We start from the raw sequence: 132,081 nt of genomic DNA on the forward strand, positions 1-132,081 counted from the left end.
CTGCTATGTTTCAGAGTATTTTTTGCTACGCCTTTATATCGGTTGTGCTTCATCCGCTTTCACTGGGTCTTCAGCTTCTTTTGTGATCTACTCTTTTTCTCCTGCATTTGTCATTCAACCATTACAGCCTCCATTGCTCCAGTACATCCATCTCAGTGCATCATCATCTGTCCATGCTGAATAACAACCGCTCATCCGGATCGAAGCCTTTGAGAATGCGCCACACCACGTCAGACATGTCACACAGAAAAAAACATGGCTTAGTGTAACAGTACATAGGAGAACGGAGGGAGAAAGGTGCGAGAAATCATTGCTCTGTTGCAGCAAGTAAATGAGCGATGGAAGCAGAATAATGAACAGGCCACACGTCAGACATGTCACACAGAAAAAAACATGGCTTAATGTAACAGTACATAGGAGAATGGAGGGAGAAAGGTGCGAGAAATCATTGCTCTGATGTAGCAAGTAAATGAGCGATGGAAGCAGAATAATGAACAGGCCACCACTAAGGGTAGATCAGGAATCAACCTGAAGCATGTAAAGTAGCATAAATACAAAAACAAAGAAAAAGAGACATGCTAAGCACAGGGACCACCAAAACATAGTCTAGATGAAGTATCTGTAAGGATCTTACAGAGGGATTTATGAAGAGGGGGCTCCCATGGAAAATCATATAGAGCGCATTCCAATTTGCGAAACAGAGTGATCGACAAGATCTGCTGAGAAAACGATTTAGAGAGGAACCAAGGCCCATTAGTGTCATTACAACGTTCAACAATCAAGATATTCGGAGGATTTTGACTCACAATTGGGAGATCATATTATACAGATATATCTCATTATCATCACTATGGATTTTGTCCAGGTAACTACTCACATATACACACATAGGTCAGCAAGGTGGCTCAGTGGTTAGCACTGTATGGTGGCTCAGTGGTTAGCACTGTATGGTGGCTCAGGGGTTAGCACTGCAGGGGTCCTGGGTTCAAATCCCACCAAGGACAATATCTGCAAGGAGTTTGTTTGTTCTCCCCTGTTTGGGTGCATTTCCACCGGGTTCTCCAGCTTCCTTCCACACTACAAAGACATAGGGATTCTAGATTGTGAGCCCCAATAAAAACAGTGCCGATAATGTCTGTAAAGCGCTGTGGAATTATGGTGCTATACAAATGAGTAAAATAATAATAATATTGAACTTTGGTAACTTATATTTAGCATATCGTACTATTCAATTTTTTGGGTGTCTTTTGTCAATTATTAATCTATAAGTATATAATTACTATTAGTAACTTATATTTAACAAATTTTGTATTTTTTTTTTGGTGTTTTGTGTCAACTATGTTAATAATTAATCTATAAGTATGGAATTATTGCACTTAATTCAAATCTTGGTGGATCCAATTGGATATTTGCAGATTGGGTCAGAAATATATACAGTGCATTGTTCTACAGCTTCCACATTTATTTATTTTTTTGGCGTATAGATGGTTTGATTTGAGCACAATTGTGTATCCTTTATATAATATTATAAAAAATACATGTAAATATTACTGCAGGTGATATCATGGTATTCAATTGATATATGAATATGATATACAGCTCTGGCAAAAATTAAGAGACCACTGCCCAGTTTTATAAAAAACTGCTTCTCTCCATGTCTGACAGCCATTCCATTCCAGTGTCAGTTGAATTCCAACCAGCGTACACCGCATTCTGCTTAATGTGCTTCTGATTAGGTGATCACCTGAACCAAATCTTATTTAACGAAGGAAAGTATAATAAACCCTGCTGTGGTGTTCACAATCCTCTTGCAATAGGACAAGCTGGATGGCAAAACAAGTGCTAGGCTAGCAATATCCCAAAAGTAATAGGAATGAAAATATAACTTTTAACCATGCCAAAGGAGTTGAAAAGAAAAGTCTTGAGTGAGGAAAAGAAGGGCTCAATTCTGGCTTTACTAGCAGAGGAATACAGTGAGCGTCATGTTGCCTCCATCCTTAAAATTTCTAAGATGGCAGTCCATTACAACAAGGTCAAGCAGCAGAATTGGGGACAACAAAGCTACAGACCGGCAGAGGGAAAAAATGACTCTTCACTGACCGGGATGACCGTCATCTTATTCGAATGTCACTCAGCAACCGCAGGATGACATCAAGTGACCTACAAAAGAAATGGCAAATGGCAGCTGGAGTGAAATGCATGGCAAGAACAGTTCATAACAGGCTCCTAGAGGCAGAGCTCAAGTCATGTAAAGGTGGAAAAAAGCCTTTCATCAATGAGAAGCAAAGGAGAGCCAGGCTGAAGTTTGCCAAAGACCATAAGGATTGGACCATAGAGGACTGGAGTAAGGTAATCTTCTCTGATGAGTCTAAGTTTCAGCTTTGCCCAACACCTGGTTGTCTAATGGTTAGACAGAGGCCTGTAGAGGCGTAAAAGCCACAGTGTATTGCACCCACTGTGAAATTTGGTGGAGGACCGGTGATGATCTGGGGATGTTTCAGCAAGGCTGGAATTGGGCAGGTTAATCTTTGCGAAGGACGTATGAATCCAGCCGCATACAAGGTTATCCTGGAAAAACAGTTGATTCCTTCTGCTCAGGCAATGTTCCCCAACTCTGAGGACGGGTTTTTCCAGCAGGACAATGCACCATGCCGCACAGCTAGGTCAATCAATGTGTGGATGAAGGAGCACCACATCAAATCCCTGTCCTGGCTAGCCCAATCTCCAGACCTGATCCCCACTGGAAACCTCTGGAATGTAATCAAGAGGAAGCTGGATAGTCACAAGCCATCAGACAAAGAAGAACTGCTGACATTTTTGTACCAGGAGTGGCATAAGGTCTCCCAAAAGCCGTATGATAGACTGATGGAAAGCAGCCAAGACACATGAAAGCTGGGATTAACAATCATGGGTATTCCACAAAATATTGATTTCTGAACTCTTCCTGAGTTAAAACATTAGTATTGTTGATTCTAAATGATTATGATCTTGTTTTCTTAGCATTATTTGAGGTCTGCATTTTTTTTTGTTATTTTGACCATTTCTCATTTTCTGAAAATAAATACAAAATTTAGTGCTTGGAAATTCGGAGACACGTTGTCAGTAGTTTATAGAATAAAAGAGCAATTTACATTTAACTCAAAAATATACTTATAAAGAGAAAAATCAGACATGAACATTTTGCTGTGGTCTCTTAATTTTTACCAGAGCTGTATATATGAAATAGTCATTGCAAAATTGCTATTAAAAATACAGTAAAAAAGAAGGTGCTTAGCGCATAAATTGGCCAATATATGTGAGCACAACTGCCACGTCAAGGCGTCGTTCAAAAGTTGGGTCCCTGTCCTGATATGTTACCTCTCCTGGGCAAAAAAAAGCCTGCAATTTATGGGACAGGAATGGACCAGCTAGCTGCTTAACCCCTTAACGACCAAAGGTATTTTTGTTTTTCCATTTTCATTTTTTTGCTCCCCTCCTTCCCAGAGCCATAACTTTATTTTTTTTTCTGTCAATATGGCCATGCGAGGGCTTTTTTTTTTGGGACAAATTTTTCATAGCAATTTTGCAGATGAATATTTCTTATATACATTATATGGCATTTTTATTTTCCCTTTTTCCCATTTTCTATTGCAGCAATGCAGTTTCAATGTTCTAGAGAAATCATTCTTGGTAAATCATGCTGCAACCTTTATCGTTTTTCAAGTTATTTTCTTCTAATGTGACAGCTCCAATATGTTGGATGCACTTCAGGACTCCTAAAAACACCTTTCTGATGGGACTTGTGCTTCATCAGCCAATCCATCTTCGGTCTTAAGACACTGTTCACACATGCATAGAGGGAATACCAGCAGTTTAAAAGTTACAGGCACAGAAAAAAATAATTAAATTGCCTAGAGGTGCGAACTTCAGAAAGAAAATCCTTAACAAAGAATCCTATTAGATTTTTAAATTACAAACTACAGGACCGCCAGGTCTTAATAAACGACAAGATCTGTTACTGCAATATAATCTCCTTGGATATTGTGATGTTTTTATTAATGTTTTTTATGCATCCATTTTTTGCTTTCTTGCTCACTTGTCACTAACAGACGATATAGAGATAAGCTGCATTCCATTCCTGATTACACAATGATACAGCCATTAACTTTTGAAGAAAGCATTTAAGTCTTCTTTATCTCAGAATAATGCTACAGACCATGATTCAGACTAACTAGTCAAAATGCGTCAGGTCTCGCATCCCCTGGGATTTCATATGTGTGCCAACATGTCTTCTTTTTAAACAAGTATTGAATAAATGTGAAGTTTTACTTTTCTACGGCTGGAGAACATTCCTTTCTGTTTCTGTCTCAAAGAGGTTAATAGTCCACAAGGTTACAAAGCAACCCAAGATAACTGCTGAGCAACTAAAGGACTCTGCTCTGCCCGCAGAAGTGAATAGAAATTCAAGATCTAGACGTAATCTAACAACAGAAGGCCCCTCTGCAGTTTAAGTGACTCTTGTTGTCTAACTACTAGACGCCAATTATTATTATTATTATTTATTTATATAGCGCCATTAATTCCATGGTGCTGTACATGAGAAGGGGGGTTACATATAAAGTTATAGATATCATTTACAGTACACAAATTTACAATGACAGACTTGTACAGAGGGGAGGGGACCCTGTCCTTGCGGATTTACATTCTACGGGATAGTGGGGAAGAGACAGAAGGTCGGGGGTGCAGCAGCTCAGGTGATGGTGAGGTGGCAGCTCTGGTGGTGGTGAGGCGGCAGCTTTGGTGGTGGTGAGGCGGCAGCTCGGGTGGTGGTGAGGCGGCAGCTCGGGTGGTGGTGAGGTGGCATCTCTGGCGGTGGTGAGGTGGCAGCTCGGGTGGTGGTGAGGTGGCAGCTCGGGTGGTGGTGAGGCGGCAGCTCTGGTGGTGGTGAGGCGGCAGCTCGGGTGGTGGTGAGGCGGCAGCTCGGGTGGTGAGGTGGCAGCTCGGGCGATGGTGAGGTGGCAGAATGGTTATTGCAGGCTGTAAGTTTTCCTGAAGAGATGGGTTTTCAGGTTCCATCTTGGACTACTCTTTTATCTTGATCCACGAATCCTCACATCAGCACGCTCGGCTGGTTATATGATACGCTACCGGGTTGGTTCCTGACCTGATATAAGCCTGTTGTCGGACGGGGCTAATTTCAAATGAGGAACTGGTGGCAGAATACCATATTGTTTTAGTGAGGATCTCTGGCACTGACGGCCAGGAGCTTTACATATATATGCCCAGCCTGGAATGGTGATATATGTCCCCCCTCACTGGGAGCGCCTCACTAACTCGTACCTATAAGGGAAGCCTTTTTGGCGACTATTTGCCCTTGGTGCAGTTCCCAGACTGACCTGGGGCAATTGGTGGCACCAGAGAGCCGACCCTGCTAGGTCCTTCTCTCCCCTCCCCCCGAGGTGAGCAAATTCGACCCCCCCTTCCCCTGTGAGATCCCTCAAAGATAGCCAATTGTTGCTGGCCTTAGATAATGTAAACCCATTGAATAGTCACTAGGAAACCGCTCACTGCATTATTATCCAACAATAATAAAGTAGCAAATGGGAGTGATTATAGACAGCAGGCAGTGGGGATCAGTAGTACTATCAAGCAGTGAGCCTCATCGGCTAATCTCGTGTGCGTATCCTAATTTTGAAATAACAAAGTAATAGCTCTGTGAATATGGTGACGACAAAAGTAAGAATTCCTGAAGCCCTTAATACCAAAATGGACTTGGTCAATAATGAGTCAATAATGGGTTTAATTACTTCTCAACTGCCCTAATAAATGTCTGGGTGGTCCACTCATTACTCTGATCTGACATTCTAAAACATCAATGCAAAGTAAACAACTTGCACAAGATCGTGCAACTGTGGAGGTGGGGACCTGGTTATCACACACAGCCAGACTCCACACAGAGAAAATTACCATGGTTTCTTATCTTCTCAATCGCTGTGTGCACAACACTAAACAAGAGCTTGTAAATACAGATTAGAACATATTGACAATGCTTCCGCCTCTGGACCCAGTGATCATATGATCACTAGCTGTAAGGATGGCAATAGAATGCTGGGGGGGGGTCCAAGGCAGCACTGGTATGCAAGCAAGAGGCTGAAATTCTCCTGTAACTGGAGATTATACAAAACCCCTCCAGTTACAGGCGAAATCAGTAAGGAAAATAAATGTATTGATATGTTAAATTGTCCCCAAAAGGCGTGTTAAGACCTTAGTGGGACACAATGTGTGAAATAAATTTTTAGAAAAGCAAAATTAAAACAGGAAAAAAAGTATAAATAATTAAAAAAAAGCTTTAAAAAATATTACTGGTCTGAATCACTTTTTCTAGCCCTGACCTCATAAAAATATATGACATAAACATTACTAAAAGCCACAGGTACTGCAAGAAAAAAACAAGGTCAAAAATAATTTGACTATCCAAATGAGAACATTTTTAAATACGAATGTATGAAAAACCCTGAAATCTCCCTAGTCAAGAACAGGTGAAAATGGTCTGGTCCTGAATTGGTTAAAGATTTATTGTCAGCAGGTCAAAAGTGTCCTTTTTGTGTAGTATTCAGGGTTTATTGAAAATTGGTGTTATTTTAAATCTGCCATATAGTTCCAAACATATGGGTCTTTTAATTTGGTGCTAATTTTCATAATCTTTACCAGAGCGGGTGTGGCTCATGGGGTAATTATGAAAAACAATCTAAAGACACTCCCCAGAAGATTCAAAAGAGCACTGTAAATTTTCTAGTGGTTGTTCTTGGGTACTGCAGCTCAGATCACATTCACTTCAATAAGAAAACGACCACTACACAGTGTACAGCGCCGTAGCCTTACAGCTAAAATACACAGTGAACTTCCATCAACATATAATTAGTGGCGTTTAATAGATCTGGGACCCCCAGCGATCTAGTATTGATGATCAATCCTAAGAATAGTTAACATTGAAGCTCTGGTCATCCCCTTTAAGCATTAGATGCAACCTTCCATGTAACAATGCCTTTGTCACAGGGTTTCTGCAATAAAGAGGAGCCAGAAGACCACGGCATCTGATTGCTCCTACACCTACACTGAGAAAAAACGCTTCTTCATTTTAATGGTGTTTATTCCTTTTGGCAGAACAGGGGTTAATTGGCTACATTGGAAAACCCTGAGCTCGGTTAGCCACTCCCGTTCCCTTTATAATCTGGAGCCTGATTCAAATCCCTGTCAGAGTTAGCATTTGCTGCATGGCTTAGGAGGAGAGATGTTCATATGAGGAGTTTGGAGGAGTTATTTGTGACTGTTGTGTGGTTTGTAAGTGTTATAATTCCCTTCCCTACTCTACTTTGGTTTATTCCCCTTCCTCAATTCCTCTGTTACATGCAAGTGAATATTTTGTATGCCTGGTGTTTTCAATTTACCATCGTTTGTCTAGCCTTGTTTGTCGGGTTGGTGTACTGCGGAGCACAGTAGCACCCCTCTTCCCTGGGTAGGGAAGAGAACAGACGGAGGGTTAACTCAGGAGATAAGGCAAGGGTGGCGGCCCCGGCATCTTCACGTTCAGAAGTATCTCAGGGAATAGGGCAAGCTATGGCACCCCCTTGTGTCTGGGACAGGCAAGAAGCCCCTGGTCCCAGGTCACCCGACAGCTGTGCTGTGACAGCCTTGCTCCATTATTGACTTTATGACCACTTATGTGTAATTGCTCCTCGTACTGTGGGTGTCGAACAGTCTTGATCTTCACGTGTAAGAACACTGGATGTATATTTTTGATGATCCCACTGTGCAGATGTGATTGTGGATGACTCCACGCTGTCTTAACAGGCTAATAAGTGGATTATCTCTGCTCTATTAAGGTCTATGAGGAAATGGCTCTTCCTGAGGTGAAGCCTTGTCTAGTATTATCTCCCATCTGAAATTGCTTTGTAAAACGATGCAGAACACAGGACATAATTAGAGAATGATGTAAGGCTACTGAGCGTTTATGTTATACAGCTAAGGTTAATCTGTCATTAGAGTGCTCTTAGCTTTAGGCTTCATTCTGAGCAACTTGTAAGGATTTGTATCAGAATTTGATCATGGCCTTTGACATCAAACAGGGCTTCCCGCATGACGGTGGCTCAGTAACCGATATAGAAAACACAGAGTTAACTATTGACCAATATTTTCTCCATGGGAGCACATTTGCTACAGTCTCTTGCAGAGGGTGGTTACATTACTATAAGTACTAGGTTTAGTGGTTACACTACTATGAGCATGGAGCTTGGTGGTTACACTACTATAAGCACTGATCTTGGTGGTTACAGTACTATAAGCACTAGACTTGGTGGTCATACTATTATGAGCATCGAGCTTTGGTTGGTTGCAATACTATAAGCATTGGGCTTGGTGGTTACACTACTATAATACCTAGGCGTGGTGGTTACACTACTATGAATATCGAGTTTGGTGTTTCACTACTATAAGCACTGAGCTTGGTTGTTACACTACTTTGAGCATTAGGCTTGTTGGTTACACAATAATAAAATAGTCTCCAACATGGTGGTTATAATCCTTCTTAAGCTAGTTTGACACTTGCATTAGGAGGCGCAGCGCATGGCCGCCGTGCAGCTCCACCCCCTGCCACGCCCCCTCCGGTCAGCTCCTCCTATGGGTGCATGACGCTGCATGCGACCTGCGTACCCTATCTTTAGCATTGGGTACGCAGGCCATGTGCCAGTATGCTTTTGGCGGCGCATGCGCCCTTTTGACGGTGCGCCGAGTGCACCAAAATGCAGCACGGTGTGTGTGGCGCACGTCGGCGCACCGTCAAAAGGGTGCATGTGCCGCCAAAAGCATACCAGCGCAAGGCCTGCTTACCCAATGCTAAAGGTAGGGAACGCAGGTCACATGCAGCGTCATGTGCCCATAGGAGGAACTGACCAGAGGGGGCGCGGTAGGCGGCAGAGCTTCACGGCGGCCTGCGCTGCGCCTCCTAACTCAAATGTGAAACTAGCCTTAGAGACTTAGGCTTGACAGTTACACAACTATGAGCACTAAACTTGGTGGTTTCACAATAATTGACTAGTTTAATGGTTTGTTAGGATGAAAGTAAACATAAGTCTGGTGACGTATTCCCCAATCCTGGGCTCCCCTACCTCATACATCCCACTAATCCTCACCCCTATCTTTCTCAAACTAAGAGAAACTACCGCAATCCCTCACACTTAAAACCCGTGCCACTGACCCCCTCCCTCCCGCACCCTCTTTCTGGAGCACTTTGGAATGCTCGCTCCATCTGCAACAAGCTCCACGTGATCCATGACCTCTTTACCTCCAGCAACCTTTCATCCTGGCCCTCACTGAGACCTGGCTGACACCCCCTGACACGGCCTCCCCAACCACACTGAGTTATGGGGGCCTCCACTTTACCCATACTCCTCGCCCTGGCAACAGACATGGTGGAGGAGTGGGTTTCCTCCTTTCTAAAAACTCCTCCTTCAACCCTATCCAACCTCCACCCTCCCTTATCCTCCCTTCTTTCGAGGTTCACTCTGTCCGTATCTACTCTCCCTCTAATCTCCAAATGGCTGTCATATACCGACCACCGGGCTCAGCCACTGCCTTTGTTGACCAATTTTCCACCTGGCTCCTCCACTTTCTCTCTGCTGACATCCCCACCATCATCATGGGGGACTTCAACATCCCCATTGACACCCACCAGCCAGCAGCCTCCAAACTCCTGTCACTTACCTCATCCTTTGAACTTACTCAGTGGTCCTCCACAGCCACCCACACAGATGGACATACATTAGACCTCATCTTCACCCGCCTCTGTTCCCTATCTAATCTCACAACCTCTCCCTTCCCCCTATCTGACCTCCATCTACTCACCTTCTCATCCCTGTCCTTCTCACCTGCCCCCCATGTCCAGCCACTAGCACATCCTCGCAGAAAACTCGCACACCTAGACATTCACAGACTCTCAGACTCACTTTTACCTCTGTCCTCCATATCTTCACTCCACAACACGGACAGTGCCACCGCTTTCTACAACGCCACCCTCACATCAGCCATAGACTCAGTTGCCCCTCTCATGCATGGCAAAGAGCGGCAAAACAATAGGCAACCCTGGCACAACAACCTCACCAAAAAACTTCGACAAGCATCCAGGGTCGCAGAGCGGCGTTGGAAGAAAACACGCCTGCCAGATGACTTCACTGCTTTTAAACAAGCTACACTTGCCTTTAAATCAGCCCTCACCTCTGCTAAACAGACCTATTTCACAAACCTTGTATCTTCACTATCCCAGGACTTTGCCACTTACTTCAAAAACGAGATTGACCATACAAGGCAACCCTTTACAGTTCCACCACCCCAACCGCTCCACATACCAGACGTCTGCCTTTCCCTAATAACTTCCCTCTCCAACATCACTGAAGGAGAGCTTACTCATCTCCTTTCCAAATCACGCCTCCCCACATGTGCACTTGACCCCATCCCTTCCCACCTGCTCCCCAACCTCACTAACATGATCATTCCAGCCCTAACCCATCTCATCAACCTATCCCTAACTTCTGGTACCTTCCCCTCTGCCTTCAAACATGCCACCATAACACCCATCCTCAAAAAATCAAACCTTGACCCAACTGCTCTGCCCAGCTATCGCCCCATATCACTGCTCCCGATTGCTTCCAAACTCCTTGAACAGCATGTCCATGTTCAACTTTCCTCCCACCTCTCATCTAACTCCCTCCTTGACATCCTTCAATCTGTCTTCCGCCCCCACCACTCCACCGAAACTGCCCTGACCAAAATTACTAATGACTTACTCCCAGCCAAAGCTAACAGACAGTTCTCCATCCTCCTCCTTCTTGACCTGTCCTATTCCCCATCTTCTGGAATGCCATGCCTCAACACGTCCGATTATCCACCACCCTCGGATCCTTTAAATGGAACCTGAAAACCCATCTTTTCAGGAAAGCTTACAGACTGCAATAACCATTCTGCTGCCTCACCACCGCCTGAGCTGCCGCCTCATCACCACCAGAGCTGCTGCACCCCCGACCTTCTATCTCTTCCCCGCTATCCCGTAGAGTGTAAGTCTGCAAGGACAGGATCCTCTCCCCTCTGTACCAGTCTGTCACTGTAAATTTGTTGTGGAAACTTGTTTACTGTTAACGATATCTATAACTTTGTATGTAACCCCCCTTCTCATGTACAGCACCATGGAATTAATAGCGCTATATAAATAAACTAGCTGAAGAGCCTGGCGCCCTCCGGGCATAGTAACTAACTGTGGTTAGTTATAGCAAATTATAATTATCCTCCATCCCATAGTCCCGTGCCCATATACCCATCATACATATCCTCCATCCCATAGTCCCGTGCCCATATACCCATCATACATATCCTCCATCCCATAGTCCCGTGCCCATAAATCCATCATACATATCCTCCATCCCATAGTCCCGTGCCCATATACCCATCATACATATCCTCCATCCCATAGTCCCATGCCCATATACCCATCATACATATCCTCCATCCCATAGTCGAGTGCCCATATACCCATCATACATCCTCCAACCCATAGTCCCATGCCCATATACCCATCATACACATCCTCCATCCCATAGTCCCATGCCCATATACCCATCACACATCCTCCATCCCATAGTCCCGTGCCCATATACCCATCATACACATCCTCCATCCCATAGTCCCATGCCCATATACCCATCATACACATCCTCCATCCCATAGTCCCATGCCCATATACCCATCACACATCCTCCATCCCATAGTCCCGTGCCCATATACCCATCACACATCCTCCATCCCATAGTCCCGTGCCCATATACCCATCATACACATCCTCCATCCCATAGTCCCATGCCCATATACCCATCACACATCCTCCATCCCATAGTCCCGTGCCCATATACCCATCATACACATCCTCCATCCCATAGTCCCGTGCCCATATACCCATCATACATATCCTCCATCCCATAGTCCCGTGCCCATATACCCATCATACATATCCTCCATCCCATAGTCCCATGCCCATATACCCATCATACATATCCTCCATCCCATAGTCAAGTGCCCATATACCCATCACACATCCTCCATCCCATAGTCCCATGCCCATATACCCATCATACATATTCTCCATCCCATAGTCCCGTGCCCATATACCCATCATACATATCCTCCATCCCATAGTCCCGTGCCCATATACCCATCACACATCCTCCATCCCATAGTCCCGTGCCCATATACCCATCATACATCCTCCATCCCATAGTCCCATGCCCATATACCCATCATACATATTCTCCATCCCATAGTCCCGTGCCCATATACCCATCATACATATCCTCCATCCCATAGGCCCGTGCCCATATACCCATCACACATATCCTCCATCCCATAGTCCCGTGCCCATATACCCATCATACATATCCTCCATCCCATAGTCCCGTGCCCATATACCCATCATACATATCCTCCATCCCATAGTCCCGTGCCCATATACCCATCATACATATCCTCCATCCCATAGTCCCGTGCCCATATACCCATCATACATATCCTCCATCCCATAGGCCCGTGCCCATATACCCATCATACATCCTCCATCCCATAGTCCCATGCCCATATACCCATCATACATATTCTCCATCCCATAGTCCCGTGCCCATATACCCATCATACATATCCTCCATCCCATAGTCCCGTGCCCATATACCCATCATACATATCCTCCATCCCATAGTCCCGTGCCCATATACCCATCATACATATCCTCCATCCCATAGTCGAGTGCCCATATACCCATCATACATATCCTCCATCCCATAGTCCCATGCCCATATACCCATCATACATATCATCCATCCCATAGTCCCATGCCCATATACCCATCACACATTCCCCATCCCATAGTCCCGTGCCCATATACCCATCACACATCCTCCATCCCATAGTCCCGTGCCCATATACCCATCATACATATCCTCCATCCCATAGTCCCGTGCCCATATACCCATCATACATATCCTCCATCCCATAGTCCCATGCCCATATACCCATCACACATCCTCCATCCCATAGTCCCGTGCCCATATACCCATCATACATCCCCATCCCATAGTCAACCATCATGACATCATAATGAGTGGCGGGGCTTGCAACCTATGATGACATCAGCATCGCCATGGCAACCATTATGACATCATAATGAGGGGCGGGGCTTGACACGCACACACTTTTTCCCCATTATGCAGATAGGGGCAAAATTGTTTGGTGAATTGGAACGTGCGGGGTTAAAATTTCACCTCACAACATAGCTTAGGACACTCTCGGGGTCCAGACGTGTGACTGTGCCAAATTTTGTGGCTGTAGCTGCGACGGTGCGGATGCCAATCCCGGACATACATACATACACACATACTGTCATGCCCCCTACCGGCCATACTTACCAGCGCGGCCCCGCTGCTCTCCTGCACGCCTCCCGGCGCGCTCCTGCTCCACGTCGCGTCCCCGCTCCAGACATCCGGACTCCCCGTCGTCGTTCCTGCGCGCCTGCGCCGGTCTATTCCCTTGGTGCTCGGACCTATGGGAGCAGTGACGCAGTGGCTCCGCCCACAACATGGCGGCGCCCACCGGCTATTTCAGCAAGGCATCTCGTCAGGTAAGATGCCTGATTATCTTCTGCGGTGACGCTGTTCCTGCTCTAGCGTTTCCGCTCCTCTCAGGTCCCTGTATCCTCTGCGCTATCCTTCTGTCCAGTTTGTGCTGCCTCCGGTAGCTTCTCTGCTCCGTTGCCCCACCTGCCTTGTCCAGTGTCCCTGTCTTGTCCTTGGTGCATCTCTGGTCCGTTTCCCTCTGCTATCCATCCGGCCTCTCTGTGTGTTGTCCGTACCTGGCTCTCCTTCCTCTCTCTCCCACAGTCACCATCCTCCGTCTGCCTCTAATGCTCCCGGTCCTGCTTGTCTCTATTCTCCCTAGTTCCTGCAGTCCTTCTGTGCGCCTGGACTCTGTCCCTCCTCGCCACTGACTCTCATATTTCTAGCCCTGGTCGTCCCTTTGGCTCCGGCTGTCACGGTTCCATCCCTCGGGGGCCTGCTCCTAACGCTCCCTGTATAGGGGGTGGGTTTCACCTGGTCAGCTCGCCCTCGGGGGCTCTGGAGCCGTGACCCAGAGGGTCCACCTCCAGGTTCCTCCTTTATTTCCCACACCGTAACACATACATACTGTACATACATACATACACACACTTGAGCTTTACATATTAAATAATAATAATAATAATAATAATAATAATAATAATAATAAAAAGTCCATCAAATTCAACTTATAGCCTAGGATACTGATCCAGAGGAAGGCAAAAACCCCATGAAGCAGATGCTAATTGCCCCATATAGTTGTTTTAGAGGCAGTGGTCTTGGTGGTTACACTACAATGAGCACTGAACTTGGTGGTTGCACAATAAAAAAATAGTTTCTAGTTTTGTGGCTATAGTTCTGTTTAAGGCATTGGGCTTGATGGTTACACTAGTATGAGCATTGGGCTTGGTGACTAAACTATCATGAGCACTGAGCTTGGTGGTTACAGTGCTTAATCATCATCTTTACTACTACAACAAATGATTGTTTGTCTTAGGCCTCTTTCACACTTCAGTTTTTTGTGTCAGTTAAAATCCGATAAAAAGGCGGAAAAGCGGATCCGTCCCTAACGGAGACAGAGAGAGAGAGAATTTTTTTGTCGGCCGCCAGATAGGATTTCAGGGTTAATTTTATCCCTGACTTCCTTTGTCCAGGCATGCGCACTGGAAAATGCAGATCCCACAACAAAAAAAAACGTTGCATGGTCCGTCCAGGCATGCCGGCGGACGCAAAAAATTTGGCGGATCCGCAAAAAAACGGATCCAACGGATGGCCATCTGTCAAGGTCCACCACTAATGCAACTCAATGGGGAAAAAAACGGATCCGCCAAAAAAAATGCCGGATGTGGATTTTGACTGATGCTCAAAAACGGAAGTGTGAAAGAGGCCTTATGCCATGAAATCATTTGCAATCTTATACTGCAGGCAAGTGTTGGTACTATGGGCCACAGCATTTTTCCAGTTTAAGCCATCATGCTTCCAGTTATCCCAGGCAACAGTGCCACTCTCAGATTACACGAAGTGTTCCCCAACTCCGGTCCTCAGGAGCCACCAATGGGTCATGTTTTCAGGATTTCCTTAATATTGCCCAGGTGATGGAATTCTTGCCCGTCCACAATATAATTATCACCTGGCAATACTAAGGAACTCCTGAAAACATGACCTGTTGGTGGCTCTTGAGGACCGGAGATGGGGATCACTGGATTACAGGCACTACTTGGCCGGCTACCAAAACTTATCCGGTCTCATGCCACAGTGTCTCTCTGCATAACTGGTCACCATCTTTCTAGATGTTTCAGGCCACAGCACCACGCATGATTCCAGGCACCACTTGGAAAAATTTTATTGATCATCATCACGATATTAGTAAGGGAACCCATAAAATAAAAAAGATTTTTGATCAGTTTACCAGATGACATGTTTGAGTATTGTTGGTCTGGGCAAAGGTCAGGCCAAGACCTCAATCAGCAGGAATGACAACTTGCAAAGAGGTGGTGAGCAATTGGAAGGTTTCTGAGTTGGAGTAGTTGATCAGGGTTTAGAAGTGGTAGCTATGTGACCTGTAAGGGCAGCAGGAGGAGGTCACCTGTTGGCTCAAGCGCTGATGCAGCCCATTGTCAACCTAACAAAGTCATGCCTAGCTAGTGACCAGCAGTGATCGGTACTGACACTGTTGTCCCAGGTAGGAGATGTGTTTACAAGCTCTCTGTGTGGGCTGCCTGTCAAGGTGATGGCAGAGGTGTATTGTCAGCTCCTGTGGTTAACTCTGTGATTCTGCCGCTGAGTCTATTGAGGAACCAGAGAGCTGAACTTAGACCTGGCAGATGCCTAAGTTGGGTTCTGTAAAGGGGTAGAGAGGATCCCGTAGGGTTGGTAGGTAATATATCATAATTCCTGTTACCATGTAGTCTTGAAATTTCTATGGTTTTTAATTACTGAGGGAGCTGAAATGTGGTCCAGAGGCCCAGTCCTGGGAAGTATTGGCCTTTAGTGATGATATTCCAGCTCTTTTTGCTGAAGTGGACCATTTGTCTTAGCTCACCCAAAAAATCCCAGCTCTTTTAGATCCCTATCATCACAAAGTCTTCTGGTCACTGAGCGTGGAAGTCTGGTAGCTCTTAATTGGGCTTCCACAAACAGGTTTAGTGCTAGGACATGATCAAGAGACCTTGGGTTGGGTTCACAGAATGGCTGCTGGTGGAGTGGTCTGGCAGGGGATGGTTGGGAAGCCACGTCAAAACCAGGATGTCCGAAACAGAAGCAGAGAAATCAGGAAGAAGAGAGGTCAAAATATGGGCAGAGATCAAAGCAACTAGAATCAGGCTGAACAGGAGCTGAATAATAACCAGAGCCGGTATAAACTATAACTGGCACTTCCCAACATCATGGTGAGAGTAAAGTAGGGTGTGGTGGTGTAATTAGCATAGAAGGGAGCTTTTATCTCTTGCTGGACAGAACACACCCATACAGCCAGACTGGGTGGTGCTATAGGTCCCGGCCATACTAGTATATCTGGCAGGACAGAGCCTGCGCTACTCAGAGCTTCTGATCCTGTTCATCTCCTCCATCATCAGTGCCGCGAACAGAAGGAACATGGCGGTGCCAGATGTCTCATGTGCAGGGACAGGTTTTGGTGAACAAAATATTCATGGTTAAATCACCCAGTCCAGATACAGTTAAAATGTCACCCACTTGCAAAAAGGCAATAGAAGAACATTTTTCAAGCCTTTAACTTCAGCTGCTGAATTGGTTGGTGGAGTTGGTCTCCATGGTAACAGACTACAAACAAACTTTATGTAGTCTGATCCAGGGAGCAGATTTTGTAATGCTAAAATGTCTGGTCAAGTTACTATGCCTCTATAGTGTCTGGACCAGAATTTATTTGCATGAATAATTAAGTCCTGCTGATATCTGATTTAACCATATGGAAATATCGAAATAAAGAGACAACAACCCCATCAGTGTTCAGTCCTCAATCTCGCATATGCAGTGAGCTCGGCTATGTTACTGAAGTATCTGGGGGGAGATGCTTTACCAGTCTGTGCCATGTATCCTGTTCCTCGTTCTGCCACCTCAGGCATTTACATTGTGGCTTCCTTCGCTGTGCCCAGAACATCATCATTGATTGGTAATGTTACGTTTCCCATGAGAATCTATTTTCCCGCAAGTGTCACTTTAGTGCCAAAATCTGTCATTTGGAATTTTCATGTTTGCAAAACTCTATTTACAAACAAAATGATTATAAGTCTGATTGTAAGTTATGCAAATGTCTGTACAATGGAGATAATATGAAGCAGGAAAACAGAACCACGGGATCGGCTGCCGCAGCTGTCGACGGCGCGGTGCACTGACGCTTACGGTGTGAACACATCAGCAGCAGCTGCATGAATCTCAAAGGCAGTAACCCTGTACTTCCTTAGTACTGCTCTCAGCTGATACAATGTATCCAGTGCAGACAATGCTCTGTGAGTGAAACATCCCGGACTCCAGACTGATACATTGTAACAAACTAGCAGAGATCTGTGCAGCTGTTGATGGTTTATCCAGTGCAAACAATGCTCTGTGAGCTAAACACATCAGCAGCAGCTGCACAGATCTCTGCTGGATTGTTACAATGTATCAGTCTGGGATGTTTAGCTCACAGAGCATTGTCTGCACTGGATACATTGTAAGCAGCCAGCAATGCCCTGTGACTATTATAGGTGGATATTATTGGGCATGCAGTCCTAACTTTGGTGAAGTGGGTGCAGATATGTAGGAGGAGCCGTCCCTGCTGTGTGCCCGGGCCGGAACCAAGGGGGCTGTCACCAAGGTTCCTAGAGAGGTTGGGGGAGGAGCCAATATAAAAGGGACTGAGGACGCCAGGAGGAGTGAGTCAGTAGAGTGGGAGAGAAGGAGGAAGGAAGCCAAGAAGCGCCAGAGCCAGAGCAGAGCGGGGAGAGCAGCGACCAGAGAGACTGCAGGGAGACTCGCCACAGGCAGAAGGGAGACGGCACCTAGCCATCCAGGAAGGAGACGCTGACCGTTCAGCCGCGCTCCTAGCGGCCGCCACAGCCAGCCTCCAGCCCGTGGCTGCTGCCTGTCTGCTGCTACCTGCGGCCGCCGTCGCCCCACTCCAGTCCGGGGTTGCGGTCTGCCCATTACCGCCCGCGGGTACCGTTGCTTCACTCCAGCCCACGGCCCTCGTGGCTGTGGCCTGTTCGCCACCACCGGTGGCCGCTGTGGCCCGACCCTGGCCTGTGGCCGTGGTCTACTTTACACCTCCCAGTCCCCTGGCTACACCATATCGCCTCCAACGGGAGGTGCTACACAGAGGGACTCCCCAGGGGCCTGTTGTGCCCCCACCTCGCCTGTGCGTAGGAACGCCCGAAGTCTTCGCCAGATCCTCGTCAGCTGGGCCCAGCGGCTGCAATGCCGAAGTACTATCGATCAGCACCCTGTCAGATGTCAGAGAGGATAAATGACACTTTGTAACTAAGGACCTGTAGTCTGCCATACCGCGGCCCTATAGTGACCAGCCTTTGCCGGGTTAGTTGTGTTCGCATTATTTATATAATAAAGAGAAAAAATAAATGGTATAAACTTGATTGACAAAAAAACCCAACAGCAACACAATAATAATTCTGGTCCCAAATTTCTTCCACTTTCTTACTTTGCTCCTATAAACTGATTAAAAAGTTGACCACCACTGACAACAGTGACATAGACAACACGTACTGTGTAATAGACCAGTCTGCACCCGATCTAAGCCATGTGACTGGCTACTCAGGTTAAGGGAACGTGTTCGCCATCAGATTATCTGAGCTCCCTCCTTATAAGGCAGAGCGTCCATGAAGTGCTCTGTGCAATCAGGGATCTGCCCGTTTATGTCCTAGACCACCAAAGATACTGCCTAGACCACCAGGAATGTATCAGCATCCCCATTTCTGCTCTATATTCTCAAGGATAAATACCAGGTACACTAACATCAATGTTTTCTCTGCCCTAGAATTTTTAGCAATTTGGTGAATTTGGACAATTTTGGGAACCACTTTGATGAATCATCTAAAATAGTTGATGCCATTTTTCCCTTAGCAGAAGATTACAGTAGCCAAAGAAGGATCACTTGACCCCAGGAAAGGCCGGGGCAAGCAACCTCATAACGCCTTACAGCTATCACACTGAATGGTATAGCATAGCCAATGAAGAGGAAATATCAAAGCCTGTATAAAAGCCAAGGCAGGGGATGCAGCATCCAATTCACAGCTTAGCAATAACAAAAAGGGTGAGACAGCCATAAAACACTGAATAAACAATACTGGTAGTGCTTGACAGCAGTGAAGAAGATTAGTGTGTGAGAAAAAGAGAATGGCGTCATACTCTTTTTTTTTTTTTTTTTTTTTTAGGACATTTGGAGGTTTTTCAACACCATTGACTGGCGACAAATAGACTTTTTGGTCAATTATGAATTTTATAAGATTCCCTCATCTCTAGTATTATCCCTTTAAGAATTCAGATTGTGCAATATGTAAATGACATCTACAGACGGACATCTCCTTATAGAACCTGAGAAGTTTTATGGAAAGTCGACTTATGAAATGATTATTTTCTGGAAGAGGATGGGATTATTATACTGGAAAAAGACTTTGACGTCTAAATATTACACGACGGTATGTAAACTATTCACGAGACCGTTGTGAAGTTACGTGTAAATTCTCTCCCTTCACAATAAATTGACGTTTCAGGGAAATCGTTGTATATAAGAAGAGGAAAATGTTTAAATTATTTATGGACATGAAGAATATTGTTAATACGTGCAATAAATACTTAAAAGCAATTCTGACATTGTTTTTCAGATTTTGTTTTTACGGCGTTCATTGTGCAGTAAAAAGGAACTGGTGGCATGAAACTTCAGGTCAGTACAATCTCAGCGATACCAAACTTAAATTTTTTTTTTTTTTACAATTTTATTTCTTAAAAATAATTGAGAATTTTAAAAAAATCTTGATTTATGTCACCATTTTCTGAGACATTTATCTGCCTTGTTTTCTTCTGAGCTGAGCCTTAGTATTTATTGGTACCATTTGGGGTTCTTTATAATGTTTCGTAACTTTTTTAGCTCATTTGAGAGATGTTAAATAGATTAAAAAAAAAAATTCCAAATCAGTCATTTCCATTTATTTCTGTACAGTATTTATTACATAGGTTAGGTAATTTTATATTTTCTTTATTTTTAAACTTGAATGGATTGAGATTTTTCATTGCAACTTTTTAATTTTTTTTTCAAACTTTTTTTTTTTTATTAACTTTCCCTTATTTTATTCAGTTCCTCTAGGTGACTTGAACCTTGTCTGATTTCTTGTACTATATGCTGTAACTCTTCAGTATTGTAGTATATGGTAAAACTGACCATCTGTGAAGCCTGGTCCCGGACTTAGCTTCGGGGGTGTACAAAGTTGGCAGCGACACTGACACTGGCACCTGACAATCTCGCGCACAAGATAACCATTTACACGCCACTGTCAGAGACTGATATTGGCAATTGAATGGTTACCCAGCAGCAATTGGAGCCAGCTCGCGTCACTGCTGTTAGAGGCAGGTGCAGGCTGGATAACTGAGCATGCTCCATGTACCTGCTTCCACAGGTGATGTAAATATTATTTTTTTCCTTTGATCCTATTTTGTCTCACATTACAATTAAAACTGAGAAACATATAAAGACTTTCTCTCTGTGTCACCCAGGAGCTCAGCTACATCTTCTTTTCTCACTATCCTGTGTGTGCTTGCAGCAGGATCCTCCCCCTCTCTCCTGTAGATTGTGTTCCTTTATACTTGCCTCATGCAGTGCTGCATTTCACCTGCAGTGGTCCCTATAGTGAAAGTGAGCAACAGATGGTAACTTCCTCTAGCAAAAGTTTCTGGGGGTCTTGATACATTTACAGCTTGTCATGATCCAGACCGGGTTTTGAGTCCTGTCTTCCCCTTTTTCTGGTCATGCCAGGGGTTAACTTTCTCAGTCTGGTCTCAGGTTTGCTATTTATCTCTGCTGCGTCCTGCAGACCATGTCAGTTATAGTTTCTGCCTACGGCGTGTGTAGCTGACCCCGTTTGCCCTGATTTGTCCTGCTGATTACTTACTGAACCCGTGTCTGTTTATCCCCTCTTCCCTTCCCGACTCAGTGTTTCCTGCTGTGAATTCGCTTTCTGGCCTCCCTCTGGTTATTACTGAAGGTAGTAGAGCTGGTCAGATCGACAGAGTGGTTGTGAGTTCTCTTTCTGGGCTCCCTCTGGTGGTTACTGGAGGTAATGGAGCTGATCTGATTGACAGAGGCGTGCCACCTGATAATGATGATGATGATTGGAGATCTGGGGTTTTAGATTGTGATTTAAGACAGCCGACTCCCTCTATACCTCCTGATGATTTGCTTCCTGTTCCTCCTGAGGTCTGATTTCTCCAGCTCTGTCCCTGCAGGCTCAGCTAAGTGGTTTATTTGCTATTCTGTTTGCATTTGATCTAGTTTTGTCTATTACTTCTTGGTGCGGGTCAGCCAGCTCCGGCTGGGGCTGTGCTGAATCACCGCCCATATGTTACTGCTTGTGCCAGTTTGTTTTATCCCCTGTTAGATTGGTCTCTTTTTGGTCTGCTTTCAGAATATACCAGAGTGCTGATATAGTGGGGGGCGAAGTCGTGTGACTTCAGTGTTTTTTGCATCAGATGTGTTGGACTTTTTGCAGGGTTTTTTGCGTGATTGCAGACAGTGTCTTTCCTTTCCTGTCCTGTCTAGTCAGTGTGGGTCCCATCATTTAATCAGTCTATTTTCCTGCTTGTGTTTGTGTTTTTCATCTTGTCTCACCAACAATATATGTTTGGGGGCTATCTATTCCTTTGGGGTCTGCTCTGGGGCAGCTTTGATTTCTCCTTTCTTGCTTTAGGCTTAGTTAGCTCTCCGGCTGTGCCGAGGCGTCTAGGATCATCGTAGGTGCGCTCCACGGCTACTGCTAGTTGTGTGGAAAGGATCAGGGGTCTGCAAGCCGCTTAGGTACCAACCTCTCTGGTTTTCTGTGGCTTAGCCTGGACCTGCTCTCCTCCTCGGTGACCCATCCATAACAGTTTCCCTTTCGTGTATTGACTCCCTGGTTTTGACTTGGCTTGGATCCTGGCTTGTTGTGTTGTCTCTTGTCTTTGGTATATCTGCTACTGAGCAGTACTGACCCATTTGGCTTGTTTGTGACTCTGTGTTTGCTTATTCCTTTTGTACTGCGCTACAGTCTTATATCGACCCAGCTTGTTGGACTATTCTGCTGCCACCTGGTGGTGGCCTCGCCATTGCATTGCAGGTCTGGCCTTGCTGGGTGCAGACCTCCATCCACTTTATTGCCATCTAGTGGAGCTTGCATTTACCTGCATTGCAGCGATGTGACACCGCTTTAATATTTAAGGGGCTCCCTGTGATGATACAGGCGTTCTCGGAAAAAACTGGGTAAAAAAATAAATTCCTAAGTTAAGTCATGCCTTCTCAGACATTGACTTTACTCTCTGCCTATTTTGCACTTGCTATGATGGGTATATGGTGACATATCTTCCTGCTACTCACAAGATTCTAGACTAACAGGATGTATCAATTCATGGCAGAACTGTCAATCACACTGTACCCCCACCCCTGCTTAACTGCTCAGCATGCGGACATATTACAAGCTGGGCATAGCCCCTAGTACAGTAAGTTTTTTCCTTATTTTATATATTTAACTTTTTAGAAAGCCTCTAAATGAAATACACTTGATATAAAGTATCCAGGACGGCTCCCGGTTGTATTATTAATGGATCTGACAGCGCTGATAATTACATTTTTATAACAATGTTTCAATACTTTTGTTATGACGGTATTATTTCCAAGATCCTTTTAGGAAGATTTACAAGGTTTGATTTCCCTTGTGCGTAATGGATTCTGAAGAAGAAATGTGATAGAGAATGGGATAAAAATGGAAATATTCAGATAATGAAAAAATGGCGCTCAAGGTTATTCAAGCTGTTCAGGAGAACAATCAGTGCAAGGTCTTTGGTTTACCTCTACACAGGGCAGACACAAATCCTATGTTATACCAGTGCACCTGTAAGGGACCCTGTAGGTAAGGGGGCCATGGTCACTTTATAAGCATCTATATTACCATTTTTATGTTTACTTTTTCTTTTAATAGCTTATACTATACCTAGTTCATGCATGAGTCCAAGCTCAGGACTGAGAGTCATATTCCATAACTGCCTCAGGCTCCTGTCCCCTTTTCTGCCTCTTCTCCTTATGGGTGCAGACTTCCTACCATACACTCTTGTTAGATGTAACTATCTAACTACCTTGTTTTGTTTTCTTCATGGGTGGAGCCTTCCTACTTTATGTTCTTTGTGGGCGGAGCATCTTGTATTCATCTTATTCTCTTCACAGGCGGAGCCTCCTTATTCCGCCCAATCTAGAGGTGGAGATTCTCTCTCTGCTCTGTACTCTTCATTTTTGGAGCCTCCATGTCTTCATCTTTACATGAGTGGTGTCTATATACCCTGTACTCTTTATACTGTAGGTGGAGATTCATTGTCTGCTTCTGCTTTTCTATAAAATATCGACATATAGACAAACCACACAGGCTCAAATCTGCTCTAGTTATTTTATTGGTTCCTTTTCACATCCCAGTTCCATGACATTGTAGTTATTTGACATAAGGTGACAATTGGCAAAGTAACAAAGCAACATTTTGGGTTTGTTAACCCTTCTTCAGACCCAATAAATTCACCAAGTTGATATAGAGGGCTATGTACAGGCTGTTCATGGTCCAGGGTGGTATTCCTCAATAATTGAACCTACCTCAACAAGTCCCCAGGAAACATGGTCCTGGGATTGTTTTTCCCAGTGGAAAACTTTTTGATGTCATGCGTCTTATGTGGTGAAAGACATGGTCTAACGCAACGTCTTGATCGTCACTGTTTTGGTCTGGTCTTCAGTGAATCTGGTGCTGCCTAGGCCACACAAAGTTATTGCAAAAGATGACTCGGGGGGATGACATTGAGGCATTCCTGGCAGTGTTTGAGAGGGTGGCAGACTGTGAGAGACTACCACCGGAGCAGTGGGCGGAGGTGCTAACACCATATCTGACCGGAGAGACGCAAAAGGTGTACTTTGATTTGGCCCTACAAGATGTCAAAAAGTATGACAAACTTAAAGCTGAGATCTTGGCTTGCCAGGGCACAATGGGTCCATCTCTGGAACTTTCACAGTAATAAACCTCCCCGGTCACAAATGTTTGACCTTCTGCGCCTGGTACAGAAGTGGCTGCAACTAGAAACTTTTTCCCCAGCCCAGATTGTTGAGAGGGTGGTCATGGATGGTTTTATCCACTCTCTGCTAATGCCGATTCAGTCCTGGGTTGCCCAGGAAGATCCCCAAATATGCAAATAATGCAGACTACCTAGTAGGCCAAGTGGAGAGGTAGAGGGTGGTGGTGGGTTCCCTGGGTAACCAAGCAGGGGTAAGGTCACCTTTCTGGGGTGCTCCATGTCTGTTAACAGGGTGCGAGTGACTGGACTGTTGGACTCAGGAAGTTTGGTGACTTTGATAAGGGTCACACTTCCAGATCGGCTGGTCCCAGGGAAGGGGGTGGGAATCCGGTGTATCCATGGGGATGCTAAGAACTATTCTGTAGCCCAGGTTGATATAAGTGGGTTTCCCGCCAGGGCCATGGGGTACTCGGAGCCGGGCCCGCTGACTTCAATGGGAGATGTCACAGTGGCTGTGACCCGGTCCGTGGCCCTGGGTGTCCATGTGAAAGGGGATAGTGTTAAGGGTGGCTGATTAAAGTTTATAAGTGGATGATTCGTGATGCCACCTGTGGTGTTCGGCAATGAAGGTGTTAAGCCGACACTGCAGACAGATCCTCTGGGACAGATGGTGTGGTGCAGCAACGATGTTGTTGCCCTCCACAGGTAGGGCCATAGTCCCAGGGCAGTGTAGATGAAGAGCTAGTGAGGAGAGTGTAATGGTGCAGTGTTAAGCACAGAGAGGTAGCAGTGCTGGGCAGGTTGGCGCAGGAATAAGCGGAGGACACCAGGGCATGTAGTTCCAAAGCTTTACTCACAGTCTGTTGTGCATACAGGTGCCCGCCTCGGTGCCGTGTTCTCCAGGCCAGGGGCTCAGCCAACCTCCAGGCAAGATGAAGTACTCCGTTCCAACACTCCAACATATGCCTTCTCTGAACGTCTCCTTTCTAGCGCTTGTAATGAAGTACTTGTGGTTGTGTGTTAAACCCAAGTTCCTCCTTTAAGATGTTCCTTTGAACTCTACTTGTACGGCAGACAGCTGTAGCCTGCTTCGGGGACTCCTTGCTACTAAGTCCCGGCTCACTCACGCTGCTGTTGTGCCCCCAAGTCTTGTGTGGGAATAAAGTGGTGACAACTTCTATTCCTCCGGTGTCTGCTGCAGGACCATTAGTATCCATACAACCTTGGGGACCGGACCCCGGCCATGCGCTTAGAACTTGAGGAAGGGTTCCACTCCGACCCTAGTCCTTAGTTCTCTTCTTCTCCTCATGTTCCGTACAAATCTTTCTTCCCTATGGAGAATCAGGCTTTCTATATCTCTTTCCCGTGCCAGCAGCTCCAGGTCACAGGAGACTGCTGCAGCACCTCCTTCCATCCATCCCACTCAGGGGATCTTCCCTCACAGACTGACCTAGTCCTAATAATCTCCCGCTCTCTTGTGCAGACTAAGTTCCACCCACCTCCCAGCACTCTTCGTGTTCCAAGCAGGGAGCCACCAAAGGTGCTTTGCTACACTACTATGTTGTGTGGGATGCAGGTGTTGGAGTGTGGTCAGGTGTCCCCACCTTACCTGAATGGTGGGATACCACACCTCAGGAGGAGGTGCAGTACCTCTGTGGTGACTGAACCCTCAGGGGCGCCACATAAGCATGGACTGTGGTGCCATGTCTTATGAAGTGGGTGCCGTCAAGGACTTGTTGCACCCCATAATAATAGGACGGGACTTTGCATTTTTCTGGGACATGTGGGGGAAAGCGGAGCCAGCTGGGTGTTCAAACGACAGCCAGATCACCCCTAAAGAAATCTCACTGCAGGCCGTAGCGAACGAGTTTCCCATGTGTGTGCTTATTGGTGATGAGGATTGGTGATTTTTCTCTGAATGGGGATCTTCTTTATAGAGTAACCAAGCCTACAGGGGAGGTGATAGAGCAGATATTGGTACCAGGGCCCTATAGATGCAGGGTGTTAGACATGGCTCACTCCCATGTGTTGGGTGGTCACCTGGGGGCAGATAAGAACCAGAAGAGTATTCTACTGGCTTGGGTGTTACAGAGAAATTTTGAGCTATTGTCGTTTCTGCCCCACATGCCAGCTGATCTCCCCGGTGGCCTACTTTCGCAGTCCTCTGGTAGCGTTGCCCATCATCGAGGTGCCATTCGAGCGCATAGCAATGGATTTGGTGGGACCCCTGGTAAAGTCCGCAAGAGGACATTAATATATATTGGTGGTTCTAGATTATGCCTTATGAGGAAAGGTTGCAGGATTTGGGAATGTTTAGTTTGCAAAAGAGAAGACTGAGAGGAGACTTAATAGCTGTCTACAAATATCTCAAGGGCTGTCACATTGTAGAAGGATCATCTTTATTCTCATTTGCACCAGGAAAGACTAGAAGCAATGGAATGAAACTGAATGGTAGGAGACACAGATTAGATATTAGAAAAAACTTTTTAACAGAGTGATCAAGAGTGGAACAGGCTGCCACAAGAGGTGGGGAGTTCTCCTTCAATAGAAGTCTTCAAACAGAGGCTTGACAGATATCTGTCTGGGATGATTTAGCGAATCCTGCTTTGAGCAGGGGGTTGAACCAGATGGCCCAGGAGGTCCCTTCCAACTCTACGATTCTATGATTCTATGCTACACGTAACCCGTAGGCGGTACCCTTAAGAAATTTCTTGGCAAAGTGTATCTCTTCGGAGCTTATCTATATCTTCTCTCGAACCATTCTGCCGAAGGAGATACTGACGGACCAACGGACCCCCTTCATGCTGAAGATCATGAGAAAGTTGTGCAAGACACTGCAAGTTTCACAACTCAGAACCTCAGTGTACCATTCCCAGACAGATGGGCTGGTGGAAAGGTTTAATAAAACCTTGAAGGCTATGTTGAAGAAAACAGTGGAGAAGGACGACCGAGACTGGGACTGTTTGCTTCTCTACCTGTTATTCTCCATCAGGGAAGTTCCCCAAGCTTCCACAGGCTTCTCCCCATTTGAATTGCTCTATGGCCAAGACCCTCGAGGACTTCTGGATGTGGTGAAGGAGTCCTAGGAAGCTGAGACCACACCCCATAGAAGTGTGGTGGAGCATATTGCCCAGATGCAAGAGAGGATAGCCAACGTGATGCTCATCGTGATGGAGTGTCTCCTCCAGGCACAGGAATCACAGTCCAGGGTGTATAATAAGTCGGTCAGGGTGAGACAGTTCAACCCAGGGGATCGAGTGCTGGTGCCCACAGTGGAGAGAAAGTTCCTTGCAAAGTGGCAGGGTCCCTATGAGGTGATGTCAACTAAAAAATCCACCAGTCTCGGAAGAGGAAGCCCTACCAGGTGTACCATGTTAACATGATTTAACCGTGGCAGGACAGAGATCCCGTGGAAGCTCCTGGCCTGGTGGCCAAGTCCAATGTCAGCACAGAAAAGGTTAAGGTGGTGGACACCTTGTCCCGCTCACAGAAGCAGCAATGTCGGGAGTTGTTGCAGTGACCTGTTTTCTGAATTGCCAGGTCTGAATTGCGCTCAGGATATACAGCATAAATTATTCACAGAGCCTCATGTTCACTTCAATCTGAAGCCGTATCAGATTCCAGAGGCCTGCAGAGAGGTGATCTCGAAAGAGATGACGCGGATGCTGGATCTATGGGTCATTGAAGAATCCAAGAGTGACTTGTCCAGTCCCATAGTGTTGGTGCTAAAACCAGATGTATGACGGTACTGTAATAACCTGAGGAAGTTCAATGAGGTTTCGAAGTTCAACACCTACCCAATGATACCCTAGTCTATGAGCTTATTGAGAGGCTAGGACTAGCTCAGTACTTCACCACCTTGGACCTCCTTAAATGATACTGGCAAATTCCCCTGTCCAAAGAGGCCAAGGACATGACTGCCTTCTCCATGCCAGATGGATTCTTCCAGTATTTCAGGATGCCATTTGGGTTGCAGGGAGCTTCAGACACTTTCCAGAGAGCCATGGACTGGATCTTAGCACCCCACAAAAAGTATACAGCGGCCTACCTGGATGACATCGTCATATTCAGTCAGGACTGGAGAAGTCATCTTGGCAAAGGTCTGGCCATACTCGACGCCCTAAGGAAGGCAGGATTTATCAATCAAAAAATATGTGCTCTGGGGATGCTGGAAGCCAAATATTTGGGCTACATGGTAGGTAGAGGGGAAATAGAACATCAAATAAATTAGGTGGAAGCGATCCAGAGCTAGCCGCAGCACCTCTCGAAAAAGCAGGTCAGGGCATTTCTAGGTATTGTGGGCTACTATTCGAGATTTGTCCCTAACTTTGCCCTGATAGCAGCCCCACCGAAGGATCTTCTGAAAGGGACGAAGTTGGCCATGGCTAAGTGGTCCCTGGAAGCTAAGGCAGACTTCCATTAACTGAAACTGGTCCTCTGTAAACAGCCAGTTTTGGTGGCGCCCAACTTCTCCAAAAAGTTTGTGGTCCAGACGGACGCATCAGATGTCGGGCATGGAGCAGTTTTGTCCCAGGAGATTTAACGGAGAGGAACACCCTGTAATGTATCTCAGTCTGAAGCTGTCCACTACTCCATAGTGGAAAAAGACTGTTTGGCCATCAAGTGGGCATTGGACACTTTGAGGTATCACGTTTTAGGTAGAAGGTTTAGGTTCATGTCAGACCATGCCCCCGCTAAGGTCAATGCGAGAGAAGAAGGGAAACAATGCCCAAGTAGGTGGTTCCTAGCCCTACAAGATTTTAGTTTTCAGGTGGAGCATAGGCCTGGGAAAGAACATGGGAATGCAGATGCCCTATCAAGGATCTATTGTATGATAGCAGAAGGTACCATGCCTCCTGGCTTTGAGCAGAGGGGGCAGCTGGACAGGGCATGGATGGGAGGTATGTGTCCGCTAGATGCCAAACCTTAGTGATGTAGGACCCAGAGGAGCAGGCTCCAGCATATATAGTACTGAGGGGTGTTTTTATGAGCCCGGATTATGGGTCTGGGTTTTACGAGCAGCTGAAAGAGCTTAGTGGGATCAGCTGCTCACTTACCTCCAGTTCAGGACTTGGGTGGTCTTATTTAAGGCAGCTGGGGCTGTCTCACTTTGTCTCTGTGTTTTACAAGGTGAGGAGACATTGCATGTGCTGCTCAGACTCTGCTGGAATCTGTGAGGAAAAGACTCACATTTAATTGGATGAGCCCATGTGTTATATAGACTTATTATTTTCTGCTTTGCCCTGTTATACCTTTGTTTACCTGGAAGAGGTTGTTTTACTTTGTAACTTTGACGGTTTATGGACTTCTTTTAATAAACCACATGTTTGTTGGAACCTGTGAACTACAGTAAGTCCCGTGTGTGAACCAGCGTCTACTGCAGAGCCGATCCCTCACACAGGACACCCACCACTTTACTGGATTCGAGCATTTGTTGACATTTGTTGACCATGTTGTCATTGAGAATTGCTGACCTTGTTTTGGGCGGAAGGAGGAGACATCTGTTACATGGGAATAAAACGCTTATATGCCTTTGAGTATGTTAGCTTAAAACAAAAAATATTTGATAACAATGTACTTTTTTGTCACTTTGTTTATGCAGCTTTGCATTCTTTTCTTTCCTCTAGTTTTAAGTAGCAGTTAAATAATGCACAGAACAGTAATCAGGAGTGTAACGTCTCACGTTCTTGTTCTGTCAGCACAGTTTCCAGCAGGACGCTGGTTTCCATCACTCATGCACTTGCTTTAAATGGGTCTATGGGACAGATTGTAACTATGGTTAAAGTCCCAGTCGCCCCATTACTCCATCACATTACGCCAAATATAGGCTCCCAGTTCAGCTCGGCACCATTGTCATTACGTGAGCATGCAGCTTTATATTAAGCACACACAATGTTACGATCCCAGGGGGGATTCAGGTTAATGGAACTCGATCGTTGAAGACTTCGCCATGACCAACAGGAGAATAATTAGGAAAGGAACTCAACGGCTGCAACATCAGCAAAGTGTCTATTCCAAGAATTGATTGGAAAATTGGAAAGGAAATGTCTCCTTTTGTAAAGTGACTATAACGTGACCGCCTGCCATGAAAATAAGGACAAAAATTAGGAAATAAAAATGTAACATTAGAAATGGTAAATTTGCTTTGAGGGGGTCTACAAATATGGTACAGTAGTGTTCACGGCACAGATGGACAAATGCCCCCTCACCTGTATAGTCACGTTGCCAACATTTATTAGGTTCTAAATTATGCCTGTTTACATGAGGTTAATGATAGTATATAGAGCCGGGTGGTCCAGAGCAAAGTTTCATCAGCCTAAATGGTACGCACTACTGCTTTAGGGGGTATACGCCGTTGTTAGGAAACCAAGCTCACCCTACTGCTCTGCTGTTTATTATTACTGTATATGCGATTCGTGATAATTCATCCAAGCATGAATGATGTTTGACACAATGTTATGGGGGTCTGGAGTTACTACATATAGGTGGGGACTGTACACAAGCAGGTGGTCTGGCTCAATATTCAAAGAGGACTTCTGGCCAAGACCCTGTATATAGGGATGGGGTATGTATTAAGAAGGACTGGACGGCAATCTGTTCTTTCTTTTTTAAATTTAACATGTTTGATGCACGGCCTTTAATCATATTGACGTCATATACATAATTATGTTGCAGGTTGGGATGTGTTCTATATAGGTTGGACAATAGGAAAAAGGTTTATGCTTTGCATTCTTTAATTGCTTCCAGTTACCATGTCATGGATTAATGGATCCGTCCTTTGGGTTTACAGTTGGAACATTTTGTGACTAAGGCGTACTTAACTTGCTTTCCCCAACCACTCAGAGAAAGACTGTGAGTCCTGCGCCTCCCTTCCCCTTTATAGAAAAAGCCTGTGAGTCCTGCTTCCTCAGACCACCTATAGAGAAAGTTTGTGAGTCCTGCGATCCCCTCCTACTCATAGAGAAAGTCCTTGAGTCATTCTCAGTCATAGCAAATCCAATGAGTCCTGCTTCCCCCACCTACTCATAAAGAAAGCTGTGAGTCCTGCTTCCCCCTGGACCATTTATTGAAAGCCTGTGAGTCCTGCTTTCCCAGGCCACTCCTAGACAATGACTTTGAGTCCTGCTTCCATCCTCCAATCACCGAAAAAGCACATGAGTCCTTCTCAGTCATAGAGATAGTATGTGAGTCCACCCACTTATAGAGAAAAATTGTGAGTCCTTCTTCTCCACCCACTCATAGAGAAAAACTGTGAGACCTTCTCAGTTATTGAGAAAGCCTGTGAGTCCTGATTCAATCATCTACTAATAGAGAAATCTGTGAACTTCCCTTCACAAGTTAGTGAAAGCCTGTGAGTCCTGTTTTCCCTCCCACTCATAGATGAAGCTTGTGCATCCTTCTCCCACGAAGGCCATTGAGAAAAGCCTGTGAGTCCTGCTTTCCTTGCCCATTTATAAAGAAAGCTCCTACATATACTTACCCTTCCATGGAGAACGTTTGTGAGTCCTACTCCCACTGCCCACTCATGAAGAAAATGTGCACCCACTATGCGAGAAGAATGTTGTTATTTTTTTAGTATTTCTAAAAGTTTAAAATAATGGCCTCCATTTATGAAGTAGCTGAGACAAGTATGCAGATCTGTTATGAAATGATGCTGTAAATTATGATGAAACTTGTTGGCTGTTATTGACCTGTCAGTTTTTTGGCCGTTTCCTGGTATTATTCATGAAAGATAGTGCTGTGATGAAATGGAATTTAATTATTATATAGGAACCACAAGTTAGTGATCTTTTATCATTACCCTAAAATCCGCAACCTGCTTCAGAACCCAACTGACTGGCTGTTCATATTGAGAATTATGTCCCTCATACCATATTCTCACATTTAATGATCTACATTTGTAAGGTACATACGTAATTCATGAGTTAAAAATGATTCCATGACAGTAAGGGTTTTTTTCTTAAGAACACTTGATGTGGCAGTTTTCTATGCAAATATTTCCCATGAGCTAGTTTTTGAGTCTAAAGCTAACTTTCTAGAAATAGATGATAGTCTACCGGAAGTACACAGAAATTTTCTTTTGAAAGGTATGATATGAATTTTGAAAGATAAGCCATTTTCATTCAAGACATGTATTTATATACAAATGGATGGGACCATAATGGGGGCTGAATTCACCCCAAGAGTTGCAAATTTATTTATAAGGCATCTGAAGGAATGAATGAATAGGTATGTCAATAGGGTTGTTTATTAAAGATTTTTTTGGATGACTTATTAATAATCTGACATGGCTCAGAGTCTGAACTGATTTTATTTCAGAAATAAATAAATAATTGGGGTATTAGTCTCACTCAAAATGTATCAGCAAAGAAGGTGTAATTGCTATACTTAATAGTTTTCCATTGGGAAATGCAATCATTAACAAAATCATTTAAAAAAGTGTTATATCATAGTTATATTGATTGTAAGAACAGTCACAACTATCTTTGGCTGAAAAAAATATTTCAGTTAATACATTTCAGTGAATCTGCAAAAATTGTACGAATGTCAAAGATTTTGACAAACAACAAAATGCGTTATAGAGAAAAAGTATACATGCACAGTGACAACACTTTGATCCAGGAGGAAATGGGGAAAAACAGATTAAAAATATTCATATAGTTTAATTGCCAGATGTAGTAGTTGTGGCCAAAAGTTTTGAGATTGACACATTTTAGTTTTCAGAGAGTTCGCTGTTTCATTTTGGATAGTGGTAATTTGCATTAACCCTTGATTGTTGTGAAGATTAACAGATGTCTACTACTACCACTAATATCCCGCATCATCCCGTCAGCCAGAGCCACCGGAATACTACCCCTAATATCCCACATCATCCCGTCAGCCAGAGCCACCGGACTACGACCCCTAATATCCCACATCATCCCATCAGCCAGAGTTACCGGACTACTACCCCTAATATACCACATAATCCCGTCAGCCAGAGCTACCGGACTACTACTCCTAATATCCCACATCGTCCCATCAGCCAGAGACACCGGACTACTACCCCTAATATCCCACATCATCCCATCAGCCAGAGCTACCGGACTACTACCCCTAATATCCCACATCATCCCATCAGCCAGAGACACCGGACTACTACCACTAATATCCCACATCATCCCGTCAGCCAGAGCCACCGGACTACTCCCCCTAATATCCCACATCATCCCATCAGCCAGAGCCACCGGACTACTACCCCTAATATCCCACATCATCCCGTCAGCCAGAGCTACCGGATTACTCCCCCTAATATACCACATAATCCCGTCAGCCAGAGCTACCGGACTACTACTCCTAATATCCCACATCGTCCCATCAGCCAGAGACACCGGACTACTACCCCTAATATCCCACATCATCCCATCAGCCAGAGCCACCGGACTACTACCCCTAATATCTCACATCATCCCATCAGCCAGAGATACCAGACTACTACCCCTAATATCCCACATCATCCCATCAGCCAGAGACACCGGACTACTACCCCTAATATCCCACATCATCCCATCAGCCAGAGCCACCGGACTACTACCCCTAATATCCCACATCATCCCATCAGCCAGAGATACCAGACTACTACCCCTAATATCCCACATCATCCCATCAGCCAGAGACACCGGACTACTACCACTAATATCCCACATCATCCCGTCAGCCAGAGCCACCGGACTGCTCCCCCTAATATCCCACATCATCCCATCAGCCAAAGCCACCGGACTACTACCCTTAATATCCCACATCATCCCGTCAGCCAGAGCCACCGGACTACTACCCCTAATATCCCACATCATCCCGTCAGCCAGAGCCACCGGACAACTACCCCTAATATCCCACATTATCCCGTCAGCCAGAGCCACCGGACTACTACCACTAATATCCCACATCATCCCATCAGCCAGAGCCACCAAACTACTACCCCTAATATCCCACATCATCCCATCAGCCAGAGCCACCGGACTACTACCCCTAATATCCCACATCATCCCATCAGCCAGAGCCACCGGACTACTACCCCTAATATCCCACATCATCCCATCAGCCAGAGATACCAGACTACTACCCCTAATATCCCACATCATCCCATCAGCCAGAGACACCGGACTACTACCACTAATATCCCACATCATCCCGTCAGCCAGAGCCACCGGACTGCTCCCCCTAATATCCCACATCATCCCATCAGCCAAAGCCACCGGACTACTACCCTTAATATCCCACATCATCCCGTCAGCCAGAGCCACCGGACTACTACCCCTAATATCCCACATCATCCCGTCAGCCAGAGCCACCGGACAACTACCCCTAATATCCCACATTATCCCGTCAGCCAGAGCCACCGGACTACTACCACTAATATCCCACATCATCCCATCAGCCAGAGCCACCAAACTACTACCCCTAATATCCCACATCATCCCGTCAGCCAGAGCTACCGGACTACTACCCCTAATATCCCACATCATCCCATCAGCCAGAGTTACCAGACTACTACCTCTAATATCCCACATCATCCCATCAGCCAGAGCCACCGGACTACTACCCCTAATATCCCACATCATCCCATCAGCCAGAGCCACCGGACTACTACCCCTAATATCCCACATCATCCCATCAGCCAGAGACACCGGACTACTACCACTAATATCCCACATCATCCCGTCAGCCAGAGCCACCGGACTACTCCCCCTAATATCCCACATCATCCCATCAGCCAGAGCCACCGGACTACTACCCCTAATATCCCACATCATCCCGTCAGCCAGAGCTACCGGACTACTCCCCCTAATATACCACATAATCCCGTCAGCCAGAGCTACCGGACTACTACTCCTAATATCCCACATCGTCCCATCAGCCAGAGACACCGGACTACTACCCCTAATATCCCACATCATCCCATCAGCCAGAGCCACCGGACTACTACCCCTAATATCCCACATCATCCCGTCAGCCAGAGATACCAGACTACTACCCCTAATATCCCACATCATCCCATCAGCCAGAGCCACCGGACTACTACCCCTAATATCCCACATCATCCCATCAGCCAGAGATACCAGACTACTACCCCTAATATCCCACATCATCCCATCAGCCAGAGACACCGGACTACTACCACTAATATCCCACATCATCCCGTCAGCCAGAGCCACCGGACTACTACCCCTAATATCCCACATCATCCCATCAGCCAGAGCCACCGGACTACTACCCTTAATATCCCACATCATCCCGTCAGCCAGAGCCACCGGACTACTACCCTTAATATCCCACATCATCCCGTCAGCCAGAGCCACCGGACTACTACCCCTAATATCCCACATCATCCCATCAGCCAGAGCCACCGGACTACTACCCCTAATATCCCACATCATCCCGTCAGCCAGAGCCACCGGACAACTACCCCTAATATCCCACATTATCCCGTCAGCCAGAGCCACCGGACTACTACCACTAATATCCCACATCATCCCGTCAGCCAGAGCCACCGGACTACTACCCCTAATATCCCACATCATCCCGTCAGCCAGAGCCACCGGACAACTACCACTAATATCCCACATTATCCCGTCAGCCAGAGCCACCGGACTACTACCACTAATATCCCACATTATCCCGTCAGCCAGAGCCACCGGACTACTACCACTAATATCCCACATCATCCCATCAGCCAGAGCCATCGGACTACTACCTCAAATATACCACATAATCCCGTCAGCCAGAGCTACCGGACTACTACCCCTAATATCCCACATCATCCCATCAGCCAGAGTTACCAGACTACTACCCCTAATATCCCACATCATCCCATCAGCCAGAGCCACCGGACTACTGCCCCTAATATCCCACATCATCCCGTCAGCCAGAGCCACCGGACTACTACCCCTAATATCCCACATCATCCCGTCAGCCAGAGCTACCGGACTACTACTCGTAATATCCCACATCATCCCGTCAGCCAGAGCCACCGGACTACTGCCCCTATTATCCTACATCATCCCATCAGCCAGAGCCACCAGACTACTACCACTAATATCCAACATCATCCCGTCAGCCAGAGCCACCGGACTACTACCCCTAATATCCCACATCATCCCGTCAGCCAGAGCTACCGGACTACTACTCCTAATATCCCACATCATCCCGTCAGCCAGAGCCACCAGACTACTACCCCTAATATCCCACATCATCCCATCAGCCAGAGCCACCGGACTACTACCCCTAATATCCCACATCATCCCGTCAGCCAGAGCTACCGGACTACTCCCCCTAATATCCCACATCGTCCCATCAGCCAGAGACACCGGACTACTACCCCTAATATCCCACATCATCCCATCAGCCAGAGATACCAGACTACAACCCCTAATATCCCACATCATCCCATCAGTCAGAGCCACCGGACTACTACCCCTAATATCCCACATCATCCCATCAGCCAGAGACACCGGACTACTACCACTAATATCCCACATCATCCCGTCAGCCAGAGCCACCGGACTGCTCCCCCTAATATCCCACATCATCCCGTCAGCCAGAGCCACCGGAATACTACCCCTAATATCCCACATCACCCCGTCAGCCAGAGCCACCGGACAACTACCCCTAATATCCCACATTATCCCGTCAGCCCGAGCCACCGGACTACTACCACTAATATCCCACATCATCCCATCAGCCAGAGCCACCGGACTACTACCCCTAATATCCCACATCATCCCATCAGCCAGAGTTACCAGACTACTACCTCTAAAATACCACATAATCCCGTCAGCCAGAGCTACCGGACTACTACCCCCAATATCCCACATCATCCCATCAGCCAGAGCCACCGGACTACTACCACTAATATCCCACATCATCCCATCAGCCAGAGCTACCGGACTACTACCCCTAATATCCCACATCATCGCGTCAGCCAGAGCCACCGGACTACTACCCCTAATATCCCACATCATCCCATCAGCCAGAGCCACCGGACTACTACCCCTAATATCCCACATCATCCCGTCAGCCAGAGCCACCGGACTACTACCCCTAATATCCCACATCATCCAGTCAGCCAGAGACACCGGACTGCTCCCCCTAATATCCCACATCATCCCGTCAGCCAGAGCTACCGGACTACTACTCCTAATATCCCACATCGTCCCATAAGCCAGAGCCACCGGACTACTACCCCTAATATCCCACATCATCCCATCAGCCAGAGTTACCAGACTACTACCCCTAATATACCACATAATCCCGTCAGCCAGAGCTACCGGACTACTACTCCTAATATCCCACATCGTCCCATAAGCCAGAGCCACCGGACTACTACCCCTAATATCCCACATCATCCCGTCAGCCAGAGCCACCAAACTACTACCCCTAATATCCCACATCATCCCGTCAGCCAGAGCCACCAAACTACTACCACTAATATCCCACATCATCCCATCAGCCAGAGTTACCAGACTACTACCCCTAATATACCACATAATCCCGTCAGCCAGAGCTACCGGACTACTACTCCTAATATCCCACATCGTCCCATAAGCCAGAGCCACCGGACTACTACCCCTAATATCCCACATCATCCTGTCAGCCAGAGCCACCAAACTACTACCCCTAATATCCCACATCATCCCATCAGCCAGAGTTACCGGACTACTACCCCTAATATCCCACATCATCCTGTCAGCCAGAGCTACCGGACTACTACCCCTAATATCCCACATCATCCCATCAGCCAGAGCCACCGGACTACTACCACTAATATCCCACATCATCCCGTCAGCCAGAGACACCGGACTACTACCCCTAATATCCCACATCGTCCAATCAGCCAGAGCCACCGGACTACTACCACTAATATCCCACATCATCCCGTCAGCCAGAGCCACCGGACTACTACTCCTAATATCCCGCATCATACCGTCAGCAAGAGCCACCGGACTACTACCCCTAATATCCCACATCATCCCATCAGCCAGAGCCACCGGACTACTACCCCTAATATCCCACATCATCCTGTCAGCCAGAGCCACCGGACTACTACCCCTAATATCCCACATCATCCCATCAGCCAGAGCCACCGGACTACTACCCCTAATATCCCACATCATCCCATCAGCCAGAGCCACCGGACTACTACCCCTAATATCCCACATCATCCCATCAGCCAGAGGCACCGGACTACTACCCCTAATATCCCACATCATCCCGTCAGCCAGAGCCACCAGACTACTACCCCTAATATCCCACATCATCCCATCAGCCAGAGGCACCGGACTACTACCCCTAATATCCCACATCATCCCGTCAGCCAGAGCCACCAGACTACTACCCCTAATATCCCACATCATCCCATCAGCCAGAGCCACCGGTCTACTACCCCTAATATCCCACATAATCCCGTCAGCCAGAGCTACCGGACTACTACTCCTAATATCCCACATCGTCCCATCAGCCAGAGCCACCGGACTACTACCCCTAATATCCCACATCATCCCGTCAGCCAGAGCCACCGGACTACTACTCCTAATATCCCACATCATCCCGTCAGCCAGAGCCACCAAACTACTACCCCTAATATCCCACATAATCCCGTCAGCCAGAGCCACCGGACTACTACTCCTAATATCCCACATCATCCCGTCAGCCAGAGCCACCAAACTACTACCCCTAATATCCCACATCATCCCATCAGCCAGAGGCACCGGACTACTACCCCTAATATCCCACATCATCCCGTCAGCCAGAGCCACCAGACTACTACCCCTAATATCCCACATCATCCCATCAGCCAGAGGCACCGGACTACTACCCCTAATATCCCACATCATCCCGTCAGCCAGAGCCACCAGACTACTACCCCTAATATCCCACATCATCCCATCAGCCAGAGCCACCGGTCTACTACCCCTAATATCCCACATAATCCCGTCAGCCAGAGCTACCGGACTACTACTCCTAATATCCCACATCGTCCCATCAGCCAGAGCCACCGGACTACTACCCCTAATATCCCACATCATCCCGTCAGCCAGAGCCACCGGACTACTACTCCTAATATCCCACATCATCCCGTCAGCCAGAGCCACCAAACTACTACCCCTAATATCCCACATAATCCCGTCAGCCAGAGCCACCGGACTACTACCCCTAATATCCCACATCATCCCATCAGCCAGAGCCACCGGACTACTACCACTAATATCCCACATCATCCGATCAGCCAGAGCTACCGGACTACTACTCCTAATATCCCACATCATCCTGTCAGCCAGAGCTACCGGACTACTACCACTAATATCTCACATCATCCCGTCAGCCAGAGCTACCGGAATGCTCCCCCTAATATCCCACATCATCCCATCAGCCAGAGCCACCGGACTACTACCCTTAATATCCCACATCATCCCGTCAGCCAGAGCCACCGGACTACTACCCTTAATATCCCACATCATCCCGTCAGCCAGAGCCACCGGAATGCTCCCCCTAATATCCCACATCATCCCATCAGCCAGAGCCACCGGACTACTACCCCTAATATCCCACATCATCCCGTCAGCCAGAGCCACCGGACAACTACCACTAATATCCCACATCATCCCGTCAGCCAGAGCCACCGGACTACTACCCCTAATATCCCACATCATCCCGTCAGCCAGAGCCACCGGACAACTACCACTAATATCCCACATTATCCCGTCAGCCAGAGCCACCGGACTACTACCACTAATATCCCACATTATCCCGTCAGCCAGAGCCACCGGACTACTACCACTAATATCCCACATCATCCCATCAGCCAGAGTCATCGGACTACTACCTCTAATATACCACATAATCCCGTCAGCCAGAGCTACCGGACTACTACCCCTAATATCCCACATCATCCCATCAGCCAGAGTTACCAGACTACTACCCCTAATATCCCACATCATCCCATCAGCCAGAGCCACCGGACTACTGCCCCTAATATCCCACATCATCCCGTCAGCCAGAGCCACCGGACTACTACCCCTAATATCCCACATCATCCCATCAGCCAGAGCCACCGGACTACTACCCCTAATATCCAACATCATCCCGTCAGCCAGAGCCACCGGACTACTACCCCTAATATCCCACATCATCCCGTCAGCCAGAGCTACCGGACTACTACTCCTAATATCCCACATCATCCCGTCAGCCAGAGCCACCGGACTACTGCCCCTATTATCCTACATCATCCCATCAGCCAGAGCCACCAGACTACTACCCCTAATATCCAACATCATCCCGTCAGCCAGAGCCACCGGACTACTACCCCTAATATCCCACATCATCCCGTCAGCCAGAGCTACCGGACTACTACTCCTAATATCCCACATCATCCCATCAGCCAGAGCCACCAGACTACTACCCCTAATATCCCACATCATCCCATCAGCCAGAGCCACCGGACTACTACCCCTAATATCCCACATCATCCCGTCAGCCAGAGCTACCGGACTACTCCCCCTAATATCCCACATCGTCCCATCAGCCAGAGACACCGGACTACTACCCCTAATATCCCACATCATCCCATCAGCCAGAGATACCAGACTACAACCCCTAATATCCCACATCATCCCATCAGTCAGAGCCACCGGACTACTACCCCTAATATCCCACATCATCCCATCAGCCAGAGACACCGGACTATTACCACTAATATCCCACATCATCCCGTCAGCCAGAGCCACCGGACTGCTCCCCCTAATATCCCACATCATCCCGTCAGCCAGAGCCACCGGACAACTACCCCTAATATCCCACATTATCCCGTCAGCCAGAGCCACCGGACTACTACCCCTAATATCCTACATCATCCCATCAGCCAGAGCCACCGGACAACTACCACTAATATCCCACATCATCCCGTCAGCCAGAGCCACCGGACTACTACCCCTAATATCCCACATCATCCCGTCAGCCAGAGCCACCGGACAACTACCACTAATATCCCACATTATCCCGTCAGCCAGAGCCACCGGACTACTACCACTAATATCCCACATCATCCCATCAGCCAGAGCCATCGGACTACTACCTCTAATATACCACATAATCCCGTCAGCCAGAGCTACCGGACTACTACCCCTAATATCCCACATCATCCCATCAGCCAGAGTTACCAGACTACTACCCCTAATATCCCACATCATCCCATCAGCCAGAGCCACCGGACTACTGCCCCTAATATCCCACATCATCCCGTCAGCCAGAGCCACCGGACTACTACCCCTAATATCCCACATCATCCCATCAGCCAGAGCCACCGGACTACTACCCCTAATATCCAACATCATCCCGTCAGCCAGAGCCACCGGACTACTACCCCTAATATCCCACATCATCCCGTCAGCCAGAGCTACCGGACTACTACTCCTAATATCCCACATCATCCCGTCAGCCAGAGCCACCGGACTACTGCCCCTATTATCCCACATCATCCCGTCAGCCAGAGCTACCGGACTACTACCCCTAATATCCCACATCATCCCATCAGCCAGAGCCACCAGACTACTACCCCTAATATCCCACATCATCCCATCAGCCAGAGCCACCGGACTACTGCCCCTAATATCCCACATCATCCCGTCAGCCAGAGCCACCGGACTACTACCCCTAATATCCCACATCATCCCGTCAGCCAGAGCTACCGGACTACTACCCCTAATATCCAACATCATCCCGTCAGCCAGAGCCACCGGACTACTACCCCTAATATCCCACATCATCCCGTCAGCCAGAGCTACCGGACTACTACTCCTAATATCCCACATCATCCCGTCAGCCAGAGCCACCAGACTACTACCCCTAATATCCCACATCATCCCATCAGCCAGAGCCACCGGACTACTCCCCCTAATATCCCACATCGTCCCATCAGCCAGAGACACCGGACTACTACCACTAATATCCCACATCATCCCATCAGCCAGAGCCACCGGACTACTACCCCTAATATCCCACATCATCCCATCAGCCAGAGTTACCAGACTACTACCTCTAATATCCCACATTATCCCGTCAGCCCGAGCCACCGGACTACTACCACTAATATCCCACATCATCCCATCAGCCAGAGCTACCGGACTACTACCCCCAATATCCCACATCATCCCGTCAGCCAGAGCCACCGGACTACTACCACTAATATCCCACATCATCCCATCAGCCAGAGCTACCGGACTACTACCCCTAATATCCCACATCATCCCGTCAGCCAGAGCCACCGGACTACTAACCCTAATATCCCACATCATCCCATCAGCCAGAGCCACCGGACTACTACCCCTAATATCCCACATCATCCCGTCAGCCAGAGCCACCGGACTACTACCCCTAATATCCCACATCATCCCGTCAGCCAGAGACACCGGACTGCTCCCCCTAATATCCCACATCATCCCGTCAGCCAGAGCTACCGGACTACTACTCCTAATATCCCACATCGTCCCATAAGCCAGAGCCACCGGACTACTACCCCTAATATCCCACATCATCCCATCAGCCAGAGTTACCAGACTACTACCCCTAATATACCACATAATCCCGTCAGCCAGAGCTACCGGACTACTACCCCTAATATCCCACATCATCCCATCAGCCAGAGACACCGGACTACTACCACTAATATCCCACATCATCCCGTCAGCCAGAGCCACCGGACTGCTCCCCCTAATATCCCACATCATCCCGTCAGCCAGAGCCACCGGAATACTACCCCTAATATCCCACATCATCCCGTCAGCCAGAGCCACCGGACAACTACCCCTAATATCCCACATTATCCCGTCAGCCCGAGCCACCGGACTACTACCACTAATATCCCACATCATCCCATCAGCCAGAGCCACCGGACTACTACCCCTAATATCCCACATCATCCCATCAGCCAGAGTTACCAGACTACTACCTCTAATATACCACATAATCCCGTCAGCCAGAGCTACCGGACTACTACCCCCAATATCCCACATCATCCCGTCAGCCAGAGCCACCGGACTACTACCACTAATATCCCACATCATCCCATCAGCCAGAGCTACCGGACTACTACCCCTAATATCCCACATCATCCCGTCAGCCAGAGCCACCGGACTACTAACCCTAATATCCCACATCATCCCATCAGCCAGAGCCACCGGACTACTACCCCTAATATCCCACATCATCCCGTCAGCCAGAGCCACCGGACTACTACCCCTAATATCCCACATCATCCCGTCAGCCAGAGACACCGGACTGCTCCCCCTAATATCCCACATCATCCCGTCAGCCAGAGCTACCGGACTACTACTCCTAATATCCCACATCGTCCCATAAGCCAGAGCCACCGGACTACTACCCCTAATATCCCACATCATCCCATCAGCCAGAGTTACCAGACTACTACCCCTAATATACCACATAATCCCGTCAGCCAGAGCTACCGGACTACTACTCCTAATATCCCACATCGTCCCATCAGCCAGAGTTACCGGACTACTACCCCTAATATCCCACATCATCCTGTCAGCCAGAGCTACCGGACTACTACCCCTAATATCCCACATCATCCCATCAGCCAGAGCCACCGGACTACTACCACTAATATCCCACATCATCCCGTCAGCCAGAGACACCGGACTACTACCCCTAATATCCCACATCGTCCAATCAGCCAGAGCCACCGGACTACTACCACTAATATCCCACATCATCCCGTCAGCCAGAGCCACCGGACTACTACTCCTAATATCCCGCATCATACCGTCAGCAAGAGCCACCGGACTACTACCCCTAATATCCCACATCATCCCATCAGCCAGAGCCACCAAACTACTACCCCTAATATCCCACATCATCCTGTCAGCCAGAGCCACCGGACTACTACCCCTAATATCCCACATCATCCCATCAGCCAGAGCCACCGGACTACTACTCCTAATATCCCGCATCATACCGTCAGCAAGAGCCACCGGACTACTACCCCTAATATCCCACATCATCCTGTCAGCCAGAGCCAACGGACTACTACCCCTAATATCCCACATCATCCCATCAGCCAGAGCCACCGGACTACTACCCCTAATATCCCACATCATCCCGTCAGCCAGAGCCACCGGACTACTACCCCTAATATCCCACATCATCCCGTCAGCCAGAGCCACCAAACTACTACCCCTAATATCCCACATCATCCCATCAGCCAGAGTTACCGGACTACTCCCCCTAATATCCCACATCATCCCGTCAGCCAGAGCCACCGGACTACTACCCCTAATATCCCACATCATCCCGTCAGCCAGAGCCACCGGACTACTACTCCTAATATCCCACATCATCCTGTCAGCCAGAGCTACCGGACTACTACCCCTAATATCTCACATCATCCCGTCAGCCAGAGCTACCGGACTACTACCCCTAATATCCCACATCATCCCATCAGCCAGAGCCACCGGACTACTACCACTAATATCCCACATCATCCCGTCAGCCAGAGCCACCAAACTACTACCCCTAATATCCCACATCATCCCATCAGCCAGAGTTACCGGACTACTCCCCCTAATATCCCACATCATCCCGTCAGCCAGAGCCACCGGACTACTACCCCTAATATCCCACATCATCCCGTCAGCCAGAGCCACCGGACTACTACCCCTAATATCCCACATCATCCCGTCAGCCAGAGCCACCAAACTACTACTCCTAATATCCCACATCGTCCCATCAGCCAGAGCCACCGGACTACTACCCCTAATATCCCACATCATCCCGTCAGCCAGAGACACCGGACTACTCCCCCTAATATACCACATCATCCCATCAGCCAGAGCCACCGGACTACTACCCCTAATATCCCACATCATCCCGTCAGCCAGAGCCACCGGACTACTACCCCTAATATCCCACATCATCCCGTCAGCCAGAGACACCGGACTACTGCCCCTAATATCCCACATCATCCCGTCAGCCAGAGCCACCGGACTACTACCCCTAATATCCCACATCATCCCGTCAGCCAGAGACACCGGACTACTGCCCCTAATATCCCACATCATCCCGTCAGCCAGAGCCACCGGACTACTACCCCTAATATCCTACAATATCCCGTCAGCCAGAGACACCGGACTACTACCCCTAATATCCCACATCATCCCATCAGCCAGAGCCACCGGACTACTACCCCTAATATCCCACATCATCCCATCAGCCAGAGCCACCAGACTACTACCCCTAATATCCCACATCATGCCGTCAGCCAGAGACACCGGACTACTGCCCCTAATATCCCACATCATCCCGTCAGCCAGAGCCACCGGACTACTACCCCTAATATCCCACATCATCCCGTCAGCCAGAGACACCGGACTACTGCCCCTAATATCCCACATCATCCCGTCAGCCAGAGCCACCGGACTACTGCCCCTAATATCCCACATCATCCCGTCAGCCAGAGACACCGGACTACTACCACTAATATCCCACATCATCCCATCAGCCAGAGCCACCGGACTACTACCCCTAATATCCCACATCATCCCATCAGGCAGAGCCACCGGACTACTACCCCTAATATCCCACATCATCCCGTCAGCCAGAGACACCGGACTACTACCCCTAATATCCCACATCATCCCGTCAGCCAGAGACACCGGACTACTACCCCTAATATCCCACATCATCTCATCAGCCAGAGCCACCGGACTACTACCCCTAATATCCCACATCAAACCATCAGCCAGAGCCACCGGACTACTACCCCTAATATCCCACATCAAACCATCAGCCAGAGACACCGGACTACTACCCCTAATATCCCACATCATCTCATCAGCCAGAGCCACCGGACTACTACCCCTAATATCCCACATCAAACCATCAGCCAGAGCCACAGGACTACTACCCCTAATATCCCACATCATCCCATCAGCCAGAGCCACCGGACTACTACCCCTAATATCCCACATCATCCCATCAGCCAGAGCCACCGGACTACTACCCCTAATATCCCACATCATCCCGTCAGCCAGAGACACCGGACTACTACCCCTAATATCCCACATCATCCCGTCAGCCAGAGCCACCGGACTACTACCCCTAATATCCCACATCATCCCATCAGCCAGAGCCACCGGACTACTACCCCTAATATCCCACATCAAACCATCAGCCAGACCCACAGGACTACTACCCCTAATATCCCACATCATCCCGTCAGCCAGAGACACCAGACTACTACCCCTAATATCCCACATCATCCCATCAGCCAGAGCCACCGGACTACTACCCCTAATATCCCACATCATCCCATCAGCCAGAGCCACCGGACTACTACCCCTAATATCCCACATCATCCCGTCAGCCAGAGACACCGGACTACTACCCCTAATATCCCACATCATCCCATCAGCCAGAGCCACCGGACTACTACCCCTAATAACCCACATCTTCCCATCAGCCAGAGCCACCGGACTACTACCCCTAATATCCCACATCATCCCGTCAGCCAGAGACACCGGACGACTACCCCTAATATCCCACATCATCCCGTCAGCCAGAGACACCGGACTACTACCCCTAATATCCCACATCATCTCATCAGCCAGAGCCACCGGACTACTACCACTAATATCCCACATCATCCCGTCAGCCAGAGCTACCGGACTACTCCCCCTAATATCCCACAACATCCCGTCAGCCAGAGACACCGGACTACTACCCCTAATATCCCACATCATCCCGTCAGCCAGAGCCACCGGACTACTACCCCTAATATCCCACATCATCCCGTCAGCCAGAGCCACCGGACTACTACCCCTAATATCCCACATCATCCCGTCAGCCAGAGCCACCGGACTACTGCCCCTATTATCCTACATCATCCCATCAGCCAGAGCCACCGGACTACTACCCCTAATATCCCACATCATCCCGTCAGCCAGAGCCACCGGACTACTGCCCCTATTATCCTACATCATCCCATCAGCCAGAGCCACCGGACTACTACCCCTAATATCCCACATCATCCCGTCAGCCAGAGCCACCAGACTACTGCCCCTAATATCCCACATCATCCCGTCAGCCAGAGCCACCGGACGACTACCCCTAATATCCCACATCATCCCGTCAGCCAGAGCCACCGGACTACTACCCTTAATATCCCACATCATCCGTCAGCCAGAGCCACCGGACAACTACCCATAATATCCCACATCATCCCATCAGCCAGAGCCACCGGACTACTACCCCTAATATCCCACATCAAACCATCAGGCAGACCCACAGGACTACTACCCCTAATATCCCACATCATCCCGTCAGCCAGAGACACCAGACTACTACCCCTAATATCCCACATCATCCCATCAGCCAGAGCCACCGGACTACTACCCCTAATATCCCACATCATCCCATCAGCCAGAGCCACCGGACTACTACCCCTAATATCCCACATCATCCCGTCAGCCAGAGACACCGGACTACTACCCCTAATATCCCACATCATCCCATCAGCCAGAGCCACCGGACTACTACCCCTAATAACCCACATCTTCCCATCAGCCAGAGCCACCGGACTACTACCCCTAATATCCCACATCATCCCGTCAGCCAGAGACACCGGACGACTACCCCTAATATCCCACATCATCCCGTCAGCCAGAGACACCGGACTACTACCCCTAATATCCCACATCATCTCATCAGCCAGAGCCACCGGACTACTACCACTAATATCCCACATCATCCCGTCAGCCAGAGCTACCGGACTACTCCCCCTAATATCCCACAACATCCCGTCAGCCAGAGACACCGGACTACTACCCCTAATATCCCACATCATCCCGTCAGCCAGAGCCACCGGACTACTACCCCTAATATCCCACATCATCCCGTCAGCCAGAGCCACCGGACTACTACCCCTAATATCCCACATCATCCCGTCAGCCAGAGCCACCGGACTACTGCCCCTATTATCCTACATCATCCCATCAGCCAGAGCCACCGGACTACTACCCCTAATATCCCACATCATCCCGTCAGCCAGAGCCACCGGACTACTGCCCCTATTATCCTACATCATCCCATCAGCCAGAGCCACCGGACTACTACCCCTAATATCCCACATCATCCCGTCAGCCAGAGCCACCAGACTACTGCCCCTAATATCCCACATCATCCCGTCAGCCAGAGCCACCGGACGACTACCCCTAATATCCCACATCATCCCGTCAGCCAGAGCCACCGGACTACTACCCTTAATATCCCACATCATCCCGTCAGTCAGAGTCACCGGCCAACTACCCTTAATATCCCACATCATCCGTCAGCCAGAGCCACCGGACAACTACCCCTAATAACCCACATCATCCCGTTAGCCAGAGACACCGGACTACTGCCCCTAATATCCCACATCATCCCGTCAGCCACAGCCACCGGACTACTACCCTTAATATCCCACATCATCCCGTCAGCCAGAGCCACCGGACTACTACCCATAATATCCCACATCATCCCGTCAGCCAGAGCCACCGGACTACTATCCCTAATATCCCACATCATCCCGTCAGCCAGAGCCACCGGACTACTATCCCTAATATCCCACATCATCCCGTCAGCCAGAGCCACCGGACTACTACCACTAATATCCCACATCATCCCATCAGCCAGAGTCACCGGACAACTACCACTAATATCCCACATCATCCTGTCAAAGCCACCGGACTACTACCCCTAATATCCCACATCATCCCATCAGCCAGAGCCACCGGACTACTACCCCTGATATCCCACATCATCCCATCAGCCAGAGTTACCGGACTACTACCACTAATATCCCACATCATCCCATCAGCCAGAGTTACCTGACTACTACCCCTAATATCCCACATCATCCCGTCAGCCAGAGACACCGGACTACTACCCCTAATATCCCACATCATCCCATTAGCCAGAGTTACCGGACTACTACCCCTAATATCCCACATCATCCCGTCAGCCAGAGACACCGGACTACTACCCCTAATATCCCTCATCATCCCATCAGCCAGAGCCACCGGACGACTACCCCTAATATCCCACATCATCCCGTCAGCCAGAGACACCGGACTACTCCCCCTAATATCCCACATCGTCCCGTCAGCCAGAGCCACCGGACTACTACCCCTAATATCCCACATCATCCCGTCAGCCAGAGACACCGGACTACTCCCCCTAATATCCCACATCATCCCGTCAGCCAGAGCCACCGGACTACTACCCTTAATATCCCACATCATCCAGTCAGTCAGAGTCACCGGACTACTACCCCTAATATCCCACATCATCCCGTCAGCCAGAGCCACCGGACTACTACCCCTAATAACCCACATCATCCCGTCAGCCAGAGACAGCGGACTACTGCCCCTAATATCCCACAACATCCCGTCAGCCAGAGCCACCGGACTACTACCCCTAATATCCCACATCATCCCGTCAGCCAGAGCCACCGGACTACTATCCCTAATATCCCACATCATCCCATCAGCCAGAGTCACCGGACTACTACCACTAATATCCCACATCATCCTGTCAAAGCCACCGGACTACTACCCCTAATATCCCACATCATCCCGTCAGCCAGAGCCACCGGACTACTACCCCTAATATCCCACATCATCCCGTCAGCCAGAGATACCGGACTACTACCACTAATATCCACATCATCCCGTCAGCCAGAGCTACCGGACTACTACCCCTAATATCCACATCATCCCGTCAGCCAGAGCCACCGGACTACTACCCCTAATATCCCACATCATCCCGTCAGCCAGAGATACCGGACTACTACCCCTAATATCCACATCATCCCGTCAGCCAGAGCCACCGGACTACTACCCCTAATATCCACATCATCCCGTCAGCCAGAGCCACCGGACTACTACCCCTAATATCCCACATCATCCCATCAGCCAGAGCTACCGGACTACTACCCCTAATATCCACATCATCCCGTCAGCCAGAGCTACCGGACTACTACCCCTAATATCCTACATCATCCCGTCAGCCAGAGCTACCGGACTACTACCCCTAATATCCCACATCATCCCGTCAGCCAGAGCCACCGGACTACTACCCCTAATATCCCACATCATCCCGTCAGCCAGAGCCACCGGACTACTACCCCTAATATCCCACATCATACCGTCAGCCAGAGCCACCGGACTACTACCCCTAATATCCCACATCATCCCGTCAGCCAGAGCCACCGGACTACTACCCCTAATATCCCACATCATCCCGTCAGCCAGAGCCACCGGACTACTACCACTAATATCCCACATCATCCCGTCAGCCAGAGCCACCAGACTACTGCCCCTAATATCCCACATCATCCCGTCAGCCAGAGCCACCGGACGACTACCCCTAATATCCCACATCATCCCGTCAGCCAGAGACACCGGACTACTACCCCTAATATCCCACATCATCCCGTCAGCCAGAGTCACCGGACAATTACCACTAATATCCCACATCATCCCGTCAGCCAGAGCCACCGGACTACTACCCCTAATATCCCACATCATCCCGTCAGCCAGAGACACCGGACTACTACCCCTAATATCCCACATCATCCCGTCAGCCAGAGCCACCGGACTACTACCACTAATATCCCACATCATCCCGTCAGCCAGAGCCACCAGACTACTGCCCCTAATATCCCACATCATCCCGTCAGCCAGAGCCACCGGACGACTACCCCTAATATCCCACATCATCCCGTCAGCCAGAGACACCGGACTACTACCCCTAATATCCCACATCATCCCGTCAGCCAGAGTCACCGGACAATTACCACTAATATCCCACATCATCCCGTCAGCCAGAGCCACCAGACTACTACCCCTAATATCCCACATCATCCCGTCAGCCAGAGACACCGGACTACTACCCCTAATATCCCACATCATCCCGTCAGCCAGAGCCACCGGACTACGACCCTTAATATCCCACATCATCCCGTCAGTCAGAGTCACCGGACAACTACCACTAATATCCCACATCATCCCGTCAGCCAGAGCCACCGGACTACTACCCTTAATATCCCACATCATCCCGTCAGCCAGAGCCACCGGACTACTACCCTTAATATCCCACATCATCCCGTCAGCCAGAGCCACCGGACAACTACCCCTAATAACCCACATCATCCCGTCAGCCAGAGACACCGGACTACTGCCCCTAATATCCCACATCATCCCGTCAGCCAGAGCCACCGGACTACTACCCTTAATATCCCACATCATCCCGTCAGCCAGAGCCACCGGACTACTACCCCTAATATCCCACATCATCCCGTCAGCCAGAGCCACCGGACTACTACCCCTAATATCCCACATCATCCCATCAGCCAGAGTCACCGGACTACTACCCCTAATATCCCACATCATCCCGTCAGCCAGAGCTACCGGACTACTACCCCTAATATCCCACATCATCCCGTCAGCCAGAGCCACCGGACTACTACCCCTAATATCCCACATCATCCCGTCAGCCAGAGCCACCGGACTACTACCCCTAATATCCCACATCATCCCGTCAGCCAGAGTCACCGGACTACTACCCCTAATATCCCACATCATCCCGTCAGCCAGAGCCACCGGACTACTACCCCTAATATCCCACATCATCCCGTCAGCCAGAGCCACCGGACTACTACCCCTAATATCCCATATCATCCCGTCAGCCAGAGCCACCGGACTACTGCCCCTAATATCCCACATCATCCCGTCAGCCAGAGCCACCGGACTACTACCCTTAATATCCCACATCATCCCGTCAGCCAGAGCCACCGGACTACTATCCCTAATATCCCACATCATCCCGTCAGCCAGAGCCACCGGACTACTACCACTAATATCCCACATCATCCCATCAGCCAGAGTCACCGGACAACTACCACTAATATCCCACATCATCCTGTCAAAGCCACCGGACTACTACCCCTAATATCCCACATCATCCCGTCAGCCAGAGCCACCGGACTACTACCCCTAATATCCCCCATGATCCCGTCAGCCAGAGCTACCGGACTACTACCCCTAATATCCACATCATCCCGTCAGCCAGAGCCACCGGACTACTACCCCTAATATCCCACATCATCCCATCAGCCAGAGCCACCGGACTACTACCCCTGATATCCCACATCATCCCATCAGCCAGAGTTACCGGACTACTACCCCTAATATCCCACATCATCCCATCAGCCAGAGCCACCGGACTACTACCCCTAATATCCCACATCATCCCATCAGCCAGAGTTACCGGACTACTACCCCTAATATCCACATCATCCCGTCAGCCAGAGCCACCGGACGACTACCCCTAATATCCCACATCATCCCGTCAGCCAGAGACACCGGACTACTACCCCTAATATCCCACATCATCCCGTCAGCCAGAGCCAACGGACTACTACCCTTAATATCCCACATCATCCCGTCAGTCAGAGTCACCGGACAACTACCACTAATATCCCACATCATCCCGTCAGCCAGAGCCACCGAACTACTACCCCTAATATCCCACATCATCCCGTCAGCCAGAGCCAACGGACTACTACCCTTAATATCCCACATCATCCCGTCAGTCAGAGTCACCGGACAACTACCCCTAATAACCCACATCATCCCGTCAGCCAGAGACACCGGACTACTGCCCCTAATATCCCACATCATCCCGTCAGCCAGAGCCACCGGACTACTACCCCTAATATCCCACATCATCCCGTCAGCCAGAGCCACCGGACTACTATCCCTAATATCCCACATCATCCCGTCAGCCAGAGCCACCGGACTACTACCACTAATATCCCACATCATCCCATCAGCCAGAGCCACCGGACTACTACCCCTAATATCCCACATCATCCCGTCAGCCAGAGCCACCGGACTACTACCCCTAATATCCCACATCATCCCGTCAGCCAGAGCCACCGGACTACTATCCCTAATATCCCACATCATCCCGTCAGCCAGAGCCACCGGACTACTACCACTAATATCCCACATCATCCCGTCAGCCAGAGCCACCGGACTACTACCCCTAATATCCCACATCATCCCGTCAGCCAGAGCCACCGGACTACTACCCTTAATATCCCACATCATCCCGTCAGCCAGAGCCACCGGACTACTATCCCTAATATCCCACATCATCCCGTCAGCCAGAGCCACCGGACTACTACCACTAATATCCCACATCATCCCATCAGCCAGAGTCACCGGACAACTACCACTAATATCCCACATCATCCTGTCAAAGCCACCGGACTACTACCCCTAATATCCCACATCATCCCGTCAGCCAGAGCCACCGGACTACTACCCCTAATATCCCCCATGATCCCGTCAGCCAGAGCTACCGGACTACTACCCCTAATATCCACATCATCCCGTCAGCCAGAGCCACCGGACTACTACCCCTAATATCCCACATCATCCCATCAGCCAGAGCCACCGGACTACTACCCCTGATATCCCACATCATCCCATCAGCCAGAGTTACCGGACTACTACCCCTAATATCCCACATCATCCCATCAGCCAGAGCCACCGGACGACTACCCCTAATATCCCACATCATCCCATCAGCCAGAGACACCGGACTACTACCCCTAATATCCACATCATCCCGTCAGCCAGAGCCACCGGACTACTACCCCTAATATCCCACATCATCCCATCAGCCAGAGCCACCGGACTACTACCCCTGATATCCCACATCATCCCATCAGCCAGAGTTACCGGACTACTACCCCTAATATCCACATCATCCCGTCAGCCAGAGCCACCGGACGACTACCCCTAATATCCCACATCATCCCGTCAGCCAGAGACACCGGACTACTACCCCTAATATCCCACATCATCCCGTCAGCCAGAGCCAACGGACTACTACCCTTAATATCCCACATCATCCCGTCAGTCAGAGTCACCGGACAACTACCACTAATATCCCACATCATCCCGTCAGCCAGAGCCACCGGACTACTACCCCTAATATCCCACATCATCCCGTCAGCCAGAGCCAACGGACTACTACCCTTAATATCCCACATCATCCCGTCAGTCAGAGTCACCGGACAACTACCCCTAATAACCCACATCATCCCGTCAGCCAGAGACACCGGACTACTGCCCCTAATATCCCACATCATCCCGTCAGCCAGAGCCACCGGACTACTACCCCTAATATCCCACATCATCCCGTCAGCCAGAGCCACCGGACTACTATCCCTAATATCCCACATCATCCCGTCAGCCAGAGCCACCGGACTACTACCACTAATATCCCACATCATCCCATCAGCCAGAGCCACCGGACTACTACCCCTAATATCCACATCATCCCGTCAGCCAGAGCCACCGGACTACTACCCCTAATATCCCACATCATCCCGTCAGCCAGAGCCACCGGACTACTACCCCTAATATCCCACATCATCCCGTCAGCCAGAGCTACCGGACTACTACCCCTAATATCCCACATCATCCCGTCAGCCAGAGCTACCGGACTACTACCCCTAATATCCACATCATCCCATCAGCCAGAGCCACCGGACTACTACCCCTAATATCCACATCATCCCGTCAGCCAGAGCCACCAGACTACTACCCCTAATATCCCACATCATCCTATCAGCCAGAGCCACCGGACTACTACCCCTAATATCCACATCATCCCGTCAGCCAGAGTCACCGGACTACTACTCCTAATATCCCACATCATCCCGTCAGCCAGAGACACCGGACTACTACCCCTAATATCCCATATCATCCCATCAGCCAGAGCCACCGGACTACTACCACTAATATCCCACATCATCCCATCAGCCAGAGCCACCAGACTACTACCCCTAATATCCACATCATCCCGTCAGCCAGAGACACCGGACTACTACCCCTAATATCCCACATCATCCCATCAGCCACAGCCACCGGACTACTACCCCTAATATCCCACATCATCCCATCAGCCAGAGCCACCAGACTACTACCCCTAATATCCCACATCATCCTATCAGCCAGAGCCACCGGACTACTACCCCTAATATCCACATCATCCCGTCAGCCAGAGTCACCGGACTACTACTCCTAATATCCCACATCATCCCGTCAGCCAGAGACACCGGACTACTACCCCTAATATCCCATATCATCCCATCAGCCAGAGCCACCGGACTACTACCACTAATATCCCACATCATCCCATCAGCCAGAGCCACCAGACTACTACCCCTAATATCCACATCATCCCGTCAGCCAGAGACACCGGACTACTACCCCTAATATCCCACATCATCCCGTCAGCCAGAGCCACCGGACTACTACCCCTAATATCCCACATCATCCCGTCAGCCAGAGCCACCGGACTACTACCCCTAATATCCCACATCATCCCGTCAGCCAGAGACACCGGACTACTACCCCTAATATCCCACATCATCCCATCAGCCAGAGCCACCGGACTACTACCCCTAATATCCCACATCTTCCCGTCAGCCAGAGACACCGGACTACTACCCCTAATATCCCACATCATCCCGTCAGCCAGAGCCACCGGACTACTGCCCCTAATATCCCACATCATCCCGTCAGCCAGAGCCACCGGACTACTACCACTAATATCCCACATCATCCCGTCAGCCAGAGCCACCGTACTACTACTCCTAATATCCCACATCATCCCGTCACCCTGGGGTCAGAACCAGAGCGCTGAGTGAATTTGCCCTGCCTTCCATACCAATGATCCTTTAATAGAAGCCTGGGGTGAGAATCAGAGCGCTGAGGGATTTACCGTAACTTCCATACCAGAGATCCCTTTAAGAGAGGCCTGGGGTCAAAACCAAAGCGCTGGATGGATTTTCCCTGACTTTCATACCTATGTTCCCTTTAATGGAGGCCTGGGGTCAGTACCAGAGCATTTGAAGGCAATTGCCCTGGCTTCCATACCGGGGATCCCTTTAAGAGGGGCCTGGGGTCAAAATCAGAGTGCAGAGTGGAATTGCCCTAACTTAAATACCAGTGATCTCTTTAAGACAGGGGTCGCCAACCACCGGTCCACGGCCCAGCATCGGGCCATTGCAGTACCCTTGCCGGTCCGCGGACACAAAGGGAGCCGGCGGCGGTGCAGCAGCCGATACTGACCTAGCGGTCCCTGTCGGCGCGGTGGCTTCATCCAGCGCTGAGCGGTCAAGTGTACCGCTCATTTAAGGTCATGAATATGGACGCCACTCATCTCCCATAGGCATGGCGCTCATATTCATAGACCTTAATGAGCGGTAGCACGTGACCGCTCCGTACAGGAGCTGAAGCGCCGCAAGATGCAGGGAGGGAAGTTCAGTGGAAGGAAGGTCAGCGATGTGAAGGTAAGTATGATGGGGGAGGATGGGGGAGCCAAGCAGAGCCATATATACAAGGGAGGGAGAGTGGGAGCGGAGCCATATATACAAGGGAGGGAGAGTGGGAGCGGAGCCATATATACAGGGGAGGGAGAGTAGGAGCAGAGCCATATATACAAGGGAGGGAGAGTGGGAGCGGAGCCATATATAAGGGAGGGAGAGTGGGAGCAGAGCCATATATACAAGGGAGGGAGAGTGGGAGCAGAGCCATATATACAGGGGAGGGAGAGTGGGAGCGGAGCCATATATACAAGGGAGGGAGAGTGGGAGCGGAGCCATATATACAAGGGAGGGAGAGTGGGAGCAGAGCCTTATATACAAGGGAGGGAGAGTGGGAGCAGAGCCTTATATACAAGGGAGGGAGAGTGGGAGCAGAGCCTTATATACAAGGGAGGGAGAGTGGGAGCGGAGCCGTATATACAAGGGAGGGAGAGTGGGAGCGGAGCCATATATACAAGGGAGGGAGAGTGGGAGCGGAGCCATATATACAAGGGAGGGAGAGTGGGAGCGGAGCCATATATACAGGGGAGGGAGAGTAGGAGCAGAGCCATATATACAAGGGAGGGAGAGTGGGAGCGGAGCCATATATACAAGGGAGGGAGAGTGGGAGCGGAGCCATATATACAGGGGAGGGAGAGTAGGAGCAGAGCCATATATACAAGGGAGGGAGAGTGGGAGCGGAGCCATATATACAAGGGAGGGAGAGTGGGAGCGGAGCCATATATACAGGGGAGGGAGAGTGGGAGCGGAGACATATATACAAGGGAGGGAGAGTGGGAGCGGAGCCATATATACAAGGGAGGGAGAGTGGGAGGGGAGCCATATATACAAGGGAGGGAGAGTGGGAGCGGAGCCATATATAAGGGAGGGAGAGTGGGAGCGGAGCCATATATACAAGGGAGGGAGAGTGGGAGCGGAGCCGTATATACAAGGGAGGGAGAGTGGGAGCAGAGCCATATATACAAGGGAGGGAGAGTGGGAGGGGAGCCATATATACAAGGGAGGGAGAGTGGGAGCGGAGCCATATATAAGGGAGGGAGAGTGGGAGCGGAGCCATATATACAAGGGAGGGAGAGTGGGAGCGGAGCCATATATACAGGGGAGGGAGAGTGGGAGCGGAGCCATATATACAAGGGAGGGAGAGTGGGAGCGGAGCCATATATACAAGGGAGGGAGAGTGGGAGGGGAGCCATATATACAAGGGAGGGAGAGTGGGAGCGGAGCCATATATAAGGGAGGGAGAGTGGGAGCGGAGCCATATATACAAGGGAGGGAGAGTGGGAGCGGAGCCATATATACAAGGGAGGGAGAGTGGGAGCAGAGCCATATATACAGGGGAGGGAGAGTGGGAGCAGAGCCATATATACAAGGGAGGGAGAGTGGGAGCAGAGCCATATATACAAGGGAGGGAGAGTGGGAGCGGAGCCATATATGCAAGGAAGGGAGAGTGGGAGCGGAGCCATATATACAAGGGAGAGAGAGTAGGAGCGGAGCCATATATACAAGGGAGGGAGAGTGGGAGCGGAGCCATATATGCAAGGAAGGGAGAGTGGGAGCGGAGCCATATATGCAAGGGAGGGAAAGTGGGAGCGGAGCCATATATACAAGGGAGGGAGAGTAGGAGCGGAGCCATATATACAAGGGAGGGAGAGTGGGAGCGGAGCCATATATGCAAGGGAGGGAGAGTGGGAGCGGAGCCATATATACAGGGGAGGGAGAGTAGGAGCAGAGCCATATATACAAGGGAGGGAGAGTGGGAGCGGAGCCATATATGCAAGGGAGGGAGAGTGGGAGCGGAGCCATATATACAAGGGAGGGAGAGTGGGAGCGGAGCCATATATACAAGGGAGGGAGAGTGGGAGCGGAGCCATGTATACAGAATGGGACAGGGGAGCCATGCATACATTTTCTGATGATTAGAAAATGATCAGCATGTACAGAACTCCAGTACAATCTTTCTTAAGTGCTCAATGCTCCATTTCCTTGTAGGTTCCAATCATCATTAGCAGTGACGGTCATCAGTAGAAGTAGCCCAGTGCTCCCACTGAAACAGAGAAACAAGCCAGGTGCTCCCACTCATTCAAAACCTATGGTGAGTTGAATCACATTATAAATGTTATAATTAAATGATAAGTATGCACTGCTAAACTACAACCGCGTCCATAGCCCCGCCCCTGTCACACCTCCATCCCCACCCTGAAGGGCCATGGAAGAATGATCATGCTTGAAGCCGGTCCCTGGTGCAAAAAAGGTTGGGGACCACTGCTTTAAGAGACCCTGGGGAGGTCAGAACCACAGAGCTGAGTGGAAAGGTCCTAACTTCCATACCGGGGATCCCTATAAGAGAGGCCTGGGGTCAGAATCAGAGCACTGGATGGATTTGCCCTGACTTCCATACCAACGATCCCTTTAAGAGAGGCCTGGGGTCTGTATCAGAGCGCTGAGGGATTTGCCCTCACTTCCATAACGGAGATCCCTTTAAGAGGGAAGGTGCCTATGGGATGGAGGATGTGTGATGTGTATATGGGCACTGGAGGGGTGATCCATTTCTGTCATGTGCTCTCTGCTCCTTTCTGGGGGCAGACAATGGCTGGGAGCTTATGTTCCCAGGGATGCTAGATTTCTCCCACCCAGTCACTGTCTGCTGAGGTTTTGTCGAGTTGGGAAAACTGTTGCTCATAGCAGCCAATCACAACTCAACTTCTTTTAAACAGTGCTGGTGAAATGAAAGATGCTTCGTGATTGGTTGGTGACACACACACACATTCAATTTTATATATATAGATTAGAAGAATCCCTTTAAGGCATCCTTTTCTGTGTAATCTCGCTTTTATCAGCCAGTGCTTTGTTTTTTTCTCTGTCTTCATATACTGTAAAATAGACTTGTTATAAATATTAACACAATCCAGAGACATTTGGCGGACAGCTGCCGAAAGGGTCAATCCCAGAGGATAGAAAGGGGCAAGGAATCTCCCATTACAAGATTCACCCTGGAAATTCAAGTCATCAGGGACCATTATACATTACTGGAGAATTGGGTCTCGGGATCTTATAGGAATATATAAATTATAGCTGGATTCATGCAAGCTAGTCCAGAAGAAAGGCCAGAGTGCCCGGGAGCCCCATTACTGTATGTGAATTTATCCAGTGATACTTTATACATGCACTGGTTTGCATACTGGGGTCGGAGGGCGACACTGAGACTTGTCCTGGGTCACATTGCAGAAAGAGAGGTAATGAACCCTAGATCTCCTTTGGGGCTTAATTTACATTTGATGCTGCCATCGGCAACAGGACTGAGTACACCCCATAATCACTTGCGTGCAGAAAAGAGCAGTGGCATCCAAGCATTCACATATGCACACTCACTACATAAAGACATAAACAACATATGCACACTCACTGCATACAGCCATAAATCTATATATGAACACTCACTGCATACAGCCAAAAATCTATATATGAATACTCACTGCTTACAGCCATAAATCAAAATATGAATACTCACTGCATACAACCATAAATCAAAATATGAATACTCACTGCATACAGCCATAAATCAATATATGAATACTCACTGCATACAGACATAAATCAATATATGAACACTCACTGCATACAGCCATAAATCAATATATGAATACTCACTGCTTACAGCCATAAATCAATATATGAACACTCACTGCATACAGCCATAAATCAATATATGAACACTCACTGCATACAGCCATAAATCAATATATGAATACTCACTGCTTACAGCCATAAATCAATATATGAACACTCACTGCATACAGCCATAAATCAATATATGAATACTCACTGCTTACAGCCATAAATCAATATATGAACACTCACTGCATACAGCCATAAATCAATATATGAATACTCACTGCTTACAGCCATAAATCAATATATGAACACTCACTGCATACAGCCATAAATCAATATATGAATACTCACTGCTTACAGCCATAAATCAATATATGAATACTCACTGCATACAGCCATAAATCAATATATGAACACTCACTGCATACAGCCATAAATCAATATATGAATACTCACTGCTTACAGCCATAAATCAATATATGAACACTCACTGCATACAGCCATAAATCAATATATGAACACTCACTGCATGCAACCATAAATCAATATATGAACACTCACTGCATACAGCCATAAATCAATATATGAATACTCACTGCATACAACCATAAATCAATATATGAACACTCACTGCATACAGCCATAAATCAATATATGAATACTCACTGCTTACAGCCATAAATCAATATATGAATACTCACTGCATACAACCATAAATCAATATATGAACACTCACTGCATACAGCCATAAATCAATATATGAATACTCACTGCATACAGCCATAAATCAATATATGAATACTCACTGCTTACAGCCATAAATCAATATATGAACACTCACTGCATACAGCCATAAATCAATATATGAATACTCACTGCATACAACCATAAATCAATATATGAACACTCACTGCATACAGCCATAAATCAATATATGAATACTCACTGCATACAACCATAAATCAATATATGAATACTCACTGCATACAGCCATAAATCTATATATGAACACTCACTGCATACAACCATAAATCAATATATGCACACTTACTGCATACAGCCATAAATCAATATATGAATACTCACTGCATACAGCCATAAATCAATACTGTATATGAACACTCACTGCATACAGCCATAAATCAATATATGAATACTCACTGCATACAGCCATAAATCTATATATGCACACTCACTGCATACAACCATAAATCAATATATGAATACTCACTGCATACAGCCATAAATCAATATATGAATACTCACTGCATACAGCCATAAACCTATATATGCACACTCACTGCATAGAGCCATAAATCTATATATGCACACTCACTGCATACAACCATAAATCAATATATGAATACTCACTGCATACAGCCATAAATCTATATATGAACACTCACTGCATACAGCCATAAATCTATATATGCACACTTACTGCATACAGCCATAAATCAATATATGAATACTCACTGCATACAACCATAAATCAATATATGAATACTCACTGCATACAGCCATAAATCTATATATGCACACTCACTGCATAGAGCCATAAACAACATATGCACACTTACTGCATACAGCCATAAATCAATACTGTATATGCACACTCACTGCATACAGCCATAAATCTATATGTGAACACTCACTGCATACAGCCATAAATCAATATATGAATACTCACTGCATACAGCCATAAATCTATATATGCACACTCACTGCATACAACCATAAATCAATATATGAATACTCACTGCATACAGCCATAAATCAATATATGAATACTCACTGCATACAGCCATAAACCTATATATGCACACTCACTGCATAGAGCCATAAATCTATATATGCACACTCACTGCATACAACCATAAATCAATATATGAATACTCACTGCATACAGCCATAAATCTATATATGAACACTCACTGCATAAAGCCATAAATCTATATATGCACACTTACTGCATACAGCCATAAATCAATATATGAATACTCACTGCATACAACCATAAATCAATATATGAATACTCACTGCATACAGCCATAAATCTATATATGAACACTCACTGCATACAGCCATAAATCTATATATGCACACTTACTGCATACAGCCATAAATCAATATATGAATACTCACTGCATACAACCATAAATCAATATATGAACACTCACTGCATACAACCATAAATCAATATATGCACACTTACTGCATACAGCCATAAATCAATATATGCACACTCACTACATAAAGACATAAACAACATATGCACACTTACTGCATACAGCCATAAATCAATACTGTATATGCACACTCACTGCATACAGCCATAAATCTATATATGAACACTCACTGCATACAGCCGTAAATCTATATATGCACACTCACTGCATACAGCCATAAATCTATATATGTACACTCACTGCATACAGCCATTAATCAATACTGTATATGCACACTCACTGCATACAGCCATAAATCTATATATGCATACTCACTGCATACAGCCATAAACCTATATATGCATATTCACTGCATACAGCCATAAATCTATATATTCACACTCACTGCATACAACCAAAAATCTATATATGCACACTCACTGCATACAACCATGAATCAATATATGAATACTCACTGCATACAGCCATGAATCAATATATGAATACTCACTGCATACAGCCATAAACCTATATATGCACACTCACTGCATAGAGCCATAAATCTATATATGCACACTCACTGCATACAGCCATAAATCTATATATGTACACTCACTGCATACAACCATAAATCAATATATGAATACTCACTGCTTACAGCCATAAATCAATATATGAATACTCACTGCATACAGCCATAAATCAATATATGAATACTCACTGCATACAGCCATAAATCTATATATGAACACTCACTGCATACAGCCATAAATCAATATATGAATACTCACTGCATACAACCATAAATCAATATATGAATACTCACTGCATACAGCCATAAATCTATATATGAACACTCACTGCATACAACCATACATCAATATATGAATACTCACTGCATACAGCCATAAATCAATATATGAATACTCACTGCATACAGCCATAAATCTATATATGCACACTCACTGCATACAACCATAAATCAATATATGAATACTCACTGCATACAGCCATAAATCAATATATGAATACTCACTGCATACAGCCATAAACCTATATATGCACACTCACTGCATAGAGCCATAAATCTATATATGCACACTCACTGCATACAACCATAAATCAATATATGAATACTCACTGCATACAGCCATAAATCTATATATGAACACTCACTGCATAAAGCCATAAATCTATATATGCACACTTACTGCATACAGCCATAAATCAATATATGAATACTCACTGCATACAACCATAAATCAATATATGAATACTCACTGCATACAGCCATAAATCTATATATGAACACTCACTGCATACAGCCATAAATCTATATATGCACACTTACTGCATACAGCCATAAATCAATATATGAATACTCACTGCATACAACCATAAATCAATATATGAACACTCACTGCATACAACCATAAATCAATATATGCACACTTACTGCATACAGCCATAAATCAATATATGCACACTCACTACATAAAGACATAAACAACATATGCACACTTACTGCATACAGCCATAAATCAATACTGTATATGCACACTCACTGCATACAGCCATAAATCTATATATGAACACTCACTGCATACAGCCGTAAATCTATATATGCACACTCACTGCATACAGCCATAAATCTATATATGTACACTCACTGCATACAGCCATTAATCAATACTGTATATGCACACTCACTGCATACAGCCATAAATCTATATATGCATACTCACTGCATACAGCCATAAACCTATATATGCATATTCACTGCATACAGCCATAAATCTATATATTCACACTCACTGCATACAACCAAAAATCTATATATGCACACTCACTGCATACAACCATGAATCAATATATGAATACTCACTGCATACAGCCATAAATCAATATATGAATACTCACTGCATACAGCCATAAACCTATATATGCACACTCACTGCATAGAGCCATAAATCTATATATGCACACTCACTGCATACAGCCATAAATCTATATATGTACACTCACTGCATACAACCATAAATCAATATATGAATACTCACTGCTTACAGCCATAAATCAATATATGAATACTCACTGCATACAGCCATAAATCAATATATGAATACTCACTGCATACAGCCATAAATCTATATATGAACACTCACTGCATACAGCCATAAATCAATATATGAATACTCACTGCATACAACCATAAATCAATATATGAATACTCACTGCATACAGCCATAAATCTATATATGAACACTCACTGCATACAACCATACATCAATATATGAATACTCACTGCATACAGCCATAAATCAATATATGAATACTCACTGCATACAGCCATAAATCTATATATGCACACTCACTGCATACAACCATAAATCAATATATGAATACTCACTGCATACAGCCATAAATCAATATATGAATACTCACTGCATACAGCCATAAACCTATATATGCACACTCACTGCATAGAGCCATAAATCTATATATGCACACTCACTGCATACAACCATAAATCAATATATGAATACTCACTGCATACAGCCATAAATCTATATATGAACACTCACTGCATACAGCCATAAATCTATATATGCACACTTACTGCATACAGCCATAAATCAATATATGAATACTCACTGCATACAACCATAAATCAATATATGAATACTCACTGCATACAGCCATAAATCTATATATGAACACTCACTGCATACAACCATAAATCAATATATGCACACTTACTGCATACAGCCATAAATCTATATATGCACACTCACTGCATAGAGCCATAAACAACATATGCACACTTACTGCATACAGCCATAAATCAATACTGTATATGCACACTCACTGCATACAGCCATAAATCTATATGTGAACACTCACTGCATACAGCCATAAATCAATATATGAATACTCACTGCATACAGCCATAAATCTATATATGCACACTCACTGCATACAACCATAAATCAATATATGAATACTCACTGCATACAGCCATAAATCAATATATGAATACTCACTGAATACAGCCATAAACCTATATATGCACACTCACTGCATAGAGCCATAAATCTATATATGCACACTCACTGCATACAACCATAAATCAATATATGAATACTCACTGCATACAGCCATAAATCTATATATGAGCACTCACTGCATACAGCCATAAATCTATATATGCACACTTACTGCATACAGCCATAAATCAATATATGAATACTCACTGCATACAACCATAAATCAATATATGAATACTCACTGCATACAGCCATAAATCTATATATGAACACTCACTGCATACAGCCATAAATCTATATATGCACACTTACTGCATACAGCCATAAATCAATATATGAATACTCACTGCATACAACCATAAATCAATATATGAACACTCACTGCATACAACCATAAATCAATATATGCACACTTACTGCATACAGCCATAAATCAATATATGCACACTCACTACATAAAGACATAAACAACATATGCACACTTACTGCATACAGCCATAAATCAATACTGTATATGCACACTCACTGCATACAGCCATAAATCTATATATGAACACTCACTGCATACAGCCATAAATCTATATATGCACACTCACTGCATACAGCCATAAATCTATATATGTACACTCACTGCATACAGCCATAAATCAATACTGTATATGCACACTCACTGCATACAGCCATAAATCTATATATGCATACTCACTGCATACAGCCATAAACCTATATATGCATATTCACTGCATACAGCCATAAATCTATATATTCACACTCACTGCATACAACCATAAATCTATATATGCACACTCACTGCATACAACCATGAATCAATATATGAATACTCACTGCATACAGCCATAAATCAATATATGAATACTCACTGCATACAGCCATAAACCTATATATGCACACTCACTGCATAGAGCCATAAATCTATATATGCACACTCACTGCATACAGCCATAAATCTATATATGTACACTCACTGCATACAACCATAAATCAATATATGAATACTCACTGCTTACAGCCATAAATCAATATATGAATACTCACTGCATACAGCCATAAATCAATATATGAATACTCACTGCATACAGCCATAAATCTATATATGAACACTCACTGCATACAGCCATAAATCAATATATGAATACTCACTGCATACAACCATAAATCAATATATGAATACTCAATGCATACAGCCATAAATCTATATATGAACACTCACTGCATACAACCATAAATCAATATATGCACACTTACTGCATACAGCCATAAATCAATACTGTATATGCACACTCACTGCATACAGCCATAAATCTATATATGCACACTCACTGCATACAACCATAAATCAATATATGAATACTCACTGCATACAGCCATAAATCAATATATGAATACTCACTGCATACAGCCATAAACCTATATATGCACACTCACTGCATAGAGCCATAAATCTATATATGCACACTCACTGCATACAACCATAAGTCAATATATGAATACTCACTGCATACAGCCATAAATCTATATATGAACACTCACTGCATACAGCCATAAATCTATATATGCACACTTACTGCATACAGCCATAAATCAATATATGAATACTCACTGCATACAGCCATAAATCTATATATGAACACTCACTGCATACAACCATAAATCAATATATGCACACTCACTGCATACAGCCATAAATCTATATATGCACACTCACTGCAAAGAGCCATAAATCTATATATGAACACTCACTGCATACAGCCATAAATCTATATATGAACACTCTCTGCATACAGCCATAAATCTATATATGCATACTCACTGCATACAGCCATAAACCTATATATGCACACTCACTGCATACAGCCATAAATCTATATATGCATACTCACTGCATACAGCCATAAATCTATATATGCATACTCACTGCATACAACCATAAATCAATATATGAATACTCACTGCATACAACCATAAATCAATATATGAGCACTCACTGCATACAGCCATAAATCTATATATGTACACTCACTGCATACAACCATAAATCAATATATGAATACTCACTGCATACAGCCATAAATCTATATATGAACACTCACTGCATACAGCAATAAATCTATATATGCATACTCACTGCATACAGCCATAAATCTATATATGAACACTCACTGCATACAGCCATAAATCAATATATGAATACTCACTGCATACAGCCATAAATCAATATATGAACACTCACTGCACACAGCCATAAATCAATATATGAATACTCACTGCATACAGCCATAAATCAATATATGAACACTCACTGCCTACAGCCATAAATCTATATATGAACACTCACTGCATACAGCCATAAACCAATGTATGCACAGTCACTACATACAGCCATAAATCTATATATGCACACTCACTGCATACAGCCATGAATCAATATATGAACACTCACTGCATACTGTACAGCCATAAATCTATATATGCACACTCACTGCATACAGCCATAAATCAATATATGAATACTCACTGCATACAGCCAAAAATCTATATATGCATACTCACTGCATACAGCCATAAATCAATATATGTACACTCACTGCATACAACCATAAATCAATATATGAATACTCACTGCATACAGCCATAAATCAATATATGAACATTCACTGCATACAGCCATGAATCTATATATGCACACTCACTGCATACAGCCATAAATCAATATATGAATACTCACTGCATACAGCCATAAATCTATATATGCACACTCACTGCATACAGCCATAAATCAATATATGCATACTCACTGCATACAGCCATAAATCTATATATGCACACTCACTGCATACAGCCATAAATCAATATATGAATACTCACTGCATACAGCCATGAATCTATATATGCACACTCACTGCATACAGCCATAAATCAATATATGAATACTCACTGCATACAGCCATAAATCTATATATGCACACTCATTGCATACAGCCATAAATCAATATATGAATACTCACTGCATACAGCCATAAATCAATATATGAACATTCACTGCATACAGCCATGAATCTATATATGAACACTCACTGCATACAGCCATAAATCAATATATGAATACTCACTGCATACAGCCATAAATCTATATATGCACACTCACTGCATACAGCCATAAATCAATATATGCATACTCACTGCATACAGCCATAAATCAATATATGAACATTCACTGCATACAGCCATGAATCTATATATGCACACTCACTGCATACAGCGATAAATCAATATATGAATACTCACTGCATACAGCCATAAATCTATATATGCACACTCACTGCATACAGCCATAAATCAATATATGAACATTCACTGCATACAGCCATAAATCTATATATGCACACTCACTGCATACAGCCATAAATCAATATATGCATACTCACTGCATACAGCCATAAATCTATATATGCACACTCACTGCATACAACCATAAATCAATATATGAATACTCACTGCATACAGCCATAAATCAATATATGAACATTCACTGCATACAGCCATGAATCAATATATGTACACTCACTGCATACAACCATAAATCAATATCTGAATACTCACTGCATACAACCATAAATCAATATATGAACACTCACTGCATACAGCCATAAATCTATATATGAACACTCACTGCATACAGCAATAAATCAATATATGTACACTCACTGCATACAGCCATAAAACTATATATGTACACTCACTGCATACAGCCATAAATCTATATATGAACACTCACTGCATACAGCCATAAATCAATATATGTACACTCACTGCATACAGCCATAAATCAATATATGTACACTCACTGCATACAACCATAAATCAATATATGAATACTCACTGCATACAGCCATAAATCAAAATATGAACATTCACTGCATACAGTCATGAATTAATATATGTACACTCACTGCATACAGCCATAAATCTATATATGTACACTCACTGCATACAGCCATAAATCTATATATGAACACTCACTGCATACAGCCATAAATCTAAATATGCATACTCACTGCATAGAGCCATAAATCTATATATGCACACTCACTGCATACAGCCATAAATCAATATATGTACACTCACTGCATACAGCCATAAATCTATATATGAACACTCACTGCATACAGCCATAAATCTATATATATGTACACTCACTGCATACAGCCATAAATCTATATATGAACACTCACTGCATACAGCCATAAATCTATATATGAACACTCACTGCATACAGCCATAAATCAATATATGAACACTCACTGCATACAGCCATAAACCAATGTATGCACAGTCACTACATACAGCCATAAATCTATGTATGCATACTCACTGCATACAGCCATGAATCAATATATGAACACTCACTGCATACTGTACAGCCATAAATCTATATATGCACACTCACTGCATACAGCCATAAATCAATATATGAATACTCACTGCATACAGCCATAAATCTATATATGCATACTCACTGCATACAGCCATAAATCAATATATGAACACTCACTGCATACAGCCATAAATCTATATATGCATTCTCACTGCATACAGCCATAAATCTATATATGCATACTCACTGCATACAGCCATAAATCTATATATGCATACTCACTGCATACAGCCATAAATCTATATATGTACACTCACTGCATACAGCCATAAATCTATATATGAACACTCACTGCATACAGCCATAAATCAATATATGAACACTCACTGCATACAGCCATAAATCAATATATGAACACTCACTGCATACAGCCATAAATCTATATATGCATACTCACTGCATACAGCCATGAATCTATATATGTACACTCACTGCATACAGCCATAAATCTATATATGAACACTCACTGCATACAGCCATAAATCTATATATGAACACTCACTGCATACAGCCATAAATCTATATATGCATATTCACTGCATACAGCCATAAATCTATATATGAACACTCACTGCATACAGCCATAAATCAATATATGAACACTCACTGCATACAGCCATAAATCAATATATGAATACTCACTGCATACAGCCATAAATCTATATATGCAAATTCACTGCAAACAGCCATAAATCTATATATGCATACTCACTGCATACAGCCATAAATCTATATATGCATACTCACTGCATACAGCCATAAATCTATATATGTACACTCACTGCATACAGCCATAAATCTATATATGAACACTCACTGCATATAGCCATAAATCTATATATGAACACTCACTGCATACAGCCATAAATCAATATATGAACACTCACTGCATACAGCCATAAATCTATATATGCATACTCACTGCATACAGCCATGAATCTATATATGAACACTCACTGCATACAGCCATAAATCTATATATGAACACTCACTGCATACAGCCATAAATCTATATATGCATATTCACTGCATACAGCCATAAATCTATATATGAACACTCACTGCATACAGCCATAAATCAATATATGAACACTCACTGCATACAGCCATAAATCAATATATGAATACTCACTGCATACAGCCATAAATCTATATATGCAAATTCACTGCATACAGCCATAAATCTATATATGCATACTCACTGCATACAGCCATAAATCAATATATGAACACTCACTGCATACAGCCATAAATCAATATATGAATACTCACTGCATACAGCCATAAATCTATATATGCATACTCACTACATACAGCCATAAATCTATATATGAACACTCACTGCATACAGCCATAAATCAATATATGAATACTCACTTCATACAGCCATAAATCTATATATGCATATTCACTGCATACAGCCATAAATCAATATATGAACACTCACTGCATACAGCCATAAATCTATATATGAACACTCACTGCATACAGCCATAAATCTATATATGCATACTCACTGCATACAGCCATAAATCTATATATGCACACTCACTGCATACAGCCATAAATCAATATATGTACACTCACTGCATACAGCCATAAATCTATATATGAACACTCACTGCATACAGCCATAAATCTATATATATGTACACTCACTGCATACAGCCATAAATCTATATATGAACACTCACTGCATACAGCCATAAATCTATATATGAACACTCACTGCATACAGCCATAAATCAATATATGAACACTCACTGCATACAGCCATAAATCAATATATGAATACTCACTGCATACAGCCATAAACCAATGTATGCACAGTCACTACATACAGCCATAAATCTATATATGCATACTCACTGCATACAGCCATGAATCAATATATGAACACTCACTGCATACTGTACAGCCATAAATCTATATATGCACACTCACTGCATACAGCCATAAATCAATATATGCATACTCACTGCATACAGCCATAAATCAATATATGAACACTCACTGCATACAGCCATAAATCTATATATGCATACTCACTGCATACAGCCATAAATCTATATATGCATACTCACTGCATACAGCCATAAATCTATATATGCATACTCACTGCATACAGCCATAAATCTATATATGTACACTCACTGCATACAGCCATAAATCTATATATGAACACTCACTGCATACAGCCATAAATCAATATATGAACACTCACTGCATACAGCCATAAATCTATATATGCATACTCACTGCATACAGCCATGAATCTATATATGCATACTCACTGCATACAGCCATGAATCTATATATGCATATTCACTGCATACAGCCATAAATCTATATATGAACACTCACTGCATACAGCCATAAATCAATATATGAATACTCACTGCATACAGCCATAAATCTATATATGCAAATTCACTGCATACAGCCATAAATCTATATATGCATACTCACTGCATACAGCCATAAATCAATATATGAACACTCACTGCATACAGCCATAAATCAATATATGAATACTCACTGCATACAGCCATAAATCTATATATGCATATTCACTGCATACTGCCATAAATCTATATATGAACACTCACTGCATACAGCCTTAAATCAATATATGCATACTCACTGCATACAGCCATAAATCTATATATGAACACTCACTGCATACAGCCATAAATCTATATATGAACACTCACTGCATACAGCCATAAATCAATATATGTACACTCACTGCATACAGCCATAAATCAATATATGAACACTCACTGCATACAGCCTTAAATCAATATATGCATACTCACAGCATACAGCCATAAATCTATATATGAACACTCACTGCATACAGCCATAAATCTATATATGAACACTCACTGCATACAGCCATAAATCTATATATGAACACTCACTGCATACAGCCATAAATCAATATATGTACACTCACAGCATACAGCCATAAATCTATATATGTACACTCACTGCATACAGCCATAAATCTCTATATGAACACTCACTGCATATAGCCATAAATCAATATATGAACACTCACTGCATACAGCCATGAATCTATATATGAACACTCACTGCATACAGCCATAAATCAATATATGCACACTCACTGCATACAGCCATAAATCTATGTATGAACATTCACTGCATACAGCCATAAATCTATATATGAACACTCACTGCATACAGCCATAAATCAATATATGCACACTCACTGCATACAGCCATAAATCTATGTATGAACATTCACTGCATACAGCCATAAATCTATATATGAACACTCACTGCATACAGCCATAAATCAATATATGAATATTCACTGCATACAGCCATAAACCAATGTATGCACAGTCACTACATACAACCATAAATCTATATATGCATACTCACTGCATACAGCCATAAATCTATGTATGAACATTCACTGCATACAGCCATAAATCTATATATGAACACTCACTGCATACAGCCATAAATCAATATATGAATATTCACTGCATACAGCCATAAACCAATGTATGCACAGTCACTACATACAGCCATAAATCTATATATGCATACTCACTGCATACAGCCATGAATCAATATATGAACACTCACTGCATACTGTACAGCCATAAATCTATATATGAACACTCACTGCATACAGCCATAAATCAATATATGAATACTCACTGCATACAGCCATAAATCTATATATGCATACTCACTGCATACAGCCATAAATCAATATATGAACACTCACTGCATACAGCCATAAATCTATATATGCATACTCACTGCATACAGCCATAAATCTATATATGCATACTCACTGCATACAGCCATAAATCAATATATGAATACTCACTGCATACAGCCATAAATCTATATATGCATACTCACTGCATACAGCCATAAATCAATATATGAACACTCACTGCATACAGCTATAAATCTATATATGCATACTCACTGCATACAGCCATAAATCTATATATGCATACTCACTGCATACAGCCATAAATCTATATATGCATATTCACTGCATACAGCCATAAATCTATATATGTACACTCACTGCATACAGCCATAAATCTATATATGAACACTCACTGCATACAGCCATAAATCTATATATGAACACTCACTGCATACAGCCATAAATCAATATATGAACACTCACTGCATACAGCGATAAATCTATATATGCATACTCACTGCATACAGCCATAAATCTATATATGTACACTCACTGCATACAGCCATGAATCTATATATGAACACTCACTGCATACAGCCATAAATCTATATATGAACACTCACTACATACAGCCATAAATCTATATATGCATACTCACTGCATACAGCCATAAATCTATATATGCACACTCACTGCATACAGCCATGAATCAATATATGAACACTCACTGCATACAGCCATAAATCTATATATGCATATTCACTGCATACAGCCATAAATCAATATATGAACACTCACTGCATACAGCCATAAATCAATATATGAATACTCACTGCATACAGCCATAAATCTATATATGAACACTCACTGCATACAGCCATAAATCAATATATGAATACTCACTGCATACAGCCATAAATCTATATGCATATTCACTGCATACAGCCATAAATCAATATATGAACACTCACTGCATACAGCCATAAATCAATATATGCATACTCACTGCATACAGCCATAAATCTATATATGAACACTCACTGCATACAGCCATAAATCTATATATGAACACTCACTGCATACAGCCATAAATCAATATTTGAACACTCACTGCATACAGCCATAAATCTATATATGAACACTCACTGCATATAGCCATAAATCTATATATGAACACTCACTACATACAGCCATAAATCTATATATGCATACTCACTGCATACAGCCATAAATCTATATATGCACACTCACTGCATACAGCCATGAATCAATATATGAACACTCACTACATACAGCCATAAATCTATATATGCATACTCACTGCATACAGCCATAAATCTATATATGAACACTCACTGCATACAGCCATAAATCTATATATGAACACTCACTACATACAGCCATAAATCTATATATGCATACTCACTGCATACAGCCATAAATCTATATATGCACACTCACTGCATACAGCCATGAATCAATATATGAACACTCACTGCATACAGCCATAAATCTATATATGCATATTCACTGCATACAGCCATAAATCAATATATGAACACTCACTGCATACAGCCATAAATCAATATATGAATACTCACTGCATACAGCCATAAATCTATATATGAACACTCACTGCATACAGCCATAAATCAATATATGAATACTCACTGCATACAGCCATAAATCTATATGCATATTCACTGCATACAGCCATAAATCAATATATGAACACTCACTGCATACAGCCATAAATCAATATATGCATACTCACTGCATACAGCCATAAATCTATATATGAACACTCACTGCATACAGCCATAAATCTATATATGAACACTCACTGCATACAGCCATAAATCAATATTTGAACACTCACTGCATAAAGCCATAAATCAATATATGAACACTCACTGCATACAGCCATGATTCTATATATGCATATTCACTGCATACAGCCATAAATCTATATATGAACACTCACTGCATACAGCCATAAATCAATATATGAACACTCACTGCATATAGCCATAAATCAATATATGAACACTCACTGCATACAGCCATGAATCTATATATGCATATTCACTGCATACAGCCATAAATCTATATATGTACACTCACTGCATACAGCCATAAATCAATATATGAACATTCACTGCATACAGCCATAAATCTATATATGAACAATCACTGCATACTGTACAGCCATAAATCAATATATTAACACTCACTGCATACAGCCATAAATCTATATATGAACACTCACTGCATAGAGCCATAAATCTATATATGCACACTCACTGCATACAGCCATAAATCTATATATGAACACTCACTGCATACAGCCATAAATCTATATATGAACACTCACTGCATACAGCCATAAATCAATATATGAACACTCACTGCATACAGCCATAAATCAATATATGAACACTCACTGCATACAGCCATAAATCTATATATGAACACTCACTGCATACAGCCATAAATCTATATATGAACACTCACTGCATAATGTACAGCCATAAATCAATATATGAACACTCACTGCATACAGCCATAAATCTATATATGAACACTCACTGCATAGAGCCATAAATCTATATATGCACACTCACTGCATACAGCCATAAATCAATATATGAACACTCACTGCATACTGTACAGCCATAAATCTATATATGAACACTCACTGCATACAGCCATAAATCTATATATGAACACTCACTGCATACAGCCATAAATCTATATATGAACACTCACTGCATACAGCCATAAATCTATATATGAACACTCACTGCATACAGCCATAAATCTATATATGAACACTCACTGCATACAGCCATAAATCAATATATGAACACTCACTGCATACTGTACAGCCATAAATCAATATATGAACACTCACTGCATACAGCCATAAATCTATATATGAACACTCACTGCATGCAGCCATAAATCAATATATGAACACTCACTGCATACAAACATAAATCAATATATGAACACTCACTGCATACAGCCATAAATCTATATATGAACACTCACTGCATACTGTACAGCCATAAATCAATATATGAACACTCACTGCATACAGCCATAAATCTGTATATGAACACTCACTGCTTACAGCCATAAATCTATATATGCATACTCACTGCATACAGCCATAAATCAATATATGAACACTCACTGCATACAGCCATAAATCTATATATGCATACTCACTGCATACAGCCATTAATCTATATATGCACACTCACTGCATACAGCCATAAATCTATATATGTACACTCACTGCATACAGCCATAAATCTATATATGTACACTCACTGCATACAGCCATAAATCTATATATGTACACTCACTGCATACAGCCATAAATCTATATATGTACACTCACTGCATACAGCCATAAATCTATATATGCACACTCACTGCATACAGCCATAAATCTATATATGTACACTCACTGCATACAGCCATAAATCTATATATGTACACTCACTGCATACAGCCATAAATCTATATATGAACACTCACTGCATACAGCCATAAATCTATATATGAATACTCACTGCATACAGCCATAAATCAGTATATGAACACTCACTGCATACAGCCATAAATCTATATATGCACACTCACTGCATACAGCCATAAATCTATATATAAGCACTCACTGCATACAGCCATAAATCTATATATGTACACTCACTGCATACAGCCATAAATCTATATATGTACACTCACTGCATACAGCCATAAATCTATATATGCACACTCACTGCATACAGCTATAAATCAGTATATGAACACTCACTGCATACAGCCATAAATCTATATATGAATACTCACTGCATACAGCCATAAATCAGTATATGAGCACTCACTGCACACAGCCATAAATCAATACAGTCATATGTAAAAGTTTGGGCACCCCTATTAATGTTAACCTTTTTTCTTTATAACAATTTTGGTTTTTGCAACAGCTATTTCAGTTTCATATATCTAATAACTGATGGACTCAGTTATATTTCTGGATTCAAATGAGGTTTATTGTACTAACAGAAAATGTGCAATCTGCATTTAAACAAAATGTGACCAGTGCAAAAGTATGGGCACCCTTATCATTTTCTTGATTTGAACACTCCCAACTATTTTTTACTGACTTCCTGAAGCACTAAATTGGTTTTGTAACCTCATTGAGCTTTGAACTTCATAGCCAGGTGTATCAAATCATGAGAAAAGGTATTTAAAGTGGCCACTTGCAAGTAGTTCTCCTATTTGATTCTCCTATGAAGAGTGGCATCATGGGCTCCTCAAAACAACTCTCAAATGATCTGAAAACAAAGATTATTCAACATAGCTTTTCAGGGGAAGGATACAAAAAGTTGTCTCAGAGATTTAACCTGTCAGTTTCCACTGTGAGGAACATAGTAAGGAAATGGAAGAACACAGGTACAGTTCTTGTTAAGCCCAGAAGTGGCAGGCCAAGAAAAATATCAGAAAGGCAGAGAAGAAGAATGGTGAGAACAGTCAGGGACAATCCACAGACCACCTCCAAAGACCTGCAGCATCATCTTGCTGCAGATGGTGTCACTGTGCATCGGTCAACAATACAGCGCATGCATAATGCCTTTTTGTATTACCAAACAACTCAATCTTTGTTTCATCAGTCCACAGGACCTTCTTCCAAAATGTAACTGGCTTGTCCAAATGTGCTTTTGCATACCTCAGGCGACTCTGTTTGTGGCGTGCTTGCAGAAACGGCTTCTTTCGCATCACTCTCCCATACAGCTTCTCCTTGTGCAAAGTGCGCTGTATTGTTGACCGATGCACAGTGACACCATCTGCAGCAAGATGATGCTGCAGGTCTTTGGAGGTGGTCTGTGGATTGTCCTTGACTGTTCTCACCATTCTTCTTCTCTGCCTTTCTGATATTTTTCTTGGCCTGCCACTTCTGGGCTTAACAAGAACTGTACCTGTGTTCTTCCATTTCCTTACTATGTTCCTCACAGTGGAAACTGACAGGTTAAATCTCTGAGACAACTTTTTGTATCCTTCCCCTGAAAAGCTATGTTGTTTTCAGATCATTTGAGAGTTGTTTTGAGGAGCCCATGATGCCACTCTTCATAGGAGAATCAAATAGGAGAACTACTTGCAAGTGGCCACATTAAATACCTTTTCTCATGATTTGATACACCTGGCTATGAAGTTCAAAGCTCAATGAGGTTACAAAACCAATTTAGTGCTTCAGGAAGTCAATAAAAAGTAGTTAGGAGTGTTCAAATCAAGAAAATGATAAGGGTGCCCATACTTTTGCACCGGTCAAATTTTGTTTAAATGCAGATTGCACATTTTCTGTTAGTACAATAAACCTCATTTGAATCCAGAAATATAACTGAGTCCATCAGTTATTAGATATATGAAACTGAAATAGCTGTTGCAAAAACCAAAATTGTTATAAAGAAAAAAGGTTAACATTAATAGGGGTGCCCAAACTTTTACATATGACTGTATATGAATACTCACTGCATACAGCCATAAATCAATATATGAACACTCACTGCATACAGCCATAAATCTATATATGAATACTCACTGCATACAGCCATAAACCAATGTATGCACAGTCACTACATACATTCCTGAACTAAGATATGGACAGTCACTACATGCAGATATAAAGCAACATTTGCACACTCACTATATACAACATAAACTAACACATGCACACTTACAGCATATAGACCAAAACCAATAAACCAATATATGCACACTCACTACATACGGTACAGTGTGAGGTGGCTGTTGGACACTTAGTGGATGGGAGATAAAGCTGGAGTAATGCTTTAGTACATATAGGACTAAAAGGGGTTAAATGGCCATGACAGGTTGATTATGCGCAGTTGAAGAGTCGGTATAGAGGGCTGCTCATCATATATCTCCACCCCTGAATGTGGTTCACTTTTTAAATTGAGACCTGATTGTCTCACACAAGGTTGTATGTCAGGAGGTGTGCAGATCTCCTGGACTGAGTGCCTTTGCTAAAGGACTAAGAAGCTGAACTCTAAGGCTGGTTTCACATTTGCGTTTTTTAGCGCTGGAAAAAAACGCATACCTGCGCATGCGTTTTTTCCCCTATATTTAACATGGGTGCGCATACCTGCGCGCTGGCATGCGCACGTATGCGATTTTCATGCGCTGCGTTTTTTTGGGGTGTGCGTTGGTATTTTCCAGACGCAGCATGTTGTATTTTTTGGCCCTGCAAAAAAGCGCATGCGCACATATGCGCACGTTTTGCGCTAAAAATGGCCATTATAGCCTATGGGTGCGCATATGTGCGCATTGGCATGCTTATGTATGCGTTTTTTTGCACAAGCGGTTTTTTTTTTACCATTAGTTTAGACAATGGAATTTAGGGGTTTGGGTAAAGTTAGGGTTAGTTAAGGGGGTTTAGGGTTAGGGTCAGGGTCAGGGTTAGGGTTAGGATCAGGGTATGGTTTGGTTAAGGGTTAGGGTTAGGGTCAGGGTTAGGGTTAGGGTCAGGGTTAGGGTCAGGGTCAGGGTCAGGGTTAGGGTCAGGGTTAGGGTCAGGGTATGGTTTGGTTAATTGTTAGGGTTAGGGTCAGGGTCAGGGTCAGGGTTAGGGTTAGGATCAGGGTATGGTTTGGTTAAGGGTTAGGGTTAGGGTCAGGGTTAGGGTTAGGGTCAGGGTCAGGGTCAGGGTCAGGGTTAGGGTCAGGGTTAGGGTCAGGGTTAGGGTCAGGGTATGGTTTGGTTAAGGGTTAGGGTTAGGGTCAGGGTCAGGGTTAGGGTTAGGATCAGGGTATGGTTTGGTTAAGGGTTAGGGTTAGGGTCAGGGTTAGGGTCAGGGTTAGGGTCAGGGTATGGTTTGGTTAAGGGTTAGGGTCAGGGTCAGGGTCAGGGTTAGGGTTAGGATCAGGGTATGGTTTGGTTAAGGGTTAGGGTTAGGGTCAGGGTTAGGGTCAGGGTCAGGGTCAGGGTCAGGGTCAGGGTTAGGGTCAGGGTTAGGGTCAGGGTATGGTTTGGTTAAGGGTTAGGGTTAGGGTCAGGGTCAGGGTTAGGGTTAGGATCAGGGTATGGTTTGGTTAAGGGTTAGGGTTAGGGTCAGGGTTAGGGTTAGGGTCAGGGTCAGGGTTAGGGTCAGGGTTAGGGTCAGGGTTAGGGTCAGGGTTAGGGTCAGGGTATGGTTTGGTTAAGGGTTAGGGTTAGGGTCAGGGTCAGGGTTAGGGTTAGGATCAGGGTATGGTTTGGTTAAGGGTTAGGGTTAGGGTCAGGGTCAGGGTTAGGGTCAGGGTTAGGGTCAGGGTTAGGGTCAGGGTATGGTTTGGTTAGGGTCAGGGTCAGGGTCAGGGTTAGGGTTAGGATCAGGGTATGGTTTGGTTAAGGGTTAGGGTTAGGGTCAGGGTTAGGGTTAGGGTCAGGGTTAGGGTCAGGGTCAGGGTCAGGGTTAGGGTTAGGATCAGGGTCACGGTTAGGGTTAGGGTTAGGGTCAGGGTTAGGGTCAGGGTCAGGGTTAGGGTCAGGGTTAGGGTCAGGGTTAGGGTCAGGGTATGGTTTGGTTAAGGGTTAGGGTTAGGGTCAGGGTTAGGGTTAGGGTCAGGGTTAGGGTCAGGGTCAGGGTCAGGGTTAGGGTTAGGGTCAGGGTCAGGGTTAGGGTTAGGGTTAGGGTCAGGGTTAGGGTTAGGGTCAGGGTTAGGGTCAGGGTTAGGGTCAGGGTTAGGGTCAGGGTATGGTTTGGTTAAGGGTTAGGGTCAGGGTCAGGGTCAGGGTTAGGGTTAGGATCAGGGTATGGTTTGGTTAAGGGTTAGGGTTAGGGTCAGGGTTAGGGTTAGGGTCAGGGTTAGGGTCAGGGTCAGGGTCAGGGTCAGGGTTAGGGTTAGGGTTAGGGTCAGGGTCAGGGTCAGGGTTAGGGTCAGGGTCAGGGTTAGGGTTAGGGTTAGGGTTATTATGGCATGCGCATGTATGCTTTTTTTTAGCGCTGCGTTTTTTTGGTGGTGTCCACTTGTTGTACTAGATATAAACTTCTTTTTGTCCGTGTCCACTTGTTGTCCTAGATATAAGTTTTATATCTTTTTGTCCGTGTCCACTTGTTGTCCTAGATATAAACTTCTCAGTCAAAAAAAAAAGTCTATATAAAGGAGGTGCCTGCCAAAACTCTGCCACTACTACACTGACAGATTGGAGAGCAGACAGTCACCAAGGAACCCATCTTCTATCAGCGTCAAGAATGTGAGTATATTACATTATATGCCTGTCCTTTTAAATTATGTATGTACTAATGATTTTTATTATTTTTACATGCAGTATGTCTTCAGAATCCGAATATTCCCCATCGCGGCAGGAATTGGCGCAAGCAGACCGTGAGGTGATTATTTTCGTGCATCTGGTAAGTATATCTGCTGCTACTCCAAATCTCTTACGTTTTTTTCAACTTTTTTAAGACATCATCATCATCTTCTGCGGACGGGACTACTGAGGGCGAAGAGCAGGAGCAGCGAAGCCAAGTCCCGGTGGTGATACGGAATGTATGTATCAAATGATTTTTAATGTTCTTTATTTTTTATCTTCTATTTTTACTCTTTTTTATGTTTCTTTTTTTTGTAACTTTTTATTCAATTTAAATTTGATTATTCTAATGAATGTGTTTTGTCTAGGTTCCACAACGTGATGAAGGCGTCTACCTGGATAATGAGCAGCTCATCAGCCTGGTCCAGGAGCGTCCGCCGTTGTGGGACAGCCGTGACCGGCTGTACAAGGACAATGTGGTGACCCGGCGGCTATGGAATGAGGTGGCCGCAGCGTTGATGGATGGCTGGGACAGCGCCACAGCATCCTCCAAAAAGGCGTTTAGTGAGTATTTCCCTGCTCTGTATTGTGCCGCAGTGACTGTTGTCCTTGACGGCACTGTTGGGTTTCGTGCTAGGTATATTCTAGCAGGAAACCCAACAGTGTCATCGGGCTCTACAGTGACTGCTTTGAGTATTGTATTGCTATATTGTGCCGCAGTGACTGTTGTCCTTGACGGCACTGTTGGGTTTCGTGCTAGGTATATTCTAGCAGGAAACCCAACAGTGTCATCGGGCTCTACAGTGACTGCTTTGAGTATTGTATTGCTATATTGTGCCGCAGTGACTGTTGTCCTTGACGGCACTGTTGGGTTTCGTGCTAGGTATATTCTAGCAGGAAACCCAACAGTGTCATCGGGCTCTACAGTGAGTATTGTATTGCTATATTGTGCCGCAGTGACTGTTGTCCTTGACGGCACTGTTGGGTTTCGTGCTAGGTATATTTTAGCAGGAAACCCAACAGTGTCATCGGGCTCTACAGTGACTGCTTTGAGTATTGTATTGCTATATTGTGCCGCAGTGACTGTTGTCCTTGACGGCACTGTTGGGTTTCGTGCTAGGTATATTCTAGCAGGAAACCCAACAGTGTCATCGGGCTCTACAGTGAGTATTGTATTGCTATATTGTGCCGCAGTGACTGTTGTCCTTGACGGCACTGTTGGGTTTCGTGCTAGGTATATTCTAGCAGGAAACCCAACAGTGTCATCGGGCTCTACAGTGACTGCTTTGAGTATTGTATTGCTATATTGTGCCACAGTGACTGTTGTCCTTGACGGCACTGTTGGGTTTCGTGCTAGGTATATTCTAGCAGGAAACCCAACAGTGTCATCGGGCTCTACAGTGAGTATTGTATTGCTATATTGTCCCGCAGTGACTGTTGTCCTTGACGGCACTGTTGGGTTTCGTGCTAGGTATATTCTAGCAGGAAACCCAACAGTGTCATCGGGCTCTACAGTGAGTATTGTATTGCTATATTGTGCCGCAGTGACTGTTGTCCTTGACGGCACTGTTGGGTTTCGTGCTAGGTATATTCTAGCAGGAAACCCAACAGTGTCATCGGGCTCTACAGTGACTGCTTTGAGTATTGTATTGCTATATTGTGCCGCAGTGACTGTTGTCCTTGACGGCACTGTTGGGTTTCGTGCTAGGTATATTCTAGCAGGAAACCCAACAGTGTCATCGGGCTCTACAGTGAGTATTGTATTGCTATATTGTCCCGCAGTGACTGTTGTCCTTGACGGCACTGTTGGGTTTCGTGCTAGGTATATTCTAGCAGGAAACCCAACAGTGTCATCGGGCTCTACAGTGAGTATTGTATTGCTATATTGTGCCGCAGTGACTGTTGTCCTTGACGGCACTGTTGGGTTTCGTGCTAGGTATATTCTAGCAGGAAACCCAACAGTGTCATCGGGCTCTACAGTGACTGCTTTGAGTATTGTATTGCTATATTGTGCCGCAGTGACTGTTGTCCTTGACGGCACTGTTGGGTTTCGTGCTAGGTATATTCTAGCAGGAAACCCAACAGTGTCATCGGGCTCTACAGTGAGTATTGTATTGCTATATTGTGCCGCAGTGACTGTTGTCCTTGACGGCACTGTTGGGTTTCGTGCTAGGTATATTCTAGCAGGAAACCCAACAGTGTCATCGGGCTCTACAGTGACTGCTTTGAGTATTGTATTGCTATATTGTGCCGCAGTGACTGTTGTCCTTGACGGCACTGTTGGGTTTCGTGCTAGGTATATTCTAGCAGGAAACCCAACAGTGTCATCGGGCTCTACAGTGAGTATTGCATTGCTATATTGTGCCGCAGTGACTGTTGTCCTTGACGGCACTGTTGGGTTTCGTGCTAGGTATATTCTAGCAGGAAACCCAACAGTGTCATCGGGCTCTACAGTGACTGCTTTGAGTATTGTATTGCTATATTGTGCCACAGTGACTGTTGTCCTTGACGGCACTGTTGGGTTTCGTGCTAGGTATATTCTAGCAGGAAACCCAACAGTGTCATCGGGCTCTACAGTGAGTATTGTATTGCTATATTGTGCCGCAGTGACTGTTGTCCTTGACGGCACTGTTGGGTTTCGTGCTAGGTATATTCTAGCAGGAAACCCAACAGTGTCATCGGGCTCTACAGTGACTGCTTTGAGTATTGTATTGCTATATTGTGCCGCAGTGACTGTTGTCCTTGATGGCACTGTTGGGTTTCGTGCTAGGTATATTCTAGCAGGAAACCCAACAGTGTCATCGGGCTCTACAGTGAGTATTGTATTGCTATATTGTGCCGCAGTGACTGTTGTCCTTGACGGCACTGTTGGGTTTCGTGCTAGGTATATTCTAGCAGGAAACCCAACAGTGTCATCGGGCTCTACAGTGACTGCTTTGAGTATTGTATTGCTATATTGTGCCGCAGTGACTGTTGTCCTTGACGGCACTGTTGGGTTTCGTGCTAGGTATATTCTAGCAGGAAACCCAACAGTGTCATCGGGCTCTACAGTGAGTATTGTATTGCTATATTGTGCCGCAGTGACTGTTGTCCTTGACGGCACTGTTGGGTTTCGTGCTAGGTATATTCTAGCAGGAAACCCAACAGTGTCATCGGGCTCTACAGTGACTGCTTTGAGTATTGTATTGCTATATTGTGCCGCAGTGACTGTTGTCCTTGACGGCACTGTTGGGTTTCGTGCTAGGTATATTCTAGCAGGAAACCCAACAGTGTCATCGGGCTCTACAGTGAGTATTGTATTGCTATATTGTGCCGCAGTGACTGTTGTCCTTGACGGCACTGTTGGGTTTCGTGCTAGGCATATTCTAGCAGGAAACCCAACAGTGTCATCGGGGTCTACAGTGACTGCTTTGAGTATTGTATTGCTACATTGTGCCGCAGTGACTGTTGTCCTTGACGGCACTGTTTTTTTTTTATCAACAGTGGACAAAGTCCGAACACGTTGGCGTTCGATCAAGGACCGCTTCAACAGTGATGTTCGTGCTGAGGGCCAGGTTCGCAGTGGATCTGCGTCAAGGACCAGAACTAGATACCGTCACTATCACGCGTTGCAGTTCCTAAGACCGGTCCTTGCCACGAGATCGTAAGTATTATAAATTTTGGGTTTTTATTTTTATTAATCTGTGTTTTTCTAATCCACAGCTGATGCTTCTTGTAAAGGCATGGTAGTAATGATTTTCCTTTCTTCCACAGCACCTGGAGCAGCACCCTGCAACCTGGCCCTGGAGCGGTCCTTCCTCGGACGTCCTCTGACCCGTCCCAGCCATCTGACAGCCAGGAAGCACCTTGCAGGTCAACCACACACACAGCTGGTGACCAGGAAGCTGGGCCATCAGGTGTTCCCCTGTCCCAGGTCTCTGCCACTGGTTATGCGGGCACTACCCGCCAGCGGCAGAGGGCCTTGGACAGGAATGTCTTGCCCGAGTTTATGCATTTGAGCGAGACATTTAATTCCAGCCTCAAGTCACTGTCCAACAGAGTTGAAAGCGGTTTTGCACTCATGGAACGTGGTTTTAACCACTTTGAACACCGCTTCAATTCTGTAGAACAGCGCCTTGACCGTCTGGAAGCCGATCTCAACAGACCAGCACACCATTTTTTTAGTAAGATTGAAAAGGGCATGGCGGAACACCTTAGTCCTCATCAACAGCTGAATGTGCTGCAGGCCTGCAACAATGCTTTCTTACAGGCTATGCAGCATAATCGGTACGGTCAGCAGTCAGTGGTGTCCTTTCCACCTGTGCCACCATTGACTCGCTTCACCTCACTACCGACTTGTGCTGCATACCACTGCACGGACACCTCTATTCAAAGCCAGGACACCCACCGTTACACCACCACAAGTCTGAGAGCAGCTGGTCACTTCACCGACACCACCATGGCAAGCGCTGCTCCTGTCTGGAGCACCACCGTCACTCCCATGCATGCGTGGTGCTCAGCCACCACTAGGCAAACATGGAACAGCCCTGCCGCTACAACATGTAGTAGCCCTGCCACCACCACTCTGCAAACCTGGACCATCACTGCCGCCACCAGTCCTCCTGCAAGGACGAGCACTGACAACGAAGAGCAGCAGCAGCAGCCACCTCAGCAGCAGCAGCCACCTCAGCAGCAGCAGCCACCTCAGCAGCAGCAGCAGCCACCTCAGCAGCAGCAGCAGCCACCTCAGCAGCAGCAGCAACCACCTCAGCAGCAGCAGCCACCTCAGCAGCAGCAGCCACCTCAGCAGCAGCAGCCACCTCAGCAGCAGCCGCCACCTCAGCAGCAGCCGCCACCTCAGCAGCAGCAGCCGCCACCTCAGCAGCAGCAGCAGCCATACCAGCAGACGGGGACCTACATTCCATATTTGCCCCTAGTTCAAGGCGAAATATATCAAGGCGGGCATTGGGCCAAAGTCGGTCCAGGCACACAAGCCTACGGCGACATGCCATTACAACTAATGTACCTGAACAGATTTCCTCTCCTCCAAGTGTTCCTAGTTTAATTCCCTTAACTGGACTACCTTCCCCCACAAGTTTTGTTTCCCCTTCCCCTCAAACACCGTCTTCAACTGCAAGTGTTGCATATTCCCTGCACACCCCCAAATTGAAACCATCTGCCCCCAAACGCCGGAAAAAATAATTTTTTGGTTTATTTTTGTGATAAAAAATAAATTTACATTTGTGGTTCACCATTACTAAGTTTCATTAATGTTGTTTGCGCCGCTCACACACACTGATGGTTAAATACATGTTAAAAACCAACCCAAGGCCTAGTATAGTCATATGTGAAATAACACGGACTAGTATAGTCATACCAAGGCCTAGTGTAATAACTCGAGTTTTAGCAACTTGGATCTGGTTTCATGAAAAACAAACTGTTGAAACTTGTCTTAAAAATAAGTTTCTTTCTAGTTTCACCAGTTTGTTTTTTGTGAAACAAGATTCTAGTTGTTAAAAATCGAGTTATTACAGTAGGCCTTGGTATGACTATACTAGGCCGTGGTATTTCACATATTACTATACTACTAGCCCCAAGGCCTACTATACTCATATTTGAAATACCACGGCCTAGTGTAGTCAAGTCATTCCAAGGCCTAGTGTAATAACTCTAGTTTTACCAACTAGAATCTGGTTTCATGAAAAACAAACTGTTGAAACTTGTCAAGTTTCACCCGTTTGTTTTTCGTGAAACAAGATCCTAGTTGGCAAAAATCGAGTAGGCCTTGTTATGACTATACTAGGCCGTGGTATTTCACATATGACTATACTAGTAGGCCCAAGGCCTACTATACTCATATTTGAAATACCACGGCCTAGAATAGTCATTCCAAGGCCTAGTGTAATAACTTGTAATGGAGCAGATTACATTCATCCACTCAATGCTGACTTGTATTCCCCATGGACTTTCATTGGGGTTGGGTTTTGAGGGTTGTGTTTTGAGAAAATCTCATACTTTGTTTTAAACTAGTTGCACAATTTTCTCTTGAAAAAAAATGGTTTCCTGATTCATGGCCTGCAGCTTTGCTCGTTCCAATATATTTCACGCAGACTAGCAATGCTGCATTTTAACTCATATGTGTATTTACCTGCCCAGGTGTGTGAACATCAAAAAATTCAGTTATACATGGGAAGTTTTTTATTTAATTGGAGTTTAAAAAATATAGTGCACTCAGTAATGGTATCAAATAAGGTTTTTTATTACCATAAACAAACAAAAACATTACACCATTTCATCTTGCCAGTGCACCCGTCCTACATCAGAAATAAAGTAGGCCGCAAATTGGTCCCTCATTTGGCCAACTTCAACGGATGACCTGAGAGTGTGCTGAGTGAATTCAGGCAATGGGTTAGGAGCATCATCGTCCAGTTCAAAGGTCGGGTGCTCTTTAGCCATCACAAAGTTATGTAGAACCACACAGGCCTTCACCACCTCATCGACTGTTTCAAGTTTAAGATTAATGGCCGTGCCCAGAATTCGCCATCTGGAGACAAGAATCCCAAAAGCACACTCGACAGTTCTTCTGGCCCTGGTCAGCCTGTAATTAAATATTTTTTTGGTGTGGTCCAAGTCCCGGCTGGAGTAGGGTTTCAGTAAGTTTCCGCACATTTGAAAAGCCTCATCGCCAACCATTACAAAGGGCAGTGGCGGAGCTTCGGTGTGAGGAAGAGGCCGTGGCATAGGGAAATTAAATTGGTTGCCATACAACCTCCGGCCCATGTCTGAGTTTTTAAAAGCCTGTGAGTCATTACCACGGCCAAATGCTCCAATGTCCACTGCTACAAACATACATCCGGCATCCGCAATCGCAATGAGTACTATTGAAAAGTACTTTTTGTAATTATAGTACTCAGATCCCGTTCTTTGGGGTTTGATGATCCGTATGTGTTTCCCATCAACAGCTCCCAAACAGTTGGGAAAATTGCATACTGTCCAGAATTTGTCAGCAATTTCCATCCACTTTTCAGCGGTGGGCAGGGGCATAAATTCTGGGCAAAGAACATTCCAGAGAGCCCGGCAGGTGTCAGCAACAATTCCAGACAAGGTAGAGATTCCAATACGGTACTGGAAGTGTAGTGAAGATAGGGTTTCTCAAGTCGCCAGGAATCTGTGAACAGACAAAGAAGTAAAATTAATATTTATGTATATTATTTTAAAAAACTATAAAATAAAATATTAGTACATTCACGAAAACTAATTACCCAAGGTTTTGAATACTAAATTTAAAAAAAAACCATCAGACCGCACCCCTTGGTTTTTAAAACATACCGTAATGTCACCAGTAGCCGTTCCTCAGGAGGAATCGCACGACGGAGCTGTGTGTCCTGTCTCAGGATGGATTGTTGGACACGAGCAAGCAAATCCATGAAACTTTCGTGGGACATCCTGATATAATCTGTAAATTTCTCCGGGTTTGCCTGTAGCTCGCTGTAGAGGGTGTGGTATGCCCCACGGCTCTCCCGGAGTTCAACAATCGGATGTATCCACATACGCCGCCGTCTTCGCTGCCTCTCTCTCTTCCTTTGTTCATGGCAAGCAACTGCATACGCCTGAGCCATCGCGATGTCCAAATCCAAGTTGAAGTGAAAACTCTTCCAGCGCAGATCCATGGTCACGAGAAGAATCAAGCAAATGTGAAGAATACTGTAGACAGGGTCTATATATTAACATACCACACCCACAATGAAGTCCCATTGGTCTTGTGTGTTGTTGAATGGTTGTTTTTTCATTTTTGTGGGGTTTTTCCAAAATCTGTAAAAAAACGCAAACGCACAAAAAACGCATACAAACGCGCTAAAACGCTGCGTTTTTTTCCTGCATGCGCATAAAAATGCTTGAAAAAAACGCAGCGTTTGTATGCATTTGTATGCGTTTTTTCTATGCGTTTTTTTGCGGGAAAAACGCGCTGCAAAAAAAAAGCAAGTGTGAAACTAGCCTAAGCCAGGCGGGCTAACCAGCACTAACTTGATGTTTTATGTTTTACTTTGTCCTGGTAAGGGCTATATTTGATTCTCCTGTGATGTGGTTTATAAGGACTGAAATAAATCTGCTGGACTTCTAAATAGAAACGGTTTCTGTGATACCTCATCCAGCTCCCAAGTGAAGGGCATTGACACATTTGGTGTTAGAAGTGCGTGCATCATTCCCAGCGAACACGTGTGACTGCTACAGATGTACCACATGTCTTGCGTTAAGGTGGCTATAAGCCTGGGAGCAACATCAGATAGTATGGAGGACTTAATTAAACATCTGGTGCAAGCCCAGCAGCATCACCAGCAACAGCCGCAGCACCAGCAACTCCTGGCACAAAGAAAAGACAAATGAGCTGTTTATGCAGCATCAAGAGAACCAAAAACAGCAGCAGCAGATTGAATTTCTCGTGGAAGCGGTTCATGGCATGGTAGCAGCTCTATCTCCATGGTCAGCTGATGATTTTTCTATCCTGAAGGTGGTCAGGAGAGCCTTGCAGAAAATGATCCCTGGTGACGATATACAGGACTTTTTAACCATTTTTGAAACGGTCGTCGAAATGGAGAACCTCCCACCAGAGCAGTGGGTTGAAGTTCTGGTACCATGCTTCACTGGGGAGCCACAAAAGGCCTGATTTACCCTTACAGCGATGGTCCCCAAACTTGTACTGTAAAAGTGAATGGAAAGCAAATGACTGGACTACTAGACTCAGTGAGTTTGGTGACCCTCATGAGGGCCACACTCCCTCTCCAATTGATCCATGGCAAAAAGGTGCATTAACGGAGATGCTAAAGACTATCCAGTGGCCATAGTGGTCATTGAGATGGCCCGAGATACTGAGTCCCATGAGGTCGGCATGGTCCAGGATTTATTGCACCCAAATATTATAGGCTGGGACTTTGTGCTGTTTTAGGACTTGTGGGGAAAGGGCAGAGACCTCAATTGTATGGGTAACTGACGGGTTGACCCTAAAGAGTTCTCGCTACCTGCATAGTCTCATGGGTTTCCATTCTGTGGAATGATGGGAGATGAGGAGTTAGCATTCCCTGAGGCCAACATTCCTGAGGTAGGGGTGAACGGAGAAAATTTTGGATGCGCCCAACATAGGGACCCAACGCTAAAAGAAGCATTCAATAATGCAACTGTTATAAGCGGCATAACACAGGAGCTCAGGGCCGACATCAGATTTCCTTATTTTTTGATGAGTGGGGAATTACCATACCAGGTTACTAAGGTCAGGTAAGAAATAGTGGAACATTTGTTGGTACCAGGACCTTATAAATGGAGGGTGTTGGACATGTTCCATTCACATGTCTTGAGTGTCCATCTGGGTGTTGACAAAACCCAAGAATGGGTCAGGCGGAGGTTTTATTGGCCCAGATGTCATCGGGAATTCATAAGGTATTGCAAGTCATGTCCCACCTGCCAGCTCACTGCTCCCATCTCACACTTCCGAAATTCTCTCGTACCGCTACCCAACAAGGCCTGACAAGATAGGGACTCAGTTAAAACTCCATGTTTGCTGGTTAAGCTAGAAGGGGACATTGAAAATGTCACAATAATCGAGACATTGTCGAAGTCCCAAATAGAGCAATGTCAGGAATTGCTGCAGCAGAGCCACTACCTGTTTTCAGATTTGCCGGAGGTGCACAGATGTCATAGGACACAACGTTCTGATGGAACTCAATATGCGGGTGAATTCAAAACCCTACAGAATTCGAGAGGTCGACCGAGAGCTGAACGCCAAGGAAGTGAAGTGTATGCTGAATCTTGGTGTAAGGTTTCCGGATGTTCCATGGAGCCTGTTTTGCCCTTGTCCAAGATGGAGTCTAGTACTTCACCCTGTCCTTGTACTTCCTGTCTGTCCTGCTATTTAAATCTGGGTCGGGAGATCCTCCTTGCCTGAGTATTTTGTTGCTGTTGGCTTCTGAACTTCCTCCTGGCTTGCTTCTGGAGTTCCTGCTGCTGCTCGTTACTCGTTGCTCTGTCTCATCTCTTGGAGCTGCCTTCAGTGCTCTGTGCTGCTTCCTAATCCTGGCTGGGGTTACCTATTGTCCCGACTTCTAACTAAGGAACTATATATTTCTGGGACTGCAGTGGTCTGAAAGAATTTCTGACATTATTATTACTTCTTGGACTGTGTTTGTGCGGGCTGCGGTGCTGGACTTTTCAGCCCAAAAGGTACACTTAGAGACCTTCTCCGTGTTATGCTCCACCTGTGTAATTCTGGATTACCATGAAAGGTGTCGGCTCCTCTGTCTGCATATTTCTGGACTTCCACGCATAAGTGACAGTCGCACTCTTGCTTCTTATTACTGTTGGACTTCCACGTATAAGTGCCGTTTACACTGTTGTTTCATATTACTGCTGAACTTGTCTATATTAGCGGTTGCGCCCTGCTATTATGTTTGCTGGACATTTACGTTTTGTGCTGTGCATTACGCTGTAATTGCAGGAAAGTCTCTGTTAGTTTATGTTGTATTTCTTGCTTTGTTTAAATACAGTTTATTTGTCTCAACTTTGGTCTTAGATTCATTTTCTCCCACGCAATCAGATTCCATAGTACCTACATAATTGTTACACTTGGAGTCTTTGAGGAATCTAAGTGCGGGTGGTCTAACCCAATTGTCCCTGTTCAAAAGCCAGATGGAGAATGGAGATTCTGTAATGAATATCAGAAGCTGAACGAAGTCTCCAAGTTTGACACTTTTTCAATGTCACGTATCAGTGAGCTGATCGAGAGACTTGGGCTGGCAAGGCACATTACCACTTTGGATCTAAAAAAGTGATATAGGCAAATCCCCATGTCACAAGAAGCCAAGGAGAAAGACGGGTTTCTCAACACCTGATGGATTCTTCTAACATGTCCGGATGCCGGTCGGACTGTAGGGAGCTCCGCTCACCTTCCAGAGGGCCATGAACCGGATCCTTGCACCCCATAAGAATTGCGCTGCAGCATACCGGGACAATATCGTAATCTAGAGCCCAGATTCAAGAAGTTATCTGGGAAAGGTCCAAGAGTTTTTCGATGCTCTCAGGAAGAAGGGGTTTTCTAAAAATTCCCAAAAAAGTACCATGGGGAAAGAGGAGGCAAAATACATTGGATATGTGGTAGATAGAGGCAAAATCAAACCCCAGATCAATAAAGTGGACGCAATCCAGAACTGGCAGAAATCACTCTCAAAAAAGCAAGTTAGGGCCTTTCTGGGAATCGTGGGGTAGTACAAGAGGTTCATTCTAAACTTCACCATGATGACCGCACCCCTGACTAACCTTCTTAAGGGGACAAAATCAGTTACGGCCAAATGGACGTTGGAGGCAGAGACGGCCTTTCAGCAACTGAAAGTAGCTCTGTGTTAAGAAGGAATTTGTACTTCAAATGGATGCCTCAGAAATCAGATTAGGAGTGGTCCTTTCTCAGGAGATATATGGAGAGGAGCATCCTGTTCTCTAACTGAATAGGAAACTGTCAGCATGTGGGAAAAATTATTCCATGGTAGAAAAGGAATTCCTGGCCATAAAGTGGGTGGTGAAAACATAGTATCTCAATCTCTTAGGTCAAGAATTTAAACTGGTGTCAGACCATGGCCCAATCAGGTGGATGAGGAAGAAAAGGGGGAAAATGCTTGTGTTACTCAATGGTTCCTGGCCCTGTGGGATATCCTCTTCCATTTAGAGCATAGTTACGAGAGTTACATGGTAATGCCGATGCCCTCTAGAGAATCCCTTGTCTGGTGTTAGAAGGTGCCAAGCCCACGACTTTAGGCAGAGGGAGGAGGTATGTAAGGTGGCTGTTAGACACATAGTTTTTTCTAGCTTTACATGACTTGAGCCCTGCCTCTAGGAGCCTGGTACGAACTGTTCTTGCTGTGCACTTCACCCCAGCTGCCATTTGCCATTCCTTTTGTAGGTCACTTGATGTCATCCTGCGGTTGCTGAGTGACATTCGAATAAGGGACAGTCATCCCGGTCAGTGGAGAATCGTTTACTCCCTCTATCTGTAGCTTTGTTGTCCCCAATGTCTGCTGCTTGACCTTGTTGTAATGGACTGCAGACATAAACTAACAAGCAAACTCACTACAGAAATTTCAACATATGCATACTAACTACGCCAACATATGCACATACTCGTTACACACACAATTACCTACAATTGTTACATAAAGGAAAACACAGGAAATAAATGCAAGTATTCTCATTCTCATTCATGCACACTCTCTGCACAAACGTACACAACACAGAGCTACTTTCATAAATTTGCACAGTGCAGTGTAGGATGCAGTGCAGGTACCACGGTAAAAGTGGCACCAGGACATGACTTCTGTGTAGAGATATTGAATTGTTTTTAGTGTTCAGCCTGCACTGTGCAGAGTTCCCCCGAGTCCCGACCAATAGTATTCATTAATTGGTCAAACGTCAAGGTAAAGAGGAGATGCAGATATACTCTGCGCCTTCACCCTACACCCATAGCAGCACAAAGTTGCAGCATACGAGATCTCACTGATTAACATGACTCCGGCACAGTCACTGGCTAACCTTGAATCTTCCCATAAGAAATAGGCACAAGGGGTAAGTGACTGCTCCAACGTCACCTCCAAATGGGGTTGTCTTGTGTTGTAATTTTGGGAGAATCTTCTGCTATTCTGGTAAACTAGAAAAACATAATTTATGGCAGAAAGGATCTTGCTATTTATCATTTGCTGCTTTTAAGTTGTTTGCAAGACACTTTGGGATCCAACTGTGTGATTAGCTTAAAATGTGCTGGCTGTAATTCATATCACAACCACTAGATGGCCACATACAGTTGTATGTAAAAGTTTGGGCACCCTTGTTCAAAATTACTATTATTGGGAACAGTTAAGCAAGTTGAAGATGAAATGATCTCTAAAAGGCCTAAAGTTACAGTGACACATTTCTTTGTATTTAGCCAAAAACACAGCTCTGGCAAAAATTAAGAGACCACTGCAAAATTGTCATTTTGTCTGATTTTTCTCTTTATAGGTATATTTTTGAGTAAAATGGAAATTACTATTTTATTCTATAAACTACTGACGACATGTCTTCGAATTTCCAAGCGCTAAATTTTGTATTTATTTTCAGAAAATGAGAAATGGTCAAAAAAATGCAGACCTCAAATAATGCTAAGAAAACAAGTTCATAATAATTTAGAATCAACAATACTAATGTTTTACCTCAGGAAGAGTTCAGAGATCAATATTTTGTGGAATCCCCATGATTGTTAATCCCAGCTTTCCTGCGTCTTGGCTGCTTTCCACCGGTCTCTCACACTGCTTCTGGGTGACCTTATGCCACTCCTCGTTCAATAATGTAAGCAGTTCTTCTTTGTTTGATGGCTTGTGACTATCCATCTTCCTCTTGATTACATTCCAGAGGTTTTCAATGGGGTTCAGGTCTGAAGATTGGGCTGGCCATGACAGGGATTTGATGTGGTGGTCCTTCATCCACACATTTATTGACCTAGCTGTGTGGCATGGCGCATTGTCCTGCTGGAAAAACCAGTCCTCAGAGTTGGGGGAACATTGCCTGAGGAGAAGGAATCAGCTGTTTTTCCAGGATAACCTTGTATGCGGTTTGATTCACACGTTCTTCACAAAGATTAACCTGCCCAATTCCAGCCTTGCTGAAGCATCCCCAGATCATCACCGATCCTCCACCAAATTTCACAGTGGATGCAAGACACTGTGGCTTGTACGCCTCTCCAGGTCTCCGTCTAACCATTAGATGACCAGGTGTTGGGCAAAGCTGAAAATTAGACTCCTCAGAGAAGATTACCTTACTCCAGTCCTCTGTGGTCCTGTCCTTATGGTCTTTGGCAAACTTCACCCTGGCTCTCCTCTACTTCTCATTGATGAAAGGCTTTTTTCTAACCTTACATGACTTGAGCCCTGCCTCTAGGAGCCTGTACGAACTGATCTTACCATGCACTTCACCCCAGCTGCCATTTGACATTCCTTTTGTAGGTCACTTGATGTCATCCTGTGGTTGCTGAGTGACATTCGAATAAGATGACGGTCATCCTGGTCAGTGGAGAGTCGTTTTCTCCCTCTGTCTGTAGCTTCGTTGTCCCCAATGTCTGCTGCTTGACCTTGTTGTAATGGACTGCCATCTTAGAATTTTTATGGATGGAGGTAACATGACACTCACTGTATTCCTCTGCTAGTAAAGACAGAATTGAGCCCTTCTTTTCCTCACTCAAGACCTTTTTTTCAACTTCTTTGGCATGGTTAAAAGTTATTTTTTCATTCCTATTACTTTTGGGATATTACTAGCACTTGTTTTGCCATCCAGCTTGTCCTATTGCAAGAGGATTGTGAACACCACAGCAGGGTTTATTATACTTTCCTTCGTTAAATAAGATTTGGTTCAGGTGATCATCTAATCAGAAGCACATTAAGTAGAATGCGGTGTACGCTGGTTGGAATTCAACTGACACTGGAATGGAATGGCTGTCAGACATGTAGAGAAGCTGATTTCTATAAAACTGTGCAGTGGCCTATTAATTTTTGCCAGAGCTGTATATATTTTCATCTTTTACATTTTAAAAACTACTAAAAGGAAAATGGGAAGATTCAAAAGTTTGGGCACCCTACATTGTCAGTACATAATAGCACCCCTTGTTGAAATTATCACAGCTTGCTTTTTGTAGCCAGACAAGAGTCTTTCAATTCTTGTTTGAGGGATTTTCCTCCATTCTTCCTTGGAGAATTCCTCCAGTTCTGTGCGATTCCTGGGTCGTCTTGCTTCCTCGGCTATTTTGAGGTCTAGACACAGATTTTCAATGATGTTCAGATCAGGGAAATGTGAGGGCCATTGTAAAACCTTCAGCTTGCACCTTTTGAGGTCATCTATTGTGCATTTTGGCATGTGTTTAAGACCATTCTCCTTTTGTAGAAGCCTTCTTCTTCTTCTGTGCCCCTTCAGCTTTTTTACAGATGATGTTATGTTTGTATCAAGAATTTATTGAAATTTTATTGAATCTAATCTTCCCTCTGTCCATGAAATGTTCCCTTTGACATTGGCTGCAACACAACCCCAAAGCACGTTTGATCCACCCCCATGCTTACTGGTGGGTGAGATGTTCTTTTCCCGAAATTCTGTGCCCTTTTTCTCCACTGATCATTGTGACAGCAGAGTTCTATTTTATCCTCATCGGTCCACAGGACTTGTTTCCAAAATGCATCAGGCTTGTTTAGATGTTCTTTTGCATACTCTCTCTCCCCTCTGTCAAACCCTGCACTGGCTCCCCATTACCCAAAAACTCCAGTTCAAAACCCTAACGATGACATACAAAGCCATCCACAACCTGAGTCCTCCATACATCTGTGACCTCGTCTCCCGGTACTTACCTGCACAAAACCTTCGATCCTCACAAGATCTCCTTCTGTTCTCCCCTCTTATCTTCTCTTCCCAGAATCACATAAAAGACTTATCTCGCGCATCCCCCCTACTCTGGAACTCTCTACCACAACATATCAGACTCGCCTACCATGGAAACTTTCAAAAAGAACCTGAAGACCTACCTCTTCCGACAAGTCTACAACCTGCAGTAACCAACAATCCACCAAACCACTGCACGACCAGCTTTACCCTCGCCTACTGTATCCTCACCCATCCCGTGTAGATTGTGAGCCCTTGCAGGCAGGGTCCTCTCTCATCCTGTAACAGTCGTGACTTGTATTGTTTAAGATTACTGTACTTGTATGTATTATGTATACCCCTCCTCACATGTAAAGCGCCATGGAATAAATGGCGCAATAATAATAAATAATAATAATACTTCTGATGCTGCATTTTATGATGAGGATGCAGGAGAGGTTTTCTTCTGATGACTCTTCCATGAAGGCCATATTTGTGCAGGTGTCTCAGAATAGTAGAACAAAGTAGCACAACTTTAGAGTCTGATAAATCTTTCTGAAGGTCTTTTGCAGTCAAGCAGTGGGTCTGATTGGCCTCTCTAGCAATCCTACGAGCTGCTCTCACTGAAATTTTGTTTAGTGCTTCAGACCTTATCTTGACCTCCACTGTTCCTGGTTACTGCAATTTCTTAATTACATTTCGAACTCAAGAAATGGGCAACTTAAGAACGCTTTGCTATCTTCTTATAGCCTTCTCCTGCTTTGTGGGCCTCCACCAGTGGCGGATTATAATGAGGTCAATCTGGGGGGTAGCCCAGGGCCCAGTGGTGTGGGGGGCCCACCAGCCCAGGGTAAATTGCCTCATTATAATTCGCCACCATAGCGCCAAGGCCCCCCATGTACCGACGCCATCCTCACCCTCCCAGACAAGCCCACTGGCCACTGCAGCCGCTGCCCCTCATTCATAAATCCCCGCTCTGTGAGCACAGGACCTGTGATGAGGTCACATAAGGGGAGGAGTCAGGGGTCTCATGATAAGAGGCTTCAGTCCGAGATCCCTGATCATGTGACCTCTGACTCCTCCCCTCCTGTGACCTCATCACAGGTCCTGTGAGCACAGCCCTCGATGTATTGTATGCAGGATTCTGCTGTGCAGGTTGTCATGCTGGATGAGGGAAGTATGTGTGGGGTCAGGAGGGGTTTACAGGGTGGATGTAGCAGAGCTGTGTGTGCGAGGTGTACGGTGCGGAGCCGTGTGTGTGCGATATATATGGAGCGGAGCCGTGCGTGTGAAAGTTGTGCAGAGCGGAGCGTGTACGAGGTGTGCAGAGCCGCGTGTGTACGGAGCCGCGTGTTTGCGAAGTGTACGGAGAGGAGCCGCACGTGTATGAGGTGTGCGGAGGAGAGCTGCGCGTGTATGAGGTGTGCAGAGCAGAGCCGCGTGTGTACGAGGTGTGCGGAGCAGAGCCGCACGTGTACGAGGTGTGCGGAGCAGAGCCGCGCGAGTACGAGGTGTATGGAGTGAAGCCGCGTGTGTACAAGGTGAGCGGAGCCGAGCCGCGTGTGTATGAGGTGTAAGCAGCGAAGCCGCGTGTGTGCACGAGGTGTACGGAACGGAGCCCTATGTGTACAAAGTGTACGGAGCTAAGCCGTGTGTTTACGGAGCGGAGTCGCGTGTGTACGAGGTGTATGGAGCAAAGCCACATGTGTACAAGGTTTACGGAGCGGAGCCATGTGTGTGCAAGGTGTACAGAGCGTGGCCACGTGTGTACAAGGTGTACGAGCAGAGCCGCATGTGTGCGAGGTTTACGGAGCGGAGCCATGTGTGTACTGAGTGGAGCCGTGTGTGTGTGAGGTGTACGGAGCGGAGCCGTGTGTGTACGAGGCATACAAAGCAGAACCGTGTATGTATGAGGTGTGCGGAGCCATGCATGTACAAGGTATATGATGGGGAGCTTTCATACCTCCAAACTGTCCCAGATTATGAGTCTGCCCCACTGCACCGACCGGGAGCTTACTTTTCCCACGGACACAGGAGTACACGGCGGAGCCCCGAGGAGCACTTGAAAACTCACACGTGACGTTCCATCGGAAGTGACGTGCTGGAAATGAGGTAATTTCGGGAGGAGATTGTGACGGAACCATGGAGGCACTTCAGGGAATGCTTCAGATCCATCACAGCGTGGACAGCGGGATCGCCTTGGACTCTGGGATGTCAGCCATGTGAGTGGATCATGATATGTTCCGCACCAGGAGGCTCAGGTGGGCATTACAATGGGAGTCGGGCTGCTATATTATCTTTATAGAATCTTTCTTTCTCTCTCCCTCTCTGTTCTTTCTTTCCCCTTTCTTTCTTTCTTTCTCTCACTGTTCTTTCTTTCCCCGCTGTCTTTCTCTTTCTTCTCTCTCTTTCTCTCTCTGTTCTTTCTTTCCCCTCTTTCTTTCTCTCTCCCTCTCTGTTCTTTCTTTCCCCACTTCCTTTTTTTCTCTCTCTCTGTTCTTTTTTACTGTCCCCTTTCTTTCTCTCTCTTTTCTTTCTTTCTCTGTTTCTTTCTCTGTTTCTCTCTTTATTTCTCTCTGTTCTTTCTTTCTCTCCTTTCATTCTCTCTCCTTTCTTTCACTCTCTGTTTTCTTTTTTCTCTCTCTCTGTTTTTTCTTTCTTTTCCTCAGTACCAGTGTGCCAACAGTACCAGCCACTGTGCCCACAATGCCAGCCACTGTGCCCTCAGTACCAGTCAGTGTGATCAGCAGTGCTAAATGGGTGTGGTTGGGGCATGGACATGGGTGTGACTAGTTGTGAAATGGGTGTGGCCGGAGGCCGGTAACAAATCATCACAGTAGAAGTCATCTGTTTCCATCAACTTTGTTATATGTGGTTTGTTTGTGGGCAGTGGGCACCTCTAGTAAGGTGGGCATGAGATGGCAGGTCTTGTCACCTCTGCCTCACACATACGTTACTATGAGGTGTACTTTATTCCTGCCACATTTCTTTCTTGGCCTACTGAGAGAAATGTTTTGACAAGTTGAAAGTTATACAACCTGAGGATTGTGCATGTGTGCTCTGCCCACATGTAGCAATATGTATGCATATATATATGTATTTTTTTTACTTACTCCGACCCCTATATAAACCCTGCCCCTCTGACCGCCATCCACTTTCCCATGCTCCTGTTCCAATCCTGGGGTCTTTTTTGTCCCCCCTTGGTCCTCCACATGCTGAACATCTGGGACATGACTAACATTGCGCAATGTGTGCTTGTTCGTCGCCAGATGCAGCGTCGTGTCCAGTGTGTGAGGAGACGGTGACTTGTCTGTGGCGTTAACCCCTCTGCTGCCATGTTGGGCACAGCCTGTGATGAGGAGCGTCTCTTCCTGTGTATCAGACCACAGGCTGCACATCGGAGGCTGCTTCTTCTATCTGAGGAAGTTCATGAAGCAGAAGCCCCTGTGTGACTCATGTGAAGTAACTTGTCTGACAGGTCATGGGTCCAGGTCAGCAGATGATTGCAGACTATTAGCTGGTTTCGATGTTAGGTACAGGTGAGTCAGGACTAGATGTTGGGTGGAAGCCTTCCAGTATTTGTAAGGCCTCGTGCACACGGTGAGTATTTGGTGAGTTTTTACCTCAGTATTTATAAGGCCTCATGCTCACGCTGAGTATTTGGCGAGTTTTTTGCTCAGTATTTATAAGGTCTCGTGCACACGCTGAGTATTTGGTGAGTGTTTTGCTCAGTATTTGTAAGGCCTTACAGACGCTGAGTATTTGGTGTTTTTTACCTCAGTATTTGGGAGGGCTTGTGCACACGTTGTGTATTTAACCCCTTCCCGCCCCTTGACGCACCGTATGCGTCATGAAAACTAGTGACATTTTGACCCCGTCACATGACCCCATCATATGACCGGGGGGGCTCACAGAGTCTGAACAGCCCGGGGCCCTGGCTACCCTTGAACCACCTCTGGCCTCCACCATTTTCATTTTCAGAGTGCTAGGCAGCTGCTTCGAAGAAACCATGGCTGCAGTTTTTTGGCACAAGGTTAGAGGAGGCTGGGTTTTTATAAAGCTGGGAAATTTGAATCATCTGGCCTTTTCTATCGAGGATGGTGAGCGAGCAATAATCCTAACAGGGTAGGGTCTGAAAACTTGATTAAAGTTATCTGAGCACACAAATCTCCAAGGGTGCTCAAACTTTTGCATCAACCCATTTTCCTTTTTGTAATTTTTAAAACGTAAAAGTATCTAAAAATATATATATTTTTTGCCTAAACTACACAGAAAATGTGTCATCTTTAACTTTAGCCCTTTTAGATCATTTCATCTTCAACTTGCTTAACTGTTCACAATAACAGTTATTTTGACTGACCAGGGGTGCACAAACTTTTACATGCCACTGTAAAGATCCACAAAAATCAGAAAAATCTCTTGACAGAATATCACAAGATCATTTTATTTGCTCAACACTCGTTACTTGGGATATAAACCCCCTAAAAAAACGCAAATTGAGCATAAACCACATAGTAAGTAAATTAGTAAATAGTAATAGTACATGTAAATAACATAAGGGACTTAGTTAATGTAATTTTGCTGAAAAAAGCAAAAAAGCAATCCCACCGTGACAAGGTTTACCCAATCAGGATGGTCCAAGTCTATCACGAGTATTAACCCCTTACCTTGTCTCAGCCGACCTCAATGTGAATAAGGGCAAAGCAGGACATTAGCCCGACTGTTGGGGTATGTAGAGCCAAGAGGGAAAATTAGAAGGGACACATTTGTAGAAAACTTGCCAGGACGTTAGAAGCGAAGTGGTAACAGGCCCCTAATATCACTAAATAACCCACATATGAAGACACCATTGTAAATGGGTCTCTGTGTGTAGACAGGGAGAAGATACAGATTAGATATTAGAAAAAACTTTTTGACAGTGAGGGTGATCAGTGAGTGGAACAGGCTGTCACGAGAAGTGGCGAGTTCTCCTTCAATGGAAGTCTTCAAACAGAGGCTGGACAGACATCTGTCTGGGATGGTTTAGTGAATCCTGCATTGAGCAGGGGGTTGGAAACGAGGATCCGGAAGGTCCCTTCCAACTCTAACATTCTAGGGTTCTATGATTCTATGATATTGCATTCTAGTCCAAGAGCTTGAAGTTTCCCCTTTCCCAATATTTATTTAATCGGGATATGTTTGGTATTGTTTCCTTTAAACTCCGTAGACTAATGGATAAACATTCTAAAGTGAATCCTCGCGGCCTCCTCCCTTAACCCACCAAAGTCCATTATGAATCACATATAATTGAGTTCCACCGTCACATCCCGCAGCTGTTCATTCACCATCATACAGGAAGAAAGATGAGTACAGCAAGCTCAGAAAACCCTCCCGAAACCTTATGTGGATGTTTTTTATTTTGTGACCCATTTAAGGTCTGATTTGCCATAAAGTTTTCCAACTCTGAATATCAATGAGTCCGAGTGCCGTAGACCCTAGTAACACTCTGGAGAGCACTCAGGGGGCCACGAGGCTATGAAGTCCTAGAAAGGAACTGTCAATTCAAAACCTAGATAATAATAAGTCGATTGCTCTTTTTTCATTAGGTTCCTTTTTAAAATCTATTGTGTCTTGAATTTGGTTTTTCTATTTCTCATCTATATGTAAAAATTGCTAAAAAGTTGTTTCAACCCAAAAAAGTTCTTCAAGTGCGAGGAGAAGGTGTAAGTGGTTCGTGCTCAGTTAGGGGAGCTCCTTGACTCCGCCAAGTACATTCCCATGCCTGCTTTTACATTTAGGAGAAATATTTGTTCCATCCGGTCAAAGTTTGAATTTCTTGTGGGGCTGCAGGAAAATTAAACTTTCGTTGTCAGATGCCTCTCTAGATTACAGCCTAAAAATAAGAAGGGATTTCCATAGGAGACAAAACTCTCAAACTACAAACAAACGATGGAATTTCCACATTGAGGAAAGACCTGACCTGACTCAAGAGCTCAGTCCTGTCCTCGACTGTTATGTCCCACTGCCAAATCTCATGGTCCCGAATCCATTTAGGGTTTTGGAAGTTCTCCTTTTACAACTAACAAACACTAATCCAGGTTTATCCTCTGGGAATGATTTTAGAGATTGTCAAATGGCAGAGGATCTTAACACGAAAAACTCTTTATCATCGAAAATTGAGATTTATTTCTCTTATTCATAAAAAGTGGAAAGCCTTTTCATCTCAGCATAGGGCAGTGGTGTACGTGTAGGGGAGCATATGTCGCAGTCATGCTTGACGCTCTTAACAATCAAAGGGTCCAGTGGAAGATAAAGTTAACCTCAAGTTGATGTCAGCCAGAGGCTCTCCTGTAAACTTCTCAGTCTTATCTTGTGCTGCACCGCTGCTCTCGAATGCACTTCACCAAGCAGAAAAAAATTCTAACATCTAGTTTTAAGAGTTCCTTAAAAAACCCATCTTTGTTAGACCAGTCTAACATATTTCCTCTTGTCCTTTTTTCATTTTTATCTATCAAACCCCTTCATTCAGTATATTGTACCCAACACCTTTCACCATTTTCTGAAGGTGTCAGGCTTCTGATGAAAAATACGTCTCCGACATCTTGAGGCATAGTCAACGTCAGAGGCAGCATGCGTCATGAGTAGGCTTCGAGTGACCAGCGCCATGATGTCTGAGACGTGATCGTGATGTTTGAGGTCTGCTTAGTATCGGAAACCTGGTGAAAAATGAAGATTGTTGAAGTAGACCTGAGATGAAGCACCAAGCAGTGGATGGTGGATTGTAGAGGCGAGAAAAGTAAGTGGGGTTGTGATTATTGATTTTTTTTCATGATTTTACACACTAGAATTCAGCAAGATGGTGGCCACCTAACTCTAATGAATTCATGGGAAGTGAATTGCAAAAAATTAAATTTTTGGAGAATTCAACATTTTCTAAAATTTGAAGTCAATTAAATTCTCCTCGAACGGATCCGTTCATCTCTAAGTAGACTTATTCTGAAAAGTCTGCTATGTAAAGGTTGTTAGCTATTACAATCTACTATATGCAGCAGCGCAGTCAGCTATGTGGAGAAGCTGAACATACTCTACAGCAGCAAGTTGGAAATTTTATTCACAACTATGGAAAGGTTTGATTAGTTTTGCATTTAGCAACAAAGAAAAAGGGATTCAAGAAAAAAAAATCTGGGCAAATGTTTCTGTAGCTTTTAAATTACCAAGAGGTTTGATGCTACATCTACGTGAATGGCAGCAATTTCACAACATAATTTTTATGATCTTTTGAAAGATTATAGCGGGAAGGACTCTTTTATAATAGTTAGGCCATAAACATTAACTTTAGCATTTAAGTTGATGCTCGGAAGAAGAGCAGGAAGTGCAGCCGAGTAAGATTCTTTTCAATGTAGAGAAGACAGAAGAAGATTTATAGCCAATTACTCAATGCAGAAAAGCAGGAAATTTCTATGCACGAAATGTTTCCATTAAGTCTTTACTGGCCAAAGTGCAGAAGATAGTATGAAGTCTCCTGGTATCTGCTATTGTCACGTACTCAGTGCTGACATTGACTCATCCCACTTGTGTATTGAGAGAAGGCTTAAGGTCACACACGTATTTTTATTGTAGTTTTTGGAGCCAAATCCAGAAGTAGAATCAAAATGGAGGGGAGTTTTAGTGTTCTGCTATTCTAATCTTTTGTTGCCTGACCTCGTAACTTGCCTTTGACTATCAATGTCTTCTAATCTTTTGTTGCCTGACCTCGTAACTTGCCTTTGACTATCGATTTGTCTAGCCTCTTTGTCTTCATCTTCTTCCATACTGGAGTTCTGACCTCAGACTGTGACCTCTTTCCTCTTGTGTCTTTTGCCCCTCTGCCTTAGACGTACACTTTGACTCTGGACTTCTTGACTCCCCTGCCTCATGGCTTATCCATGAGAAGTGACTTTAGTCAGCATCACACCTCCCTGGTGTTCAGTCTTTCAACCCTCTACAGACCTCTGGCCTTCTTTGTAGGTGCCCTCGTGGGTTGTGTCCATAAAGTTGATGCTGACTGGTGGCTCAAGTTGATGGAAGAGGAGTCAACAGGATCAGAACCAGAGAGATCCATAAAATGACAATAGCAGAACTAATTGTGTAGGCAGGGGATAGCCTATTGGAAGCACAGGAGGTCTGGCACAGACATTGAGCAGTTCATAGGTCAAATCCAGAAGATCATCCAAACGGTAAAACCAGCAGATTAAATTGAAAGGTTAGAAGCAGTGATCAATCAAAAATTAGGCACAATTTTTTAAACGTATTATTGGTAATTAGTACAGTGACAGGTAGAGATTTACATGGAGCACCTAATGTGCTCATTGATCTCTGAGGCCACCTGCCTAGTGGCCCTGTGGCTAGTCCCTGTGATTTACTACCTAGAAGGACCATGAGAAGTGGTGACTATAAAATTCACTCTATTGGTTCGGTGGTGGACATGCCACCCATTCGCCAACTGAAGAGACCAGGAATAATATAGGTTACTTACTTATTATGCTTTTTTAATTTGCCTATACTATGGATTCGGGCAATGTTTGTTGAAATGTCAGTGACGGAGGCTCTTTTACCACCAGTATTATAAATGGCATACAGTGAGTAGGGGGGAGTTGCGATTTCTGCAAAGGGGGGTTCTAAAGATGGACATATCCCATGTATGTCTGCAGTGGGAAATATTTTACTTTATAATAAAGATGTTTATGTACGGAGGAAGAGTGTGGATAATTACTTGGTGAAATGTTTTCCAAGAAATGGTGTTCTTCAGACTTTTATAATTAGAGTTGAGAAAAAATGTTCAAAGCGGGAGCGCAGCTGTATGATGGAGAACATGCATGACTGTGCAGAGGAAGACATGAGAGTATAAATGACTAAATATGTTCTCAGTGGAGTAAATTATCACCGGGGGGAGGGGGGGCAGTACACTCCGAGTGGGGGGAAAAGGCTGCGAAACTGGAATCTGATAAATGTTCCTGCAGGAAGATGGAAGAAGAAAGAAGAAACCAGCTCTGGCAAGTGATCATACCTGCCTGCATAAGTAATCACTCACAAATGTTCAGCATGTGCCACTATACACTGGGTACATTGGGACAGGTTTTTTACTTTTGCTCCTGACATTCATTTATAATCACCCGACAAATGAAGAAAAACACTTAATCTTCAGGTGAAATTATCTTTTGGTTTACTTAAAAGATCGGTACTTCTCAGCAGCAGATTATCATTTAGTGATCGGACCCAAAGAGTGGTCGTAAATGGCTGCACATCCAGTTGGAAGAATGTCTCAAGTGGGGTACCACAGGGCTCTGTCCTGGGCCCTGTATTGTTCAACATCTTTATCAACGATTTAGATGAAGGAATTGAGGGTAAACTGATTAAATTTGCTGATGACACAAAGCTAGGAGGGATAGCTAATACTAGAGAAGAGAGAGAGAGGATTCAAAAAGATATAAATAAACTGGAGAAGTGGGCAGCAACAAACAGAATGGTTTTTAACAGGGAAAAATGCAAAGTACTACATCTGGGCAATAAAAATGAAAAAAGCATATACAGAATGGGAGGAATAGGGCTAAGCACCAGCACATGTGAAAAAGACTTGGGTATACTAATAGATCACAGACTGAATATAAGTCAACAGTGTGATGCAGCAGCAAAAAAGGCAAATGCAATTCTAGGATGTATTAACAGAAGCATACAGTCTAGATCACGTGAAGTCATTATTTCCCTCTACTCCTCTTTGGTCAGACCTCATCTGGAATATTGTGTCCAGTTTTGGGCACCACATTTTAAAAAAGACATCAACAAACTGGAGCAAGTTCAGAAAAGAGCAAACAGAATGGTGACCGGTCTGCAAACCCTGTCTTATGAGGAAAGGTTGCAGGATTTGGGAATGTTTAGTTTGCAAAAGAGAAGACTGAGAGGAGACTTAATAGCTGTCTACGAATATCTCAAGGGCTGTCACATTGTAGAAGGATCAACTTTATTCTCATTTGCACAAGGAAAGACTAGAAGCAATGGGATGAAACTGAATGGGAGGAGACACAGATTAGATATTAGAAAAAACTTTTTGACAGTTAGAGTGATCAATGAGTGGAACAGGCTGCCACGAGAAGTGGTGAGTTCTCCTTCAGTGGAAGTCTTTAAACAGAGGCTGGACAGACATCTGACTGGGATGATTTAGCGAATCCTGCTTTGAGCAGGGGGTTGGACCAGATGGCCCAGGAGGTCCCTTCCAACTCTACGATTCTATGATTCTATGTATAAACAGGGCATGTGCTGTCGAGAACAATGGAAGCCTATGCCTGCAACATCAGAAGCAGGACCACCACTGGCACTAGCTTTGGCCTTGTCGAGTGTATTAGTAGGGACGAAGCTCAGTCTTTGCAGGATGATGTTACCTCTGGCAGTGACACTGTCAGTTTGAGTTAGTGTTGTAAAATGACAAAGAGGGATAATTTTGAAAAGTCTATCAGTGCTCTGTGTAACTAAATGGGCTGTTGGTTACTACTGGTCACTATTAGTTTCTACGTTAAGATCACGTTGACATTACTAAGGTCGCGTTTCTGTTAAAGAGTATGAAAAGTATTGCCTACAGTCTTAGGAGACCTCAGACTGTTACACACAATTCTTTAGGGCAATTGGAAGCTTTGCATTATTGGGATTCACGACAAATCAATTTGCTCCAAATCTAATTTTGGGGAAAAATTTGACGAATCCGTTGAATTTGAATTTCTAATAATTTGGTTGTCTCTATTTCCATTGATCTGATGAGATCATTTTAACTTTATGACTTGTGCTAAAATTTTGAGAAAGAAAGATGATTAGAAATCCTAAATAAACCTAATAACATCTGGCAATGCAAAAGTTATTCATCGACAAGGTGCACATAAGATGAAAAAGTCTCTAAAAAGTGGAGCAAATGGAAAAAAAAACTAGGGTAGATCCACATTTTTTGATAATTTTTTTCAGGCTGAGGATAAAACATGATGTGCAGGAGGAGGTTGCCTGGAGGATGCTCCAAGGTCATTTCCTGGGCATAGGCACGTGAGAGTCATACGTTCAGATGCACCCTAAAAAGAAATGATAACAAGGCAAACTAGGGGCGGTCCGTACATGAAGAAACAAAGAATTCTGTGCTATATAAAAACACAAAATATCCTACGATGGCAACAAAGAAAAATTGAAAATATTTAAAAATTCACAATTTGAGTGCAGTAGAAGAGATGAGCCCATCTATTTGAAGCAGATTAAATTTTCTTAAGATTCAAAAATTAAAATTGGATCCGCCAGTATCCAGCAAAATACTGATCAATGATCATCCATCATTATGCTGCATACAAAATGATATTTAAAATGTTAAATAAAATTATTTTCTCCTCTCCTTAACCCTCAACTTCTCTATGCAACGTTCCAGACAGACCTCTGGTCTTCTTCTATGTGCCTCCAGTCCTCTTCTGAGTGCCACCTCTACTCTTTCAGGTGCCACCAGTTTTGTTCTATGTGCCTCCAGTCCTCTTCTAGATACCTCTGATTCTCTTCTAGGTATTTACGGTCTTCTAGGTACCTAGGTGCATCTGGTCCTCTTCTAGGTGCCTTCGGTACTCTTCTAGGTGCTACCGGTCCACATCTAGGTGCCTCTGGTCCTCTTTTAGGTGCCTCCGGTCCTTTTCTAGGTGCCACCGGTCCTCTTCTAGGTGCCTCCTGTTCTCATCTAGGTGCTTCCAGTCTGCTTCTATATGACTCTAGTCCTCTTCTAGATGCATCCAGTCCTCTTCTAGATGCCTCCGGTTCTCTTCCAGAAGCCTCCAATCCTCTTCAAGGTGCCACTGGTCCTATCTAGGTGCCACCGATCCTCATCTAGGTGCTTCCAGACCTCTTCTAGGTGCCACCGCTCCTCTTCTAGATAACTTCAGTCCTCTTCGAGGTACTTCCGAAACTCTTCTACGTATTTACGCTCTTCTAGGTGCATCTGGTCCTCTTCTAGGTGCCACGGGTACTCATCTAGGTCCTCCGGTCCTCTGCTAGGTTCCACCGGTCCTCTTCTAGGTGACACCGGTCCTCTTCTGGGTGCCTCCTGTTCTCATCTAGGTGCTTCCTGTCTGCTTCTATGTGGCTCTGGTCCTCTTCTAGATGCCTCCAGTCCTCTTCTAGATGCCTCCGGTTCTCTTCCAGAAGCCATCAATCCTCTTCAAGGTGCCCCCAGTTCTCTTCTATGTGTCTCCAGCCTTCTTCTAGGTGCCTCTAGTCTTCTTTCATCCTAACAGTTCATTGTCAGCACCTTAGACCTTGACTAGACCTTGTGACATCAAGATGTTGCAAAACTTAGCAGTAGAAGCGGCAAAGACTAGTGTAAAGGCAAAAGAAGACCAGAGGCATGTAGAAAAGAACTGGAGGATTGGGTAAGGAGCACTGTAGAGGAATAGGTAGAAGGGAAGTAATAAGACATATTTGATTGGCATCTAATACATTTGATACAAATTGAAGTTTCCAGACGAATATCAACAAATCTGGTAAATTTGGATTTCAGCAGATTCGCTTAATTCTGTGCATTACATAACTAGTCCCTAGGGTGGAACATAATAGACCTATGCCTACACCAAAAGAGGCATCCTCCTAATTAAAGCATTGAGAGACCAAAGATGCCGGAAGGCTTGAGGGAGAAGATGCCGGAGGACCAGAGTAGAGAGCAGACTATCGCGGATAAAGTCTGTACAGCTGGACAGGTGAGAGCGGGGTGAGGTGAGGATAAATTTGAAAAAAAAAAAAAAATCTTTCTGGTTCTTTAGAATCCAGCAGAAATGGCAACTAGTCGGTTTTCATTTTGCTGGATTCTAGTAAATAGACCAAAATTTGGATTCATGAGTTTTGGAGAAATTATAAATGAGTCAGTTTAGTTTGGAATCGATTCGCTCATCTCTAGCATTCTCCTAATTAAGTCTGTGAGCAATACGATATATGAAAATGCAAAAAAAAAATGCAAAAAATGCCTCGACAATCAATAATAAACAATACACAAATCTATAGTTACGTAATAACATAAACCGCAATAAATAATGCAGCCCCAACTCACAATGAATGCTCAAAAGAGACCAACAAATAAATTTACACCCGCGAATACAAATGTGATATATCTGCTGCTGGGATACAGAAGTCATAAAAAACAATAATTATGTAAATGCCAAATAGTAGTAGGGGAAAACATGAGGAATGAAAGGAATAAGCAATAAACTATGAAGAAATACAATTACAAGTTGGGGATGGGAGGTCCCCGTGTGTATCAGCAGACCAAGCGCGCATTTCTTTCCTTCCTCGTGCCTTTCTCTATTACTGTTGGGCATTTTCATGGCTATTGTACTTTATCCCTTGTGTATCCAGGGAGCAGATATGTCACGTTTGTATTTGCCGGCCTTACGTTATTTGTAGTTCTCTGTGGCACGACATGTTGTACATTCATCATTAGTTGGGGCTGCAATATTTATTGCGGCCTATATCATTTGCGTGCCCTGCTATAGGTTTGAGCATTCTCTTTTTGTCACAGTGTTTTTTTATTTTTTTTGCTTCTTGATTATTTTTTACTTTTTTGTGTACAGTCTCGGAGTGACCTGCCGCAAGCTTTTGAAATTCGTCGGTATTGTTAGTCTAATTAGCCAGACTTAGAGTTGGACTTGAGTGACGTCACTCACTACGGTCCGCTAGCGGTGTATTACCTCTCAGTTCAACCGGCAGTGATCCTCTCAGCGCACGCCACCGGCCGGGGCTGCACTGCTGTGTCTGGACAGTGAATACCCACCACCTGGACCAGCTGGATGCTTCACGGTCCTGCGGTATTCCACAACAGTGCACAGCGGCACTTCTTCTCATCTCTCCCGAGGATCAGAGACGGCGAACTCCACGTACCTCCCGTGCAGTGACACGGCCGCAGGTAAGAAGGTAAGACTTTTTTTCCCTGCAGATCACTGATACTCCGTGATACATCGATCACACTTACTCAGAAACAGACTGGACCGATTTACTTTTCTCCCTTTTTTCCCATTCCATGCTCGGAGATACGTATTATATTGACCGCGATCCCCCTGGGCATAGGATTTAGCACATGTTGATATTTACAGGGGTGACCTTTATGCAGTAACGCACTGCTACGGTTGTACCGTATTACACCACTTCTTACACTGTGTGAGTGACACCTGTAACACTCACACCCGATCAGTTTACATTGTTGCATCTAACTGGGACCTGATTCTAGTACCAGTTCCACTTGTGATATTTCGTATGTACCCACCTCCCCTTTGCCATTAGCGCCGTTTGGACCCCTTACGCTTTACTTGCAATTTTTAAGACAACGGATGGGAATTCTCCACCAAACTAGGCATCTGGGCTTCCATCGCGTCTAGCACTAGTGTTTTTGATTAATCCTTGAACTTTGGATTTCCAGCATCTTATCCCACCATGTCTTGATTTCATTGGCCCCCTCCATGCTGATTAGATCTAATGCGACATCATGACATTGGGGCAGGGTGGCTTTATGGTGTTTTGAGGACTAGTCAGCATGTAAGGACCAAAGATTCCGGGACGCGGTGAGAAAAGATGACTGAAGGCAGGAGTGGAGGACCTTTGATTGGCAGCAAATATCAGCCACAGATTTTTCTTGATTCATTTTTTTTCTATAAAAAACACATGAAAAATTGCAACCGTGTCTTGTGAGTGTGAAATCGCGGTGTTTTCATACCAAGAGATCAATCGCATGTCAGTTTTTTGTTTCTTGTACGAGAAAAACTGACCAACTTATTTTGGCCAGAGTTTCATCAAAGTTTTCTCTGAGTTGGCTCCGAGGTTCATCAATTTTTCTGCTATGTGAAAAACAGTTTTTCCCCTTTCTCTTATCTGTCAGTCTGTGAAAATTGGACCACACTCGGAGGTCATTTAAGGGCTGTTCTGTTATTTTCACAGACCCATAGATTTGCATTGCTGATACTGACCCGACACACGGATCAATGTCAGACACGACTCCGCGATTTTGCATGGTCCATTCGATCCACGAAAATTCCCGGACATGTCAATGGCCCCATAGATATGAGGCTATGATGAACACAGATAGCGCTCGCACTCCAAAAATGTATGTTTGAATGAGACTTTAAAAACACGTTAAAGGGAATCTATCACCTCATTTTTGGCCTATGAGATGCGGCCACCGCCATCAGGGGCTTATCTACAGCATTCTATAATGCTGTAGATAAGCCCCCGATGTAACCTGAAAGAGACAAAAAACGAGTTATATTATAATCACCAGGGGCGGTCCGGGACCGGTCCGATGGGTGTTGCGGTCCGGTGCCTCCCATCTTCTAGAGGTGACGTCCTCCTCCTTACTTCTGCCGCGGCTCTGCGCCCTCAATAGGGCAGAGCAGAGTACTGCAGTGCGCAGGCGCCGGGAAAGGTCAGAGAGGTCCAGCGCCTGCGCACCACAGTACTTTACTCTGCCCTTGACAGGGAGGAACCCATCACTTTTTGAATCCAAAAAGCGCTAGGTGAGAAGTGTCACCTTTATGAATGTTAGCAAAATGCTTTGCTGCCCCTGAATAGGAGCCATTGTTACTAATATTGGATAAATGTTCGGCTATTCTTTTTTTAAAATTTGCGGGTGATGTATTTTAAATAGCAAGACAGGTGGCAGAGGCAATAAATAACTTAATTTTGACTCACGATTAATGAAATTTTAATGTTGTCAGTGATGCCTGAAGAAGACTGCGTTTTGCACAGTTAAACTCTCCGTAAGTTAAACTCTCTGGCTTTTATGGTATGGTGTGGATGAGAAGATGACGACGGTAGAACTGTGTTACCAGAAAGTTCCTTCCTATATAGGGACGTTGTAAATTTATGGATAACTGGATCTCCTACCAAATATATCTATCCATAAAATGGAATTTCAAAGGTTGGAGTGCTGGCAGTAAATGATAAATTCATATTGTCAGAATTTAAGTAAACAATGAAATCATCAACATTGGATAAATCACCCTGCTATAAAAAAAAAAACAGATCGTCAACATATCTCCCATACCAATTTATCGCATTCTCATGAGTAAAAACATACAGTTCCTCCCATCATGACATGTGTAATATTGCCAGAGACGGAGAGAATTTTGAGCCCCTCTAAAAATTTAGAATTGAACATGAAAAAATGATGATGTAAAAGATGTTCAATATTCAATATTTCATTAGGCTGAGTCCTACTGAATAAGGTATACCCCTTGCGGGCAGTTTTGTTGTAATTGTAGCTCCAGTTTTAAATTTTTAAATTTTCATAAATTTTATATATATATATTAAATGAATAAAAATTCTATTTCATTCTACCTTTGGCATATGCTTCCTTGCGCCCTTTTTGGATTATTATTTTTTTCTATTCTAAGGGGATAATTAGTTGAAGGGTTTGTTTTTTTTTCTCTCTGTTTTGGAGCCGGGTTCTTTTGCTGATTTTTTGCTTGTGCTGTGGTTTCTTTTATTTTTCATCTTCAATTATAGGCACAGGGGATTCATCATTTTAATCCGTGCAATGAGAAAGTCTCTGATGGTATTTGAGTTCTCACTGACACAATCCTCGCATTCCGGATTCGCTGTTTACATGTCGCTGAATTTTCTTCAGTTTTACTGGTAATTGGTAACACATGGATTGTGGGAAGTAGACAGGAACTATTGCCTTATGGTAGCGATCCTTCAGGAATCGGATCCATCACTCTCCTGACAACTTTCTCTGAAGTTTGCAGTTCAGGCGGGACCACCCCTCGTTGTGAAAGAATCTGACTCATAATGATCCACCCAAAAGTCAAAAAGCAGCTAAAAAAATCCTCAATAAAAAAGTAATGTTTACTTTTTATAAACTTTTTATATTGTATTCTTCTTCTTTTTCCAGGTAACAGGACACTGATGCATAACTAACGTCAAAGAATCAAACAGCAGCAGAAAAATGAAGAAAATGGGAAAGAAATTTTTAAAAAATCTCAGATTTCTTTATTTTAATGTGAAGCTTGTATATTGTATTTTTTGTATTTACAATTAAATATTTGCTGTGGATTTGTGAGTAAAACAGAATTTTTTCCGCAAAATCATTTGGTCAGTCACTGAGTGGTGGTATTATTTAGTTAATGTATGGTAGTATTATTCAGTCACTGTATAGTGGTATTATCCATAGATTGTATGGCAACTGTCACGGAGATACCACGGCAGAGAGGGGCCAGAAGATTGCAGTGTCTGGACACACTAAATTCTGCACTGATTAGAACTATGTCACCATCCTATTAAACAGTGCAGGTTTTTACTTGCTGTGTCATTGCAAGTGTTAATCAGTTCAGTTGAGCTCCTGGAGCTCTCCATCCAGAATTGTTTCAGCTGTTCTGTGTTGACCACTCCTCTCTGGTATATGCTATGTAACTATCACTTTGGAATTGCCAGTGATAGTTCACACTTCCTGGTTTGGTGTTGAAGGAGAAATTCAGTGTTTGGAGTTGACGACTGAAGAGTTGTTCGGGAAATTTCTGCATGGAGTTGGTTTGCATGCTTATTCTCATCCTCTTCTATTTGGTTTCTTCTGCCTATCCCTCCCCTATTTCCCATTCTTTTGTTTGGTGTGTGAATTTTGTATGATTGTTATTTTCATTTATCCCTGTTCTTCTTCCCTTGTCTGTCTGGTTAGTGTTATCCTATACACTTCAGCCACTTCACTGGTTGGAGGAGGGAAAAGATATGAGTTAAGATAGGAACATAGCAAGGTATGGACCCTGGTGGCTCTACCTTCAGGGGTAATCTGGGGGACAGGGATAGACTAATGTGCCCTTTAGTTTGAGGGATCAGGCACTCGCCCACCATCCCTAGTTACTACATGACAGCAGTGTTATTCAGTTACTGTATGGTGGTAATATTCCAACTTTGAATGCAGTATTATTCAGTATTATTTAATCTTTGCATGTCATCATTATTCAGCCACTGTATGAAGGTATTACTTTGTAAGTGGAGGTATTCAGTCATAGTATGGCGGCATTATTTGTGCACTGTATGGCAGTATTATTGAGTTATTGTTGCACAGCATTATTCTGTCACTGTATGAATGATATTATTCAGTGATTATTATTATGTACATCGCCATTAATCAGCCACTGCATTGTAATAAATATTTAGTCCCAGTGTAGCAATATTATTCAGTCATTGTATGGTGGCATTATTTAGTCAATGTATGGCAGTATTATGCAGTCACTGTGTGAAGCGTATTAATTAGTCAGTGGTAGATGTGTAAGTCAGTAATTGTATGGCAGATTTATTTGGTCACTCTATGGCAGCTTTATTCAGTCTCCGTCAGTCACTGTGTAAACGGTATTATTTCGTCACTGTATGGCAGCATTATTCAGTCATTATACATTATATGGTTGCATTATTCATTTATACATTGCAGGTCAGAATAACTTAGTTACTGTATGTTGATATTAGTCGGTCACTATATGGTGGTATTAATTAGTTACTGCTCCCTTACATCTAACGGTGACAAATGCCTCTGTCCAGTTTACATTTTGCATTGGGGCTCAGAAGCTTCACGTTACCTCTCCGGAGAATGCCCTTATGTCTCCAACAATGCACCAGTAATTGTGAGTCCTCCAGAGCGGGGATGTCACATTGTAGCAGATTTCAGCTCTGACTAATAGGGGGAAGATAAATGTATTAATGTTTGTAAATACCCTAAGGATCTCAGACAGCCGCATAGTTATCAGGAAATCAGACAGGATGTTCAGAGTTTTGAGAAAGCGGATTCCGATTATGCTGATATTTGTTTATTCAGACATTGACTATTTAGAAGGGAATTAAATGTAGAGATAACTTTATAAACAGGAAGGAAAGAAGGATCGGCAGGAAGGAAATGTCTGCTAAATATTACAAACCATGAGACAGATCAAAGTCTGGCAAATTATTAACATGAATTAATATTAAACTTTAAGAAAAACATGAACAATTTTGATGGAAGTAGCTCAGGGCGGGGCATCATCTGGTCCTGGGCAGATTCCCCGGGACCGCAGTGCTCTAACTGGTGGTTCCTCAATTCCTCTTTAGACTACTAGCACGCTTATACAGTGTTCACTACTGATGCTATGGTGCATACAATAAAGTATTCCTTCCTGACATTAGCCAGTGCCAGTGTGAGGACATTCTTTGTGGGTGGAGTTAACTCGCCCTGAGCTCTCGTCCTGTTCTTTTGGATAAGGCATCAAAGTGTCTCCTATGTGATGTGTATAGAGCAGTCTCAGTGTCTCCTATGTGATGTGTATAGAGCTGTCTTAGTGGCTCCTATGAGATGTATATACAGCAGTGCTAGTGCCTCCTATTGGATGTGCAAACATCAGTCTCAGTGTATCCTATGTGATGTAGATATACCAGTTCCATAATGTATTATATTATGTGCATACACAAGTCCCAGTGTATCCTATGTGATATATACACCAGTCCCAGTGTTTCCTATGCGATGTATATAAAGCCATCTTGGTATCTCCTATGTGATGTACATAGAGAAGTCTTGGTGTTTCCTATGTGATGTATACATCAGAGTCCCAGCGTCTTCAATGTCATGCATATAGAGCAGTCTTAGTGTGTCTCCTATGTGATGTGTACAGCAGAATCTCAATGTCACCTATGTGATGTATGTACAGCAGTCTTGGTGTCCAATATGTGAAGTATATACAGCAGTCTCAGTATCTCCTAGGTGACGTATATACTGTATTATCGGTGTCTTCTACGTGATGTATACAACAGAGTCTCAGTGTCTGCTATGTGATGTATACATCACTCTTGGTCTCTTCTATGTGATGTTTGTAGAGCAGTTTCAGTGTCTCCTATGTGATGTATATACAGCAGTCTCAGTGTCTCCTTTGTGATGTATGTAGAGCAATCTCGGTGTCTCCTATGTGATGCTTGTACTGCAGATCTCCCACTGCTTGAGTACTATAAAAGTACTGTGAGCAGTGATGAATTTCCCATTGTAAGTAGATATGCAGTGCAATATACATATGTATTCAGTACCACTTACTGCTGCGACTAATTCCTTAAAAAAACTTACTATTGCAAAGAGTTGACCAATGCAAACCTGGAAGAGCAGTTTAGAGTAGCAACATCATCATCAAAAAGAAAGAATTCCAGCCATAACATAAACGGTGAGCTAATTAATTGTTTGACCAAATATTACAGGGTCATTTTCTAGTTGATAAATTTGTACGGTTGTGAATAAGGTTATGAATATCCTAATGGTCCTTGGCAGAAAAAAGCTTCACCACCTCTGAATTAGCTGATAAGACAATCCTTATACAGTAGAAGGAGCCGATTACACTGTCCTGATAGAAACAGCTGGTATGATCTTTCTTTTTTTTTCTTCCAGAATTGGAAAAACTAAGCATAGAAAAGTGTCGTCCTTGGAGCGACCCTGAGTGGAGAGTGCACCATGTACAGATGTTATTTGGGTTAATGGTGCAGATGGCACATTTCCTAATTGTTCATTGTTTGTGAATCTAATAACATTTCTCTCAATCTTCATGTTGTGTTCTTGGAGCAGTAAATTAATTGACACTGTAAATAATTACTCCACCGAGCTCACCCTCCTCCTAACAACCTGCGCACCCATCCACTCATCAATGAGCCGGATTGTTCTACCAGTTTTCTCTTTAGGCGAAAATATTTACAACGTTGCTTCCTTATGATTGACAGACTCATTAAATTTACACTCAGTAACCTTCCCAATCAAGGTGATGGATAATTATCTGTGTTATACAGGAGCACATGGAAAAAAAACTATATAGACGGTTGTGATGGTGTGATATGCTATGTGGATACAGTCCAATTTCTGTACTCACTCTGTGGGTGGTTCTCCATTGGGTTACACTCTGTTGATCCCACTGCTGCCACCAGTTGTCAAAAGAGTGAGGGAAGTGTGAACAATCCCAAGACCTTTATTATAGGCAAAACCAAAAGGTCCATAAACAATCCACCACACTGAGGATACAATAGTCCAGAACACGAATACAGTTTAGTAACAGGATGAATGTCCAAGGAGATGAGAGTCCAATAATCCAGCAGACAGAGGATAAAATGGGTCCATATGCTTCCCCTTCTCTCTGATGTGCCGTCTTCACACGATCATCACCACACACGGTCTGACTTGTCCAGGCCCTGTCCTCCCCAGCCCCCTCCTTATGTCCAGGGGTAGTCAGACAGGTTGGGGCGGTTTTCCGGCCTCCCAGATGTGACAAAGGAGCCTTGGGGATTAAGCAACTACAGGGGGTCATCAAGAGACATAGATACAGTCAGCAGTGGTGGATTATAATGAGGTCAATCTGGGCAGTGGTCCAGGGCCCAGTGGTGTGGGGGGCCCACCAGCCCAGGGTAAATTGCCCCATTATAACCATAGCGCCACGGCCCCCCATGTACCGATGCAATCCTCGCCCTCCCAGACAAGCCCACTGGCCACTGCAGCCGCTGTCCCTCACTCGTCACATAAATCCCCGCTCTGTGAGCACAGGACCTGTGATGAGGTCACAGGAGGGGAGGAGTCAGTGGGTCACATGATCAGAGGCTTCAGTCAGAGACTTCTGATCATGTGACCCCTGACTCCTCCCCTCCTGTGACCTCATCACAGGTCCTGTGGGTACAGCCCTCGATGTATTGTATGCAGGACTCTGCTGTGCTGGTTGTCATGCTGGATGAGGGAAGTATGTGTGGGGTCAGGAGGGGTTTACAGGGTGGCTGTAGCAGAGCTGTGTGTGCGAGGTGTACGGAGCGGAGCATGTGTGTGCGAAGTGTACGGAGTGGAGCCACGCGTGTGCAAGTTGTGCAGAGTGGAGCATGTACGAGTTAAGCGGAGCGGAGCCGCGCGTGTACGAGGTGTGCGGAGCAGTGCCACGTGTGTGCGAAGTCTGCGGAGCCACGCATGTACGAGGTGTGCGAAGTGGAGCTGCGCGTGTACGAGGTGTGCGGAGCGGAGCCACACGTGTGCGAGGTGTGTGGAGCGGAGTGTGTACGAGGTGTGCAGAGCCACGCGTGTGCAAAGTGTACAGAGTGGAGCGTGCACAAGGTGTACGGAGTGGAGCCGCGTTTGTGCAAATTGTGCAGAGCAAAGCATGTGCGAGGTGTGCGGAGCGGAGTCGCGCGTGTGCGAGGTGTGCAGAGTGGAGTCGCGTGTGTACGAGGTGTACGGAACGGAGCCCTATGTGTACAAAGAGCACGGCTCTGAGCCGTGTGTTTATGAAGCGAAGTCGTGTGTGTACGAGGTGTAAGGAGCAAAGCTGCATGTGTACAAGGTTTAAGGAGCGGAGTCATGTGTGTACAAGGTGTACAGAGCGTGGCCGCATGTGTACAAGGTGTACAGAGCAGAGCCGCATGTGTACGAGGTTTACGGAGTGGAGCCATGTGTGTACTGAGTGAGTGGAGCCGTGTGTGCGAGGTGTATGGAGCGGAGTCGTGTGTGTACGAGGCATACAAAGCAGAACCTTGTGTGTATGAGGTGTGCAGAGCCATGTGTGTACAAGGTGTATGATGGGGAGCATTCATACCTCCCAACCATTCCAGATTTTGAGAGTCTGCCCTACTGCGCCAACCGAGAGCTTACTTTTCCTGCGGACACAGGAGTACACGGCGGAGCCCCGAGAAGCACTTGAGAACTCGCACGTGACGATCCATCGGAAGTGACGTGCTGGAAGCTGACCGGAAATTAGGTAATTTCGGGAGGAGATTGTGACAGAACCATGGAGGCACTTCAGGGAATGCTTCAGATCCATCACCGTGTCCTCCAACAGCCCGGACAGTGGAATCGCCTTGGACTTGGGGATGTCGGCATTATGAGTGGGTCATGATATGTCCTGCACCAGGAGGCTCAGGTGGGCATTATAATGGGAGCCGGGCTGCTATAGTATTTTTATAGAATCTTTCTTTCTTGCTCTCTGTTCTTTCTTTCCCCTCTTTCTTTTTTCTCTCTCTGTTCTTTCTTTCTCTTTCTTTTGCTCTCTGTCCCTCTCTGTCCTTTCTTTCCCCTCTTTCTTTCTCTCGCCCTCTCTGTTCTTTCTTTCTTTTTCTCTCTCTGTTCTTTCTTTCCCCTCTTTCTTTCTCTTTCTTTCTCTCTCTGTTCTTTCTTTCCCCTTTTTCTTTCTCTCTCCCTCTCTGTTCTTTCTTTCCCCTCTTTCTTTCTTTCTCTCTCCCTCTCTGTTCTTTCTTCCCCTCTTTCTTTATTTCTCTCTCTCTGTTCTTTTTTTCTGTCCTCTTTCTCTCTCTCTTTTCTTTTTTTCTCTCTGTTTCTCTATTTCTTCTTTCTCTCTGTTCTTTCTTTCTCTCCTTTCATTCTCTCTCCATTCTTTCTCTCTCTGCTTTCTTTTTTCTCTCTCTCTGTTCTTTCTCTCTTTTACTCAGTACCAATCAGTGTGCCCACAATGCCAGCCACTGTGCCCTCAGTACCAGTCAGTGTGATCAGCAGTGCTAAATAGGTGTGGTTGGGGCGTGGACATGGGTGTGACTAGTTGTGAAATGGTTGTGGCCGGGGGCCGGTAACCAATCATCATAGTGGAAGTCGTCTGTTTTCATCAACTTTGTTATATTTGGGCAGTGGGCACCTCTAGTAAGGTGGGCACGAGAAGCCGGGTCTTGTCACCGCTGCCTCACACATAAGTTACTATGAGGTGTACTTTATTCCTGCCACATTTCTTTCTTGGCCTACTGAGAGAAATGTTTTTACCAGTTGAAAGTTATACAACCTGAGGATTATGCATGTGTGCGCTGCCCGCATGTAGCAATATATATGTACAGTGGGGAAAAAAAGTATTTAGTCAGTCAGCAATAGTGCAAGTTCCACCACTTAAAAAGATGAGAGGCGTCTGTAATTTACATCATAGGTAGACCTCAACTATGGGAGACAAACTGAGAAAAAAAAATCCAGAAAATCACATTGTCTGTTTTTTTTTCATTTTATTTGCATATTATGGTGGAAAATAAGTATTTGGTCAGAAACAAAATTTCATCTCAATACTTTGTGATATATCCTTTGTTGGCAATGACAGAGGTCAAACGTTTTCTGTAAGTCTTCACAAGGTTGCCACACACTGTTGTTGGTATGTTGGCCCATTCCTCCATGCAGATCTCCTCTAGAGCAGTGATGTTTTTGGCTTTTCGCTTGGCAACACGGACTTTCAACTCCCTCCAAAGGTTTTCTATAGGGTTGAGATCTGGAGACTGGCTACGCCACTCCAGGACCTTGAAATGCTTCTTACGAAGCCACTCCTTCGTTGCCCTGGCGGTTTGCTTTGGATCATTGTCATGTTGAAAGACCCAGCCACGTTTCATCTTCAATGCCCTTGCTGATGGAAGGAGGTTTGCACTCAAAATCTCACGATACATGGCCCCATTCATTCTTTCATGTACCCGGATCAGTCGTCCTGGCCCCTTTGCAGAGAAACAGCCCCAAAGCATGATGTTTCCACCACCATGCTTTACAGTAGGTATGGTGTTTGATGGATGCAACTCAGTATTCTTTTTCCTCCAAACACGACAAGTTGTGTTTCTACCAAACAGTTCCAGTTTGGTTTCATCAGACCATAGGACATTCTCCCAAAACTCCTCTGGATCATCCAAATGCTCTCTAGCAAACTTCAGACGGGCCCGGACATGTACAGGCTTAAGCAGTGGGACACGTCTGGCACTGCAGGATCTGAGTCCATGGTGGCGTAGTGTGTTACTTATGGTAGGCCTTGTTACATTGGTCCCAGCTCTCTGCAGTTCATTCACTAGGTACCCCCGCGTGGTTCTGGGATTTTTGCTCACCGTTCTTGTGATCATTCTGACCCCACGGGGTGGGATTTTGCGTGGAGCACCAGATCGAGGGAGATTATCAGTGGTCTCGTATGTCTTCCATTTTCTAATTATTGCTCCCACAGTTGATTTCTTCACTCCAAGCTGGTTGGCTATTGCAGATTCAGTCTTCCCAGCCTGGTGCAGGGCTACAATTTTGTTTCTGGTGTCCTTTGACAGCTCTTTGGTCTTCACCATAGTGGAGTTTGGAGTCAGACTGTTTGAGGGTGTGCACAGGTGTCTTTTTATACTGATAACAAGTTTAAACAGGTGCCATTACTACAGGTAATGAGTGGAGGAAAGAGGAGACTCTTAAAGAAGAAGTTACAGGTCTGTGAGAGCCAGAAATCTTGATTGCTTGTTTCTGACCAAATACTTATTTTCCACCATAATATGCAAATAAAATGAAAAAAAACAGACAATGTGATTTTCTGGATTTTTTTTTCTCAGTTTGTCTCCCATAGTTGAGGTCTACCTATGATGTAAATTACAGACGCCTCTCATCTTTTTAAGTGGTGGAACTTGCACTATTGCTGACTGACTAAATACTTTTTTTCCCCACTGTATATATATATATATATATATATATACATATATTTTTTTTTTTTACTTACTCTGACCCCTATATAAACCCTGCCCCTTCGACCGCCATCCACTTTCCCATGCTCCTGTTCCAATCCTGGGTACTTTTTTGTCCCCCCTTGGTCCTGCACATGCTAAACATCTGGGACATGACTAACATTGCGCAATGTGCGCTTGTTCGTCGAAAGATGCAGCGTCGTGTCCAGTGTGTGAGGAGACGGTGACTTGTCTGTGGCGTTAACCCCTCTGCTGCCATGTTGAGCACAGCCTGTGATGAGGAGCGTCTCTTCCTGTGTATCCGACCATAGGATGCACATCGGAGGCTGCTTCTTCTATCTGGGGAAGTTCTTGCAGCAGAAGCCCCTGTGTGACTCATGTGAAGTAATTTGTCTGACAGTTCATGGGTCCAGGTCAGCAGGTGATTGCAGACTATTAGCTTGTTTCGATGTTAGGTACAGGTGAGTCAGGACTAGATGTTGGGTGGAAGCCTTCCAGTATTTGTAAGGCCTCGTGCACACGCTGAGTATTTGGTGAGTTTTTACCTCAGTATTTATAAGGCCTCGTGCACACGCTGAGTATTTGGTGAGTTTTTTGCTAAGTATTTATAACGCCTCGTGCACACGCTGAGTATTTCGTGAGTTTTTCGCTCAGTATTTGTAGGGCCTCATGGACACGTTGAGTATTTGGTGTTTTTTACCTCAGCATTTGTGAGGCCTTGTGCACACATTGTGTATTTGCTAAGTTTTTTACCTCAGTATTTAACCCCTTCCCGCCCCTTGACGCACCGTATGCATCATGAAAACTAGTGACTTCCCGACCCCGTCACATGACCCCGTCACATGACCAGGGGGCCCACAGAGTCTGAACAGCCCGGGGCCCTGGCTACCCTTAATCCACCCCTGACAGTCAGGCTGTAGACATACCAGGCAACAAGAAAAACACTATGAAAATCAGTGAAATAGAAATTAACACAAAATGATATCCACATAGCATATCACACCATCACAGCGTCAATCACCTATAGCTTGGATTTTGCTCCTTTTTGCATTGATATATAGAGTCATCGATAAAATAATGAGTCGGAGTTTCCTGTTCTTACCGTTTGGTGCAGGATACAGACGTTTTCATGATTGTTACTCCATACAATGTCGCCAGCAATGAACATCTAATAACCTAATATCCAGGGAAAAATCATACATGGCAGATCAAGTGCAGTCACTTGGTCGGGATCAGGACTGGATGGTGGAGTTTAGGTGCTGAGCCGCTTATACCAAACACAAGGAGCAGGGCCGGACTGGCCATCTGGCAATTCTGGCAAATGCCAGATGGGCTGGTCCAGTGGTGGGCTGCATTGCCTGCTATGCTGTTAACAGTATCAGTGACCTCAGGGTGTAGCTGAGACTAAGCATCAGAGAGGAGGAACAACATGGGCCTATGTGCTTTCAAATGCCAGGGCTCCGTTCCTGACAAGGGGAGTAACATAGTATTTTAGGGGCTCCCAGACAGCATTTGATGCTGGACCCCATCACTTCTACTAGCAAGATGCTTGAATGCATAGGCGCCTTGTGCTGGGGTCTAGAAAGACATCTGTCTCCTACTGCCCCCCCCAAAAAAAATTGATATATACACACATACAGTGTACCAGATACAGCCCATGCATAAAATAATTTTCTGCGTAAGGTGACATAATTTTAATAATAGAGCTACAGTCTGCGAATAATGTCACTTTCCAGGTAATAAGTACAATATACTGATAAATAAAATATATCCAGACAATGAAGTAATGACAGAATAATACCAACTTACTGATCATTAACAAAAACGATGCACAAACTTCAATATTAGCATCAGTACTGTAGCATAAGAGACAAATAATACTGCAGGACCAACCATAATCACATATTCCCGGCATATACAGTATTCATAATACCACCATGCTAAAAAAACATTGTAATAAGACCAATATTACCACCAGACAGTGTCCACAGGGCAGTATTTCCATTTCTACACTGGTGCTCTGAAGACTCTTCTGATCGTGATGTTTCACTTTCCCTTTTCTTCTCCATTCAGCCCAGATCGCCATCACCACTTCTTCCATCCACAACATCCCTCTGCAGTATGGAGCACTCAGACATCTTTGGTTCATCATCACTTTTCTAGCCCCTGTCCACTTTTCCTCACCTCTACACAAACCAAATAGTGTAAAAGCCATTCAAAGCATCCCATCCCATAATAATGTCCCCTCGGTCCCCTGCATAGTTACAGTAATCTTTCTGTGCCCACGAATAATAATTTTCACCTTTGTGCTCATACACAGCAATCATGTCCCCTTTGTGCCTCTATATAGTAATAATGTCCCTTCTATGCCTCATCAATATAATTTTATCATCTTGGTGCCTCCAATGAAGTTATAATACCCTCTCTGTGCCCCACATAGTAATAATGTCATTTCTACATAGTAATAGTGCCATCTCATAGTAATACCACATTGCTCTCCTCTTTACCTCTACACAGTAGTAATATCCAGACTGTGCCTTCTTATAGTAACTATGCCTCTCTTTATGCCTCCACATAGTAAAAATGCTCCTATGTGCCTTATCAGAGTAATAATGCTTCTGTTTGTGCCTCCACATAGTAATAATGCTCCACTCAGTCCCCTCTCATAGTAATTATCCCCTTTTCTGTGCCTCTACTTAATATAATGCCCCACTATGCCTTCATAAAATAGTAATGCCCGTTACTTTGCTTCCACATAGTAATAATTATGCCGCTACACAGTAATAGTGCCCTCCTCTTTACCTATGTACAGTAGTAATGTCCCCTCTGTTCATCGTGGTAATAATGCCCTCCCTGCGCCTCCACATAATAATATTGTCTCTGTGCCTCTAAATAGTAATATTGCCTTCCACTTTACCTCTACACAATTGTAAGGTCCCCTTTGTGCCTTCTCATTGTAATAATACCTCTCTTTGTGCGTCCACAAATTATTAATGCCCTCATAATGATAATGCCTCTCTTTGTGCCTCCACGTAGTAATATTGCCCCTTTCTGTGTCTTCTCATAGTGATAATACCTCTCTTTGTGCCTCCACATAGTAATAATGCCCCTTTCTGTTTCTTCTCATAGTGATAATACCTCTCTTTGTGCCTCCACATAGTAATAATGCCCTTTTCTGTGTCTTCTCATAGTGATAATACCTCTCTTTGTGCCTCCACATAGTAATAATGCCCTTTTCTGTGTCTTCTCATAGTGATAATACCTCTCTTTGTGCCTCCACATAGTAATAATGCCCTTTTCTGTGTCTTCTCATAGTGATAATACCTCTCTTTGTGCCTCCACATAGTAATAATGCCCTTTTCCGTGTCTTCTCATAGTGATAATACCGCTCTTTGGGCCTCCACATAGTAATAATGCCCCTTTCTGTGTCTTCTCATAGTGATAATACCGCTCTTTGGGCCTCCACATAGTAATAATGCGCTCTTCAGTGCCTTCTCACAGTAATAAGACCTCAGTGCTGCCACCAAGTAATAATGCTCCCCTTTGTGGCTTCTCATAGTATTAATACCCCCCTCTCTGCCTCCACATAGTAATAATGCCTTCATAAAGTAATTGGGCTTGAATCTATGTCTCCACATAGCATTAATGTCCCTTTCTGTGCCCTGACATAATAATTATACCCATTACTGTGCCTCCATATAGTAAAAAAACCCTCTTTGTGCCTACATATAATAAGATTACCCCCTCTGTGCTTCCAAAGAGCATTACTGCCCCCATATAATGATTGCTCCTTTACCCCATTTGATTACTCGTCACGACAGCAGCCTGAGACCTGGAAAAGGCCAGAAAAGAAGTGATGACTTTGTGGCGCATGAATGATATCCTCTGCACGGCCCCGGCCTTTGGCAGATTGCCGCATTCTAGAATAAATGTCTCTGTGCTATGACACAGTTTACCAGTATCCTGAGGATGTAGGTACCATTGTAAGTGATATGGACCACTGTGTCCCATTGCCATAAAGGCCCATCCAGCATCTACCAGAATTACCAAATTGGCAGCCCTGGAGAATTTCCGGCTCATCCATGAGTCTTATCATCAAGCATGACAGTAGGTAACAACGCCCTCACCTTTGGATATCTATAAGTCATTTTCTGACTTTCCTTATGTGTCAGGTACTTGATTACTACAGTATAATCAATGCCAAAATTCATTTTCCCATAGTTTAGCATTGACACCATGTAGTAGAATTGAAATTGCCAGAAATTTTCCAAATATTTTGGATTCTCCTGAATCGTAATTTTTTTGCAATTTGCTTAAAGAAATGGCCGGAGTGGAGCCTCCCAACCTCCCATAAGAGGCGTGGGCAGAGGCCAACATGATGGGGGGTTGGAGGGTTTAGTGGGGGGAGCTGATATTAATGAGAGGGGCGTTATGGGGTATATAGGGGTAGGTTGGGGGCATTCCTCCTTCAGTTCCTGCTCTTACAACGGAGGATCAGTCTTCTCTCACCATATCAGGTGTGGACCAGCCCTGTCGCAGCCTCCGGGTTGGCTGGAGGCGCAGGTGGCTGGGATTATTCCTGGGATGTGAGGGAGCGCCGATCAAGACGGGTGAGGCCTCCTGAGTGGCTCTCACCCGATGCTGCTCCCCGGGCCGGGTGACGTCCAATTCCCCCATCAATGCGCCCCGACCTGGCAGAGCGGCGGCCTGTCGGTCAGCAGGGCAGGGGTCATCATCCCCCAGCAGCGGGGGGGACATCGGTTTCTGCGGGGGGGCCGTGGCTGCGGAGGGCCCGCAGCGGGGTCTGCTTTGGCAGCCGGAACCAGGAGTGTCAGTCCTCCTGGCAGTATACCAGCGGCCTGCAGCACTGCAGGGCAGGCGCCAGCGACCCTTGCAGACGGAGGCAGGGGGATTATTTTGGGCTTCTAGGAGGCACCACGGAGGGCCATCGACGCCTCAACTCAGCATACTGGGTCCCTAACAGGGGCTCTCAGTGGAGTGACCCGGGCGGCATTGTTATCCGGGGTCCGGCAACCGGGATCCCCCCAGGGGCTCAGGCCTCCTACCCCGGTTCTCCCTGTGGGGAGTCTTGGAGGTCAGCGGCACACTGGTGGGGCCTTCATCGTCAGGCGGGAAGGCAATGATGCATCCAGGGATCCAGGCTTTCCAGCTGGAGGGCACACAGCCCCCTCGCAGCCTGGTGAGTATGCTTCTGTGTCCACTGTTTGTCACCCAGTTTCGTCGTCTTCACTGGTAGAGGGGGGGCCGTTGGCTCTCGGTGTTGGAGGGGAGTCGGGGTTGATTGGATTAGCCGCGGTTTGGGGTGTGAGAGATATGCTCGCGGATGTGCCTAGTTTGCTTTCACGCTGCGAGCAGGGTTTTGTCACGCCGTCCCCGATAGCGGCTTGGGTTGGGTCGCAGGCCAGGGGGTCTGCTTGGCAGAGCGGGCTAGAGGCAGCTGTGCGCGCCGGCAAACCAGTGTCGGTGTCGGTGCAAACTGAAAAGGAGAAGGAGTGTCGTGTGCATTTAGACAACCGGGCACATGGGGAGGTGTATGTATGCTTTGAAGGCCCGCTGGGGGCTCATTTAAAGAAAGAAGTGAAAGAGCGCATTTGGAAGGATGAGTACGTAGAAATTTTTTCGTTGTTGCCTCTTGAGAAATTTAACCTGGATAAGAGCAAGAAGGAGGATAGCAAGGAGGTGGAAGAAAAGCGCAGGTGGCGTCTGATCCCTCAGACATTTGTCAACTGGCAGCAAGCTTTTGCCATTTTGGCAAGCGTTATTGGGGAGAAAGGCCCTGATAATTGCTCTGCACTGTTTTGTTACCTGGACGCTATAGGGGAGGCTTACAGAGTGTATGGGGGTCAGGCATGGCTGAGGTATGATGAGCAATTCCGGCAGAGGAAGGCCGTTCGTCCGGCTAACCGCTGGGACCAGAAGGATATTGGATTGTGGATACGTGTGATAGCACAAAATAAGTTTGGGAGCTCCTTTCCTGGGGGTGCTGGGAACACCAGCCAGAGTAGTAGCAACTACAGCGCCACAAGCGGAAATGGGCAAGGGCAGACAGGGAGTCACAGGTGGGGGGTGTGCTAGCAATTTAATGACGGCCAGTGTAAGTTTGGGGCAAATTGCAAATTCAAACACCTCTGCTCCAATGGCAACGGCGCTTCACATGGAGCGTCCAAGTGTTTCAAAAAAGGGAAGCCCAGAACCGGGGGTGGCAATTCGCAAGGGGGAGACTCCAGTGAATCTGGAAAGGATGGTCCCCTATCTAAATAGATATCCGGACAGGCATAAAGCGGCGTTGCTGTACGTGGGTTTTAAGGATGGTTTCCTTATCCCTCGCCCCCCGTTCGATAGTCCGTTAGTTTTGAAGAATTTGCGTTCAGCTCTGTCGCATGCCGCAGTTGTTTCAGAGAAACTTGAAAAGGAAGTTTTGTTGGGCCGTATGGCTGGCCCCTTTGTTTCTCCCCTGTTGACTTGGTGGTTTTCCCTTTGGGATTTGTTCCGAAAAAGGAGCCGAATAAGTTCCGGCTTATCCAGCACTTGTCTTACCCACGCGGGAGGTCGGTTAACGATGGTATTGATCCAGAGATCTGTTCGGTGGTTTACTCCTCCTTCGATGAGGCGGCTCAGTGGGTGCGGAAATGCGGTCGGGGGGCCCTTATGGCGAAAACTGATGTTGAATCCACGTTTCGGCTTTTACCGGTCCACCCGGATAGCATGAAGCTGCTGGATTGTTTTTGGGAAGGCATGTTTTTTGTGGACAGGTGTTTACCCATGAGATGTTCATTGTCCTGTGCGTATTTTGAGGCATGCAGTTCCTTTCTTGAGTGGGTCGTGTGGAATGTTTCCGGTTTCGAATCGGTCATTCATTACTTAGATGATTTTTTGTGCGTCGGCCCTGCGGATTCATCGCGTTGTCACAGGATCTTGAAATCCATTGAGTGGGTGGCTGAGCGTTTTGGAGTCCCATTGCTGCCTGGCAAACCAGAGGGCCTTAGTACGTGCCTGCGTTTTTTGGGGATTGTCATAGACACTGTGGATTGGGAGTTCAGGCTGCCCAAGGACAAGCTAGTGGATTTGCGGACGGAAGTGGTCCAAGCGCGCCGTTTGAAGAAAATATCGCTGCGTGATCTCCAGTCGTTGTTGGGGAATCTAAACTTTGCATGTCATGTGATGCCGATGGGACGAGTTTTTTCACGTAGGCTGGCTAGCGCTACTGCGGGAATTCGAGTCCCCCATCATTTCATCAGATTGTCGTCAGAACTCAAGGCAGATTTGGTGATTTGGGAGTCCTTTTTGGAGGGGTACAGCGGCCGCTCATTGGTAATGGCTGAGGTTGTAGGTAACGATGCTCTGGAGTTGTTTACGATTGCGGCTGGGGGTATCGGTTTCGGGGCCTACTTCAGAGGGCAATGGTGCGCGTCTCATTGGCCTGACGAGTGGATTACGGCTGGCCTGGTGCGCAACATCATGTTGTTGGAGATTTTTCCGATCCTCTTGGCCGTGCATTTGTGGGGGCAGGAATTTCGGGACAAACGAGTGTGTTTCAATTGCGACAACATGGGCGTTGTGAGCGAGATTAATGGCCTTACTGCGTCGTTCCCCCCTAGTCGTTCGAGTGTTGCAACAGTTGGTTCTATTATGTTTGTCTCTGAATGCGCATGTGACCGCAACACACGTTCCTGGTGTCAGGAACGAAATAGCTGACTCTCTCTCTCGTTCGCAGTGGGATCGTTTTCGCTCTTTGGCACCAGAAGCAGAGATCGAGGGTTTGGCTTGCCCAGAGGAACTGTGGAAAGTGGCTTATGGGCCGCAGAGTCGCTGATTGAATCTTCTTTGGCCCCAAAAACATGGGAGGCTTACCAAGCAGCATGGTGGATGTGGGAGGAGGTTCTTACAGCCAGTCAGGTCATCGGATCTGGGCAGGATCAGGAGGGAATTTTGTTGTCTTGGTTAGGGCGTGGCGCTACGGATGGCTGGTCCTGTGCAAAAGTCATGCGGGGCTTGGCCGGGTTGTCTTTTGGTTTTCGTTTAAGCGGAAGTAGGGATTTAACAAAGACATTTTTGGTCAAACAGGCGGCAAAGGGTTTTCGCCATTTTAAAAGCAGGGGCGATTTGAGGCGGCCAGTATCTTTTAATTTATTAGAGCAGTTGGGCTTTATTTTGGAGTCGGCATGTTCTTCGCGCTATGAGGTTTTGTTGTTTTGTCTGGTTTCTCATTTGCATTTTTTGGGGCCTTGTGGGTAGGGGAGCTCGTTTCACCCAACAAAGAGTCGACAGGTGGGTTATTGGCCAGGTGTGTCATTTTGACTTCGCGAGGTGTTGAATTCTGGCTGCGGTGGCCTAAGACGGATCAGTCTGGAAAAGGCCGCCGAGTGGTTCTGGGCGGTGTACCTGGTTTTTCCATGTGTCCCATCCAGTGCTTGCAGTGTTTTTGGGAACTTCGTCCTAGTTTGAACGGTCCCCTGTTGTGTCACGTTGACGGCGGCAGTCTGTCCCGGTACCAGTTTGGTGCCGTTTTTAAGAAGTCCATTCGGTTGTTGGGTCTGGACGATTCCCGCTTTGCTTCTCATTCTTTTAGGATAGGAGCGGCAACGGAAGTGGCAGCTGGGGGTCTGGGTCCTGCTTCTATTCAGCGCATTGGTGGTTGGAAGTCCAATCGGTACTGGAGTTACATTAGGCCTTAATCTTGGGGTGGGGGTGGTTCGGGCAGATCACGGGGGCGGGGAGGGTACAGAGCGGGTTGCGTTAAATTGTACTTCAAGTATGTTTTGATGTTCGCATTGCCTTTTTGTTTCAGGTGTCAAGCCGTTACTGGTCTGGATTTTTGGTCACTCCTTCGTTAATTGGGGAGCATTGCGAGCCAATGTCAGGAATGCGGGCAGACAACTGGGCTTCCCCAGGACCTTGGTGGTGGTGCGGTGGCTCGGTTTCAGGGGCTTGGAGTGGAGAAGGGTATTGAAGGAGATACACGAGTGCGCCCGGTTGGATCGGGCACCGGATATTCTAGTTCATGTCGGGGGCAATGATCTGGCGGTCCGACCTTTTCGGGA

General features: G+C 45.1%; 1 long non-coding RNA gene across 1 annotated transcript; it reads left to right on the plus strand.

Annotated features, from left to right (window-relative positions):
• Positions 1-56,838: 56,838 nt before the first annotated feature.
• Positions 56,839-114,653, plus strand: LOC141075572 (uncharacterized). Its single transcript, XR_012227299.1, has 3 exons — positions 56,839-56,865; positions 58,888-58,990; positions 114,495-114,653. It is a non-coding gene; the product is annotated as an uncharacterized lncRNA (long non-coding RNA).
• The last annotated feature ends 17,428 nt before the right edge of the window (positions 114,654-132,081 follow it).

This window comes from Dendrobates tinctorius, unplaced genomic scaffold (assembly GCF_039654945.1).
Source record: "Dendrobates tinctorius isolate UK_male_01 unplaced genomic scaffold, ASM3965494v1 ptg000362l, whole genome shotgun sequence".
Classification (NCBI taxonomy): Eukaryota; Metazoa; Chordata; class Amphibia; order Anura; family Dendrobatidae; genus Dendrobates; species Dendrobates tinctorius.